The sequence below is a fragment of the Dendrobates tinctorius genome, unplaced genomic scaffold, assembly GCF_039654945.1.
Source record: "Dendrobates tinctorius isolate UK_male_01 unplaced genomic scaffold, ASM3965494v1 ptg000192l, whole genome shotgun sequence".
NCBI lineage: Eukaryota > Metazoa > Chordata > Amphibia > Anura > Dendrobatidae > Dendrobates > Dendrobates tinctorius.
Window position 1 is genome coordinate 10,194,678 of NW_027361859.1, and position 144,179 is coordinate 10,338,856.

A 144,179-nucleotide genomic window follows, 5' to 3' on the forward strand; every position below is an offset into this window, starting at 1 on the left:
ATGCCTGGCTTGATTGCTGCAGTTCCTTGCTGCAGTTTGTACGGTGGGTGAATTGAGGCCACTTTCCTGGTGCTTGTCCCTCATTTGATGTGATTTGACAGCATTTGGGGCCCTTCTAAGGGGTTGTGCATGCGTTTGTTTTTGCCTCCCATTGAGGTGAATGGCGTTCAGCGAATATTCGACAAATCATTCGGCAAATATTGCAGATTCGGCTAAAGTAATCTGAACCGAACATTGAAATATTCGCTCATCTCTAGTCACGACAAACCAGTAGTAAGGTTAAAAATGTAGGTTTATTTGTCTATGCATTTCAGAGTCCACCAACTCGACCATACATAATGAGATAATCAACATACATGATATAAATATAACACTCTAAAAAAGCAAGGAACAGAGGGAGGGGTGTATACAGTCGTGTCTTATTACAGTCACATGTCTATTACAATCATGTCTTATTACAATCACATGACTAAAAATGGGCCATCTGAAGATATGCAATTACAAGTGTTTTCTACCAGGTAGGGATAATAAACGTATGTTGAAATTTATCAGTTCCTAATGAAATAAAATAGTGTGAAAGTACCCTATCTTTAGCATTGGGTATGCAGGCCATGCCGATGTATGAGGATGCCTCCGCATACTTCGTTTTGACAGTGCGTCGATCTGCGCTGAACGTAACATGTTGCATTTTGTTGCAGTCGCGGCACCATCAAAAATACGCATGCGGAGACATCCTCATACATTGGCACGGCTTGCGTACCCAATGCTAAAGATAGGGTACGCAGGCCGCATGCCAGCGGAGGCGGAGCTGAACGGAGGAAGTCTGTGGGTCGCCCTCCCAGGGCTGTGGGGTACTCGGTACCGGGCCGGTCTTTCAGAGGAAGGTGTCACAGCAGCGGTGACCCGATCCGTGACCTTGGGCGCCCATGTAAAAGGGGTTGAGTGGTGGAATAAAGTTTATGAGTGATTCGTGACGCCACCTGTGGTGTTCGGCAAGGGAGGTGTTAAGCCGACGCTGCAGACAGATCCTCTGGGACAGATGGTGTGGTGCAGCAGTGATGTTATAGCCCTCCAAAGGTAGGGCTGTAGTCCCAGGGCAGAGTAGATGAAGAGAATAGGTGTTGAGGAAGAGGGTGCAGTGTCTGGCACAGAGCTGTCGCAGTGCTGGAGAAATTGCAGAAAGAAGGCAAGGACACAGCGGAATTTAGCTTCTTTACCTTTACTTTGTAAGTGCAGTTCAGGGTCCAGATTACAGATGGCACAGGAGCTGATTAGCCTGGAAGCAACTTAGGAATCTCTCTGTCAGATGGGTTGTGTGGTCTCCTCTCTAGCGCTTATTTTTAGGTACTTGCAGTACGGTGTTACACTGAAGTTCCACTTGCTTATTCTCTTTAGAACTCCCTCATATGGCAGACAGCTGTAGCCTTCTATCTCCTTTGGCTCACACGTCGCTGTGGTGCCTCCGAGTCTTAGATGGGAATAGAGCATTTACAGCTTCCTATTCCTCTGGTTTCTGTTGCAGGACCGTCAGTATCCATACAACCTTGGAGACCAGGCTCCAGATCATGCGCTCTAGCTGGGAATGAGCCTCAACTCTCTGCTCAATCTCCCCGCTCCTCTCCTTACATCCACACACTTCGCCCTCCTCACAGAACTAACTACTTTTTCCCCTTCCTGGCCCCCAGAGAGCAGCTCTTCCCCCAGTTTTGGTTCAGAGCTCCCTCTGCTGGCCTGGAGTGGGAACTGTGTTGTGTGTATTGATTAACTGTTAGAGAGACCCTTCATTGCTTCCAGGCATGACATCACACTCCCTAGGAGGAAGGTAATGCCACTGTGGCGACCATACTCCTGGGGGCGCCACATCTGCATCCCTCCGCAGCTCCTCCATATGGTAGTGTGAAACTAGCCTTATCAATGGTATCTAGTGGAGGGACCATTATTAGTGTTCATCAGCAGGATCTATCCTCCAGAGACAACAGACCAATATAGTATATAATTAATCTGCATACATTTATCACCATGAAGATTTAATTTATTTGGCTGGTAGATATATATCTACATGGGAAAAGATGACTAGGGGAGAAAGAAAGGGGGGGTATGGAATTAAGATGGCGAATTGTGGCTAGGGAGAAAAAGCACAGTAGGTGCTCATCCACACTGATACTACCTGCAAGGATCTTGTTATGGGAGAAAAATATATTTGATAATTTATATTATATTTACAGCTAATTTATAACCCAAATCTGTTGACTGTGTGGATGTGTCTGGCCTAGGAGACAATCACAGGGAGTGAGTGTGGGAAGACAAAATAGTATTTTGAGACGGTCACTGCTTCAAATAGAGTTTTCATTGCTAGTGCATAAATCAAGAAGCAGTAGAACGTGGTCAAACCCCACAATGTCCATATACCAAAGAGGCATACACAGACAAGACAGAGATAATTACATTACCCAGATGGGCCCTTTTATGCACTTGTAATGCTTCCTCAGAAAGCGTTAGCATAATGTACGGTTTGCCACTTTCTGTTGCTTCTGGATTTATGCACTAGCAATGAAGACTCTATTTGGAGCAATGGCCATGTCATGTACATAATGCCACACATGCCCTATAGAATGGGGTTTATAAAATGTATTGCTTGTACTATTTTTCAAATGTTTACATGAGCACTGTCACTTTATTAGACAATTTAATATCTATTCATGTGTGGATTATAAACCCGTTCTATATATTTTTTTGTATCTGGGTTTATTGCTATTTACCACACGGCGGAGACCGTACACCTGAGATTGTTAATGATATAGGATGGTATGGTATATAATTGCTATACTTCTTTCATATGGGCTTTCCACTTAAAATTATTTATATGTAAATGATTTTACTAAACTATACCTTGGGTCAGATTTAAATATGCTTTATATACTTACCCAATGATTTTTCTCTGCATAATCTCTTCTTTTTACATGTTTTTATGTGTTTTGTTGAAAATATTGGATTTCATACTGAAATTTTGCTTATGAGAGTAAGACTAGCTCTTTGTTCATTCAGTTTTCTATTATTATGTACTATATTTTATGATTTGGACACCCCGCTCTTCACCATGCTGTGGTTTTCATTACATCCACTCAGGTTTGGTTCCAACCTTCCTATATAGGCTTTATCCAGTTATTATCCAGAGGTAAGTGTTAACACTAGGCAGTTAGTTCAGGGACCCATTCGATCCATGAGATTACCTTGACATTGGTGGATGGGATCACAACGTTTGGCCAAATTTTGTGCTAAGCATCTCATGGTTTTTCATTTCCAAAAGCCATTATGCTATTCACATTTCATGTATCACACACTGATTTGCTCTAGTGTAATTGAGTGCAACCTTTGCTTTATATTTTAGTAATATTTGTAGGCTATGCTGTTGATTTCTACTCCTGAATATATGGAGGACCTTTTTGGGCTTTTTATATATGGTTAGACAAAGGAACTACATATTGCAGCAAAAGGCGTATACATGATAACCTCATACTGCAGGGAAAGACATGTATTTTAGAACAACAAAGAAAGTGATAATACAACATGACAATATTTAGGGGTAGTTCACCAAACTCCATTACAATCCATAAATCCCCATGTCCCTTTTAACTAATGTCGTTAACTCTTCACATATTGACAACTGTATTGTCCTTGTCACACACACTACTTACTACCATATGACACCACTTATTTACTCTCACAATGCCCAGCAGCTACTTCTATTAACCTTTGTGTATGCCAACCATACCTGGTAATGGCTCAGATGTAAATTTTTTTCTCCATTCTGGCTAGAGCTACCATAACAGCATCTCACTAGCTTCTAAGATAGTTAGCAAAAGTTTTTCCAAGGTGGCAGCTCAGTTGTCTTAGTAGTGGTCAACCCCTTTAAGAAGATACAATTTTCAGTTAAGATATTTCCAACATTCTGAACATGAAAAAGGCTTCTCCACTTTATGACTTCCCTTATGTTTATTAAGAGTTGATTTAGGTGGAAAACACTTCCCACATTAAAAACTTGAAAAAGGCTTCTCCCCTGTGTGAGTTCTCTGGTGCCGAACAAAATATGATTTATGGTTAAAACATTTCCCACATTCTGAACAAGAAAAAGGCTTCTCCCTTGTGTGAGTTCTCTGGTGTCTAACAAAATTTGATTTATGGTTAAAACATTTCCCACATTCTGAACAAGAAAAAGGCTTCTTCCCTGTGTGGGTTATCTGATGTTTATTAAGATATGATTTCTGTACAAAACATTTCCCACATTCTGAACATGAAAAAGGCTTCTCCCCTGTGTGAGTTCTCTGGTGCTTAACAAAATTTGATTTATGGTTAAAACATTTCCCACATTCTGAACATGTAAAAGGTTTCTCCCCTGTGTGGGTTCTCTGGTGGCTATCAAGGTGTGATTTGTGATTAAAACATTTCCCACATTCTGAACAGGAAAAAGGCTTCTCCCCTGTGTGGCTGCTCTGATGTTTATTAAGATGTGATTTCTGTGCAAAACATTTCCCACATTCTGTACATGAAAATGGCTTCTCCCCTGTGTGAGTCTTCTGGTGGTAATCAAAATTTGATTTAGAGTTAAAACTTTTATCACATTGTGAACATGAAAAAGGCTTCTCTCCTGTGTGGGTTCTCTGGTGGCTATCAAGATGTGCTTTCTGGTTAAAACATTTTCCACATTCTGAACAGGAAAAAGGCTTCTCACCTGTGTGAATTCTCTGGTGCGTAACAAAATATTTTTTGTGGTTAAAACATTTCCCACATTCTGAACATAAAAAAGGCTTTTCACCCGTGTGCTTTCTTTGGTGTATAACAAGAGTCCATTTCTGGGTAAAACATTTCCCACATTCTGAACAGTAAAAAGGTCTCTCCCCTGTGTGAGTTCTTTGGTGCTTAACCAAGTCTGATTTCTGGGTAAAACATTTCCCACATTCTGAACATGAATAAGGCTTTTCCCCTGTGTGAATTCTCTGGTGCTTAACCAAATCTGATTTCTGGTTAAAACATTTCCCACATACTGAGCATGAAAAAGGCTTCTCACCTGTGTGATTTCTTTTGTGCATAACAAGATTCCATTTCTGGCTAAAACATATCCCACATTCTGAACAGGAAAAAGGCTTCTCCCCTGTGTGACTTCTTTGGTGTCTAACAAGATCTGATTTCTGGTTAAAACATTTCCCACATTCTGAACATGAAAATGGCTTCTCCTCCGTGTGAGTTCTCTGGTGGCTAACAAGATCTGATTTCTGGTTAAAACATTTCCCACACTTGAAACAAAAACATCTATTCTCTGCTGTGTGAATTTTTTGATGTTTAAGAAAAGTCTTTTTGACAGGAAAACCATTTCCATATTTTGAACGTGAAAATGGCATCTTTGCTTTCGAATCAATTTGTTTTTTAATGCTTATTTTGTGACTTTGATTTTCCTTAGTAGTCGGTAATGAAACAGAAGACGCGACATGTTTCAAAGGATCAGATGACAGATCTTTGCTGTGAAGGGATGATGATATATCTGGAGAAATGGCATTCACTTCAATTGTACAGTCATTTGCTAAAAATAAAACCAATTATTATATTTTTGAATAAAATATCCCCAAATTTTATATAAATATATTATATCATAAAAATTAGTCAAAATAATTCACTAAGATAATGACAGTTCACAGTCTAATTGAAAGGCTCATAGCATGAACCAGTCGATCGTGCTGTTCAACTGTTTGTTCATTCTGCCTCCCAAGCATGGAATAAAAAGCCACCGAACAATGTTATGTAGGTGAAAATGATACCAATAAAGCTTCTACTCATGTGAAAAAGAAACAAGCCCCCACTCAGGTCCATCATCTGTCAGTGAAAAACAGAGGTTTCCACATTATTAGTGACTCAAAAGCTCTTGAAAAGCAACATGGTATCCATAAACCAATCCAGCAATATCTGCTCTCGAAAAGTCAAATTTCCACCTGCTTCAGAACCTTTCAGTGTGCCCAAACCACATTTACCATCCATGTATTTAGCATTACTATAGTGAGAAGTCAATTAATTTATGGTGTGTGTGACTCCTGGAGCATAATCTGGGCACTATGTGTTGGGTAATAAAAAGCAAATGTGCAATTTTCAAGCTGCAACCTCCACCACATGCTAATTTTTGGAAAGTGGTTCTGGAGTCAAAATAGTCATTACTCTTATGAATTAATTCACTGAGGGTTATAATTTTCAAAATGGAGTCACTTTATGGGGATTTCTACTTCTTTAGTTTTCTGGCATTTTGTTATATTAGGGCTTCTGCAAATGTTGTGTCCCATCTTCTCTGGGATCTGCTACCGCAATGTCTGCTTCCGTCACCAGGTGCCACCTTATTTATTCTGCTGCTGTCACTGGCGATCGAGGAGCTGTTGGAACCAGAAACTCTGGATGGCGCAGGCTCTCTCAAGCTTCTAAAATTAGGTTGCCTGGAACCAGTTGTACAATCCAGTCTGGCAGTATGGGTGTGTGTGCTGTGCAGCTAGAGTAATATGCTCCCTACATCAGTCAAATGGAAAGCACTGCATGCTATTATAACTTAAAAGCATATTGCCGGAAGCTGCCAGATACAGCTTTGATCTCTGGTTCAATCATCAGTACTCAGGTGTACATTTGTTTCCTGTTGGGACCCCTGAACATTTACTGACTACTCCTGCTTCTTCTGATTTTGTACTTTCTCTGCCTCCTGGTTCTGACCCAACTACCTGACTATTCTTCTTACAATATGACACCATAAAATAGTAGGCAACACCATAGCCCAAGCCTAGGGGTCTCTGTGTAAGTCCAAATCCATTTAGAGTTTTTAAAGGATGATGAGCAAGGCAGTCCCTGAGATCTGGAAAACGGAGTAGATAGTGCCAAGCCTGTTTGTGGTGGACATCTTTTGAGCTGCCAGGTGATCACGAACATTGCTGCCATTAAATTGTGTCTGCAAACTATTTCAACTAGATCCACGTTCAAATAGCTAAATGGTGATCTTTTTTTCCTTAACCTGACATGTACCCAGACAGAAGTGTACAACTGCATACAGGGTATTTTCGTATTCGAGAATAGAATAGTGGAAAAATAATTTGTAAGGTACATCGGTTTGCTATTATCTTGGTGAAAACTGGGTTAATTAGAGTAGGTGATGTGGTGGCCCTTGGCAATCTAAACTATCGTAAGGGCCAATATTTTCTGTCAGATGAGTTTCAAGAAGAAATATTAGCCATTTAATAATAAATTTTCATAATAGTGCAGAGCTGAAATGTCTTAAATTTAGATCTTGGGCATTTGGAAGAGGTAATAGAGACCTTATTTTAAAGACTACCAGGGAGATGCAGTCGCACATACTGTAAGTGAATCAGGCCAATCCCACCACAATCCAACTATCATACAGAATTAACCTGTAGAAAAAAGCCAAAGAATAAAATGTTATATCCCCAACTACAACGTATGTTTGGGGGAAGAGCTCCAACACTAAACCAGGGTTGAACTTATTCATGGTGGATCATTGGAGCCACTGAGTTCTGAACTTATTTATTGCTCCCATATCGTGAGAGATTGCGCAGTAATAAAAAAATTCCTTAGGATCAAAAACAATGTAATTTATGGCGTGGACTGATTCCAATCAAACCAGGGCTCGAGCCATGCCAAGACATCTCCTGAAGGTGTGAATAAATGTATATTACAGCCATCAGCCACGCACAGCTTAGGAATATATCATGGTACAGGTGTAATGTGTTTTATGTAGTTTATTGCGATCCTGTTTGAAGTTAGTTGGTTTTAAAAGAAATTGAAAAGTCAGGACAAAGGGAAACTCTGCTGTTATTGTACAGAAATTCACACTTGGCCTCACTGCACATGTATTGCTGTCGATCATAAAATAAAGGTATGGCCAGAAAGACTGGACCTGGTCTTGTAGGGACTACATGAGCACATTCAGCAGCACAGAAGGGAGAGAAGGTAGATTCATCCAATAAGATCGGTTCTAGGAAGCCAACAGCATCATTACCCTCCGCTTTCTCTTACAGGTCCATCATAATATTTTTCTTCAAGAGATTTTATAACTTGTCAGCACATTCTACGTATGCTGTTATGAGCTCATTTTCGGGTTTGCCTCTGGCTTCTGGTGAGGGTTATGGAGCTGGCTGTGCTGACAGAGGAGTAGTGAGTTCTCTATCTGGACTCCCTCTGTTGGTGAAGTGAGGTAATGAAGCTGATCTAAATGGCAGATACCGGCCACCTGAGGAAGAGGACTGTGATTGGACATCAGGAATTTCTGATTGGATTTAAGGCAGCAGACTCCCTAGTTTCTTGCTGATGATTTCTCCTGACTGTGGCTTCTGGTTTCCAGTTTGGTTCCTGCCTTCTTAAAGCTAAGTTTTCTCTGATATTGTTCATATGAGTTTTCGTCTGGTTTACTTAGTTTTTTGTTCAGCCAGCCCTGGCTGGGACTGGGCTGATTCCCCATTTTGTCGCTGATCAGTTGATCTCTTTTGCTCTGTCTTCAGAATATACCTTAGTGCTGATATAGGGAATTGAAGTCTAGCGACTTCAGGGCCTTTTGCTATCAGACGTGTTGGACATTTTTTGGCAAGGTTTTTGCGTGATTGCAGACAGCAGCTTTTCTTTCCTGTCCTTTCTAGTTAGTGAGGGCCCCATCGTTTGCTCAGCCTATCTTTCTATCTGTGTTTGTGTTTTCATCTTGTTTCACCGACAATACATGATGGGGACTGTCTATTGCTTTGGGGTCTGCTCTGGGGCAGTTTAGATTTTCCCTTTCTTTAGGTTTATTTAGTTCTCCGGCTGTGATGAGGCGTCTAGGACCACCGTAGGCACGCTCCATGGCTACTGCTAGTTCTGTGTATAGGATCAGGGGTCTGCAATCCGCTAGTTACCAACCTCTCCGGTTTTCTGGGCTTAGCTTGCTTTTTGTTTTTTCCTCCTCGGTGACTCATTCATAACAGTACGCCATCATTTGACTTTGTAGTTTGCAGATCTGGGCAGTGTCTCCTAATCTCAGGGGGTAGGTGGACTCTACAGGTTGTAAATTCTACAGAAAAGGGCTTTCAATGCCCAAAGTTTGCATGCTTTTTGTTTTTTCCTCCTCGGTGACTCATTCATAACAGAATCACCAGCCATACCGCAGATTCTAGGGTACTCAAAAGCAGGAGAGAATTGTTAAAAAAAAAAAAAAGTATCGGAATTTTTTTTTTTTTTTTATATATGTATATTTTCTCCTCTTTTTCCTCTGGGGCCGTAGGAGGATTCTTTTTTTTTTTTTCCTTTCTCCTTGATGGAGATTAAGCAATTGTCTGATCGTGTGGAGCAGCTTGCTGCTGAAGTGCGGGGAATTTCCGCCTATCTCACTCATTCACATGCTGTTGAACCAAAGATCCCTACTCCTGATGTGTTTTTTGGGGATCGGTCTAAATTTTTGAGTTTTAAGAATAATTATAAATTATTTCTTGCCTTGAAACCTAACTCATCGGGGAGCTCTGCGCAGCAGGTTAAAATTGTCATCTTCTTGCTGCGCGGCGATCCCCAGGATTGGGCGTTTTCTTTGACACCTGATGATCCTGTTTTGACTAATGTGGATGCATTTTTTCAAGTCTTGGGGTTGTTATATGATGACCCTAATGCTATTGATCAAGCTGAGAGAGCCCTATTGGCATTGAACCAGGGTCAGGATCCTGCAGAGTTATAGTGTCAGAAATTCCGAAAGAGGGCGGTCCTTACTGCATGGAATAATAGTGCATTGGCAGCTCTCTTTCGGAAGGGTTTGTCTGAAACTTTAAAAGATACTATGGTGGGATTTCCTGTTCCCTCTGGTCTTGACGATTCTATGTCATTAGCCATTCAAGTTGATCGGCGTTTACGTGAACGCAAGACTACACGGGAGGCGCTGCCACCTTTTGAACAAATGTCTGAACCTATGCAATGTGATACAGTTTTTTCTAGGGCGCAACGTCAGGAGTTTAGAAGGCATAATAAGCTGTGTTTTTTTTCTGTGGAGATGCCTCTCATGCTATTTCTGTCTGCCCTAAATGAGAGAAACGTTTTGCACACACATTTGCTGTGAGTGGTATACAACCTAAGTTTCCTTTGTCATTTACTCTGATCTGCTCCTTATCCACATTTTCCGCGAAGGCTTTTGTGGATTCAGGAGCGGCCTTGAATCTGATGGAGTTGGATTTTTCTAAACGTTGTGGTTTTCCTATGACACCTCTGCGGACGCCTATTCCTTTGAGGGGTATTGATGCTACTCCTTTGGCGAAGAATAAACCTCAGTTTTGGACCCAGGTGATAATGCGGGTCGCCCCAGACCACCAAGAGGATTGCAGATTTTTGGTGTTGCATAATTTACATGATACCATTGTTCTGGGTTTTCCCTGGTTGCAAATCCATAATCCGGTTTTGGATTGGAAATCTGTGTCTGTGGTGAGTTGGGGTTGTCGGTGTGCTCTTGGCGACACTCCTGTTTTCTCCACCTCTCCCCAGTCGCATGATGTTCCTGACTATTTGGCTGATTTTTATGATGTATTTAGTGAGAGTAAGTCTGCGTCTTTGCCTCCTCATAGAAGTTATGACTGTGCAATTGAGCTGAGCCCTGGGTGTAAATTTCCCAAGGGTCGACTTTTCAATTTATCTGTACCCGAACACGAGGCTATGCGATCTTATATTGAGTTGTTGGAGAAGGGTCATATTAGACCATCCTCTTCGCCCTTAGGTGCTGGGTTTTTTTTCGTGGCCAAGAAAGATGGTTCATTAAGGCCTTGTATTGACTATCGTTCCCTCAACAAAATTACGGTTAAATATCAGTATCCGTTACCCCTGATTTCTGATTTATTCTCCAGAGTTAAAGGTGCTTGCTGGTTTACTAAGCTTGACCTCAGAGGGGGCGTATAATCTTATTCGCATCAAGTATGGGGATGAATGGAAGTCGGCATTTAATACTCCGGAGGGACATTTTGAGTACCTGGTGATGCCTTTTGGGCTCACTAATGCCCCTTCTGTCTTCCAATCCTTCATGAATTATATTTTCCGGGACTTTGTGGATAAGTTTTTGATCATCTATCTGGATGATATTTTGATCTTTCCAGGGATTGGGATTCTCATGTGGAAAATGTTCGGACTGTGTTCCGGATTTTGAGAGTGAATCCCTTGTATGTATGTTAAGGGATCGAAGTGCCTTTTTGGTGTACAGAGGATTTCATTTTTGGGATTTATTTTGTCTCCGTCAACTACTGAAATGGACCCGGCTAAGGTACAGGCCATTTATGATTGGGTTCAACCCACTTCTTTGAAGGCTCTCCAGAAGTTTTTGGGTTTTGCTAATTTTTATCGTAAATTTATAGCTAATTTTTCTGGTATGGCTAAACCACTGACTGATTTAACTAAGAAGGGTGCTGATGTGCTGAATTGGTCTTCAGAGGCTGTTTCGGCCTTTCAGGAGCTGAAGCGGAGGTTCACTTCTGCTCCGGTTTTGCGGCAACCTGATGTCTCACTTCCTTTTTAGGTGGAGGTAGACGCTTCAGAGATTGGTGCAGGAGCTGTTTTATCCCCAAAAGATCCTGTGACATCTAAAATGAATCCCTGTGCTTTCTTTTCCCGAAAGTTCTCCCCATCTGAACGCAACTATGATGTGGGGAATCGGGAATTGTTATCCATGAAATGGGCATTTGAGGAGTGGAGACATTGGTTGGAGGGAGCTAGACATCAAGTTTTGGTCCTCACTGACCACAAGAATTTGATTTACCTTGAGTCGGCCAAACGCTTTTGAATCCTAGACAGGCTAGGTGGGCCTTGTTTTTTACGCGTTTTGATTTTGTGGTCTCCTTTCTTCCAGGCACGAAGAATGTTAAGGCAGACGCCCTTTCTAGGAGTTTCTTTGCTGATTCTCCTATTGTGGCCAAGCCTACTACCATCCTAGGTGAGGGGGTAGTTCTTTCTGCCATCTCGCCCGATTTGAGACGTGCTCTGGAACAATTCCAGGAGGACAAACCTGAGCGTTGTCCTATGGGAAAATTGTATGTTCCTGACCAGTGGAGGAAGAGAGTGATGTCTGAAGTTCATTGCTCCGCATTGGCTGGTCATCCAGGTATTTTTGGTACCAGAGACTTGGTGAGTCGGTCTTTTTGGTGGCCTGCCTTATCTCGTGATGTCAGGAATTTTGCGCAGTCCTGTGGGACTTGTTCCCGGTCTAAACCCTGTTCTCGCTCTAGTGGGTTGTTGATGCCCTTGCCGGTACCTAAGAGGCTATGGACCCATATTTCAATGGATTTTATTTCTGATCTTCCTGTCTCTCAGAGAATGACTGTTATCTGGGTGATTTGTGATAGATTCTCTAAGATGGTCCATCTTGTACCACTCCCAAAGTTGCCATCTTCCTCAGAGTTGGTACCCTTGTTTTTACAACAGGTGGTTCGGTTGCATGGGATTCCTGAGAACATTGTATCGGACAGAGGAGTTCCGTTTGTTTCCAGATTCTGGAAAGCCTTTTGTTCCAAGCTGGGAATTCAGTTGTCCTTCTCCTCTGCGTTTCACCCTCAGACCAATGGGCAGACGGAGAGAACAAACCAGACTTTGGAGTCCTATTTGAGATGTTTTATTTCTGCTGATCAGGATGATTGGGTTTCATTTTTGCCCTTGGCCGAATTCGCTTTAAATAAGAGAGCTAGTTCTGCCACCTTGATGTCCCCCTTTTTCTGTAACTTTGGGTTTCATCCTCGATTTTCTTCAGGGCAAGTGGAATCTTCAGCCTGCCGACGTGTTAACACTGTGGTAGAGAGAATGCAGCAGATTTGCGACCAAGTAGTGGATAAGTTGTCTCTCTCCCAGGAAAAGGCCCAGCGGTTTTCTAACCGCCATAGGACCATTGGTCCCCGGTTTAAAGTGGGTGATATGGTTTGGTTGTCATCAAAGAATATCTCTATGAAGATGGCTTCTCCAAAGTTCAAGCCAAGATTTATTGGACCGTAAAAGATTTTGGAGATTCTTAATCCGGTTTCTTTTCAATTGGTTCTTTCTGTTACGTTTAAGATCCATAACGTGTTACATAAGTCGCTGTTGAAGAGATATGCTGAGCCAGTAGTTCCTATGGCGGCACCTCCTGACCCTGTATTGGTTGGTTAAAGGTAACGTGGAATATGAGGTAGAGAAAATACTGGATTCTTGTCTGGCTGTGATTGGACAACAGGAATTTCTGATTGGATTTAAGGCAGCCGACTCCCTAGTTTCTTGCTGGTGATTTCTCCTGACTGTGGCTTCTGGTTTCCAGTTTGGTTCCTGCCTTCTTAAAGCTAAGTTTTCTCTGATATTGTTCATATAAGTTTTCATCTGGTTTACTTAGTTTTTTGTTCAGCCAGCCCTGGCTGGGACTGGGCTGATTCCCCATTTTGTCTCTGATCAGTTGATCTCTTTTGCTCTGTCTTCAGGATATACCTTAGTGCTGATATAGGGAATTGAAGTCTAGCAACTTCAGGGCCTTTTTCTATCAGACGTGTTGGACATTTGTTGGCAGGGTTTTTTGCGTGATTGCAGACAGCAGCTTTTCTTTCCTGTCCTTTCTAGTTAGTGAGGGCCCCATCGTTTGCTCAGCCTATCTTTCTATCTGTGTTTGTGTTTTCATCTTGTTTCACCGACAATACATGATGGGGGCTGTCTATTGCTTTGGGGTCTGCTCTGGGGCAGTTTAGATTTTCCCTTTCTTTAGGTTTATTTAGTTCTCCGGCTGTGACGAGGCGTCTAGGACCACCGTAGGCACGCTCCATGGCTACTGCTAGTTCTGTGTATAGGATCAGGGGTCTGCAATCCGCTAGTTACCAACCTCTCCGGTTTTCTGGGCTTAGCTTGCCTTTTGTTTTTTCCTCCTCGGTGACTCATTCATAACAGTACGCCATCATTTGGCTTTGTAGTTTGCAGATCTGGGCAGTGTCTCCTAATCTCAGGGGGTAGGTGGACTCTACAGGTTGTAGATTCTACAGAAAAGGGCTTTCAATGCCCAAAGTCATTTGAACAGTTTTTGGTGGAGGAGAATGTTGTGGTCTAGAGGCAAAATGGTTATCACACGATTGTGATACAGCTGAACTACACCACCAATAAATCAGCCATAGCTGGTGACTAAGAAGAATCTGTGATTTCTCTGCATACAGTGGTTACTACTCACCTGGGTAGTCACGTGTAGGATTCGCCTCTTTACACCGCTCATCACCCCTCACATATGTCTCTGTAGTATTAATATGGGTCAGATCTTTACCCTGAAACAAATATTGCAAAAGTCAAAGAAAGATGGAGAAGTCACATCTATGGTCAGCACTATCCTGACATCTTCACCGCGCTCATTAACCAAGTATAAAACATACAGTGGGGGAAAAAAGGATTTAGTCAGCCAATTGTGCAAGTTATCCCACTTAAAAAGATGAGAGAGACCTGTAATTGACATCATAGGTAGACCACAACTATGAGAGTCGAAATGAGAAAATAAATCCAGAAAGTCACCTTGTTTTGGTAAGATTTATTTTGCATATTATGGTGGAAAATAAGTATTTGGTCACCTAAAAACATGCAAGATTTCTGGCTCTCACAGACCTGTAGCTTCTTCTTTAAGAGGCTCCTCTGTCCTCCACTCATTACCTGTAGTAATCGCACCTGTTTGAACTTGTTATCAGTATAAAAGACACCTGTCCACAACCTCAGTCACACTCCATACACCACTATGGTGAAGACCAAAGAGCTGTCAAAAAACACCAGAAACAAAATTGTAGCCCTGCACCAAGCTGGGAAGACTGAATCTGCAATAAACAAGCAGCTTGGTGTGATGAAATCAACTGTGGGAGCAATAATAAGAAAATGGAAGACATACAACAAGATCACTGATAATCTCCCTCGATTTGGGGCTCCAATCAAGATCTCACCCCGTAGGGTCAAAATGATCACAAGAACGGTGAGGAAAAAATCCCAGAACCACAAGGGGGACCTAGTGAATGACCTGCATAAAGCTGGGACTACCGTAACAAAGGCTACCATCATTAACACTCAATGCCAGATGTGTCCCCCTGCTTAATCCAGTATATGTCTGGGTCTGTCTGAAGTTCTCTAGAGAGCATTTGGATTATCCAGAAGAGTATTGGGAGAATGTCATATGGTCTGATGAAACCAAAGTAGATCTGTTTGGTAGAAGCAAAACTTGTTGTGTTTGGAGGAGACAAAATGCTGAGTTGCATTCAAAGAACACCATACCTACTGTGAAGAATGGGGTGGCAACATCATGCTTTGGGGCTGTTTCTCTGTAAAGGGACCAGGACGATTGATCCGTGTACATGAAAGAATGAATGGGGCCATGTATCGTGAGATTTTAAGTGCAAACCTCCTTCCATCAGCAAGGGCATTGAAGATGAAACGTGGATGGGTCTTTCAGCATGCTAATGATCCCACGCACACCGCCAGGGCAACAACGGAGTGGCTGTCAGCTCAATTTCCACTCTGTATGTCACTCCCCCGGCCAACATGAACTACATGTAACAATAAACTGGTGATTTTCGTCATCAGTCTGCTGAGCGCGGTCTTTCTGCTTCTTAGGCTGAGTTCACCCGTGGCGTCTTTTTCGCGTTTCCACGGCGGTTTTAACCGCGCGATTTTGCCGCGAAAACACGAAAAATAAGCATCCCATGCATTCCTATGGGATTCCGCAATGCTGTGCTAATGCTGCGGTTTTTACCGCGGCGGAATCGCTTCGCGGTAAAAACCGCAGCATGCTCATTAACTTGCGGAATCGCGGCGATCCCGCACCCATAGGGATGCATTGTTCCGCTTACTTCCTGCATGTGGCTGTGCACACCATGCGAAATGTAAGCAGAACATTTGCGGATGGTACCCACGGTCCGGAGGAGAGGAGACTGTCCTCCGGGCTTTGGGTACCATATCCCTGTAAAAAATAGAATTTAAAATAAAAAATATTGTTATTCTTACCTTCCGGCGTCCCGCGCAGTATTCCCACCTCTCTCCACGCTCCCAGTAATCCTTTGCGAAAATGCCCGTGATGGCGTCCGTTCTCGCGGGATCGCGAAGTCTCGCGGTCATTCACGCAACGTCATCGCGAATTACCGCGAGACATCGCTATCCCGCGAGAACGGACGTCATCGCGGGCATTTTCGCAAAGGATTACTGGGAACGGATGCGTGGGACGCCGGAAGGTGAGAATAACACTATTTTTTTTTTTTTTTTACATTCTATCTTTTACTATTGATGCCGCATAGGCGGCCTCAGTAGTAAAAAGTTGGTCACACTCGTCAAACACTGTTTGACGAGTGTGACCAACCTGTCAATCAGTTCTCCAAGCGATGCTACAGATCTCTTGGAGAACGCTAGCATTTTGCAAGCTAATTACGCTTGCAAAATGCTAGTTTTTCCGCGGGAAAATAGCGGGAATTTAAAATGCGATTTTCCCGCGGAATGGAATTCCGGAATTCTCGCGGTAATTTCCGCGAGAGTTCCGGTACGTGTGCACTTAGCCTTAGTGGAACTATCCAACCTTGTGAAGACTTACAGAAAATGTTTGACCCCTGTCATTGCCAACAAAGGGTATATAACAAAATATTGAGATGAACTTTTGTTAATGACCAAATACTTATTTTCCACCATAATCTGCAAAATAAATCTTGCCAAATCAGACAAAGTGATTTTCTGGATTTGTTTTCTCATTTTGACTCTCATAGTTGTGGTCTATGGTGTCAATTACAGGCCTCTCTCATCTTTTTAAGTAGGATGAACTTGTACAATTGGTGGCTTACAATATTTTTTTCCCCACTGTATAACACTGGTGGATAAAACAAGACTGAGCACAAGACCTTCACAGCCGTCTACACAACATAGGGGAGATCTCCTGACACCTTCTCTCCATTTACCTGATGGTCCTGATAATCTTCTTGCTTACAGTCCCATGGAAGAAGAGGATGGGGACATCTCACTGGTGCCATCCTTTTACTAGATAGATCTGGAAAAAATAAATACAGGTACAGAATTCATTCTTTACAAACAGATAATTATAGGCTGTGTACATTTAGACCTATTACCCGGTGATGTGAGGGGCTGGGGAACTTCCATCAAGACATCCTTGTACAGATCTTTGTGTCCTTCTAAATACTCCCACTCCTCCATGGAGAAATAGACAGCGACATCCTGACATCTTATAGGAACCTGACACATACAATGATACCGTCATCCCCCGATCTCTTCATAGTGTTACTGTATAATGTCCCAACATTCCCAGCAGTGTCACCTCTCCAGTCAGCAGCTCAATCATCTTGTAGGTGAGTTCTAGGATCTTCTGGACATTGATGTCCTCATGTATCAGGAGGTGAGGTGGAGGCCCCGTGATTAGGCACAGGCGTCTTCCCCATCCCTCAGACACAGGGTCCTGACAGCGCTCACTAGAGGTCTTCTTCACTACTGTGTAATCCTGGTTATGGAGAGACACATTAATAAATCTCACTACAGACATTCCCAGAGTCCTCACCTCTCCAGTTCTGTCCATCTGTTATTCCCATAGATAAGAATGATGTAATGTGATGTCATCAGAATCTCTCACCTCTCCAGTAAGCCGGAAGAGGATCTCTAGGGTGAGGTGTAATATCCTCTCCGCCATCTTGTCTCTGTCCATATCCATCCTTGACCAATCAGGAAAATTCTCTTCTATAAACAACCACCTCTGAGAGGATCCGATGTTGTAGAGACCTGAATGAGAAGAAGATGAGCCGATGTAACATCATAAAATCCTGTGTAATAATACAATTACTGGAGATAATCAGGGAAACATATGTGGAGATTTATTATTTTACAGTATTTAGTTTTCTTCTTTCCATCTACTAATAAAACCTATATATTTAGGCCACAGACAACAAGCAGTTTCTCCCTCGGAGTCGGCAGCTGAATACGTTCCTCATAGACTCATCTTCCATAACGCTAATTCTCGTCTCATTTCCCGACACTGGAATCGGCATTAGCAATACTGCAGGAGACATTCATTACACGTGACAGGAGAAATAACTACTTCATGATGAGGACGACATCTTCATCTTCTACTACGGCTCTAGAAACATATTTGTCCAGAGTCCGTCACTGACTCCATCCCCACCGGCCGTCTATATGAAGGTTTCCCGTCTTCCCCGCACTGTAATCTTCTATCACGTTAGATCTCATGTCTGATTCACATGTAAGGTGGCAGGAACCCCCCGTCTGCTCTCCTCTCTCCTATGTGCACTGCCCTTTTTATGACGTGTGCATTTACTGTATTGTTTATGTCTTGTGTACTAATGTAATATATGTTATGTATTCATATGCTGTGTTTGCAATGTGTGAACCTGCAATGTACCGCCATATGTTGTACCTGTTTACTATGTACTGTATTTTGTATTGTGGGGAGTTCCACTTTAATTGTTACTGTCCTCAAAAGGACTTAAGGACCGCAACACAGGCCCCAGGACTTCAGAAGGGAAGGGCCCCAGCTGAAGGGACTATAAGGCTATGTACCCACGAATGCAGAAAATTCCTGACTAAAAAACGAACTCCTTCCCAGGAAATGCGCGTTTTTTTCCGGGCGATTTTTGCACGTTTTTTATGCATTTTTTTCCGGAGCATCCCCAGTCTCATAGAATATAGTTAGAAATGCGGATTTTTATGTGAAATTAATGAACATGCTGCGTTTTTTACCGCAATGCGTTTTTTTCGTGGAAAAAAACGCATCAATATGCACAAAAAGTGCGGAATTCATTAAAATGAATGGGATGCTTCTTGTAAGCGTTTTTGCCGGTAAAAACGCTTAAAAAAATGCAAAAAAAACCGCTTACGTGGGTACCTAGCCTAAGCGTCCAGATCCCAGCAATTGGACTACTGCGTATCTTCGGCTACTACGAGTACGGCCATGGTCAGGGAGAGAGCAGGAAGCCAGTGTTGCATTCTTTTCTTCCTCATCAACGTTTATTAAAAGTTATTCCCTCTTGGTTCGCAGCCGTGTTCTTGGACTTTACTTGCCCAGAGTACTGTGGCCGGAGAGAGGAAAGGTAACCCGTGGGAAAAAGCTGTGTCAGTCCTGTCTATTTATGTACAAGGGGCCGTGGGTGCTCCTTGATCGTTTACTCAGTGGACTCTGACCGTGGACTGTGCCTTTCATTAACTCAGCTACAACTACCCCCCCCCCCCCGTGCCACCTTCTTACACTTGGAGTAATGCGGCAGGATGGACCTGAACAGCCTTACAACCCTGGGACTGCTTGAGATAGCGGCTGAAGATGAATGTGAGCCTGAAATTTGTGGTTTGCTGCCTGAACTAGAAGAAATGGAGCTGTTGGCTGACAGCGACTCTGATACTTGTGGCTTTGAATTTTGAATTTGGGTTTTGTTGCCCGCAGTGACAGAAATTGCAGGTGGCGGATTTTGTGGACTGAGAGATGGTGCTGAGCACTGATGAAAAGATGTTGGCCATTGGCGTGAAAAGTAAGGATGAGGCTGTTTTGTCGTGGGATTGAACTAAGCAGTTTGGCCCCAAAAAGAAGAAAGTTACATCCCTTTGTGAAGTTTGTTTGAGTGTATATGAGTTGGTGACTCTAGGCTAAGCACCTGTTCACAGATGTGACGGTCAGTTTTTTAAATTTAAGCTGACTATTTTAATGATACCATTTTGTGCAGATATGATCTTTTGATCGCCCGTTATTACATTTTAAGGCAATGTTACCAAATATGTGTGTATGTTTGATTTTTTTGTTTTATTTTGAATGGGACGAAAGGGGGGTGAGTTAAACATTTTTTTTAAAATATTTTTAAAACTATTTTTCTTTAACTTTAGGCATGCTTCAATAGCCTCTATGGGAGGCTAGAAGCTGCCACAAAGTGATCGGCTCTGCTACATAGAGGCGATGCTCAGATCGCCTCTATGTAGCAGAATTACTGCAGTGCTATGAGCACCGACCACATGGTGGCGCTCAAAGCAATCCGGCATCAACAACCATAGAGGTCTCAATGAGACCTCTGGTTGTTATGCCGACAAACCAATGACTCTCGATCATGTGACGGGGGTCAGCGGTGTGCGTATTTCTTGCCCAAGGCCAGCAGCGCACGTTAAATGCCGCTGTTAAGAGTTTGACAGCGGCATTTAACCAGTTAATAGGCGTGGGTGGATCGCGATTCCACCCACGCCTATTGTGGGCACATGTCAGCTTTTACAAAAGCTTTTTTACTTGCACAAACACAGCGGACAAAAATTATCTGATACTATAGTCTCCCTGTACAGTGATTTATGGAGTTTATTTCTGGCCTTAGGCTTTCCTATAGTACATAAAAGCACCAGAAAAAGCAGATATTAAAATGTATCAAAAGAAAATTGTCTCCAACAATTCTTGGAAGAAGAAAAAAAACATAAAGCAGAAAGCACATTTTGTTATTTTTAACACATTAAACATTTATTAAAAGAAAAATTAACTCAGATGTTACGGAGATGAATGAGAGACCAAAGTCCAAAAATAAACTTTCCTTTACTTAACAAGAACTTGATGAGAAGTGCCGTATTTTGCGGATTATAAGACGCACTGGAGTATAAGACGCACCCCAAATTTTGAGGGGAAAAATTAGGGAAAAAAAACTTTTTTTAAATAAAAAATGTGCTGCCTCTTATAATCCAAGCATCTTATTGCTTTCCGGGGGTGGTGGCTGCAGTAAAGTCGCTGCTGGAGGAGGCAAGAGTGGCGAGATCTCAATCCAAGCATGTGCCGCCTCAGGTGGCCATTTTCCCGGAGGCCACCGCTTAGCAGTGATGGATATTCGGGGGTTCTTGGCTTTCGCAAAATGCTGGCGGAGCCCCCCCCCACATCACAAAACACCACAGCCAGCTTCACCCGCAGCAGCGCACATCGGAACACCCCTTATCCTAGCCTGCAGCAAAGCGCCACTCTTTCCTCCTCCAGAAGCGACCCTGGGACCCTGCTCCACCGCAGCTGGTAAGGTATATCCACATTATAAGACGCACCACCATTTTGCCCCCAAATTTGGGGGAAAAAAGTGCGTCTTATAATCCGAAAAATACAGATAGCAGATACAGCACTTTATGAATTCTTCTTCTGCATTATGCAGAGTCATGACCTCTCCGGTTACACGTGGCGGTGCATAACTTTTGTTATAAGCCACAATAGTCCAGCAAACCTCAGCTAAGGACCTCACCCTGCTTTTTGTCTCTGCTATGCTTCACGGTAAAAAACGCAGCATGCTCATTCATTTCGCGGATTTTTCCGCGTTTCTGGCATTTCTATGCGTCTTGAAAACGCGCGGAAAAAAACGCATGAAAAATGCGCCTTTTTTGCGCAAAAAACGCGCAGTTTCTGGGAAGGGAGTCAGGTTTTTCAGCAGAAATTTTCTGCTACGTGTGCACATAGCCTAAAGGTCATAGCTCCAAAGCCAGAACAGATTTGGCACCAAGCAAAGGAACGGAGTGTCGGGGAAGAATCTGAGGAACCAGGCCATGGTAAAGTGTCCAAGGCAGCTGGTTGTGGTGGCGGAACCCTGCTCAAAGGGGCATAATGGGGCATTACACTGTGTGGGGCCAAGAATGGGGCCCTGTACTATGAGAACAATCCGTTTCCTCCCTTCCTGTCTCCCATAGTTGGGCCGTATGTATCTATTACAGGAAACAGCACAGAAACGTTATGATTCTTATAAAGGGGCAACAAAGACCCCAAAAGAGTCTCAGTGCTGAAGGGGTTAATGTCCCCCGCACCCAGTAATGGGGAATCTCCAGCACCTACCTCCACCTGCAGAGCCGCACTCCACATATATTGCTGCTCTGTGCGCACAGGACCTGTGATGAGGTCACAGGAGGGGAGGAGTCAGGGGTCACATGATATCTGGTAGTGATGGGCAGTCCGGCTCTTTTTGGTGATCTGGCTCACTCGGCTCCGCTCACCAAAAAGAGCCGGCTCTTTTTGGCTCAAAAAAAGCGGCTCTTCTTGCAAAAAGTGCTCCTTTCCCCACTTTTATCACTCCAGTCCCTTCACTATAAAGCCTGGGCCTCATTATACAGCTGTACAGGGGTCTAGTGAAGGCTTTTTGGCCCTTTCCTCAGACTGTAGCTCCTGGGATCAGGCCCTCACTCCTGTCCCTTCACTATGAAGCCTGGGCCTCATTATACTGCTGTACAGGGGTCTAGTGAAGGCTTTTTAGCCCTTTCCTCAGACTGTAGCTCCTGGGATCAGGCCCTCACTCCTGTCCCTTCACTATGAAGCCTGGGCCTCATTATACAGCTGTACAGGGGTCTAGTGAGCGCTTTTTAGCCCTTTCCTCAGACTGTAGCTCCTGGGAACAGGCCCTCACTCCAGTCCCTTCACTATAAAGCCTGGGCCTCATTATACAGCTGTACAGGGGTCTAGTGAATGCTTTTTAGCCCTTTCCTCAGACTGTAACTCCTGGGATCAGGCCCTCACTCCTGTCCCTTCACTATAAAGCCTGGGTCTCATTATACAGCTGTACAGGGGTCTAGTGAAGGCTTTTTGGCCCTTTCCTCAGACTGTAGCTCCTGGGATCAGGCCCTCACTCCTGTTCCTTCACTATAAAGCCTGGGCCTCATTATACAGCTGTACAGGGGTCTAGTGAAGGCTTTTTAGCCCTTTCCTCAGACTGTAGCTCCTGGGAACAGGCCCTCACTCCTGTCCCTTCACTATAAAGCCTGGGCCTCATTATACAGCTGTACAGGGGTCTAGTGAAGGCTTTTTAGCCCTTTCCTCAGACTGTAACTCCTGGGATCAGGCCCTCACTCCTGTCCCTTCACTATAAAGCCTGGGTCTCATTATACAGCTGTACAGGGGTCTAGTGAAGGCTTTTTGGCCCTTTCCTCAGACTGTAGCTCCTGGGATCAGGCCCTCACTCCTGTTCCTTCACTATAAAGCCTGGGCCTCATTATACAGCTGTACAGGGGTCTAGTGAAGGCTTTTTAGCCCTTTCCTCAGACTGTAGCTCCTGGGAACAGGCCCTCACTCCTGTCCCTTCACTATAAAGCCTGGGCCTCATTATACAGCTGTACAGGGGTCTAGTGAAGGCTTTTTAGCCCTTTCCTCAGACTGTAGCTCCTGGGAACAGGCCCTCACTCCTGTCCCTTCACTATAAAGCCTGGGCCTCATTATACAGCTGTACAGGGGTCTAGTGAAGGCTTTTTAGCCCTTTCCTCAGACTGTAGCTCCTGGGAACAGGCCCTCACTCCTGTCCCTTCACTATAAAGTCTGGGTCTCATTATACTGCTGTACAGGGGTCTAGTGAAGGCTTTTTGGCCCTTTCCTCAGACTGTAGCTCCTGGGAACAGTCCCTGACTCCTGTCCCTTCATTATAAAGCCTGGGTCTCATTATACAGCTGTACAGGGGTCTAGTGAAGGCTTTTTAGCCCTTTCCTCAGACTGTAGCTCCTGGGATCAGGCCCTCCTGTCCGTATTGCTGATTTGTGTTATCCTCTAATATCTGATATTCGTCCATGTGTTCTACATTAGTCAGTGCTGTGACATCTGCCGGCTCTGATTATTCTAAAACTATGTGCACACGTTGCGGATTTGCTGCGGATCCACAAGTACAATGTTATTCTATGGGGACAAAAAACGCTGTGTACATGCTGCGGAAAAATCCAAGCGGAAACGCAGCAGTTTATTTTCCGCAGCATGTCAATAATTTGTGCGGATTCCGCTGCGTTTTTACACCCATTCCATTATAGGAATCCGCAGGTATAAAAATGCAGGAGAAATCCACACAAAATCCACAAAAAATCTGCATAAAAACCTCACGGATTTACACCTGCGGATTCTGCCAAGAGATGCAGATTCCGCACAGAAAATTCCACACAGCAATCCGCAACATGTGCACATACCCTTATATGTAAATCCTTGGAGACATGTTCCAGGTTCTTACAGAGTAACTGTAATATCTGCACCATACATGGCACCCCTTACCTACCAATTCTGGTATGCATGGTCCTCTCATCCCCAATCCTGGTATGCATGGTCCTCTCATCCCCAATCCTGGTATGCATGGTCCTCTCACCCCCCAATCCTGGTATGCATGGTCCTCTCATCCCCAATCCTGGAATGCATGGTCCTCTCATCCCCAATCCTGGTATGCATGGTCCTCTCATCCCCAATCCTGGAATGCATGGTCCTCTCATCCCCAATCCTGGTATGCATGGTCCTCTCATCCCCAATCCTGGTATGCATGGTCCTCTCATCCCCAATCCTGGAATGCATGGTCCTCTCATCCCCAATCCTGGTATGCATGGTCCTCTCATCCCCAATCCTGGTATGCATGGTCCTCTCACCCCCCAATCCTGGTATGCATGGTCCCCTCATCCACAATCCTGGTATGCATGGTCCTCTCATCCCCAATCCTGGTATGCATGGTCCTCTCACCCCCCAATCCTGGTATGCATGGTCCCCTCACCCCCCTATCCTGGTATGCATAGTCCCCTCACCCCCCAATCATGGTATGCATGGTCCTCTCATCCCCAATCCTGGTATGCATGGTCACCTCACCCCCAATCCTGGTATGCATGGTCCCCTCACCCCCCAATCCTGGTATGCATGGTACTCCCTCATCCCTATCCTGGTATGCATGGTCCCCTCACCCCCCAATCCTGGTATGCATGGTCCCCTCACCCCCCAATCCTGGTATGCATGGTCCCCTCACCCCCCTATCCTGGTATGCATGGTCCTCCCACCCCCCAATCCTGGTATGCATGGTCCCCTCACCCCCCAATCCTGGTATGCATGGTCCCCTCACCCCCCTATCCTGGTATGCATGGTCCTCTCACCCCCCAATCCTGGTATGCATGGTCCTCTCAGCCCCCAATCATGGTATGCATGGTCCCCTCACCCCCCAATCCTGATATGCGTGGTCCCCCCTCATCCCTATCGTAGGATGTATGGCCCCCTCACCCCCCTATCCTGGTATGTATGGTCCCCACATCCCCAATCCTTGCATACATGGCACCCCTCACCTCCCTATCCTGGTATACATGGCCCTCTCATACCTATTCTGGTATATATGGTCCCCTCACCCCCCCAATCCTGGTATGCATGGCACCCCATTCCTCATCCTGGAATGCATGGCCCCCTCTCCCCCCAATCCTGGTATGCATGGTCCTCTAACCCGCCTATCCTGGTATGCATGGCGCCACAAACCGCCCTCTACTGACTTCACTGTGAATACCCGATAGGTAATCTTTTGTGCCGTGATGGGAGGAGAGGGCGGGTTGTTGGGCCGGAATTGGCACCTGCACATTCCTCTCTTTCTGGCGCCATTTTGTTGAAGACATACTGCAGTGTGTATTCTACAAAATGGCGCCAGAAAGCGTGGACTGCGCATGCACCGATTCAGGCCCAACAACCCGCTCTCTCCTGTCATCACCGCCAGACGCAAGACCCCGCGGCAACACCGAATCGGTAAGGTGTTGTGCCGGAGATCGTGGTATGCATTCAGTGCTTATGCATACCGCGATCTCCTGGGGGGAATGTGTCTACCGTGATCTCTTGGGGGGTGCGCCACTCTGTCTGGAGCCAGACTGCGCAGGTGTGTCGCACTTGCGTAGTCTATAAAGGCTTCGGACAGAATGATGCTTAGAGCATTATATCATACACTAGCTATGAACCCGTTCTACGCCCAGGTGGCGAGCATTTTTATTGGCATATGGTCTCCCATCTGGTATGTGCTGTCACCCTCCTATCCTGGTATGCATGGCACCCCTCATTCCTATCCTGGTATGCATGGTACCCACACACCCCCAATCCTGGTATGCATGGCACCCCATTCTTCATCCTGGTATGCATGGTCCCCTCACCCCCCAATCCTGGTAAGCATGGTACTCCCTCATCCCTATCCTGGTATGCATGGTCCCCTCACCCCCAATCCTGGTATGTATGGCCCCCTCACCCCCTATCCTGTTATGTATGGTCCCCTCTCCCCCTATCCTGGTATGCATGGCCCCCTCACCCCCTATCCTGTTATGTATGGTCCCCTCACCCCCTATCCTGGTATGCATGGCCCCCTCACCCCCTATCCTGTTATGTATGGCCCCCTCACCCATTATCCTGGTATGCATGGTCCTCTCATCCCCCAATCCTGGTATGCATGGTCCCCTCACCCCCCAATCCTGGTATGCATGGTCCCCTCATCCCTATCCTGGTATGCATGGTCCCCTCACCTCCTATCCTAGTATGCATGGTCCCCTCACCCCCAATCCTGGTATGTATGGCCCCCTCACCTCCTATCCTGTTATGTATGGTCCCCTCATCCCTATCCTGGTATGCATGGTCCCCTCACCCCCTATCCTAGTATGCATGGTCCCCTCACCCCCAATCCTGGTATGTATGGCCCCCTCACCCCCTATCCTAGTATGCATGGCCCCCTCACCCCCTATCCTAGTATGCATGGTCCCCTCACCCCCAATCCTGGTATGTATGGCCCCCTCACCCCCTATCCTGTTATGTATGGTCCCCTCATCCCTATCCTGGTATGCATGGTCCCCTCACCCCCTATCCTAGTATGCATGGTCCCCTCACCCCCAATCCTGATATGTATGGCCCCCTCACCCCCTATCCTAGTATGCATGGTCCCCTCACCCCCAATCCTGGTATGTATGGCCCCCTCACCCCCTATCCTGTTATGTATGGTCCCCTCACCCCCTATCCTGGTATGCATGGCCCCCTCACCCATTATCCTGGTATGCATGGTCCTCTCATCCCCCAATACTGGTATGCATGGTACCCCTCATCCCCCAATCCTGGTATGCATGGTACCTCTCATCCCCCAATCGTGGTATGCATGGTACTCCCTCATCCCTATCCTGGTATGCATGGTGCCCTCATCCCCCAATCCTGGTATGCATGGTTCTCTCACCCCCCAATCCTGGTATGCATGGTACTCCCTCATCCCTATCCTGGTTTGCATGGTCCTCTCACCCCCCTATCCTGGTATGCATGGTCCCCTCATCCCTATCCTGGTATGCATGGTCCTCTCACCCCCCTATCCTGGTATGCATGGTACTCCCTCATCCCCCGATCCAGGTCTGAGGAGTGTGGGATTGTGCGGCCGTAATTGGCACCCGATTTCGTCGCCACAACCCACTGCCTTCTGACTTCACGGCGAATACCCCGATAATCTTTTGTGCCTGCTGTGATGACAGGAGAAGGCGGGTTGTTGCTCTAGAATCGGCGCCTGCGCATTCCTCTCTTTCCGGCTCCATTGTCTTGAAGACACACTGCAGTGTGTCTTCCCCAAAATGGCGCCGGAAAGCGCGGACTGTGCATGCTCCGCTTCCGGAGCAACAACCCGCCTTCTCCTGTCATCACAGCAAGACGCAAGACCCTGCGGCCACACCGAATCGGTAAGGTGTCGTGCCGGCGGGGGGCTGCGTCTACAGCGATCTCCTGGGGGGGTGCGCCACTCTGTCTGGAGCCAGACTGCGCAGGTGCTTTGCGCTTGCGCAGTCTATAAAGGCTTCGGACAGAGTGACGCTTAGTCCGTTATATTATACATATACCCGGATCTGTCCACAGAGTTTCTCTGCCTCAGATTTATATTATTACTTTCCCATTGTAGAGCAGCTGGAACTACAGAAGATAATGAGAGGGATAAGATGGTTCTCAGGGCTCATCCTGCAGCTGCCGGACATCCACTGTTATGTCAGTGACAGTGTGTGTAACTGCACATTGTGATCTATCACAGATCACGTGTGTGCACGCACTGCACTGAGCAGCCAACCACAGTACAGCTATGTGTTCATGTGGGAGGAGCCCAATCGCAAGTCAAAGCCTTGCCAGTCACTCCCCACTTGTGCTCACTGCTCTAAGGCTGTGTGCACACGCTGCGGATTAGGTGCGGATTTTGTAAAGGTGCGGTTTTGCCCTGCGGTTTTTCATCTCCTCAATGGAGGAGATGGCAAACCGCAGGGGAATCCGCAGAAAGAATTGACAAGTCAATTCTTTCTGCGGATTGAAAACCGCAGATAATCCGCGCGGAAAATTCCGCACCGTCTGCATTGGGGTTTTTGATTCCTATAGGGAATCATGGTACTGTACACCGCAGCAAAATCCGCAGCGTGTGCACACAGCCTAAGTCTCCTCCTCAGCTCCTCCCGGCCCCAGCCAGGCAGGAAGAAGCAAACAGCAGGGGAAAAAAAAAATTGGCTCAGCTCCCAGTGGTGAGCCGACTCCCATCAGTCACATGAAAGAGCCGGCTCTTTGTTTCGGTTCGTTCACGAACGACACATCACTACTCCTCAGTCAGTGACATTCCCGCCATTATTGCCCCTCACTACTGGCACAATTCCCCCGCGCCGCCTTTTCTACACAGTGTTATGTGTGGAATGTAACGTGTGATTTCTCTGGAGACAAATAGACGCCACACATCAGGGAATTATCACCAGTTACCGGACGGCTACTATATGGCGGTATATGATTGTGCTATCGACTCCAGACCAGGAGCGAAAATGCCAAAATCTCATTTATTTAACCCATTCCAGAGTCCTGGCTAAGGTCGGAGTCACACTAGCGAGAAATACGGACGAGTGCTATGTGCAAAAAAATCGCATTGCACTTGTCCCAATGTTAATCTATGGGGCAGCTCCCCTCAGCCGATTTTTTTCTTGGCCATATTATACGTGCTGAGAAAATCGCAGCATGCTGCGATTTGCACCGTATTACGCCCGTAAAACACCAATGCAAGCCTATGGGGGGGGAGAAAAAATCGGATTACACACGGACCAGACGTGTGACTTGCGAGAAATACGCATCGGTGTCCTTTAGAAAAGCCGGCAATTAAGTGCGCGATACTGTAAAATCACACTGACGTTTAATAAAGAATTGAAAGAATAGGTATATACACATAGAATACATATATACAGTTAGCTCCATATATATTTGGACAGAGACAACATTTTTCTAATTTTGGTTCTAGACATTGCCACAATGAATTTTAAACAAAACAATTCAGATGCAGTTGAAGTTCAGACTTTCAGCTTTCATTTGAGGGTATCCACATTAAAACTGGATGAAGGGTTTAGGAGTTTCCGCTCCTTAACATGTGCCACCCTGTTTTTAAAGGGACCAAAAGTAATTGGACAATTGTCTTCAAGGCTATTTCATGGACAGGTGTGGGCAATCCCTTCGTTATGTTATTCTCAATTAAGCAGATAAAAGGCCTGGACCTAACTGTATATATATATATACACAGTATGTCATTGAGACACACATATATGTGAGACAACACAATGTGCAGGAAAATAATGTGACTGGATGGAACCAAAACCATAAATAAATCAGTCAGAGATCCGGTGTGTCCTACATACTCATTACAAGGGATATACACCCAAAATATATAGAAACATGACTTCACTTACAATCAGCAGCTGGAATATTCAGGGTCTCAACACCTCGGCCTTTGGATGTAAAACAAATGACCCTGACTTTATACAAAGACTGAGAAATATAGACATTCAGATCCTCCTGGAAACATGGACCAGAGCCGAAAACTAATCTCTGGTGCCCATCGGATACAGGGAAATCTCTGTCCCTGCCCTGAAAAATAAAAACATCAAACAGGGCCAGAGCTCAGGAGGAATACTGATCTGGTATAAAGAGGAGCTCCACCAGTACATCAAACCGGTGAAGAGAGGAGGCAGCCACATATGGATCAGGATCAGCAGCTCCATCCTCACCTCTCAGTCTGATGTCTATCTCTGTGCCACCTATATACCCTCACCAGAGTCACCCTACTTCAATCCAGACTGCTTCGAAATCTTACAAAGAGAAGCCGCCCACTATCAGGGCCTGGGCAAAGTTCTCATCTTTGGAGACCTCAATGCAAGAACAGGGAGAGAAAACAACTTCCTGACCACGGATGGGAACATCTACATATTTGGAGCAGAGAATGACGGGCAAGACTCAGTACTCACAGAGAGAAACAGCTTAGGGAGGTGTACACTAAACTCCCATGTAGGGAGAAGTGTTGTAGATTATGCCATTACAGATATGAACCTGGCAAATATCAGCGTCTTCATAGTCTCCTCACAAACGCACCTGTCAGACCACAGCCAACTTCTTCTGTACTTGAAATCTACAGAGAAACCATCCACTCAAAAGCCACAGCAGAGCAGCCTCTTCACCCGGCCTCAATCCTATAAATGGCACAAAATATCGGCATTAAAGTATTAAGAGGCTCCCAGCAGACCTGAAATACAGCGGATGCTCCACCACTTCTACAACTACGAGTACCAGCCTAACCCAAAGGAAGTGAGTCAAGCTGCATAAGACCTCAACAATATACAGTGCCTACAAGTAGTATTCAACCCCCTGCAGATTTAGCAGGTTTACACATTCGGAATTAACTTGGCATTGTGACATTTGGACTGTAGATCAGCCTGGAAGTGTGAAATGCACTGCAGCAAAAAAGAATGTTATTTCTTTGTTTAATTTTTTTTTAAATTGTGAAAAGTTTATTCAGAGGGTCATTTATTATTCAACCCCTCAAACCACCAGAGTTATGTTTGGTTCCCCTAAAGTATTAAGAAGTATTTCAGGCACAAAGAACAATGAGCTTCACATGTTTGGATTAATTATCTTTTTCCAGCCTTTTCTGACTATTTAAGACCCTCCCCAAACTTGTGAACAGCACTCATACATGGTCAACATGGGAAAGACAAAGGAGCATTCCAAGGCCATCAGAGACAAGATCGTGGAGGGTCACAAGGCTGGCAAGGGGTACAAAACCCTTTCCAAGGAGTTGGGCCTACCTGTCTCCACTGTTGGGAGCATCATACGGAAGTGGAAGGCTTATGGAACTACTGTTAGCCTTCCACGGCCTGGACAGCCTTTGAAAGTTTCCTCCCGTGCCGAGGCCAGGCTTGTCCAAAGAGTCAAGGCTAACCCAAGGACAACAAGGAAGGAGCTCCGGGAAGATCTCATGGCAGTGGGGACATTGGTTTCAGTCAATACCATAAGTAACGTACTCCACCGCAATGGTCTCCGTTCCAGACGAGCCCGTAAGGTACCTTTACTTTCAAAGCGTCATGTCAAGGCTCGTCTACAGTTTGCTCATGATCACTTGGAGGACTCTGAGACAGACTGGTTCAAGGTTCTCTGGTCTGATGAGACCAAAATCGAGATCTTTGGTGCCAACCACACACGTGACGTTTGGAGACTGGATGGCACTGCATACGACCCCAAGAATACCATCCCTACAGTCAAGCATGGTGGTGGCAGCATCATGCTGTGGGGCTGTTTCTCAGCCAAGGGGCCTGGCCATCTGGTCCGCATCCATGGGAAGATGGATAGCACGGCCTACCTGGAGATTTTGGCCAAGAACCTCCGCTCCTCCATCAAGGATCTTAAGATGGGTCATCATTTCATCTTCCAACAAGACAACGACCAAAAGCACACAGCCAAGAAAACCAAGGCCTGGTTCAAGAGGCAAAAAATCAAGGTGTTGGAGTGGCCTAGTCAGTCTCCTGACCTTAACCCAATTGAAAACTTGTGGAAGGAGCTCAAGATTAAAGTCCACATGAGACACCCAAAGAACCTAGATAACTTGGAGAAGATCTGCATGGAGGAGTGGGCCAAGATAACTCCAGAGACCTGTGCCGGCCTGATCAGGTCTTATAAAAGACGATTATTAGCTGTAATTGCAAACAAGGGTTATTCCACAAAATATTAAACCTAGGGGTTGAATAATAATTGACCCACACTTGTATGTTTAAAATTTATTAAAATTTAACTGAGCAACATAACTTTTTGGTTTGTAAGATTTATGCATCTGTTAATAAATCCTGCTCTTGTGTGAAGTTTGAAGGCTCTAACTTATTTGCATCTTATCAAACCTGCTAAATCTGCAGGGTGTTGAATACTACTTGTAGGCACTGTATTCTATGCAATGGCCAGACTGTCAGACCTTAAAAAAGTCAACTACAAGAGACCAAAAGAAAAACAGATCAATGGATGGTTTGACAGAGAATGTAAAGCCGTATGGAAGACCCTGAGAACAGCCTCAAACAAGAAACACAGAGACCCCAACCACCTGGGTCTGAGGGAAGCCTATGAAACCATACAAAGGCAGTACAAAACCATCCTCAGGAGGAAGAAGCAGAGTTACATCTCCACCAAGCTTAACCAACTCCAAGATGCCCTCCAAGACAACTCCTTCTGGGAACTATGGAACCACATGGGCACAAAAGACAAGGAAAACAACATCCATATCCAAAATGGCAACATCTGGCTCCAGTACTTCAGAGACCTCTATAAAGACATTCCAAAGGAAGAACTAAGCCAAGAAGAGGAAAGCAAAATGGCAAAACTAAAATCAATGGAGGAAAAAGTAAAAAATTTCCAAAACCCCGTGGATACACCTATTACATTGCAGGAAGTAGCAGAAAGAATCTCTTCCATAAGGTGTAGAAAAGCCAGTGGCCTGGATAAAATCCTACCAGAAATGCTGAAGTACAGCCCACCAGAAAAACAGGCCGCAATGGTTAAACTCTTCAATATTGTGCTAAGTGCCGGCTACTTCCCTCGTACCTGGAACCAAGGCCTCATCACACCCATCCACAAGAATGGGGACAGGTATGACCCTGCCAACTACTGTACAGAGGAATATGTGTCAGCAGCAACCTGGGAAAACTGTTCAACAGCATCCTGAACAAGAGGATCCTCAGTTTCCTCACCAAGCACGTCCTCAGCAAGAGCCAAGCAGGGTCCATGCCAAACCACCGCACCACTGAGCACATCTACACCCTGCACAGCCTCGTTCAGAGACACGTCCACAATACAAAGAACAGGAAGATATATGCTTGTTTCCTGGACTTTAAAAAGGCCTTTGATTCGGCGTGGCACCCAGGCTTATTCCTGAAACTGCTGGAGAGCGGAATAGGAGGAAAGACCTACGATGTTATCAAAAGCTCCTACACCGAGAACCTCTGCAGTGTGAATGTGAGCGGCAGAAGAACGGCCTATTTCCAGCAGAGCCGGGGAGTCAGACAAGGCTGCAGCCTAAGCCCAACGCTCTTCAACATTTACATCAGCGAGCTGGCTACCGCCCTGGAATCTTCCACAGCACCAGGTCTCACCCTCCACAATGCGCAGGTGAAATTCCTGCTGTATGCAGATGACCTGCTGCTTCTGTCACCAACCAAGAAAGGCCTCCAAGACAACCTGAAAATCTTAGAGAAATTCAGCTCCACCTGGGCACTACCAGTCATCCTAAAGAAAACCAGCATCATGGTGTTCCAGAAGAGAAAGAGAAAATCAGACCAGCACCCTTCATGTGTCCTCAACAACTGCGCCCTTACAGGAATGGACAAATATATCTACCTGGGCCTAGAGAGTCACAGGTCAGGGAGCTTCAAACAAGCCATAGAGACCCTGAAAGACAAGGCCTGCAAAACCTTCTATGCCATCCAAAGGAAACTCTACCATCTGAAGCCACCAGTGAGGGTCTGGTGAAAAATCTTCGACTCTATCATCGTCCCAATCCTCCTGTATGGCAGTGAAGTCTGGGGTCCTCACACCTACCCAGACTGGTCAAGGTGGGATTCCAGCCCAACAGAAATATTCCACCTGGAATTCTGCAAGCACCTTCTCCAAGTCCATCGGAGCTGGGCAGATTCCATCTTAACCTAATGGTTCTAAAGAGGGCACTGCCATTCCGGGCTCACCTACGTAGGAGCAATCCAAGCTCCCATCACCATAAAGCCCTGACACATGTGTAGGAGTCGGGCTGAGGGAGGCGCGATTACTATAGGTGTTAGTTGATGCTGATAGGCGGGAGAAGGTGTGCTGTGATGCTGATCCCACAGAGCTGGGGGGTGACCCACCTCTTGGTGTCGGCAGACACGAGACAGAGACAAGGGTTGTGTCCAAAAGTTCAGATTTTATTGGCCGTTTTCTGGACGACCACCGTACTTCGTCACAGGATTAGTCCACACTTCACTTCTTACACAGACCCGGGTACTTTCTCTTCCTTGTATTACCGTTCGTGGCATCTTCTATGGCTCTTTCCCGCTGTGGCTGCCCTAGGCACTTTCACCACAGTGTTGCGCCCTTTAGAGTACGCCGTCACCTGAGACTCACAGTCTGTCTCTGTCCGCAGCCACTGTCCTTTTGGGTCACCCCCCATGACCGTCTCCACTGTCAGTCTCTCCCTCTGAGGGTTATTCTGCTGCCTCTCCTCACAGCAGACCCTCCTCTCTTGTGAGCTCCCCTGGCTGACTGGAACTTCCAGAACCTTCCCTGACCTCTTATACTCCCAGTCGCTCCACCCACTATCACCTGACAGTAACCTCTGAACAATGGCAGTTACCTTGACCCATGGCAGTTACACAGTCACCCTCCTATACTCCTCACTGCCCTCCAATGGTCAAACTACCACATAACACCCTTTTCTCTGTATCTCAGCCTACACTGCGCTATCTCTCTGTCTCTCACTACAGACAGACCTGTCTGTCAGCTCAACCTCCCCACATTCTCCTTCCTTTGACTATTGTCGTCCTCGACAATCTTACTCTGAGGGATACATAGTACTGGGGGCCTGACTCATGTACCCCAGTCTGTCTACATTCTTCCTGTCTTGACATCCTGTCTTCTTAAATACGTTGTGGTCATCATACTGCATGTACCCGGAACCTGTTGAACACAGAATTATTTTTTTTTTTAAATAACATTTCAACATAGCAATTTTATCACACACCTCACCATGTTTACTGCAACACTTTTTTTTTAATCAATACTCTTTAAATAAACAAACAAAAAGAGCTAAAATATTAACAGAATGAGAACAGGGGTGCTCTCCCTTCCTTTACAAACAACACCCCCACTGGCATTCCTGTTACATCAGGAGGAGGGTATGCTTTCTATGGGGACGCAGAACAATCCCCTCTTTGTGCACTGTGTAAGAGAAAGTTCTTATTGAGAGCTGGAAAAGCCGGACAAAATCGCAGACAATTCTTCTCGAAACTGAGGTTGAAGTTTATTGGAGATGCACGGCAAAACAGATACAGAAAAACAGAGGAGTTGGAATATGCGGGCAAAAACAGGGATGCAGACGGGCAGAGATTCGCTAGGAAGTCTGGCGGTGATAAGGCTCCTTTTGCCTGGCCATGGTGTGGCACAGCGGCATGATGGCGATGGAATGGCAACAAGCAACAGTAACAGGGGCTACTTATACATAACAAAGAAAGCTGCATTTTGCCGCAGAGGGCGTCTACATGATAATTCTAGAGAAACGTGGTTTAGAACAGAGAATAAAATGACATAATACGAAGACATTAATTATTGTTTCTCCAAGCAACACTAAAACCCATAAGTCATTGGTATCTATGGCTACTGTCCTAAAATCTTATCACTGCTTTCAGACTTAATCCATAAATTCATGCATTTGACATTTTAATGATTCTGTTCTTTCTTCCAAAACTATCACGTATACACACATTGACCATATATTTGGTAACCTTATTCCCCTATTGATCTAATTTTCCTTTCTGCAAGCCTGCCAGGGTGATAGCAGACATGTTCTCATTTTAATTCTTCCATTTCAAATTACATTTTATGAGTTCTTTTGTAAAAGTTGAATCTTCTCTAACTTTTGACAAGATGGCTGCCTGACTCATCATGGCCGCTCAGTATATTAAAGCTGACCATTCTCTTACACACTGCAGTCCAGGCAGTCCATTGTTTGGGCCCTCCGGGCCACCTCCTGGCGGCCGTTGTCTTGCCGTAACATGGGACTCCACCGCCGTAGAGTCTCTGGGATGCCAGTAGTGTCTCTATTTTGGGGGCTCATACCCCTCAGGGTAAGCAATGACCGCTATGGCATAGAGGCCACGGGGACAGTGTTCCTTATAATACGAGACCAAGCCTTCCTCTCACAGGTCACGTACATTCTGGACGGAGGCTACATTTAGATAGAACTTATAGCCGGTGGCAAGGTCCCAAATGAAACCATATCCTTTTCCTTTGTTCAGGTGCACCAACTGTCCATATGATCATGGAACAGACATAGCGGCCTCCCCATCCTTATGGAGTAGCGCCCACACCTCCCGTTCTCTGGCCTTTTTCTTTTCAATTATCTCCGCAACCCAAATAGAGGGTCCGGTATAGGCTGCAGAGTCCGGTGGGTGGGCCGCAATCGAGGGTGGAGCAGAAGCAGCCGCGGACAAGGAGAAGCAGGCCTCCACCGGAGTCACAGGCGGAACTGAAGAGGCCGCGGGCATCTTCAGCTAAGTTAGAGAGTCAGTCGCAACCGGAATCAAGGCGGCCGTGGGCTCCGGTAAATAGGCCGCAGTCATGGCTGCGGACGCAACAATGGCAGCCGTGGGTGTTGTTCCATAGGCCACGGTTTGCTGTGGCGGGCCCGTGATAACGGCAGGTTCTGATGAGCAGGCCACAACCGGACGCCATAGCATGGCAGGGGTGGCCGTGGGTTGGTTCTGCGCCAGCACCGCTGGGCGAGGCGGCTCAGAATGGTCAACAAGAGCTGTGAGCTCATCCAGGGACGTAGTCCCTGTAGAGCCGGGAGTCGTCCAAGGCGGTTGAGGGCTGATGTCCGGACCCGGGGACCTGTCTGTTGCGCTGCGCATGGGGGCGAGCTCTGTCTGCGATGCAAGCTATTGGGCTGGGGGAACGCTCACCTTCCCCGGCATCGCAGCTCCCAGCAGGTTGTCCCACCGCTCCTCCAATCGCCATAGATCTTCCATCGGCAGCTGCATCGGGGCACGGGACACTGAGGCTGGCTCCCAGGAACAGGTCTCCTGGCGGGCTTCAACTTCCTGATGCCATCTCCATTCTAGGCGTCCGAGGCCACGACAGCTGCAACGTCGCATTTCGCCCGAGTTTCTGAGGCTCAATAGCGCCAAACAGCTACACTCTGTCTCTTCACCAGGGCCACTCCCGCTCGAGGGTGGGGCGTTGTTCAGCCTCTCCACCCATTTTCCAAGGGCCAGCATGGGAGGGTGGCTGCCTTCTGATGTAAGCCGTTCCCCCCCAGGGACGGATGCGGCACTGTCCTGGATTGTCAGTTATGGATTCAAACTCATGGGTTTCTCCTTGTCGCTGATACGTCACAGCCATATTAACAGTCCACTTTTCTGCTCTGGTTTTCACTTTTTGACAGCCAGAAACTCGAAGCTCAGTCCCAAATTGTAATCCACAGGGAGATTAAAATTCTTCACCCCGTACAGCTTAGAGGATCCTCTGGTACTCGCTGGCAGGCTTGTCGCTGAAGATGTTGTCTTTGCGGTAGCGATCCTGCCGACTACGCCAAATGTAGAAGTCAGGCTGAGGGAGGCGCGATTAGGTGTTAGTTGATGATGATAGGCGGGGGAAGGTGTGCTGTGATACTAATCCCACAGAACTGGGGGGTGACACACCTCTTGGCATCGGCAGACATGAGACAGAGACAAGGGTTGTGTCCAACAGTTCAGATTTTATTGGCCGTTTTCTGGACGACCACCGTACTTCGTCACAGGATTCGTCCACACTTCACTTCTTACACAGACCCGGGTACTTTCTCTTCCTTGTATTAATGTTCGTGGCGTCCTCTATGGCTCTTTCCCAATGTGGCTGCCCTAGGCGCTTTCACCACAGCATTGCGCCCTTTAGAGTCCGCCGTCACCTGAGACTCACAGTCTGTCTCTAAAGGACAAAAAAGGGGGAACAGCATCCACTCCAGGTGAAGAGATAAATGTCTTTTATTCCGCCAAAGATAGATACAACGTTTCGACCATTAGGTCTTTATCAAGTACAACAAATGGCAACATGAGCGGCCATATGTGGTGTGGACAAACCAATCACCACATTGGAAACGCCCCTACATCAAAATACATACACAACATTTCAAACAAAACATCAAGTGTACAAAATAGATAATGAAATATAAAAAACACAGTATGCAATTATATAGATCCAAATAATCCCATAAATAGAGGAAAGAAGGCGAAGATAAACACATAGGTCAAAGCGATCACCCAATCGGCTCCCAGCATCATTGTTGCTATGACCACAACGATCCAATCGCCATGATCCTAACATGGCCCACCTGCACCAACCAATAAAGGCGCTCTAATCCATTAGAGCCAAAATTGTGACCAATCCTTGCTATCATAATAGGACAAATAGCAGAGACGCTGTCATAGATACCTGTGCATGACATAGCCAATAGCTGGCGGTGGCGCTGTGTAGCCGCAGGAGAAGCCCAGACACGGCGAAGTCTCGCGAGAAGTCAACATCAGGAGTATCGCGCGAACGTGATCTCACAGACGAGACATCCTCACCGAGAGCCCACCCCGCCAGGCCCACTCGCAGCCGCGCACGCGCACAAACAACCCCCATATCAAAGTGCCATATCCATAGCACAAATATAACGGCTCAGTTAAGGATACGACCAGAGGCAGAGACGTCACATGACCGGTCACGTGTATAGTCACATGAACCATAATGTAAACAATCCACTGTCACCGGAGCATACAAAAACCAAAGCACAAAAGAATTTTTTTATAAAATTTAAAAAGATGCAAAAAGCATCAAATTGCATAAGGTATCTAGGAGAGCCAATCACATATGAAAGTTATAGCAAACTTTATTTGCTCATATAAAATACAACATAGTCACATAATCCACAGGGAGATTAAAATTCTTCACCCCGTACAGCTTAGGGGCTCCTCTGGTACTCGCTGGCAGGCTTGTCGCTGAAGATGTTGTCTTTGCTGCAGCGATCCTGCCGACTACGCCAAATGTAGGAGTCGGGCTGAGGGAGGCGTGATTAGGTGTTAGTTGATGCTGAGAGGTGGGGGAAGGTGTGCTGTGATACTGATCCCACAGAACTGGGGGGGTGACCCACCTCTTGGCGTCGGCAGACACGACACAGAGACAAGGGTTGTGTCCAACAGTTCAGATTTTATTGGCCGTTTTCTGGACGACCACCGTACTTCGTCACAGGATTAGTCCACACTTCACTTCTTACACAGACCCGGGTACTTTCTCTTCCTTGTATTAACATTCGTGGCGTCCTCTATGGCTCTTTCCCGATGTGGCTGCCCTAGGCGCTTTCACCACAGCGTTGCGCCCTTTAGAGTACGCCGTCACCTGAGACTCACAGTGTTTTTTATATTTCATTATCTATTTTATACACTTGATGTTTTGTTTGAAATGTTGTGTATGTATTTTGATATAGGGGCGTTTCCAATGTGGTGATTGGTTTGTCCACACCATATATGGCTGCTCATGTTGCCATTTGTTGTACTTGATAAAGACCTTATGGTAGAGACGTTGTATCTATCTTTGGCGGAATAAAAGACATTTATCTCGTCACCTGGGGTGGATGCTGTTCCCCCTTTTTTGTCCTTTGGCTACATATTGGTCCCTTTGGGTCCTGGGTAGAGTTGAGCGATACCGTCCGATACTTCAAAATATCGGATCGGAATGGATCGGCCGATCTTTAAAAAAAGTATTGGTATCGCCGATGCCGATACCGGAAGTCCCATTCAAGTCTATGAGACTTCCGGTATCGGAATTGGAAAAACCCTTTCCTGCCCTTGTACAGCCTCTCGGGGGTCTGTACGGGCCTTCCGGGGGTCTCTGCCGGCCTGCCGGGGGGCTGTGCCGGCCTGCCGGTGGGCTGTGCGGACTGCCCGGGGTCTGTGCACCCTGTGGGGGTCTGTACCGGCCTGCCGGGGGGCTGTGCTGATGTCCGGGGGTCTGTGCAGGCATCGTCCGATGGGACTACAAGTCCCATTGGGCGATGCCTGCTACCATGACAGTGATTGACACATTAGCCAATGATGGGACAGTAGTAGTCCCATCATCCGGCTAATGTGTTAAATGTAAAAAAAAAAAAAAATACTACATACATACATACTACATGCATGCTACATACATACTACATGCTACATACATAGTACATATATACTACATGCATGCTACATACATACTACATATATACTACATGCATGCTACATACATGCTACATGCATACTGCATGCATACTACATACATACTACATATATACTACATGCATGCTACATACATGCTACATGCTACATACATACTACATACATACTACATGCTACATACATACTACATACATACTACATACATACTACATGCATGCTACATACATACTACATGCATGCTACATACATACTACATGCATGCTACATACATACTACATACTACATACATACTACATGCATGCTACATACAATACATTCATACAATACATACATAGACATACAGTACATATAACATAGAGTAACATACTTACCAATACTTGTCACATTGTTCCCCGAAGCCATTGTCGTCTACGGAATAAATATTAACATAACAAACCACAAAAATACTCACCCATGATCCGAAGCAGTCCACGAGTGTGTCCCACGATGATCTTGGGTAGAGAACTGCAGCATCAGTAAATAAAAAGTCCCTAGTCTCACTTTATGGTAAAAGCTGTGTGGGAATTTCCCACACAGCTTTTACCATAAAGTGAGACTAGGGATTTTTTTTTTTTAAGTGGCGGAGGAATACAGTGCGGAAGGATACCTACCTTCCGTCATTGGATTCCTGCAGCCCGTAGAGAGCGGCAGCATCAGCTGATGCTGCAGTTCTCTACCCAAGATCATCGTGGGACACACTCGTGGACTGCTTCGGATCATGGGTGAGTATTTTTGTGGTTTGTTATGTTAATATTTATTCCGTAGACGACAATGGCTTCGGGGAACAATGTGACAAGTATTGGTAAGTATGTTACTCTATGTTATATGTACTGTATGTCTATGTATGTATTGTATGAATGTATTGTATGTAGCATGCATGTAGTATGTATGTAGCATGTATGTAGTATGTATGTAGTATATATGTGGTATGTATGTAGCATGTAGTATGTATGTAGCATGCATGTAGTATGTATGTAGTATGTATGTAGCATGTAGCATGTATGTAGCATGCATGTAGTATATATGTGGTATGTATGTAGCATGTAACATGCATGTAGTATGTATGTAGTATGTATGTAGTATGTAGCATGCATGTAATATGTATGTAGCATGTAGTATATATGTGGTATGTATGTAGCATGTAGTTTGTATGTAGCATGCATGTAGTATATATGTAGTATGTATGTAGCATGTAGCATGCATGTAGTATGTATGTAGTATATATGTGGTATGTAGCATGTAGTATGTAGCATGCATGTAGTATGTATGTAGTATATATGTGGTATGTATGTAGCATGTAGTATGTATGTAGCATGCATGTATGTATGTAGTATGTATGTAGCATGTAGTATGTATGTAGCATGCATGTATGTATGTAGTATGTATGTAGCATGTAGTATGTATGTAGCATGCATGTAGTATGTATGTAGTATATATGTGGTATGTATGTAGCATGTAGTATGTAGCATGCATGTAGTATGTATGTAGTATATATGGTATGTATGTAGCATGTAGTATGTATGTAGCATGCATGTAGTATGTATGTAGTATGTATGTAGCATGTAGTATGTATATAGCATGTAGTATGTATATAGCATGTAGTATGTATGTAGCATGCATGTAGTATGTATGTAGTATGTATGTAGCATGTATGTAGCATGTAGTATGTATGTAGCATGCATGTAGCATGTAGTATGTATGTAGCATGCATGTAGTATGTATGTAGTATGTATGTAGCATGCATGTAGTATATATGTAGTATGTATGTAGCATGTAGTATGTATGTAGCATGCATGTAGTATATATGTGGTATGTATGTAGCATGTAGTATGTATGTAGCATGCATGTAGTATGTATGTAGTATTTTTTTTTTTTTTTTAAACATTTAACACATTAGCCGGATGATGGGACTACTACTGTCCCATCATTGGCTAATGTGTCAATCACTGTCATGGTAGCAGGCATCGCCAGATGGGACTCGTAGTCCCATCGGACGATGCCTGCACAGACCCCCGGACATCAGCACAGCCCCCCGGCAGGCCGGTACAGACCCCCACAGGGTGCACAGACCACCGGCAGGCAGGCACAGCCCCCCGGCAGGCCGGTACAGACCCCGGGCAGTCCACACAGCCCCCCGGCAGGCCGGCACAGCCCCCCGGCAGAGACCCCCGGAAGGCCCGAAATGACGGCGCATCATGATGCGCACACACCGCGCATCATGATGACATCATTTCGGCTGTCAATCAACTTTGAACTTCCGATTCCAATGCCCGATATTGAAAAAATATCGGATGTCGGTATCGGAATTCCGATACAGCAAGTATTGGCCGATACCCGATACTTGCGGTATCGGAATGCTCAACACTAGTCCTGGGATCTTTGGAATGTGCATCCCATTCAATTCGTGTACTGTTAGCTGTTTTTTTTCTGCATCACAGTCCGTCTCTGTCCGCAGCCACTGTCCTTTTGGGTCACTCCCCGTGACCGTCTCCACTGTCAGTCTCTCCCTCTGAGGGTTCTTCTGCTGCCTCTCCTCACAGCAGACCCTCCTCTCTTGTGAGCTCCCCTGGCTGACTGGAACTTCCAGAACCTTCCCTGACCTCTTATACTCCCAGTCCCAGTAGCTCCGCCCACTATCACCTGACAGCAACCTCTGACCAATGGCAGTTACCTTGACCCATGGCAGTTGCACAATCACCCTCCTATACTCCCCACTGCCCTCCAATGGTCAAACTACCACATAACACCCTTTTCTCTGTATCTCAGCCTACACTGCGCTATCTCTCTGTCTCTCACTACAGACAGACATGTCCGTCAGCTCAACCTCCCCACACATGTAGGTGAAACAGAAAAACCAGGACCCTTGGAACAGCTCACCCAAACCCAACCTGACCAGAAAACCAATCACAACAACCTGACAAAAGCCAGAATCAGGAAGATGGTAGACGAAGGCCAGGAGAGGTACATAAGTGACTGGAAGAACGACATCATCAGCTCACAGAAACTGACCATGTACCAGAGTCTACAGAGAGACTACAGACTGGCCCCGTACCTGGAGAAACTCCAGGACCCCAAAGACCGCAAGATCCTGAGCCGGTATAGACTCAGTGCCCACAGTCTGGCCATCGAATCCGGCCGACACAGGTAGAGCTACAAGCCCAGGGAGGAAAGACTGTGCCAACACTGTGACCAGGAGGCCCTGGAGGATGAGACCCACTTCCTGCTACACTGCTCCAAGTACTCAGCAGTGAGGGACACTCACTTCAGGAGACTCTCACATCTCTTCCCGGATTTCACCACCATGAAGGAGGAAGAGAAAACATATATCCTGCTGGGGGAAGAAGAGAGAGCAGTGGAGATAGCAGCGCAATATGTGAACGAATGCCATAGACTGCGAGAAAGAGAACTCTGATATGCCATGGACTTCTATGGCACCCACCCTGGATCTGCCCCATCCCCCCATCCACCTTCCCTATGCCATGGACTTCTATAGTCCCATCCTGGATCTGCCCCCATCCACCTTTCCTACAGCCCCTTTCCAACATCCCTACAGTCCCTATTCCCTTTTGTACAATTGCCTTGGCAAAACTAATGTATATTTAGTCCTGCCAATAAAGCTTCTTTGAATTTGAATTTATATCTAATATATAAAACTTAATGTGTGTGTGTATGTATGTTTGTATGTATGGTGTATGTCCAGGATTGGCATCTGCTCCGTCGTAGCTACAGCCACAAAATTTGGCACAGTCACATGTCTGGACCCCGAGAGCGTCCTAGGCTATGTTGTGAGGTGAAATTTTAACCCCGCACATTCCAAATCACCAAACAACTTTGCCCCTATCTACATAATGGGGAAAAGTGAAAGGAAAAGTGTTGGAGGCAAATTGACAGCTGCCAGATGTGAACAAGGGGGACTTAAAGAATGAGAGCAATGGCGCCAAAGAATATATACCGTACAGTTGCTAAGGTGGGGCCCTGACATGGGATACTCACCACACACGGGGATATGAACACACACACAAAATGCGCCACACACTACCACGTGCTTCAACACATATAGAATCATAGAATGGTAGAGTTGGAAGGGACCTCCTGGGCCATCTGGTCCAACCCCCTGCTCAAAGCAGGATTCGCTAAATCATCCCAGTCAGATGTCTGTCCAGCCTCTGTTTGAAGACTTCCATTGAAGGAGAACTCACCACTTCTCGTGGCAGCCTGTTCCACTCATTGATTACTCTAACTGTCAAAAAGTTTTTTCTAATATCTAATCTGTGTCTCCTCCCATTCAGCTTCATCCCATTGCTTCTAGTCTTTCCTTGTGCAAATGATACCACCCTCAGCACACATTTCACCACACATACACCAACCGCACCACATAAAAGTCGAAATACAAAAGTCGCCACTCAAAACTCGCCACACTGTCCCAGAGCTGTTTAAAGGGAAGGTGCCGCAGTTTTATATGATTTGCAAAAAAATAGTAAGTAACAAAACATGTTTCAGCAAATGTTGTACTAACCAGGATTTATGGTTTGTTTGTAATAATGTTTTAATGTAGCCACTGGGCGCTGCCATCTTGCTTTGCAGATCTGTGGAGGACTCATACAGTCTGCAAATATGGCCGTCCCTGGACATAGGAGACTGCGGGCGGCTCCCGACCCCACCATGCAGCCTCATTAGCAGAGAACTGGGCACGCCCCTGTGGGCTGCACCATTCACTGCTGTAGGTGTGGCTGGGCGCCATTTTACTGTAGCCCAGTGCTATCTGCTGAGCTCCACTTACCCTCTATCACAGGACCACTTGTGGCATAACAGGTCCTGTGTTGTGAGGAGACGCTGTAGATATGGAGAAGGTGGTCAGCAGAGGAGAGAAGCGCTCACTGGAGCCGGAGGATGGAGAGTGGTGAGTGCGGGTGACTTTTCTCTATGCTCCTCTGTACTGCTACTCCAGGCTCAGCCCTGTGCTTCCTGCTCTACTGTGTTCTTCTGCTCTGTCTCCTCACACACAGCCCCAGTGATCTCCGGTAATCTGACACCTTCCTTTTTATGAGAGCTTTTATGGCTGTCTGGGGAGGACAGTGACTTATACAGCCCATAGTCTAGTGTATAATTAGGGGGGCTGGAAGTTTCACCAGTGTGGGCATATCTGTAAGCCGTGTATCTAATCCTATCCTGTGTGATACTGTGTGCTGAGCCGTGTGTCTAATCCTATCCTGTGTGATACTGTGTGCTGAGCCGTGTGTCTAATCCTATCCTGTGTGATACTGACTGCTGAGCTGTGTATCTAATCCTATCCTGTGTGATACTGACTGCTGAACTGTGTATCTAATCCTATCCTGTGTGATACTGTCTGCTGAGCTGTGTATCTAATCCTATCCTGTGTGATACTGTCTGCTGAGCCGTGTATCTAATCCTCTCCTGTGTGATACTGACTGCTGAGCCGTGTATCTAATCCTCTCCTGTGTGATACTGTCTGCTGAGCCGTGTATCTAATCCTCTCCTGTGTGATACTGACTGCTGAGCCGTGTATCTAATCCTCTCCTGTGTGATACTGTCTGCTGAGCCGTGCATCTAATCCTCTCCTGTGTGATACTGACTGCTGAGCCGTGTATCTAATCCTCTCCTGTGTGATACTGACTGCTGAGCCGTGTATCTAATCCTCTCCTGTGTGATACTGTCTGCTGAGCCGTGCATCTAATCCTCTCCTGTGTGATACTGACTGCTGAGCCGTGTATCAAGTCCTATCCTGTGTGATACTGTGTGCTGAGCCGTGTGTCTAATCCTATCCTGTGTGATACTGACTGCTGAACTGTGTATCTAATCCTATCCTGTGTGATACTGTGTGCTGAGCCGTGTGTCTAATCCTATCCTGTGTGATACTGACTGCTGAGCTGTGTATCTAATCCTATCCTGTGTGATACTGACTGCTGAACTGTGTATCTAATCCTATCCTGTGTGATACTGTCTGCTGAGCTGTGTATCTAATCCTATCCTGTGTGATACTGTCTGCTGAGCCGTGTATCTAATCCTATCCTGTGTGATACTGTCTGCTGAGCTGTGTATCTAATCCTATCCTGTGTGATACTGTCTGCTGAGCCGTGTATCTAATCCTATCCTGTGTGATACTGTCTGCTGAGCTGTGTATCTAATCCTATCCTGTGTGATACTGTCTGCTGAGCCGTGTATCTAATCCTCTCCTGTGTGATACTGACTGCTGAGCCGTGTATCTAATCCTCTCCTGTGTGATACTGTCTGCTGAGCCGTGCATCTAATCCTCTCCTGTGTGATACTGACTGCTGAGCCGTGTATCAAGTCCTATCCTGTGTGATACTGTGTGCTGAGCCGTGTGTCTAATCCTATCCTGTGTGATACTGACTGCTGAGCTGTGTATCTAATCCTATCCTGTGATACTGACTGCTGAACTGTGTATCTAATCCTATCCTGTGTGATACTGACTGCTGAGCTGTGTATCTAATCCTCTCCTGTGTGATACTGACTGCTGAGCCGTGTATCTAATCCTCTCCTGTGTGATACTGACTGCTGAGCCCTGTATCTAATCCTCTCCTGTGTGATACTGTCTGCTGAGCCGTGCATCTAATCCTCTCCTGTGTGATACTGACTGCTGAGCCGTGTATCAAGTCCTATCCTGTGTGATACTGACTGCTGAGCCGTGTATCTAATCCTATCCTGTGTGATACTGACTGCTGAGCCGTGTATCTAATCCTATCCTGTGTGATACTGACTGCTGAGCTGTGTATCTAATCCTCTCCTGTGTGATACTGACTGCTGAGCCGTGTATCAAGTCCTATCCTGTGTGATACTGACTGCTCAGCCGTGTATCTAATCCTCTCCTGTGTGATACTGTCTGCTGAGTCGTGCATCTAATCCTCTCCTGTGTGATACTGTCTGCTGAGCCGTGTATCTAATCCTCTCCTGTGTGATGCTGCCTGCTGAGCCGTGCATCTAATCCTATCCCGTGTGATGCTGCCTGCTGAGCCGTGTATCTAATCCTCTCCTGTGTGATACTGACTGCTGAGCCGTGTATCTAATCCTCTCCTGTGTGATACTGACTGCTGAGCCCTGTATCTAATCCTCTCCTGTGTGATACTGTCTGCTGAGCCGTGCATCTAATCCTCTCCTGTGTGATACTGACTGCTGAGCCGTGTATCAAGTCCTATCCTGTGTGATACTGACTGCTGAGCCGTGTATCTAATCCTATCCTGTGTGATACTGACTGCTGAGCCGTGTATCTAATCCTATCCTGTGTGATACTGACTGCTGAGCCGTGTATCTAATCCTCTCCTGTGTGATACTGACTGCTGAGCCGTGTATCAAGTCCTATCCTGTGTGATACTGACTGCTCAGCCGTGTATCTAATCCTCTCCTGTGTGATACTGTCTGCTGAGTCGTGCATCTAATCCTCTCCTGTGTGATACTGTCTGCTGAGCCGTGTATCTAATCCTCTCCTGTGTGATGCTGCCTGCTGAGCCGTGCATCTAATCCTATCCCGTGTGATGCTGCCTGCTGAGCCGTGTATCTAATCCTATCCTGTGTGATACTGACTGCTGAGCTGTGTATCTAATCCTATCCCGTGTGATACTGTCTGCTGAGCTGTGCATCTAATCCTATCCTGTGTGATACTGACTGCTGAGTCGCGCATCTAATCCTATCCTGTGTGATGCTGCCTGCTGAGCCGTGTATCTAATCCTATCCTGTGTGATACTGACTGCTGAGCCGTGTATCTAATCCTATCCTGTGTGATACTGACTGCTGAGCCGTGTATCTAATCCTCTCCTGTGTGATGCTGCCTGCTGAGCCGTGTATCTAATCCTATCCCGTGTGATACTGCTCTCCTGAAATACTCTGTGCTGCTGTCACCCTGCTGGTTTTGTGTGAGATCTACATGCTGGTATTGTGTATGATCTATATGGCGGTATTATGTGAGAAGACTATGTCAGTATTATCTGCTAAAAGAGGACCCATGCTAGGGTGGTTCTGGCTGAGCACCTGCACCTGGGTCTGGGGTAATAGAGGGGGAAGCATGCCCCCCAGTTAGGTGCAGTCAGGGGAGGGCTGGTGAGGCAGCTGAAGAGAGGGGTCTCATTATTATCGTTACTGTATGGCTACATTTCCCCCATCCTGCTTCCCAGCGTCACCCCGGACTGCGCCTGTCGCCTCGCTTTCACACATCGCCAGGACAGGATCTGAGGAGGGGAATGGGGTTCTTTGCCTGCAAAGTCTGGATCAGGCTGATTGATGGCCGTTCTGATCCAGAGTTTACATGCAAAGACAGTCAGTAACTTTGCAGGCCCCATCAAAATGGCTGCTCACTGTGTTCCTAGATATCATAGGTTTTTGTGCCAGATTTCAGTAGCTCCTCCCCCTAGTGTTAACAAGTGGAAATGCCAAACTTTTTAAAATTATTTTTCATATTTTGCAAAATTAAAAACAAATGATAATATTTTTTAAGAAAATGTAAACATTAATTCTTTACATTTTTTCAATTGCTGAAAAAAATTTTTTTGGATGGCACCTTCCCTTTAAAAGATGAAAAATGAGCTGTGATTGGTTGCTATCAGCAACAGTTTTCTTTGTAGACAGTTGTGGTAACTGAGGCCTATTATTCTTATCATTTCTATGGTGTTATCGTCCTTCTGTAAAGCTGGAAATAACACAATTTATTACCGTGCCAACACAGACCACCCTCTGACACAGACTGCAGGGGGAGCCCAGTATCACACAAGATAGGATTAGATACACGGCTCAGCAGTCAGTATCACACAGGATAGGATTAGATACACGGCTCAGCAGTCAGTATCACACAGGATAGGATTAGATACACGGCTCAGCAGTCAGTATCACACAGGATAGGATTAGATACACGGCTCAGCAGTCAGTATCACACAGGATAGGATTAGATACACTGCTCAGCAGTCAGTATTACAAAGGATAGGATTAGATACACAGCTCAGCAGTCAGTATCACACAGGAGAGGATTAGACAAATGGCTCAGCAGTCAGTATCACACAGGATAGGTTTAGATACACAGCTCAGCAGTCAGTATCACACAGGATAGGATTAGATACATAGCTCAGCAGCCAGTATCACACAGGATAGGAATAGATACACAGTATCACATAGAATAGTATTAAATACACGGCTCAGCAGAAGGTATCACACAGAATAGGATTAGATACATGGCTCAGCAGTCAGTATCGTATCATACAGGATTGGATTAGATACACAGCTCAGCAGTCGGTATCACACAGGATAGGATTAGATACACGACTGAGCACTCAGTAACACACATGATAGGAATAGGTACACGGCTCAGCAGTCAGTATCACACAGGATAGGATTAGATACACGGCTCAGCAGATGGTATCACACAGGATAGGATTAGATACACTGCTCAGCAGTCAGTATCACACAGGATAGGATTAGATACACGGCTGAGCAGTCAGTAAAATACGATAGGATTAGATACACAACTCAGCAGAAAGTATCACACAGGAGAGGATTAGGTACACAGCTCAGCAGACATTATCACACAGGATAGGGTTAGATACACAGCTCAGAAACAGGATGTGCCAAAGGAGAGGACATTTTCAGTCCAAGAATTCCACTCATTCCATCTGATTTGTTTTTTGATTTTAAACGCCTCCAGTTTCCAGTTCAACTGCTATTTGCAATGTCCATTAACAATGCTCAGGGACAGTCCTTGAAAGTAGTAGGGATCGATTTGCAATCTCCATGCTTTTCTCATGGTCAACATTACATGATCTGATCAAGAGTTGGAACTGCCAATAATCTTTTCATCTTTGCAGCGAAAGGAAAAACTAAAAATGTTGTTTATCAAAAGGCTCTTGAATGAGTTGAAAATAAAATACTATCAATACTTGGGTAATCGTTTAGTTAATTTGTGTTGCAAATCTGTAGTGTTGAATATATGATGTGAATGTCTTTATGTGCAATATAATCATTATAATCTGTTATAACTAACCACTGTTGGTTATTATGCCCAGGCAATGCCGGGCTCTTCAGCTAGTGTGTGTATATATATATATATATATATATATATATATATATATATATATATATATATATATATATATATATATATATATATATATGCATACACAGCTCTGGCAAAAATGAAAAAGTGAAGAGACTACTGCACAGTTATAAGAAAATAAGAAACAGCTTTTCTACATGTCTGACGTCCATTCCATTCCAGTGTCAGTTGGATTCCTACCAGAGTACGCCTCATCCTACTTAATGTGCTTATGATTAGGTGATGACCTGAACCAAATCTTATTTAATGAAGGAAAGTATAAAAAACCCTGCTGTGGTGTTCACAATCCTCTTGCAATTGGACAAGCTGGATGGCAAAACAAGTGCTAGTAATATCCCAAAAGTAATAGGAATGAAAAAAATAACTTAACCATGCCAAGAAAAGTCTTGAGTGAGGGAAAGAAGGGCTCAATTCTGGCTTTACTAGCAGAGGGATACAGTGAGTGTCATGTTGCCTCCATCCTTTACATTTCTAAGACGGCAGTCCATTACAACAAAGCCAAGCAGCAGACTTGGGGACAACAAAGCTACAAACTGACAGAGGGCAAAAACAACTCTCCACTGACCGGGATGACCGTCATCTTATTCGAATTTCACTCAGCAACCGCAGGATGACATCAAGTGACCTACAAAAGGAATGGCAAATGACAGCTGGGGTGAAGTGCACAGCAAGAACAGTTTGTTACAGGCTCCTAGAGGAAGGGCTCAAGTCATGTAAAGCTAGAAAAAAGTCTTTCATCAATGAGAAGCAAAGGAGAGCCAGGATGAAGTTTGCCAAAGACCATAAGGATTGGACCACAGAGGACTGGAGTAAGGTAATCTTCTCTGATGAGTCCAATTTTCAGCTTTGCCCAACACCTGGTCATCTAATGGTTAGACGGAGACCTGGAGAGGCGTACACGGCACAGTGTCTTGCAGCCACTGTGAAATTTGGTGGATGATTGGTGATGATCTGGGGATGCTTCAGTAAGGCAAGAATTGGGCAGGTTAATCTTTGCGAAGGATGTGTGAATCAAGCCGCATACAAGGTTATCCTGGAAAAACAGTTGATTCCTTCTGCTCAATCAAAGTTCCCCAACTCTGAGGACTGGTTTTTCCAGCAGGACAATGTGCCATGCCACACAGCTAGGTCAATCAATGTGTGGATGAAGGACCACCGCATCAAATCCCTGTCATGGCCAGCGCAATCTCCAGACTTAAACCCCATTGAAAACCTCTGGATTGTAATCAAGAGGAAGATGGATAGTCACAAGCCATCAAACAAAGAAGAACTGCTTAATTTTGTTCCAGAAGTGGCATAAGATCACCCAAAAGCAGTGTGAAAGACTGGTGGAAAGCATGCCAAGGCGCATGAAAGCTGGGATTAAAAATCATGGTTATTCCACAAAATATTGATTTCTGAACTCTTCCTGAGTTAAAACATTAGTATTGTGCTCACCCACCTATCCACTCTCTCTTTCCCCATGTGCTGACTTCTCCCGTCTGTGCTCTTTTTTGACCTGTCTACCCCATGTGCTATCCCCCTTGTCTACTGTCTCTCTCCTTCCTGTGCTGTGTTCTCTCCTCATGTGCTGTCCCGTTTGAGCTGTCTCCCCCTGTGCTCTGTGTAAGAGAATGGTCAGTCATAATATACTGAGCGGCCATGTTGTCTCTAGCAGCCATTTTGTTGAAAGTTAGAGAAGATTCAACTTTTACAAAAGAGCTGATAAAATGTATTAAATGGAGGATGGAAAATGAGATCATGTCTCCTAGCAACCTCAGCCGAAGTGCGTAGAGGAAGATTGGATCAATCAATAGGATCACAGGTCACCAAATATATGGCCAGTATGCTTATACGTGATAGTGTGGTAGCGAAGTGTAGAGTAGTTAAAATGTCAGGATGTAAGAATTTAGGGACCTAGACTGGAGATAATGATAAGATTTTAGGACAGTAGCCATAGATACCAATGACTTATGGGTTTTAGTGTTGCTTGAAGAAATGTTAATTAATATCTTCGTATTATGTCATTATATTCTCTGTTCTAAACCACGTTTCTGTAGATTACCATGAAAACGCCTTAGAATTATAATGTTAACGCCTTTCTGCGGCAAAATTCATCTTTCTTTGTTCTGATAATGTATAAGAAGCCCCTGTTACTGCCGATCGGGGCAATTCCATCGCCATCATGCCACTGTGCCTCACCATGACTAGGGCACAGAGCCTTATCATCGCCAGACTTCCTAGCGAATCTCTGCCTGTCTGTATTCCTGTTTTTGCCCGCATATTCCAGCTCCTCTGTTATTCTGTATCTGTCTTGCTGTGTATCTCCGAATAAACCTTCAACCTCAGCTTGATAAGAGATCGTCTGTGGAACTTCTTCCCGACTCTTCCAGCTCTCAGTAGGACTTTTTCTTACAAGTGGCGAGCCAGCCAGGAGGAGCAGCTCCGGAGAGCTGCCTCCAGAAGATCCACCGGAAGAGGCCGCAGATGAGGGCTTGGAGGTGGGAAGAGGAAGAGAAAAAATAAAAGAAACGCGTGTGGCCACACGTGAAACCGATCAAAGTAAGCCAGCCTGAAGGAGAACCTCTCGTGATCGCTCCGAGACCGCCTGCCCGAGTTTTTTATAATAAAACCACGGACAAAAAAAAGACTATAAAAAGATGAGTAACTAAGAAGAAGCTATCTACAAGGACGTGAGAAATTTTTTGTGTGCCCGGTAGCAAGAAGCTTTAAAAGGGCGTGGGGAGATGCCTGGCAAGCTAACGAGTGAGGCTGGAATCACGGCTGCACCTCTTTTGATATCTGGTCGACCCCAAACAGCCGGCAGGAGGTCTTCCATTCGAGAGAGGTGTGAGTATCTAATGTTGCTTAAATTGCATTTGTTGATACTAGAACAGAGTAAAACTCGTCCTTGTAGACCACTGTAAATATGGAGTGGTTACGGAAGCAGGCAGAGAAATATGCTGGCACACCCCAGCTGGAGGGGGTTAATGTGGAAACCACGTGGTTAAATTGTATGCGTTGGTTTACCACAGAGAACAGGGAACTAGATAGAAAAAATTCGCTAGGTTAAGCTAATAGCCAAGTAGTGGCTTTGTGTAAGACAGTCATAACTTTTGATCAGGCTCTTGATAGGTAGCTTACACAGCAATATGTTAACATGATCACCCGGGGAGGGGCAGCGTATAGGGAGAGATCAGAAAAGCTCAGTGAGATGCTGGAGCTAGCACGGAAGCACAGAGAGGAGGGGTGCGAGCAGCAGCAGCAGCTGAGAGCAGTTATGTCACAGATGGACACTGCAGCTTCAAGACACAGTGCTGATGTAAATACAGTTGTAGAATGGAGAAGAGTTAGGAGAATGAGTAAAGTAGTACATAACAAGATATAGTGTCCCAACAGCTCCAGCTTATGCAGACACAGTTGAGGAAAGATATATTGTCCCGACAGCTCCAGCACATGCAGACCCTAGGTTAGGTGTGATGCTGCTTCAACCCCGAGAGAAAAAAATCCCAGGCCAAATGTTCCTGGTCCATCTTAAATTTATTAAAAAAATGTTGCCTAATTGGGAGGAAAGTAAGTGAGTGTTTTGTTAGGACGATGCAATCCGAGGTGAGGGGTGATGAGTCTAATGTTTTTGCATACCATTCACCTCGGGGTGTATCTGCTGATTCGGGGAGGCCAGGGGTTCCGGGGGGGTATGGCCAGGTACCGAGAATGGGCAGGTCCCGTTCGGCAGAGCCCCTAAGGGATCCCATGAGAGCCCCCCCCTTGTGTTATTTTTGTGGACATCTGGGACATGTTAGACGTTTTTGTCCCAGCCTTGTGCCAGGGATTGTTCCCCGAGAACCCCGGGAGCCATTTAACTCCCAACATCCCAGGGAGTTTTCTAGACCACCTTTCGGAGTTAGACCTCCGTATCCAGCAGTGAGTGACCCTAGGCAGTATCAGCAGTATAACGGTCTTCAAATGGTTAACCCAGTCTCACAGGAGCCTTCTGCTTCTGCTCCCTCCCCAATAGCTTTCACTCATCCGCACCCGGAGATTCAAGCTATTCAGGGAGGGGTCACTCCTCCTCGTCCCTATGCTCCGCTGATTAAGGAGCTGCGGGAACATGAGGACCGGACCCTGACCAAGGATCTCTTTGGGGCGGAGGTGGCAGCTGTTGGACGGAAGCCGTGTCCAGATGGGGATGATGGATTTTTCGGGCTTCCCATGACAGGTAACACTGATTGATGGAGTGCTCCCCCTGTTCCCCTTTCCCTCCTTGCTCCCCTTTCCCTGGGCAGGGACGGTAGACCTTATGTCAGAGGGAGAATAGAGGGGCTGCCTTGGGAAGACATCCTCATCGATACAGGAGCCTCAGTTTCAATAACACGACACAAATTGCAGTCATCCCCTGGACTGCCTGAGACTACACTTTTGTAGAATTTGAGGGCTCCTGTATTCAAGCAGTAAAAAAGTCGCCCAGTAAACCTGAGATTTCAGGACACAGGGGGATCGAAGCAAAGGGGTCTTCGATGCGCTTTTTGGGTAAACCCACAGTTACGGTACACTATTTTGGGAACTGATGTTTTAGGAGCAATGGGAATTGTTGTTGATTTATGTAACAAAGTCTTGTGGCGGAAGAAAGAAGCCACTATCTGTTCTGTAATTGTCCCTGTGGAGGAGGAGGAGGAGGAGAGTCATAAATTACCCATTGCTAGCTTCGGATTAGGTGCTAATGAAAATGTTGAAAACACTGACAATAATGCTTTAAAGAATGAATTGAAGCAAAAGTTCCCTGAATTGTGGATCTCAAAGAAAACTGATTGTGGGTTAATGCAAACTCAGGTTAAAATTGATGGTGAAAAACTGCCACCTTTCCAGCGTCAGTACCGTATTCCTGAGGACGCCATCCCTTACATAAGGGTTGCAGTCAGTGAATTGGAGAAACAAGGTGTTGTTGTGAAAGGAAATTCTCCATGTAACAGTCCTATTTTACCTGTAAAAAAGGAAGATGGCAGTTTTCGAATGGTAGTAGACCTGAGACTTGTAAATAAGTACACTCCCTCAGCTGCTCACCTTGTTGCATCTGTCCCTGAAGTTATGTCGCAGCTGAGGAGTGATTGTAAGGTATTTTCTTGTTTGGATATTGCAAATGGCTTTTTCTCAGTACCCCTAACACCTGAATCTGCACTCCGCTTCGCATTCACTTTTGAAAACGTGCAATACTTGTTCACGCGGCTGCCCATGGGATTTCACAGTTCTCCTGTGTATTTCCATCAGGCATTGGCTCAGATGTTAGAACCCCTGGGGTATGGAGACAAAGTCTTACAGTATGTGGATGATTTGTTGATTCAAACTGTCGATGAAGGTGAACACAGAGAAACCCTTGAAAATGTTTGTCAGGCTTTACAAAATGCAGGACTCAAAAAGAGTCTAGATAAAGTACAATTGATGAAATCAGAGGTTAAATTTCTGGGTGTGTCTGTCTCAGCAGAAGGAAAGAAGCCCATGCATGATAGGGTTAAAGCTATTCAGGCTATCCCCATACCAACTAATATTACTGAACTCAGAAAATTTTTGGGTCTTAGGCCTCTTTCACACATCAGGTTTTCGCCGTCAGGCGCGATCCGGCGCTTTTGACAGAAACCGGATCCGGCGAAATGCAATGCCGGATCCGGTTTCCCCCCCATTGACTTGCATTTGCGCCGGATCGCGCCGGATGGCCATGCGTTTCATCCGGTTTTCGCCGGATCCGGCAATGTGTCGCGATCCGGCGTCTGGAAAAAACGGCTACTGTAACGTTTTTTGTCTCCGGCGAAAAAGCCGGACACGCCGGATCCGGCGCGTCCGTCTTTTTCACACAATGAAAGCCTATGAGCGCCGCAATGCACCTGATGCGGCGAAAGCCGGATCCGGTGGCCGGATCCGTTTTTTTTGGTCTGAGCATGCTCAGTAGCTCTGCCCACAAGACATATATAAAAGCAAGACAGTGGGACCCACAGCCACACCCAACATGCCACCCAAGAAAGAAACCAAGCGCAGCAGGAGAAGGCAGGAGACCACTGCAGCACCATCAGCACCACCACCACCCCAAATGGAGCAGCAAATGGAACATGCTGAGGAGGGGAGGCCAGCAGCAGATGAGAGACGGTAATTATCAAATCCCCCCATTCCTCCAAACTAGGGCTATTGAATATCAAGATATTCATTGGCCCTTTGTTTCTCTTTATTCAACAGCCGCCCAATAGATGCAGCAGCAGCAGCAATGGCAGCAGGTGGAACACCACCCACAGGCATGGAGTGTGGCCACCAGGAAGACAGCACATCATCTTCTGGGAGCCCTCCCTCGCATCGTCAGCGTTTGACGGTAAGTTTTTATTTCCAAAATCCATCATCTCTGTAATATATGTCTATTCATTGCCTTTTATTTCAAAACAGGAATCACAAGATGAAGAGGAGCTCCCAGAAGAAGAAGGAAGGGGTGGACAGACACCTGGAGTGGGCTCACAATTGGTAAGTTTTTTGCATCAAACGCAGAAACACAACATCACACTACACACAACACATAGAAAACAATGTTCTGCAGACCACACACAGCAAACAAATGCCTACATCCAAAGACATAACATTTTTTGTTTTCTTCTCTAGTCTTCCCAATCTGGTGCTCGGCCAAGAGGTCCTCGCAGTGCCTCCCACAGTCGTCGGCGACAGCAACGCGGCGGTCACCAGCGTGTAAGTATAAATATTTTTGCTTTGTTTTTTTGCACTTTTTATTTCATTTCTTTTGTGGAGGCTAATTATGTTATTTTTGTCTTTTTCTTTAACAGCCTTCACAGCGTGCTCCCGACTCTGACGGTGAGGATGGAGGACTCGATGTGGACCACCTCATCGATCTCGTCAGAGAAAGGGAGCCGCTCTGGAATATGGCTGACCGCCGCCACGCTGACCTTATCGTTACCCGACGACTCTGGGAGGAAATCTGTTCGCTCCTTGTGGGCCGCTGGGAGGACCTCGATGTTCGGGCCCAGATTAAAGAGCGTAAGTATATACAGTACCGGTTGCTTGATGTAAACCAGTGTTTCCCGAACTCCAGTCCTCGTGGTCCCCACGGATCATGTGTTCAGGATTTCTATTTACTATGGAAATCCTGAAAACATGACCCCTGGGGACCATGAGGACTGGAGTTTGTGAAACACTGATGTTGTATACTAACCACTCCTTTCTCGTTTCAGGGAACAGAATTGTGAATCGGTGGCGGTCTGTGAGGGATCGTTTCAAGAAGGAGTTCAATAAAGAGATGCGGGCCCCGAGTGGATCTGGAGGACGCAGGAGCAAGTACAAGTACGCACAAGCCCTGTCGTTCCTCCGGGAAACAATGGTCACTAGAAGGTAAATATTACACACCACATGTGAAAAAAAATGTTAGATGTAACTTTTTTTTTTCAGCCAGGGCCATACCATGTCAGTATTTTAATTGTTTTTTTTTCTCTTTATTCCACAGCACGGTGAGCAGCACTCGGGAGCCTGCACGATTGGATCCTTCTGAGGCGATCCCTGAGGAGACCGGCACCGAGGGACACTTCGACCGCCCCGGTACATCTGCACCTTCCCAGCCTTCCCACACATTCGACCCATCTGTCCCATCCACCAGCACAGGAGCATCATGGCCGCCTACATTACATGAAGCTGCTGGTGAGGAGATCGCTTTCCCTTTACCCCACCCTTCTGCCCCTGCCACCTCTAGTACACCTGCGGGTACTGGGCGGCAGCGGCAGAGGGGTCAGGAAAAGAGTTATGCGCCAGAGTTCTTGCATCTGAATGCATCTTTCCAGAACTGTCTAAAAGTCTTGTCAGAGCAAATCTCCGCAGGCTTTCAGCAGATCAACTCCAGCATTCTGGAGGTGAAGACACTTCTGCAAACCATGCATTCAGAAGCAAGATCTTCGCCAAACCACACCTTTTTCAGGTCTGTTGTGGAGCGCATGGCAACACTATCTCCTACCCAGCAGATGCATGTAATGCATTCGTGCCACGGTGCTCTACAGCAGGTTACCTCCCAACCTCCACCTCCCACCACTGTAGTTCCTCCACCTGCACCCCCTCCAGCCAATTTCCATCCTCCCCCTCCTATTACATCTGCACCCCCTCCAGCCACTTTCCATCCTCCCCCTCCTATTACATACCAGCAACCTCACCAGTACCAGCAACCTTCCCAGTACCAGCAACCTCCCCAGTACCAGACATCTCCCCACTTCCAGCAACCTGCCCCGTACCAAACTCCTTCCCCGTACCAAACTCCTTCCCCGTACCAAACTCCTTCCCCGTACCAAACTCCTTCCCCGTACCAAACTCCTTCCCCGTACCAAACTCCTTCCCCGTACCAAACTCCTTCCCCGTACCAAACTCCTTCCCCGTACCAAACTCCTTCCCCGTACCAAACTCCTTCCCCGTACCAAACTCCTTCCCCATACAACTTTCCATCAACATCATCTGCTCCTACAGTCCCTGCCCAACCCTCCACTCCACCGCCCACCACCTCTTCTGCCTCCCACATGTCCACCCATTCTGTATCTTTTTCCACACCATCACCTCTAACTGTTCCTTCCCCACCACGATCCCAGTCCTCTCTCCACACTCCCATTGTCGAAGTGTCCCGCAGCCTCTCCAGCAGTATTTCCACCCCACACTACACCGAGTTATAATGTTTTTTTTGTAATAAAAATGCCCATTTGGTTGGTTTCAAACCTTTATTAAAAAAGTTTTTTTAACTTTAAAAACAGTTTACACAAAAAAAAATATTTTAAGTTAAATTATTGTTTACACTGGTTGTCTGTCATTTCTTTCTGCGGCGAAATATGTTTAAAAAAAAGGTTAAATACAGGGTATTTAAAAGGTAAAAAGGTATTCAAAACCAGGTATATAACTGTGGGTAAATTTTAGCTTTTTGCCACAGTTGTGTTCCTGGTTGTGTTTGAAGCAAAGTATTTCACCTGAAAAGTTGTGTTTATTGTTGGTGATTTCCTACCAATGTACACAACTTTTGTTAAAAGGTGAAATACTTTGCATAAAACACAACCAGGTACACACCTGTGGCCTAAAGCTAAAAATAGTAAGACCATGACAAGATAGCCAACTTTGGTTGGCAAAGGTATATACTGTTGGTCCAGAAGGTACACAAGTTTGGTTAGGGCACAAATCTTTCACACTCTGTCATCCTGCCAGTGTACTCTGCCTTGAGGTGACATAAAGTATAGTGCAAAATTGTCCCTCATTACTGAAACCGTCACAGAACTTCTAGTGGTAATATTTCCAATGACAACATCCATCTTCGCCAGTAACTTGCTCTTCTCTCCAACCTGCACTTTCTCCTCTACAACCTGTCAAAGAAGGGCTGTAGGAACATGCTATATATAGTTTTCCAGTAGCCAATCCCGTTCGGAAGGCCACAAGGGTCAATTTTTAAAACCAGATCCGGCGTAATCCGTCGAAAAATGGATAGAAAAACGGATGAACCGGATGAGACGGATCCGGTTTTGTCTGTCAAGAACAAGACGGATCCGGCAGAAAACCGGATCCGGCACATCAGGTTTTACAAAACATTTGCCGGATCCGGCATTCCGGCACGATGCCGGATCGCGCCTGACGCCGAAAACCTGATGTGTGAAAGTAGCCTTATTAATTTTTCCAGAGAATTCATTGAAGATTTTGCTTATTTGGCTAAACCACTGTATGATTTATTGAAAAATGTTGATAATGACTTTGACCCTGTTAATGTAGAGGGAACCGCCTTACAGGCTTTTGAGGGATTGAAGCGCGCCCTTACGGCAGCTGCTGCATTGATTAACCCTGACCCTTCCCAGCCTTTCTACATTCAGACTCACACTGGTGATATCTCTATTTCTTCAGTGCTCCTACAAAAATGGCCCAAAGAAAGCCCAGAAGTGTCTAGTCAGTTGTATGCCCTAGGTTATTACTCCAGGTTGCTGACCCCCGTGGAAAAAAGATTCACTCAGTGCATGAAGCACCTACTGGGCGTGCACTGGACTATGAATCAAGTGAGACATATAGTGGGATTTGCTCCTTTAATTTTACATACCCCGCATGTCACCTTAAAAACTTTGCTGAAGGGAAAAGCTTCAGGTATTAATTCACAGAGAATGGCCCAATGGATCATTGATTTTGAGACTAGAGACTTACAAGTCGAAGTGGGTGAGAAATATTACTTAGCCCAGATGATGCAATATGCAGGAAAAAGTCACGATTGTCAAATTGAACAGGCTAATGTTACTCCCTCTCCCTTCCGAGCAGACTTTCAAGAGGGAATCCCTTGTGCCTATATTGACGGAGCTCGCTATTGGCATGAGGGGCATTACGTCACAGGCTTCGCTGTGTGGTTTCCAGCTAAGCCATTGCTGCTGCAGTATAAACTCCCTGGTCATTGCTCGACTCAAAGAGCTGAGTTGGAAGCAGCTTTACAGGTCATTCTCGTGTGTCCAGAGCCAATGAATATCTTCAGTGATAGCGCATATGTCGTGTCGTCACTCACTCTATATCTTAATGTATGGGCCCTTAGGGGGATGGTTGATTCTCAGAACAAGCCCTTGCAGCATGCAGACATTCTAAAACAAATTGAGCAACGGGGTAAAGAATTTCCAAAATTATGGTCCTTCTGCAAAATTAAAGGACACCAAAGGCTAATTCCTGACCCTCACATCCTTGGCAATGCATATGTAGATCACGCAGCCAGGGAAGCTGCACTCACAGGCGAGGACAAATATCCCCAAGAAGTCATCGCTGCAGTTACTAAAAAAACCCCGAGAGCCCCCCCTTGTTTATTCTTCTCTTCAATATCTCGTAAAAGCACAGGAGAAGGATGGAGACTCATCTCTGTTCAATTCCCTTGAGTCCCTGCCCATTGAGGGGGAGTGCTTGTACTACAAACGGGTTAATGATAGACTAGTGCTTTACATCCCAACAACAATGATTAAGTCTTTGCTCAAATTTTCAAGCTAAAAAGGCGATTAAAATGGTTCATATCAATCAGTGTAGACTTCTTAATTATTTTACGGAAATTTCTGGTAAGGACTGATACTCCACTCTTTTTTTCTATTTTCTCCAGGTCCGCTGAAGATTTTCATATTCGACTCCTGGGACCATGAACCTATTGGATGATCAGGAGAAGATGTTTCACACTATACAGTGGGACTCTGATAGTGTGAGAGGGGGAGAAGATAAGGAAAATCCAGAAGACAAAGAATGAGAAGAAAAAGACCAAAAGAATTGACAAGACCAAAAGAATTGACTATTGTGCAACTTATTTTTTCGGGACTATTTGTGCAACTTATTTTTTCGGGACTATTTGAATTATTTTTTTATTATGTGTTTGTTCTATTTTTAGGGACATTTGCCTTACACACACACGTGCATAAAGTGCTGAATTACCTCAATATTCTTATTTTCAGTAATTCACCCATGGATATTACAGTACTGTATGTTGTACTCCGGATAGAGTACAAGAGGGGGACTTGTAAGAGAATGGTCAGTCATAATATACTGAGCGGCCATGTTGTCTCTAGCAGCCATTTTGTTGAAAGTTAGAGAAGATTCAACTTTTACAAAAGAGCTGATAAAATGTATTAAATGGAGGATGGAAAATGAGATCATGTCTCCTAGCAACCTCAGCCGAAGTGCGTAGAGGAAGATTGGATCAATCAATAGGATCACAGGTCACCAAATATATGGCCAGTATGCTTATACGTGATAGTGTGGTAGCGAAGTGTAGAGTAGTTAAAATGTCAGGATGTAAGAATTTAGGGACCTAGACTGGAGATAATGATAAGATTTTAGGACAGTAGCCATAGATACCAATGACTTATGGGTTTTAGTGTTGCTTGAAGAAATGTTAATTAATATCTTCGTATTATGTCATTATATTCTCTGTTCTAAACCACGTTTCTGTAGATTACCATGAAAACGCCTTAGAATTATAATGTTAACGCCTTTCTGCGGCAAAATTCAGCTTTCTTTGTTCTGATAATGTATAAGAAGCCCCTGTTACTGTCGATCGGGGCCATTCCATCGCCATCATGCCACTGTGCCTCACCATGGCCAGGGCACAGAGCCTTATCATCGCCAGACTTCCTAGCGAATCTCTGCCTGTCTGTATTCCTGTTTTTGCCCGCATATTCCAGCTCCTCTGTTATTCTGTATCTGTCTTGCTGTGTATCTCCGAATAAACCTTCAACCTCAGCTTGATAAGAGATCGTCTGTGGAACTTCTTCCCGACTCTTCCAGCTCTCAGTAGGACTTTTTCTTACACTCTGCCTCTCTCACCCTTGTGCGCTTTCTCGCTCCCTCATCTGCTGTCTTCTCCCCTTGGCCCCTTTCATTCTTTCATGTACATGGATCAGTCATCCTTGTCCTTTTGCAGAGAAACAGCCCCAAAGCATGATGTTGTTACCCCCATGCTTCACGGTAGGTATGGTGTTCTTTGGATGCAACTCAGCATTCTGTCTCCTTGAAACACTATAAGTTTTGTTTCTACCAAACACCTCTACTTTGGTTTCATCAGACCATATGACATTTTCTCAGTACTCTTCTGGATAATCCAAATGGTCTCTAGCAAATTTCAGATAGGCCCGGACATGTACTGGCTTAAGCAGGGGAACATGTCTGGCACTGCAGGATATGAGTCCCTGGCGACGTAGTGTTACCGATGGTAGCCTTTGTTACAGTGGTCCCAACTTTAAGCAGGTCATTCACTAGGTCCCCCCCCGTGTGGTCCTGGGATTTTTGCTCACCGGTCTTGTGATCACTTTGACCCCACGGGGTGAGATCCTGCTGACAAAACGCTAGTGGCAGGGCAGGCCAGGACCTCCAAGGCGTAGAGAGCCAATTCATGCCATGCGTCCAGCTTGGGTACTCAATAATTATAAGGCACAGAGGAATCACGGAGGACGTAGGTATGGTCAGCAAGGTAATCCCTCAGCATCTTCTCAAACTTTGCACTCCTTGTGAGAGTACCCCACGCCTCAGGGCCTGTGTGATGGGAGGATCTGAGAAAACTCTCCCAGAACTTTGACAGTGTTCCTCTGCCTCTGCTGGATTGGAGTTGTGTCTCTCTCACCTGTACTCCTTGGTTGTCCAACAAACTGACCTCTGCCACCAGCGTTTAGAGATGGGAATTTTTTTAATAATTCTGCAGCAATGGCCTTCTGGTACTGCCCCATTTTAGTAGACCTGTCCACATTGGGAATAAGAGATAGAAAGTTCTGCTCGTAGTGTGGGTGTAGAAGTGTCACCAACCAGTAATGACTGTCACCCAAAATTTTGAGAACGCGAGGGTCAAGGGAAAGGCAGCGTAACATAAACTCAGCCATGCATGCCCTATTGCTAACAGGCAGGACTTCTGTGTCCTCACCAAGAGGATGACTGACCATGCTTTCCTCCTCCTCCTCCCTGTCCTGAGGCCATCCATGCTGAACAAATGGTATGCCAGTTGTGCAGGTAGTACCATCTATAGCGCATGAAACTAGCTCCTGTTCTTCCTCCTCCTCCTCTTCCTCATTGTCACCCAATCAACGTTGGGATGAGATGAGGCTGGGCTGTGTGTAATCACCCTGTATGGTTCCTAGCTCCATCTCATCGTGCTCCTCCTGCAATGCATCTTCTTTGATTGTGAGCAGAGAGCATTTCAGAACACAGAGAAGCGGGGTGGTGATGCTAATTTTGGCATCTTCGCCACTCACCATCTTGGTGGATTCTTCAATGTTTTGGAGGATGGTACATATGTCTAGCATCCATGTCCAGTCCTGAGGTCTTATGTGTGGAGTCTGAACTGAATACTGACGGCCTTGTTGATGCTGTTAGTCAACAACTGCCCTCTTCTGCTCACAAATTCTTTCCAACATCTGCAGTGTACAGTGTGGGGACATCAGTCGGTGATGGCAAGGGTGGCGGAAGCTGTAGCTGACTTTCTAAAATGGGCACACAGGCAGCATACTTTGACAAGCATATCCGGCAACTCTGGGTAGGTTTTGAAAAAATGCTGAACCACAAGGTTAAGCACATGGGCCAGGCATGGTACGTGTGTGAGCTCGCCTCAGAGCCGCCACTAGGTTCCGGTCATTGTCACACATGATCATGCCTGGCTGTAGATTCAGCGGTGTGAGCCACAGATCTGCCTGCTCTTACAGAGCTGTCCACAACTCTTCAGCATTGTGCGGTTTGTCACCTAAGCATATAAGCTTCAGCACAGCCTGTTACCGCTTGGCTGAGGCAGTGTTGCAGTGTTTCCAGCTTGTGACTGATTTGGTCATTTCCGAGATGGAGGCTGAAGAGGAGGAGGTGCTGGAGCTGTAGACTGGGGGCAACCCTGATTGACCTAGAGCGTGCAATTCTCGGCGTTCTGAGGATGTGTTCCATCCCAAGGTCCAACTAGGTCCCGGCTTCCATTATGCTAAATCAGTGTGCCATCAGCAAGTGCACGTGTCAGTGGTTAGGTGGACTTTCCTAGTAACTGCATTTTTGAGGACACAGCTAATGTTGTGTAACACATGCTTGTGTAATTCGGGGATGGCACACCGAGAGAAATAGTGGCAACTGGGGATTGAGTAAAGCGGGACAGCCGCTGCCATCAGGTTGCGGAAAGCTTCCGTCTCCATGAGCCTAAAAGTGCAAGCCATCACAAAATGTGGGAATTTAGTAGTGTGGCCGGTGGGGCAATGGCTGCATATTTGCTCTTGCATTCCAAGGCCTGGGGTAGGAACAACTGAACGCTGCGCTGGGATAAGGACGTGCTTCATGATGGTGCTAGTTCAGTGTGTGCAATGACAGGTGCAGGGCAGGAGGCTTCTTTGCATGCACCATGGACAGGGGATTGGCTTGCATGCACAACAGTGGAAGAAGAAGTGTCACCCACTGACATTGTTCCTGGACCCTGGGGTTTGGCTCACAAAGTCAGGTGCTTTGCTGCCATGTTCCTGATCATGCTGATGGTGGTCAGGCTGGTAATTTTGCTACCCCTGCTGATGCTGGCATGGCAGGTGGTGCAAATGGCCTTTTTGGGGTTATCGGCAAAGTCTTTAAAAAACAACCAGACTCGGGAACATCTAACAGTTGGACTGGAAACTTCTGTCATGTTGGTGTTACAGGGAACGGTTGCTCACCTTCTGTCTGTGGCCACCACACTGCTTCTTCTTGCCTGTTGGGGTGCTACGCCTCCCTCCCCCTGTGTGCTGCTGTCCTCACACTGCATTTTCTCCTGCCAGGTTGGGTCAGTTTCTATATCATCCACCACCTCATCTTCTACTTCTGCACCCAGGTCCTCCTGACTTTCTGGCAATTGTGTCTCATCATCGTCCACCTCTTGTGAAACTTTCCCAAAGTCGCCTTTGTGTGACCATGGCTGCTCAAATATTTGGGCATCGCTACACGCAATCTCCTCTTTCCCCACTGGACTGGGTGAAAGGCCCGAATCTGTAAATGGAAAAGTGAACAGCTCTTCGGAGTGTCCAAGTGTAGGATCAGTTGTCTCCGGGCACTCAGCATGGTGGGAGGAAGGAAGATCAGGGTGAGGAATATGCTGTCCAGACACACGGCTACTGAGACTTGACCATGTGGAAGGCAGGGTGGTGGTGGCAAAGTGACTGGAAGCATTATCCGTTATCCAACCAACAACCTTTTGACACATCTCTGCTGTGGTCCCCTAGTAATTGGGACAGGAAGATGTGAGTGTTTGTTGTGGCACAATTTCAGCTTGCCCACGGCCTCAGCCTCTGCATGCACCATCACCATAACATCCAGTTCCCCATCCCTTGCCATGTGCATTGCCCATTTTAAATGGAGAACAATATTTTCCACGTTCACTACAAATGGCTGAATTTGGAGCGAACTTATATGTGATCTGTGTGACTGAAAACCACAGTTTTAAATAGCTGGCCCGTAGGCAATGGCGGATTATGAGGTCAATATTGGCGGTAGCCCAGGGCCTAGTGGTGTGGGGGGGCCCACCAGCCCAGGGTAAATTGCCCCATTATAATCTGCCACCACAGCGCCACCGGCTACCGCAGCCTCTCACTGATAAATCCCTCCTCTGTGCGCACAAGACCTGTGATGAGGTCACAGGAGAGGAGTCAGGGGTGATATGATCAGGCGTCTTGGTCGGAGGCCCCTGATTATGTGACTCCTGACTCCTCCCCTCCTGTGACCTCATCACAGGTCCTGTGAGAACAGCCCTCGATGCATGTATGCAGGACTCTGGTGTGCTGGTTATCATGGTGCTGAATGAGGGAAGTATGTGTGGGGTCAGGAGGGGTTTACAGGGTGGATGTAGCTGCGTGTGTGTACGAGGTGTACGGAGCGGAGCCGCGTGTGCACGAGGTGTATGGAGCGGAGCCGCGTGTGTATGAGGTGTATGGAGCGGAGCCGCGTGTGTACGAGGTGTGCGGAGTGGAGCGGCGCATGTACGAGGTGTACGGAGCAGAGCCACGGGTGTGCGAGGTATATGGAGCGGAGCAACGCATGTGTGAGGTATACGGAGCGGAGCCGCACGTTTGTGAGGTGTACGGAGCGGAGCCGGGTGTGTATACGAGGTGTACGGAGCGGAGTCGGGTGTGTACAAAGTGTACGTAGCTGAGCCATGTGTATACAGAGCGGAGCGTGGCTGCGTGTGTACAAGGTGTATGGAGCAGAGCCGCATGTGTACGAGGTTTACAGAGCACAGCCATGTGTGTACTGTGGAGCCGTGTGTGCGAGGTGTATGGAGCGGAGCTGCGCGTGTGCGAGGTGTACGTAGCAGAGCCACGCGTGTGCGAGGTGTGTGGAGCAGAGCCACGCTTTTTCGAGGTGTATGGAGCGGAGCCGCATGTGTGTACAGAGCGGAGCCCTGTGTGTACAAAGTGTATGGAGCTGAGCCGTGTGTTTACAGAGCGGCGCGAAGCCGCGTGTGTACGAGGTTTACATAGTGTGGCCACATGTGTACAAGGTGTATGGAGCAGAGCCACATGTGAACGAGGTTTACGGAGCAGAGCCATGTGTGTACTGAGTGGAGCCGTGTGTGTACAAAGCATACAAATAGGAACCGTGTGTGTATGAGGTGTGTGGAGCCATGTGTGTACAAGGTGCATGATGGGGAGCATTCATCCCAACCATCCCAGATTTTGATAGTCTGCCCCACTGCCCCGACCGGGAGCTGACTTTTCCTGCGGACACAGGAATACACGGCAGAGCTCCGAGGAGCACTTTAAAACTCGCACGTGACGTTCCATTGGAAGTGACGTGCTAGAAGCTGAACGGAAATTAGGTAATTTCAGGAGGAGATTGTGACGGAACCAAGGAGGCACTTCAGGGAATGCTTCAGATCATCACCATGTCCTCCAACAGCACGGACACGGGATCGCCTTGGACAAGGGGATGTCGGCCATGTGAGTGGATCATGATTTGTCCTGCACCAGGAGGCTCAGGTGGGCACTACAATGTGAGCCGGACTGGTATGGTATCTAGAGTTGAGCGACTTTAGTCGGATCAGGTTTTATGAAACAAAATTTGTTACAGATGAAACTGGTCCGACTAGGGCAATAAAAGTCGGAGTTTCATCCGCTCAATGCCGACTTTTATTTCCCATTGACCTGCATTGGGGTCGGGTTTCGGACGAAACTCCAACTTTTTTGCCCTAGTCGGACCAGTTTCATCTGAAACAAATTTTGTTTCATGAAACCCGATCCTACTAAAGTCGCTCAACTCTAATGCTATCTTTATAGAATCTTTATTTCTTTCTCTCTGTTTCTTTCTCTCTCTCTGTTCTTTCTTTCTGTATTTGCTCTTTCTTTCTCTCTTTCTGTTCTTTCTTTCTGTCTCTGTTCTTTTTTTCTTTCCCCTCTTTCTTTCTCTCTCTAATCTTTCTCTGTTCTTTCTTTCCCCCTTTCTTTCTCTCCCTCTGTTCTTTCCACTTTCCTTTTCTCTGTTCTTTTTTCTGTCCCCTTTCTTTCCCCCTGTTCTTTCTTTCTCTGTTCTCTTTCTTTCCCCTCTTTCTCTCTATTCTTTCTTTCTTTCCCCTTTTTTTCTCTGTTCTTTCTTTCTCTGTTTCTCTTTCTTTCTTTCTGTTTTCTTTTCCTCAGTACCAGTCAGTGTGCCCACAGTACCAGCCACTGTGCCCATAATGCCAGCCACTGTGCCCTCAGTACCAGTGTGATCAGCAGTGCTAAATGGGTGTGGTTGGGGCATGGACATGGGTGTGACTAGTTGTGAAATGGGTGTGGTTGAGCGGCCGGTAACCAATCATCATAGTGGAAGTCATCTGTTTCCATCAACTTTGTTATATGTGGGCAGTTGGCACCTCTAGTAAGGTGTGCAGGAGATGGCAGGTCTTGTCACCTCTGCCTCACACATAAGTTACTATGAGGTGTACTTTATTCCTGCCACATCTTTCTTGGCCTACTGAGAGAAATGTTTTGAACAGTTGAAAGGTATACAACCTGAAGATTGTGCATGTGTGCGCTGCCCGCATGTAGTAATATGTGTGTGTGTATACAGTACAGACCAAAAGTTTGGACACACCTTCTCATTCAAAGAGTGTTCTTTATTTTCATGACTATGAAAATTGTAGATGCACTCTGAAGGCATCAAAACTATGAATTACCACATGTGGAATTATATAATTAACAAAAAAGTGTGAAACAACTGAAAATATGACTTATAATCTAGGTTCTTCAAAGTAGGCACCTTTTGCTTTGATTACTGCTTTGCACACTCTTGGCATTCTCTTGATGAGCTTCAAGAGGTAGTCACCAGAAATGGTCTTCCAACAGTCTTGAATGAGTTCCCAGAGATGCTTAGCACTTGTTGGCCCTTTTGCCTTCACTCTGCGGTCCAGCTCACCCCAAACTATCTCGACTAGGTTCAGGTCTGGTGACTGTGGAGGCCAGGTCATCTGGCGTAGCACTGTATCACTATCCTTCTTGGTCAAATAGCCCTTACACATCCTGGAGGTGTGTTTGGGGTCATTGTCCTGTTGAAAAATAAATGATGGTCCAACTAAACGCAAACCGGATGGAATAGCATGCCACTGCAAGATGCTGTGGTAGCCATTCTGGTTCAGTATGCCTTCAATTTTGAATAAATCCCCAACAGTGTCACCAGCAAAGCACCCCCACACCATCACACCTCCTCCACCATGCTTCATGGTGGGAACGAGGCATGTAGAGTCCATCCGTGAACATTTTCTGCATCGCACAGACACGGTGGTTGGAACCAAAGATCTCAAATTTGGACTCATCAGACCAAATCACAGATTTCCACTGGTCTAATGTCCATTCCTTGTGTTCTTTAGCCCAAACAAGTCTCTTCTGCTTGTTGCCTGTCCTTTGCAGTGGTTTCCTAGCAGCTATTTTACCATGCAGGCCTGCTGCACAAAGTTTCCTCTTAACAGTTGTTGTAGAGATGTGTCTGCTGCTAGAACTCTGTGTGGCATTGATCTGGTCTCTAATCTGAGCTGCTGTTAACCTGCAATTTCTGAGGCTGGTGACTTGGATGAACTTATCCTCCGCAGAAGAAGTGACTCTTGGTCTTCCTTTCCTGGTGCGGTCCTCATGTGAGCCAGTTTCTTTGTAGCACTTGATGGTTTTTGCCACTGCACTTGGAGACACTTTCAAAGTTTTCCCAATTTTTCGGACTGACTGACCTTCATTTCTTAAAGTAATGATGGCCACTCGTTTTTCTTTACTTAGTTGCTTTTTTCGTGCCATAATACAAATTCTAACAATCTATTCAGTAGGACTATCAGCTGTGTATCCACCAGACTTCTGCAAAACACAACTGATGGTCCCAACCCCATTTTTAAGGCAAGAAATCCCACTTATTAAACCTGGCTGACAGGAAACACCTGTGAAGTGAAAACCATTTCCGGTGACTATCTCTTGAACCTCAACAAAATGCCAAGAGTGTGCAAAGCAGTAATCAAAACAAAAGGTGGCTACTTTGAAGAACCTAGAATATAAGACATATTTTCAGTTGTTTCACACTTTTTTGTTAATTATATAATTCCACATGTGTAAATTCATAGTTTTGATGCCTTCAGAGTGAATCTACAATTTTCATAGTCATGAAAATAAAGAAAACTCTTTGAGACAGTGTGTCCAAACTTTTGGTCTGTACTGTGTATATATATTTACTTACTCCGACCCCTATATAAACCCTGCCACTCTGACCGCCGTCCACTTTCCCATGCTCCTGTTCCAATCCTGGGGTCTTTTTTGTCCCTCCTTGCTCCTCCACATGCTGAACATCTGGGACATGACTAACATTGCGTAATATGCGCTTGTTCATCGCCAGCGTCGTGTCCAGTGTGTGGGGAGACGGCGACTTGTCTGTGGCGTTAACCCCTCTGCTGCCATGTTTGGCACAGCCTGTGACGAGGAGCATCTCTTCCTGTGTATCTGGCCACAGGCTGCACATCAGAGGCTGCTTCTTCTATCTGGGGAAGTTCATGAAGCAGAAGACTCTGTGTGGCTCATGTGAAGTAACTTGTCTGACAGATCATGGGCCCAGGTCAGCGGGTGATTTTAGACTATTAGCTGGTTTCGATGTTAAGTACAAGTGAGTCAGGACTAGATGTTGGGTGGAAGCCTTCCAGTGTTTGTAAGGCCTCATTCACACGCTGAGTGTTTGGTGAGTTTTTATCTCATTATTTATAAGGCCTCATGCACACGCTGAGTATTTGGTGTTTTTTACCTCCGTACTTGTGAGGCCTTGTGCACACATTGTGTATTTGCTGAGTTTTTTACCTCAGTATTTAACCCCTTCCCGCTCCTTGACGCACAGTATATGTCATCAAAACTAGTGACTTCCCGACCCCGTCACATGACCGGGGGGCTACCCTTAATCCACCTCTGCTTGTAGGTAACTATTTTTACCAGCAAACTGGTGTCAATAACTTTGCTAACACACTGCAACAAAATTTAAAGGGAGGCCAGAAATGGCAGAATTTTGAGCTCACTTTTTATCTCTGATCTGTGTGACGGACAAACTATAGTTAAAATTAGCTAGATTTTTAGCGCTGTAATATGGAAAGGATCTGCCTGTATTCTGCAGTGCCAACAAGCAAATGGAGCAGAAAAACTGTGTTCTCTGGATTGCTTTTTAAGCAAATAATCAGGATTAAAATCCAAAAAAATTATTCCTGGCCCCTGATACCTGGGGCTATGTCTAGAAATATCTGTAATAGCAGCAGCAGACATAACTGGAATGAAGCGTCTTGCTATATGGACTGAAGTCTGAACAGTGGCTCAGTGGATAGCACTGCAGCCTTGCAGCGCTGGGGACCTGGGTTCAAATCCCACTAAGGACAGCATCTGCAAGGAGTTTGTATGTTCTCCCCGTGTTTGCGTGGGTTTCCTCCGGGTACTGTGGTTTCCTCCCACATTCCAAAGACATACTGATAGGGAATCTAGATTGTGAGCCCCATTGGGGACAGTGATGATAATGTGTGCAGATTGTAAAGCGCTGTGGCACATGTTAGCGCTATATAAAAAAAATAAAGATTATTATTAAGTCTGCCACATACATTGCATGCCTGCCTAGCACTGATATTTTATTAGTCCTCAGAAGGACTGTTAGTTGAGTTGGATATGTGTATAATATATGGTATACCCACACTAAGTAAGAACCAAGCAAATCTCTCCCTAGCTCAACAGCATCTCTCCCTACACTGCCTGATTCCATAGTAGACTGTGACGAGCATGGCGGCGCCAGGTCTGATACAGACTTGATGACGCTGTGCGGCCAGCCAATCACTATAATGTCACAACCAACATGGCTGCGGCATTACAGTGTGTGGCAGAGAATTCCTGCATGTTCATTGGCTCTCTAAAGAGCACCAAACCTGCAGGGCGAGGAACCCAAATGCTCCTGCCGAGCAACCCCAGAAATACCCGGCAAGCTCCGAGCATCTCGAGCAGTGAGATGCTCGGGTGAGTAACAAGTAGTGGCGAGCATGCTCACTCATCACTATTAGTAAATTGTTTGTTGCTGTAGGCTTGCGATAAATGAAGTTGTGATAAACAAACCATCCAGCGTGAGTCTCAAGTTCAGGAAATCAACCGATGTGTGAGATATGTTGGAGGTGGGCTTGATGTTAAGGGAGTTATTTAGTTCCGCAATGAACTGATGGCATTCCTCCATGGCACCTGTCCAAAACAAGATAATATCATCAATGTATCAAAGCCATGTGCGGATGTGGGTGACAAAATCGTGATGTTTATATACCACCGTTTGCTCCCACCAACCTAGAAAAAAATTGTGCACCTTCTTACGCCAATGTGCACCAATGGCGGTCCCAGTGATCTGTCTGCAGAAATGTCTGTCAAAGATAAAATAATTTTTTGTCTAGGGCAAAATGCCACAGGTCCAGGACAAAAGAGTCGTGTCTTCTGTCGCCTGTGGAACTGCGATCAGGAGAAAAAAAGACATTGCCTTCATGCCTAGCCTATGATTTATGCTCGTGTACAGAGACTCCACATCAAGAGTTACCATAATATACAACTTATAATCATGAGTGGTATAATATGCAAAAAATCTTGACAAAGCACTGGGATATATTGAAGGCAGAACCTTCTCTGGGGACAGTGCTTGGTGACTTCCCATCTATGACTTCTAGAAGGTCCAAAAATTTGAGCGATCTCTTGGTTAGAAGCCATTAAACCCCGACCCCTAGCAACTTCTTAAATACGCGGGGACCTGCTCCAGGATTTTTTCAGTGTGGGCACTGTCTCGCGCCTGTGCCAATGTCCACCGCTGCTCTATGTTCACGTCATCTGATGGCTCCAGAACTTTTGATATTCGCCAGCGGATATTCTGTGGCAGTGTCAATGTTATTATGCCACCTGTGGCTGTCCCAGGATATACGTTGGCCTCACTACCAGAGAGCTTCGTGTACGTGTGCGGGAGCATGTGAGGGACATTGGCGCAGCTAGGACAGTGTCCAACACTTCTGACTTGAAAACTCTTCCCCGTCATTTCACGGTTGTGATACTAGATCGTTAAAGATTAGGGGCATCGATGTTTTACATCTGGGCATTAGGGGTGGCAGTAAAAAAAAATTACTTGCCCAGATGGAAACAAAATGGATTGTCACTCTTGAAACTATGGTTCCAAAGGGCTTGAATGTATCGCTTAGCTTCACCCCGTTTTTATAACATTCCTATAGCCACGTATTGCCCATCAGTTTGAATTTCTTTTAACTTATTTTTATTTTTAATGTGTTTATTTTGTAGCTATTGCCACATTGGTGTGTTGCTGATCTTCTATTCTTCTGATTCTGCTGGGAAATATCCTTATTGAACCTTTGGTATGAAATGGAGTTTATATATAGCCTTTTTGGCTCCTTCTATACCGTTTGGTTATCACTATGTCATGGTTTAATTGTTATCCTCTTTTGCCAATTTAGTACTGTCCTTTATATTAACTATTACTACTTAGTGATACCAATTTTCTGATTACATCTTAAATTAATTGTATTATCTTTGACAGTAACATGTCTCTACACTATTGCATGGCAATATTGGGTTTGCAGTTGTAGCATTTCACTCCCCTCCGATTGACGGTGCGCATGCGCTCTGGGTGCGCTGGTCTGACTCGTGGACGGGCGTCTATATGCCTCCTGCGCACGAGTGGGGCTTTTTTCTTCCCCGCGCGTGCGCAGTGATGCATGACGCCATGTGTCAGGTGTCAGGTCTCAGGACCTGTGACACGCAGTGCGCATGCTCCGGCAGCTTCAACACTATTGGTTTATTCTGGTCATATGACCATACACCGTCACAAATTTAAGGTCCTCAATGACCAGTTTCTGACATCCCCTTGAAAATCTGTACAGTCTGGGTTCCAAATCCTAACGGGGGTCACTCCTTCCCTCTTCACCACTCACTTGTTAAGCCTATGGGTATTATTATGTTACTAATTTGAGTTTTTGACACGCGTCTTTATAACATTAAGATGCGGGGAAAAAAATATCACATTTTTCACCCAAAAATGTTTCAGACCCAAATTTTTCATAAGGTTAACAGGAGAAATTGCACCATACAATTTGCTGAGCAATTTCTCCTGAGTATACCATTACCCAATATCTAGAGGAATGCTACTTTTGAGGCACAGTTCAAAGCTCAGAAAGGAAGAAGCGCCATATTGACAGAGCCCCTGAGGTGCCAGACCAGCAAAACCCCCATAACTGACCCCATTTTACAAACTACACCACTCAATTTAATCTAGGGGTGCAGTGATAATATTGACACCACAGATGTATTACAGAATTTTATACCATTGGGCAAAGAAGAAAAAATAATTACATTTTTCCCACCAAGATTGTGTGTTAACCCCAGATTACATTTTCATAATGGGAAATGGGTAAAAATGACACCAAAATGTGTCCCACAATTTCTGCTCAATGTAAAAATACCTTATATATGGCTGTAGAGTACTACTTAGCCACACGGCGAGACTCGAGAGGGATAGAGCGCCATTTACCTCCTGAGGCGCAGATTTTCCTAGAATAGTTTGCAGACTCCATATAAAGAGAGTGCTAGAAAAGCATAAACCCCCAACAAATGACCATGTTTTGGAAATTATAGCCCTATGGGAGCTTAGCTACAGGTGTAGTGACGATTTTGACTCCATGGGTGTTTTCCAGAAACAAGCAGCAGTGGATATTGATCAGTGAAAATTGATAATCTGCTATTGTAGTGCCCACTATGTTGTAGCCACTAGTATATTATGCTCAGCTCCTGCTTCTGGAGACACACATCTGTAAATTAGGCTGGCTCTCATCACTACAGAAATGTCAAACATGTGGACGTTAAATGTGGATTAAGCACACTGGGGGTCAGAAGGGAAAGTGGGCATTTGGAATTTGGGAGCGCAGAATTCACTGGATTTCTTTTGGAGGGTGAGGTGCCACAGTGCTTTTCCATAGCCTTTGTACTACCAGTAATGTGGAACCCCCCAATATTTCCGTTAACAGATGACGGATTCAAGTGGGGACTTGCTTTTTTGTGGATTGAGTTGGAGCTTTTATTGGGAACATTTTACATAACATTTAGGATCAAATTTATGGGGCACACTATGCTGAGCACCTACTTTAGGGATTCCAACTAAGTCTCTGAGTGACATGACAGATGAAACCCCCAAGGGATCCATTCACTATATTGAGGCAGCAGAGATACTCTGGACTCTGTCTGGCCTTTGTTTAGCGGTGCCCTTTTCAGAAGTTCACAAAACTGTGGCCAACTACAGTTTTCTGCTCACATAAAAAGATGGACACTGCCAGATCACAGTTCTTATGGCCACAGTGCCTCAATTTGCTTCATTATAGGGAATCTTTCGCCTAGGGTTCCGTCTAAGGCATGTATTTCAGAGATTTACATGGAAACCCCAGTGTAAGTGCTCATTGTAGCGTGCAGGAAAAATGTGCGCTGAGCCTTACTGTGATCTTTGGGAGGCAGAACGAACAAGGGAACATCAGGTGAAGAATTGGTTTTAATTATTTTTACGCCGTTCCTTTTAATTAGACAACTTTTTTCTTTGCGTCAGCATGATTATAGAAATACCACATTTATATCTTTTTTTTAAATTTTTTGGAGCTTTTACACAATAAAAAATTTTTTTGCATAACTTTATTCTGAACAGCTTGTTTTTGCGGGACAAGATTATGTTTTCAGCTGTACCATTTTTATTTCCATTCATCTTTATAGCGTTTTATTGCACTCTTTGTTCACCGGTATGATGATAAAGCATAGTTGTTGCCTCATTTTTTTATGGTGTTCACTGAAGAGGTTAACTAGTATAACATTTGTATGGGTTGGGTCATTCCAACACGACAATACAGAAAAAGTACAGATATTTTTTACATAAATGTATTTATTGGATTAATATCTTCTCATTTTTTTGTTCTTTATTTGGACGCGGTACATCAATGACATCTTGCTTATCTGGCAGGGCACAGCCGTCGACCTTCAACAGCTAATCCTTACGCTGAACAACGATCTCAATATTCATCTCACTTTCACGTGGGACGTTGAGAAAGTTGATTTTCTGGATGTTGCTATCAGGAAGGATTCAGTTGAGAATGTCCAGACGGACATCTTCAGAAAGATGACAGCAACAAACACATTGCTGTACGCATCATCTTGTCATCCCCAGCACATGATTAAATCCATACCTGATGGTCAGTTCCTCCGCTTGGGCCGTATCTGCTCAACTGACAGTGATTTTCAGAAGTGGGCGGAAGAACTAAAGATGCATTTTTTGGCATGTGGATATAGCAGACATATAATTAAAAAAGCCTATCACAGAGCCAAAAACTTATTACATAATGATCTGCTATATAAAACCCAGTCCCGTTCCAAATCCGCTAGTAACATAGTAACATAGTTATTAAGGTTGAAGGGAGACTTTGAGTCCATCTAGTTCAACCCATATCCTATCCTAACTTGCCCTAACATGTTGATCCAGAGGAAGGCAAAAAAAACCCCATGTGGCAAACAGTAAGCTTCACATTGGGGAAAAAAATTCCTTCCCGACTCCACATGCGGCAATCAGACTAGCTCCCTGGATCAACGCAATATTAAGGAGACTAGTGTATATACCCTGTAATATTATACTTTTCAAGAAAGGCATCCAGTCCCTTCTTAAATTTTTGTAGTGAATCACTCATTACAACATCATATGGCAGAGAGTTCCATAGTCTCACTGCTCTTACAGTAAAGAATCCGCGTCTGTGAGTATGCTTAAACCTTCTTTCCTCCAGACGTAGAGGATGCCCCCTTGTCCCCGTCACAGGTCTAAGAGTAATAAGATCATTAGAAAGGTCTTTGTATTGTCCCCACATATATTTATACATTGTAATAAGATCACCCCTAAGCCTTCGATTCTCCAAACTAAATAACCCCAAGTGTAATAACCTGTCTTGGTATTGCAGACCCCCTAGTTCCCTAATAACCTTGGTCGCTCTTCTCTGCACCCGCTCCAGTTCAGCTATGTCTTTCTTATACACCGGAGACCAGAACTGTACACAGTATTCTAAGTGTGGTCGCACTAGTGACTTATATAGAGGTAAAATTATGTTCTCCTCATGAGCATCTATGCCTCTTTTAATGCATCCCATTATTTTATTTGCCTTTGCAGCAGCTACTTGACTCTGGCCACTAAATGTGAGTGTCGGCCACCCATACACCCAGGTCTTTTTCAGTGACTGTTTTGCCCAGTGTTTTACAATTAAGCACATAATTATACAACTTGTTCGTTCTACCCAAGTGCATGACCTTACATTTATCCCCATTAAAGCTCATTTGCCATTTATCAGCCCAAGCTTCTAGTTTACATAAATCCTCCTGTAATATAAAATTGTCCTCCTCTGTATTAATTACCCTGCAGAGTTTAGTGTCATCTGCAAATATTGAAATTCTACTCTCTATGCCCCTTACAAGGTCATTAATAAATATGTTAAAAAGAAGCGGGCCCAAAACTGACCCCTGTGGTACCCCACTGCTAACCGTGACCCAGTCCGAGTGTGCTCCATTATTAACCACCCTTTGTTTCCTATCCCTGAGCCAGCTCTTAACCCACCTACACATATTTTCCCCTATCCCCATTGTTCTCATTTTATGTATCAACCTTTTGTGTGGCACCGTATCAAAAGCTTTTGAAAAGTCCATGTACACCACGTCCACTGCATTCCCTTGGTCCAGTCCAGAACTTACCTCTTCATAAAAGCTTATCAGATCAGTCTGACAGGAACGGTCTCTTGTAAACCCATGTTGATATTGGGTCATAAGGTTGTTCTTCTCCAGATACTCCAGTATAGTATCTCTTAGAAAACCCTCCAGGATTTTACCCACAGTTGAGGTTAAACTTACTGGCCTATAATTTCCAAGTTCAGTTTTTGTCCCCTTTTTGAATATTGGCACCACATTTGCTATACGCCAGTCCTGTGGTACAGACCCTGTTATTATGGAATCTTTAAAGATTAAAAATAGTGGTCTATCTATGACTGTGCTTAATTCCTGCAGTACTCGGGGGTGTATCCCATCCGGGCCCGGGGATTTGTCAATTTTAGTGATTTGTAGACGCCGCCGTACTTCCTGCTGGGTTAAGCAGGTGACATTTAATGGAGAATTTTTATCCCTGATCATGTTATCTGTCATGGGATTTTCTTGTGTAAATACTGTTGAAAAAAAGTCATTTAGCATATTGGCTTTTTCCTCATCCTCATCCACCATTTCACCCAGACTATTTTTAAGGGGACCAACACTATCATTTTTTAGTTTCTTACTATTTATGTAGTTAAAGAATATTTTGGGATTATTTTTACTTTCTCTGGCAATGAGTCTCTCTGTCTCAATCTTTGCTGTCTTGATTTGCTTTTTACAGAATTTATTTAATCTTCTGTATTTATTTAATGCCTCATCACTACCTACTTGCTTTAATTCTCTAAATGCTTTATTTTTATCTCTTATTGCACCCCTTACAGCTCTATTTAGCCATAGTGGTTTCCTCCTATTTCTCGCATGTTTATTCCCATACGGTATATATTGTGCACAGGTCCTATTCAGGATGCTAATAAACGTCTCCCATTTTCTTTGTGTATTTTTATGTCTCAGGATATCGTCCCAGTTAATTGCACCAAGATCATCTCTCATCCGTTGGAAATTTGCCTTCCTGAAGTTTAGTGTCCTTGTAACCCCTCTACTACACATCTTATTAAAGGATACATGAAAACTTATTAATTTGTGAGCACTATTACCCAAGTGACCCTCAACCCTTACATTTGATATGCGGTCTGGCCTGTTGGTTAATATTAGGTCTAGCAGTGCCCCCCCTCTTGTTGGGTCCTGAACCAGTTGTGAAAGGTAATTGTCTCTCATCGTTGTCAGAAACCTATTACCTTTGCTGGAACTGCAGGTTTCGGTTCCCCAATGTATTTCAGGGTAGTTGAAGTCCCCCATAATAATGACTTCTCCTTGAGTCGCTGCTTCATCTATTTGCTTTATGAGGATATTCTCTGTAGCTTCCATTATTTTTGGAGACTTATAACAAACCCCTATCAGTAATTTATTATTTTTCCCCCCTCCCCTTATCTCTACCCACAGGGACTCTACATTTTCATTAGATTCATATATATTATCACGAAGGATGGGTTTTAAGGATGATTTTACATATAAACACACGCCTCCCCCTCGCTTATTTGTACGGTCATTTCTGAACAGACTATAGCCCTGTAAATTAACAGCCCAGTCATGGCTCTCATCCAGCCATGTCTCAGATATCCCCACCATGTCATAGAATCATAGAATCGTAGAGTTGGAAGGGACCTCCTGGGCCATCTGGTCCAACCCCCTGCTCAAAGCAGGATTCGCTAAATCATCCCAGTCAGATGTCTGTCCAGCCTCTGTTTGAAGACTTCCATTGAAGGAGAACTCACCACTTCTCGTGGCAGCCTGTTCCACTCATTGATCACTCTAACTGTCAAAAAGTTTTTTCTAATATCTAATCTGTGTCTCCTCCCATTCAGTTTCATCCCATTGCTTCTAGTCTTTCCTTGTGCAAATGAGAATAAAGTTGATCCTTCTACAATGTGACAGCCCTTTAGATATTTGTAGACAGCTATTAAGTCTCCTCTCAGTCTTCTCTTTTGCAAACTAAACATTCCCAAATCCTGCAACCTTTCCTCATAAGACAGGGTTTGCAGACCGGTCACCATTCTGGTCGCTCTTTTCTGAACTTGCTCCAGTTTGTTGATGTCTTTTTTAAAATGTGGTGCCCAAAACTGGACACAATATTCCATAATTATGTTCCAACAACATTAACTCCAATTCCTCCATTTTGTTGGCGAGACTTCTGGCATTAGTATACATGCACTTTATGTATCTCTCTGTACCTCTATTCTTTCTTAAATTATTAACTGTTCTAACCCCACCCCCCATGCCACCCCCACCCCCAATGTCATTATTTGTGCCCAGGTCTCTATCTGCACGGTCTTCCCCTCCTATAAAAGGAATACCCTCCCCCCCCGTCCCTAGTTTAAACACTCCTCCAACTTTCTAGCCATTTTCTCCCCCAGCACAGCTGCACCCTCCCCATTGAGGTGCAGCCCGTCCCTAGCGTAGAACCTGTAGCCAACTGAGAAGTCGGCCCAGTTCTGCAGGAACCCAAACCCCTCCTTCCTACACCAATTCCTGAGCCACTTATTAACCACCCTAATCTCCCGTTGCCTCTCTGGCGTGGCACGTGGTACAGGAAGTATTTCCGAAAATACCACCTTGGAGGTCCTTGCTTTAAGCTTACAGCCTAATTCCCTGAAATCATCTTTAAGGACCTTCCACCTACCTCTAACTTTGTCATTTGTGCCAATGTGCACCATGACCGCTGGATCCTCTCCAGCCCCTCCCAGTAATCTGTCAACCCGATCAGCGATGTGTCGGACTCGAGCGCCAGGTAGGCAGCACACCGTTCGACGATCCCTGTCTTTGTGACAGATTGCCCTATCTGTTCCCCTAATAATTGAGTCTCCCACTACCAGAACCTGTCTGGCCTGCCCTGCTCTCCTATTTCCCTCCTTACTGGAGCAGACACTCCTCTGGCTTTCAGAGGACATGCCTTGCTGCAGCAGTGCTACTCCTGCACTAACACTCCCCTCATCTGCCAACTTAGCAAACTTATTGGGGTGTGCCAGATCAGGACTAGCCTCCCTGGTGCTCTTCCCTCTACCCCGCCTTCTAACTGTCACCCAGCTAGCTGCTTCATTGTCCTGCAGCTCCAACCTAGCATCCCCCCCCTCATCTATCCCATTGAGCGTCTGCTCAGTGAGCAGAAGACTCCTTTCCATATTGTCTATGGATCTCAGTGTTGCCAGCTGCACATTTAGATCCAGTATCTGGGCTTCCAAATGCACAACGTGCTCACATCTTGCACAGCAGTATGCACCCTCGACCGGCTGTTCAAGGATTTCATACATGCGGCAAGATGTGCACTGGATGGCATTGGCAATAGTGGAGCACATCCTAATGGGGATTGCACCAGACAATAAGATAAGCAAAAATAAATTTAAAAAAAAAAAAAAAAAAAGTATTAATATAACAGCAATTCAGTAAGACCTCCCTTGGAAACGCCCTGAATCTAAAGTCACTGAATTTCAAGTCACACACTTACCACAGTTCGCACTTACGCACAGGTCACACTCAGCAGCTCGTTCACACTCGCTCAGGAAGAAGATTTAAAAGAGCTTTTTTTTTTTTTTTTTCCCCCTTTTACCAGCACACCACCTTGCTGCTCAATGCACTTCCAAAAGGACAATTAAGATTTATCACTACTTACCATCCGCACTCCAACAGGGTATGGTCAGCATAGCAGAAGGCATGGTCTATTTTACAGGTCGATCCTATCATTAAAATTTTTTTACCCAGTAGGCCATTACGTTTAGACGAGCAAGGAATCTACGCGACTATCTGACCCATAGTCACTATGCCGGCCAACATATGACAACATTTTTGGATGAATTTTCAGTAGGGGATGGTTGTGCTCCGTACAAAACATTATAAGATTAAAAAACGGATATCTTGTACCACTTTAATCGTATGAACATATATTTCTACATCATAAGAATAACCAACGAACAATAAACAGTGATTGGAAAGAACAAAGAAGCAAAACTCAGAGTCGAATATCAAGGTTTTCTATATATGCAATAACATTGTCATTTCCAGTGTAGAAATCATTCTTGTCACCAGTATAAGATCTGAAGGGACACTCCTCAACAATGTGCTAAACTATTTGACGATCAGCTCCACAGTCACATGTAGGAGAGTCAAATTTTCTCCACTTATGCATAAGATCTGCACAGACACCAAAGTTTGTTCTGATACGATTCAGAGCAACCCAGGTTTTCCTACGTAGATTGAAGCCTGGTGGTGGATTTTGTAAGTGAGGAAACATTTGAGGCTCACCATCTAATGCACTGACCCAAAGTTCTCTTCTAACTTAAAATCATGTTCATAGAGGGCAATTGTGGTTCGAATGGGTGGGTGTCTTGATTTCAGTCACTGGATTTGAACATCTTGGATATTTTGATGTATTGGGAGATTTTCATTATTCAGTAGTTTAGTGTATTCTTTAAGTAGGAGCTTTTGTTTTCTCAGGTTTGCAGGTGCAATATGGCTCAAGACAGGTAACCAGTTTATGGGCGTAGGTCTGATATCTTATATATTATGCCACCTGGGGGTGCAACATTAGTACACCTCCACGTGGTGCACCCTGGGTAAAGCTAAAGGACTAACACTCTCGACGACCAAACAATCAAACTACATCTTAATCTCTAGGTCAATATATTTTACATCATATTTGATCTTCTACCAACAGATATGTTATATATTATGCCACCTGTCCATGCAGACTTATTTATGTCGGCCTTACAACAAGACAACTTAAGGTCCGCATAAGAGAACATGTCCTTGGGTTTCAAGCTGCTGCGACTCACACGGATGCCTCCACCCTCAAAACAATACCGCGTCATTTTAAGGCCTTCTACCAGTGCGATGGTGCCCTGCTGAGGGTGCGTGGTATTGATACCTTGCACATCAATATCAGAGGTGGTAACCTTTCTAAACGGAGAGGACGGATGGAAACACGATGATCTGGACCCTCCTTATGACCCAACCCCTACGTCTTAATTAAAATTTAAGTTTTGTGCCATTTCTCTGACCACTCGACTGCTGCACATTTGAGTGTATTTCCTCATCCTTCGAATTTATTTTAATTTTTACTGTTACTTTTTGCATAGGTTCGTAAGTGACTTGATCTGGTTTCTGAATGCTTTCGATCATGCTGAGATGGACCGCACTATCTATTGACTACTCCTTCTGAAGCAAGCAATATATATGGAACACATATTATGTTCTTATAGGTTATATATCTGATATTATTGCATGATTAAAAATTTTCTATATTCGCTGCACTATTATCCCTTGTGTGTTGTTGCATACTTACTATACGATTTCTATATGGCCATGATTTGTGATGATGGTATTTATCTCTTATGTGTTATTTATATATGAGATTAATTAGAATACTGTCAACAATATTATATATTCCCATTAAATGAAAATTTGAGTTTGCTACCACACTAGATTGTAGAGGGTCAAGGAGAGAGTTATCTGAGACATAGCGGATAAGACGGGACAAGGCGTTCCAGAAGTTTAGAGATGAAGGGAAGATTAGAGACAAGTCTATAGTTAACGGCACTGTTTTGGTCGAGGGATGGTTTTATATGTAATGGCTGTATGATGGCATGCTTAAATGAGGAAGGAAAGATACCAGAAGAGAGAGGTTAAATATTTTAGTTATGTAAGTGGTGACAGCAGGGGAAAGGGACTAGAGGAGATGTGATGGAATGGGGTCACTGGTGCAAGTGGTAGGGCGAGAAGATGCAAGAAGCCTGATTACTTCTGTTACAGGTTCAAAATCAGAGTGTGAGCTAGATGCAGTGGGGGAGGACAGTGCCTGGTATGAGGGGATTAGGAGATAATTCCCTGTCGGATATGGTCAATTTTTTCTTTGAAATAGTTAGCCAGATCGTCAGCATGGAGATGCATGGTTGGGGCCTGCACTCTTGGGTTGAGTAGGGAATGAAAAGTGTCAAAGAGACGTTTTGGGTTATTAGATAGTGAGGTGATGAGGTTGTTGAAAAAGGTTTGTTTTGAGAGGTGAAGGGCAGTGTTGTATGTTTTAAGCATAAACTTATAATAGATGAAATCTTCGGGTAGATTGGATTTTCACCACAGACGTTCGGCGCACCTGGAGCACTGCTGTAGGAAGCGTGTTTGCATCGTGTGCCAAGGTTGTCGCCGTCTGTGCCTAGCTGTTCTATGTATAGGTGGTGCAGTTTCATCCAGGGCACTTTGAAGCGTTTCATTGTAATGCTTCAGTGCAGAATCAGGACATGAGAAGGAGGAGATAGAGGCCAATGATGACTGCAAGTTCTTCATAAGTTTCTGGGTGTTAATGGCCTGTGTGTTTCTAAAAGTGTGGAAAATGGGGGTGACCTGGCTGGTATGGAAGTTCTTGATAGAGAATGATAGAAGGTTGTGGTCAGAGAGCGAGAGAGGAGAGTTTGTGAAATCATCCACTGAGCAAAGCCGGGAGAAGACCAAGTCGAGGCAGTTTCCGTCTTCATGGGTGGGGGAGTTAGTATGCTGCGAGAGGCCGAAAGAGGAGGTTAGAGATAAAAGTTGAGAAGCAGATGGTGAGAGGGGAAGGGCAATGGGAATGTTGAAGTCTCCCATGATGATGGTGGGGATGTCACAGGATTGTGTAGAAGCCAGGTGGTAAAGTGATCCAGAAACTGATGGGAGGGGCCTAGAGGACGATACACCACCGCCACTTGCATGGAGAAGGGGATGTAGAGTCTGAGAGCACGGACCTTGAAAGAAGGGAAAACAAGTAGTGAGTGTACTTGAGGGATAACCTGAAAGGTACATTTGCGTGGTAGGAGCAGACCAATGCCTCCACCTGCTCTGTTGTCCGATCTTGGGGTATGAGAGAAGTGTCGTCCACCATATGAAAGAGCAGCAGCAACAGTGGTGTCTGACTGCTGGATCCAGGTTTCAGTAATAGCGAGAAGGTTAAGAGAATCGGAAAGAATGTAGCCATGGATGAAGGAGAGTTTATTACACACTGAGCAAGAATTCCAAAGGGCACAATTAAAAGAGACAGAAGGCATGCAGGGAATATTAATAAGATTAGAGGGGTTTCTGAGTGTAGCAGTTGAGGGGTTCTACTTACAACATGAGGGGCCGGGGTTGGGAGAGATATCTCCTGCGACTAGGAGGAGGATAGAAAGAGTGAACAGATGGTTAAGTGATTTGTGAGAGCGTCTCGTGTGTTGTATGGTGCGAATGAATGGATCTGTGCTGTTTAGCAATGAGAAAAGAGCATGAGTGCTATATACATAGGAGAGGAAAGAACAGAGGGGCTGATATGGATGGAGTGTAAAGAGTAAATGCAAGGGCAGTGGATGTGAGTGAATGCAGCAGCCAGGATATAAATTATACAAATGCATATGGTATATATTTGTTGTAATCCAAATGTACAGGGAATAGATTTATTAATGTGTCTTACCTGTCTCCTGCCCTGTCTAACTGCCATGTTATAACTGTCCGTACTTTAATCAAATGTACTTCGATTAAATGTACATAAATACCCCCCTGGATAAATGCATCCCCAAGCTATGTCTGAATATATATGCCAGTTCTAAGATCTAACTTTTTTTTTCCTCACTCGTTAGCAATCAGACTAAGTTAAGACAGCCGGACACAATAAATGTAGTGAGTCGATAAACAAATGTCCAGTCCTACATGAATCATAAACCACTTTGAAAAGTTACTTGACCTCATAGCATAAGGGGACAAGTAGAGTAAGTTGAAATAACTATATACCATTATATATGCTGCAAAGATGAATGATATAGGTAGGACACATACAGAATTCAGTGAAGTAGCTTGAAATAGATACCATTATATATGCTGCAAAGATTCCATATATTTGTGTCCTAGTTCAATTGGCTGGCGATGTTCCCTTTCCCATGCACTCCTTTCTTGTTATGTTATTTTAATATATTCTGGAATTGGTGTATTTGTACTTATAATATGCTGTTTGATTATATGATTTGATTGTATTTCTGGGGCTTGCTAGTAACTGACATGTCTACTGGCTTCGCTGCACCACAATGCGCATGCTCCGTGGCTCTCCCTGCATTCGCCGACTTTCGCTCTAGCGATGCACCTGATCCCGGATCACGTGGGGCCCCACGTGTTTCCTGTTTCGGCTGCTGCACAGTGTGCGACCAGATGGGCGTTGGGGTAGCTATGACAACGTGGTGTCTTGTTCTGGTATTCTATAACCGGTTGTAGTGTATTTATACTTGCGGTCCTAATACATGCTTTTCGCCCCCCTGAGGAAGGTATTACCAAAACGCGTGTCGGGGTGGGTACGCCACAGGAGATCCTGCTATTGCATCCTATTGAAGTACCAGTATTTACTATTACTTATGTACAGGTTGGGTGCTTTTTCTTTATGGATCTAATTCATCTATTTGTCATGCATATATATCTTTAATACTATCTGTGACCTACCTGCCGGGGCAATTCATGGATGCTGTATTACCACCGATTTCACTCTTTTAGCCCCATTTGCCTCCTGTCTTGTATTTATTTGATTTAATAAAGATTGATATTTGGTTATTTCTAATGGGCTTCATGACTGTTTTTGGTTTCTTTGTATAAGGGTTTAACCCCTTAGCGACAGAGCCATTTTTCAGCTTAATGACCAGGCCAATTTTTACAATTCTGACCATTGTCAATTTATGAGGTTATAACTCTGGAATGCTTTAACGGATCCCGCTGATTCGGAGAATGTTTTTTTTGTGACACATTTTACTTCATGTTAGTGGAAAAATTTCTTCTATATAACTTGTATTTATTTATGAAAAAAACGGAAATATGGCGAAAATTTTGCAATTTTCAAACATTAAATTTTATGCCCTTAAATCAGAGACATATTGTCATGATCCCAGTGCAGGTTTTTGAGCTGCACACCAGGGGTTAATGTCTGGAGCTCTGTGCAGGTTTTTACCTGCACACTTGGGGTTAATGATTGTGGCCTCTTTCTGGTTCTGGGAGAGCTTCATAAACCCCTGGGTAGCTTCAATCCCTGCCAGTTATACTTCTGCCTTTGGCCTAGTGTGCTGACCCCCGTGTGCCTGTTTGTTGCTATAGCTTGTTTATATGGTTCTGACCCGGCTCTGTTTCCCGTTGTGAGTTTGCCTGTTGATTTTGTACTGCGTTATTATCTGTGTATGACTCATTGCCTGTGACCTGACTACTCTCTGCTCGCCCCCTTTGGTACCTTGCAGCTATCTCTGTGTGTGACTCATTGGCTACGTCCTGACTATTCTCACTGTCTATGCCCCTGGGTAACTTTGTCTCGCAGTTACTCTGCTAGGAATTGTCTTGCAGCTCCTAGCTCTGTGGAGTTTAGGCCACGCCTCTAGCAGTCACGTGCTTCAGGTCCTGCGGCTCTGAGGTACGCAGCTATTTGGTTGCTGCCCGCTCCACAGGTAGCTTTGAGCACGCTTTCGCTTTACTAAGGACACGCGCACTGGCTCAGTGAGCAAGTTCAGTGCGGTGTCTTTGACACATATGTCACACAAATTTCTTAATAAATAACATTTCCCCCATGTCTACTTTACATCAGCACAATTTTGGAAACAAAATTTTTTTTTTGTTAGGAAGTTATAAGGGTTAAAAGTTGACTACCGATTTCTCATTTTTACAACAAAATTTACAAAATAATTTTTTTAGGGACCACATCATATTTAAAGTCATTTTGAGGGGTGTACATGACAGAAAATACCCAAAAGTGACAACATTCTAAAAAATAGACCCCTCAAGGTGCTCAAACCACATTCAAGAAGTTTATTAACTTTTTTGCAAAAAATTTACTTCAAAACCAATTTTTTTTATTTTCCCAAGTGTTAAAGGACAAAATGAAAGACAAAATTTGTTGTGAAATTTCTTCTGAATACACCGATACCCCATATGTGGGAGTAAACCACTTTTTGGGCGCACGGCAGAGCTCGCAAGGGAAGGAGCGCCGTTTGACTTTTTCAATGCAGAATTGGCTGGAATTGAGATCGGACGCCATGTTGCAATCGGAGAGCCCCTGATGTGACTGAACAGTGGAAACCCCCAACAAGTGACCGCTTTTTGGAAACTAGACCCCTTAAGGAACTTATGAAGATGTGTGGTGAGCACTTTGACCCTCCAAGTGCTTCACAGAAGTTTATAACGTACAGCCGTGAAAATAAAAAATCATTTTTTTCCCAAAAATGATCTTTTTGCCCCCAAATTTTTATTTTTACAAGGGTAACAGGACAAATTAGACCCCCAAAGTTGTTGTGCAATTTGTTCTGAGTACGCCCATATCCCATAAGTGGGGGTAAACCACTGTGTGGGCACACGGCAGAGCTCAGAATGGAAGGAGCACCATTTGACTTTTTGAACGCAAAATTGACTGGAATCAATGGTGGCGCCATGTCGCATTTGGAGACACCCTAATGTGCCTAAATAGTAGAAACCCCTCAATTCTAGCTCCAACTCTAACCCCAACACACCCCTAACCCTAATCCCAATTTAACCCTAATCTCAACCCTAACCCTAATCCCAACCCTAACCCCAATTCCAACCCTAACCCTAATTCTAACCCTAACCCTAATTCCAACCCTAACCCTAACGGAAAAATGAAAATAAATATATTTTATTTATTTAATTATTTTTCCCTAACTAAGGGGGTGATAAAGGGGGGTTATTTACTATTTTTTTTTATTTTGATCACTGTGATAGAGTTTATCACAGTGATCAAAATGGACATTGAATGAATGAATGGAATCTGCTGGCCGGCAGATTCGGCGGGCACACTGCGCATGCGCCTGCCATTTTCTTCTCAGATCAAGATGGCTGCGCCCTCCAGAGGAGGCAGAAGGGCCCGAGGACCACCGGGAGGTACCGGGGACCCTATTTCTCTCTCCTTTGATGTGTGATCACATCAGAGGAGAGAGAAAGTGGAAGCAAAATCACAGCTTTTTTTTGCAGTCGCCGTTATAAGGTTAGTAACGGCGATCGCAAAAGCGGGGTCGGTAAAAACCGACCCGAATCATGCTCTCTGGGGTTTCAGCTAACCCCGGCAGCCGAGACCCCGGAGAAAATACGACGGGGCGCTATACACTTTTTCCACAACACCGTTAATTAACGGCGCTGTGGTTTAAGTACCCTTAACTACCGCCGTTAAAAGGCATATCGGCGTTCGTTAAGGGGTTAAATGGGATGGACAACCCCCTTCTCATTCCTCATGTTTGGTCCTGTAAAAATAACCACTTAAATAAACCTCTGTTGTGAATTCATTTTCCCCTTCACTACTGAGGCCCGAGGAACTCCCTCTTCTGGTAAAGGTAGTGAGCCTGATTATCAAACACCTGAGGCTGATGATGATGACTGGCTGAGTGGAGTTACTGACTGGATATAAGGCTGCTGACGCCCTCCTGCCCTGCGGGTGATTTCTCTGTGGGATCCTTGGAGACCAGTCTGAATTCCTGCTCCTCTAAAGCTAAGTTTGCTGCTCGGCTTTTTGCATTGGTGCTTTGACTTTGTTTTGCTTTGTGTTTCTGGATTTCTGCCATTCCCTGCTGGGGTGTGCTGAATTCCTTTAGCTCTGTCTTCTGAAAATACCTGAGTGCTGATTTAGATTTGAAGCCTAGCTGCTTCAGGGCCTTTTTCATATCAGCTTGTTGGCTTATGTCTTTGATAGGGTTTTGGCAGATTGCAGACAGCAGCCTTCCTGTCCTTTCCTATCTAGGTAGTTTTGGGCCCCGTCTTAGCTCAGTCTATCTTTCTGTCTGTGTTAGTGTTTTCATCTTGCTTCACCGTCATTATATGTTGGGGGCTGACTATTGCTTTGGGGTCTGCTCTGGGGCAGTTTATATTTCCCCTTTCTTTCTTTAGGCCTATTTAATTCTCCGGCTGTGATCGAGGGGTCTAGGGCATCGTAGGAACCCCCCATGGCTACTGCTAGTTGTGTTGATAGGTTCAGGGGTCTGCAATCTGATAGTTGCAAACTTCTCTGGTTTTCTGGACTTAGCTTGTATTTCTGTTTTTGCCTCCTACGGTGACTCATTCATAACAAACCTCCCATGCTGGTGTCATTCCATTGATGTCAGCATTTGCGTTTCCGAGGCCTATGTGAGGTTGTTACATTATTTGAGCCCTGCACCCAATCAGCTCTGGCGTCACTATCCCCACTTTCAGACAAACTGAACAATAAGAGGAAGTCAGAGAGCAGCCGCAGACCTGGCTTCCTGTTGATGTTTAATATGTCCAAAGGTGGAGACAGTGATTGTGAGCAGGTTTCATGCAATGTAACAACCTCACATGAGCACAGGGAACCCAAGTGCTGAAACAGCTGGAAAGGCACTGGCAAGTAAGGGGAGTATAAGTGTTTTTATTTTAACAAGGCCAAACTTGAGGAACGACAAAGGGTTGCCCTGGTAATGGACAACCCCTTTAATAAACTATAATTTTTGGTTAAAACATTTCTAACATTCTGGACATGAAAAAATGCTTCTCCCCTGTATGAGATCTTTGCTGTATAACAGCATCTGATTTCTAGTTAAAACATTTCCCACATTCTGAACATTAAAAAGGCTTCTCCCCTGTGTGGGTTATTTGGTGACTATCAAGATGCACTTTCTGGTTAAAACATTTTCCACGTTCTGAACATGCAAAAGGGTTCTCCCCTGTATGGGTTCTCTGATGCTTAACCAAATCTGATTTCTGTGAAAAACATTTCTCACATCCTGAACATGAGAAAGATTTCTCCCCTGTGTGGGTTCTCTGATGTTTATTAAGAGCCGATTTCTCTGTAAAACATTTCCCACATTCTGAACATGAAAATGGCTTCTCTCCTGTGTGAGTTCTCTGGTGCTTAACAAAATCTGGTTTATGGCTAAAATATTTCCCACATTCTGTACATGAAAAAGGCTTCTCCCCTGTATGGGTTCTCTGATGCCTAACCAAATCTGTTTTCTGTCTAAAACATTTCTCACATTCTGAACATGAAAAAGGCTTCTCCCCTGTGTGGGATCTCTGGTGTATAACAATAAGTGATTTACGGCTAAAACACTTCCCACATTCTGAACACGAAAAAGGTTTCTCCCCTGTGTGGGTTCTCTGATGCTTAACCAAACTTGATTTCTGTGTAAAACATTTCCCACATTCTAAACATGAAAATGGCTTTTCTCCTGTATGGGTTCTTTGGTGCATAACAACTTCTGATTTATATTTAAAACATTTACCACATTCTAAACATGAAAATGGCTTTTCTCCTGTATGGGTTCTTTGGTGCATAACAAGATCTGATTTCTGGTTAAAACATTTCCCACATTCTGAACATGAAAAAGGCTTCTCCCCTGTGTGGATTCTCTGGTGTACAACAACAACTTCTTTACGGCTAAAACACTTTCCACATTCTGAACATGAAAAAGGTTTCTCCCCTGTGTGGGTTCTCTGATGCTTAACCAAATCTGATTTCTGTATAAAACATTTCCCACATTCTAAACATGAAAATGGCTTTTCTCCTGTATGGATTTTTTGGTGCTTAACAACATCTGATTTCTGGTTAAAACATTTCCCACATTCTAAACATGAAAATGGCTTTTCTCCTGTATGGGTTCTTTGGTGCTTAACAACATCTGATTTCTGGTTAAAACATTTCCCACACTTGGTACAAGAAAATCTATTCTCTGCTATGTGAATTTTTTGATGCTTAAGAAAAGACTTTTCAAGGGCAAAACTAGTTCCACTTTCAGAACATGAAAATGGCTTCTTTGCTTTTGGAGCAGTAAGTTTTTTAATGCTTATTTTGTGACTTTGATTCTCCTTCGTAGTCGCTAATGAATCAGAAGACAAGACCTGTTTCAAAGGATCGGATGATAGATCTTTGCTGTGAAGGGCTGATGGTATATGTGGAGTAATGGCATTCACTTCAGTTGTATTCTGTGGGATCTCAAGATCATTCGATTTAAACATTGAAGATGTCGGCTGTCCCTCTGATCTCCTGGTACAGTCATCTGCCAAGAATAAAACCAAATTATTTTTTAATAAAATATCATTGAATTTTATATTTTGGAACATTTACTACTTAAACTGTCTGTAGAAATGGCAAGTTATGTAAGAATATTGAATTATTGATAATCTAATAGAAAACCTAATTAAATGAACCAGTAGAGCGTGGTGATCAACTGTTTGTTCATTCTGCCTCCCAAATAAGAAATAAAAAGCCACCAAATAATGTTTGTAGCAAAAAATAATACCACTAAAAGCTTCTAATCATGTCACAAAAACAAGTTGCAACTCAGGTCCATCATCTGTCAATGGAAAAACAGAGGTTTCCAAATTATTAGTGGCTCAAAGGATCTTGAAAGGCAACATGGCTTCCATTAACCAATCTAGCACAATTCACTCTATCAAAGACAAATCTCCCTCTCACTTCCTAGCCTTGCAGTGTGACCAAACCACATTTAGCATCCATGTACTTGTTATTATTAGTGTGAAAAACCCACTTAGTTTACAGTATGTGTGTGTCTCCTGGAGCACAATCTGGGTACTATGTGTTGAGTAATAAAATGGCAAATGTGCAATTTCTATTCTCCAACTTCCACTGTGTGCCAATTTCAGGAAAGTGTGGAGTAAAAATAGTCACTCCTATAGATTAATTCACTGAGGGCTGTAATTTCCAAAATGGAGTCACTTTATGGGGATTTCTAGTGCTCTGGTTTACTCGCATTTTGTCATATTAGGGCTTCTGCAAATGATGTGTCCCATCTCCTCTGAGATCAGCTCCTGAGACGTCTGCCTCCATCACCAGGAGCCACCTTATTAATTTTGCAGGCGGCGCTGGTAATCGAGGAAACATCGTAACCAAAAGCTCAAGCCACTAAGATTAGGATTCCTGGGACCTGTAGTACCATCCAGTCTGGCAGTGTGTGTGTGTGTGTGCGTGCTGTCCAGCTAGAGTAAACTGCTCCCTGCTTCAGCCAACTGGAAAGCACCATATCCTATCAAATCGCGAAGCATATTTCTGGAAGCTGCCAGATACAGCCTTGTTCTCCCCTGGTTCAGTCTTCTGTGCTCCGTTCCCGGCTGGTTTATTTGCTTCCTGTTGTAACCCCGGCCTATTTACTGACTTCTCTTGCGTGTTCTGATTTTGAATTTTTCTGCCATCCTGGTCCAGACTCTGCTACCTAACTATTCTTCATCCCACCTTACACCACTGAACAGTAGGCAACACCATGGCCCAAGCCTAGGGATCTTTGTGTAAATCCAGATCCATGTAGAGGGGTTAAAGGGTGATGAGCAAGATAATACCTAGGATCTGGAAAACAAAAGTCTGTTCGTAGTGGTCATATTTTAAGGTGCCAGGTCACCCTGAACAGTGCCCCTAATACTTTATGTCTGCAAACTGTTCCAGCAAGATCTTCATTTAAATAGCTAAATAGCACTGGTTATATTCTTAATCTTGCCATATGCTCAGACAGTAGTGTACAACCAGATACAGGGTATTGTCCAATTCAAGAGAAATTTGAAAATAATTTGTAAGGTCCACTTGTTCCCTTATCCTTTGTGAAGAATTCCAAAGTTATCACCACATAAAGTGAAAGACGTCAGATTTCAAAACTGTCTGCAGGAAAGGGTTAAATCAGAGGATTTTGGGCACTAACTACTGTAGTCAAACTGAGCATAGACAATAACACATCTACTGAAATGATCAAACTCAACAATCTTCGTGGGTAAAAAATGAGTAAGTAGTGGTAAAACCTCTCTGGAGTAATTAGACTATGGGGATCGGTGGCTCTTCGCAATCTAAACTATCATAAAGGCCAATATTTTTTGTCAGATGAGTATCAAGAAGAAAAATTAGACATTTAAAAATAACTTTTTATAACACTGCAGAGATGAGGTGTCTTAAATTTAGATCTCGGGCACTAGGAAGAGGTAATAGAGATCTTTTTTTAAACACTACCAGGAAGTTACAGAGTCACATAGGTGAGGCAGACCGATCCCACCACAATTAAACTATCATACAGAAATAACTTGTAAAGTAAGACATAGTGTAGCTCCCCTTAGTACCTCCAGATGTGGATTGTAGGTGACTACTAGAGGCACCCGGTTATTTTCTTTAGCTTTGTAATGTAGTAGGTGATTCCTTGACATTCTGGTGGCTCTTGTAATTTGGTTTTCAATTGTTCTTGGATGGTAGCCCTGATTCAAAAAGGTCTTTCTGAGGCGACCAAGGTGTTCATCTCTATCTATGGCGTTGGAACATATACGATTGTATCTGATGGCTTGGCTGTGGACAATAGAGTTTTTATGTGTTTTGGATGGAAACTGTCCCATTTAAGGTATGTTGAACGGTTGATTGGCTTCTGATACAGGGATGTCTCTATTTCATTTTTCTTTAGCTTAATGATGGTGTCTAAAAAGTTAATCTCAGTGCTGGAGTAGTTGAGTGTTAAGTTGATGGTGGAATGAAATTGATTAAACTGTTCGTGGAACATCTTTAGCTGTTGCTCAGACTCCGTCCAGATGATTAAAATATCATCAATGTAGCGGTAGTCGGCCAGAGGCCTGATAGGACATAAGGACAAAAAGTCTCTTTCAAGCTTGGCCATGAAAAGATTTGCATACTGTGGAGCCATTTTACTTCCCATAGCTGTGCCAGTCTCCTGTAGATATATCTTGCTGTCAAATTCAAAGTAATTGTGGGTGAGGATGAATCTTATAAGTTTCACCACATAATCATCATCAGTCCCTGTGTTTTCCAAGAAGAATTTGCAGGCATTTAATCCATCCTGGTGTGGGATATTAAAGTACAAAGATTCCACATCCATGGTGGCCAGGATGGTTGCTTCTGGTAGAGGACCTATTGCTGCTAGTTTATTCAATAGGTCAGTTGTGTCCTGAATGTAGTTGGGTGTATCCTTTACCAGGGGTTTAAGAATACCATCTACCCATTCAGATACCTGCTCAGTAAGGGTGCCCACACATGAGATAATCGGCCCTCCCTGGATTTCCAGATCTGTGGATTTTGGGAAGCATGTAGAATGTCCCTATTCTTGGACTCTCTGGTATCAGGTCATTGCCTCTTATGGATTTGTCAGGCAGACAAGATACCAACTTGTGGCAGCACGGTGGCTCAGTGGATAGCACTGCAGCCTTGCAGCGATGGAGTCCTGGGTTCATATCCCAACAAGGACAACATCTGCAAGGAGTTTGTATGTTCTCCCCGTGTTTGTGGGGGTTTCCTCCCACATTCCAAAGATATACTGATAGGGAATTTAGATTGTGATGATAATGTGTGCAAACTGTAAAGCGCTGCGGAATATGTTAGCGCTTGTAGGGATTTGCTCTGGTAGGCAATGGCAGGTACGCAGTAATGAGGCAACACAGAGGCTTATAGTCCAACTTCAGTAGTTTAATGTCACTTTAAAACAGCAGGTTAACAGAAAGTAACGGAAAAACACAAATAGACTCCAGCTTGGAGAACCACTGATCCCAGACTCACCCTTGCAAGGGACAGGCGCTTAACTAAGCGGCTGCCAGGTCAGCTGCTGGAGTCTTGCTGCTATAGCTCTGCAACACGTGCAGTCCAACAAAGATTCACGCTAACTCCAGCCAAGTTCCTGTATCTTCCACACACACTCACCATGTGCCAAATACCATCCTCCATTACATAGCCTATAACCCTTCCCACAGGTGAAGTAGACATCACATGGGCTGATCACGTGACCCTGACATCATCGCAGGTCCTTTAGGGAAAATCCTGGCCAAACATTAACTTGCTGGGAGAAATGTATCTCCCATCCAGTAAAACATCCTTTGCTGTACCACATACCTCCCTCCTATGTTCAACTCTAGAGGGGTGGACACATGACATACAGTGTACTCTGGAAAGGGCATCTTCATTCCCCTGTAGTCTGCCTGCCCGATGTTTTAAAAATTTAAAATTTTGCAGAGACAGGAACCACCTGGTGACTCGGGCATTCCTCTCTTTAGCTTGACTCATCCACGTAAGAGGGGAGTGATCTGTCACCAGACGAAACGTTCTCCCCAGCAAATAATAGCACAATGTCTCAAGTTCCCACTTAATGGCCAGGCACTCTCTCTCCACAATACTGTACCTGGTTTCAGCTGGGGTAAGCTTCCGGCTTAGTAAACTAACTGGATGCTCCTCCCCGTTAACCTCCTGAGACAACATGGCACCGAGCCCTATCTCAGAGGCATCAGTCTGCACAATGAACTCTCTTTTGAAATCGGGTGTGATCAGAACTGGTGTACCACACAGTACCAATTTGAACTTTACAAAGGCCTCCTCTATCTGATCATTCCAGCGGACCATCACAGACTTCCTCCCCTTTAAGCAGTCTGTTAAAGGCGCGGACAGGGTTGCAAAATTGGGAATAAACCACCTGTAATATCCCACTAAACCTAAAAAGGCTTTTACCAGTTTGGTTGTGAGGGGGACGGGGTCAGTTCTGGATTGCCTCCACTTTGTTTACTTGGGGTTTGAGGACTCCTCTCCCAATGACGTAACCCAAGTACCGAGCTTCCTCCAACCCTATGGAACACTTCTTTGGGTTGGCAGTTAGCCCTGCTTGTCGCAGGGAATCTATCACCGCCTGTACTTTTGGTAAGTGACTTTCCCAGTTTGTACTGTACACCACAATATTGTCTAGTTAGGCTGAGGCATAGCGGCGATGGGGACGGAGAACAATATCCATTAAGCGCTGGAATGTCACTGGCGCGCCATGCAACCCAAAGGTTAACACCTTATACTGGAACAACACCTCGGGTGTTACAAAAGCCGTTTTTTCCCTCGCCACCTCTGTTAGGGGTACCTGCCAATATCCTTTTGTGAAGTCCAGAGTTGAAAAATACCGTGCCTGCCCAAACCGCTCTAGCAACTCATCAACCCATGGCATGGGGTAGGCTTCAAATTTTGAAATTTCATTAAGTTTTCTGAAATCATTAGAGAACCTTAGATTCCCATCAGGCTTGGGTATTAGGACTATTGGGCTGGCCCACTCACTTTGGGACTCTTCAATGACCCCTAACTGTAGCATAGCTTTTACCTCTTCCAAGATGGCTTGTCGCCGGGCCTCAGGCACCTGATATGGCTTTATTCTGACTTTGGCATGTGGCTCCGTGACAATGTCATGTTGGATTAGGGAGGTGCATCCAGGGAGCTCCGAAAAAGCATCGGTATTTCGGCTAACAAACTCCCGGACCTCCTGAACCTGTCTAGGAGACAAAGTATCTGCTATTTTGACTACGGAGTGGGTTTCTCCTGACTCGCCCAGAGGTAATGGAGCCTTCTCCATCTGAAATGCAGGCAGCGGACTATCCCCACCAAGGTGGTCTCTATCTTTCCATGGTTTAAGCAAATTAACATGGTAAACCTGTTCTGGCTTTCTCCATCCTGGCTGGTGTACCTTGTACTCTACTGGCCCCACCTTCGCCATGATCTCGTATGGTCCATGCCACCTTGCAAGAAATTTGCTATCTACAGTAGGCACAAGTACCAACACCCGATCCCCAGGGCTAAAGGTTCTTACCCGAGCCTCCTGGTTATAGACCCGACTCTGTGACCATTGTGCTGCCTCCATATGTTCCTGGACTAATGGTAGGACTGTCTCCATTCTTTCTTGCATTTTTGCATGTTCTATCACACTTTTGTGGGGGGTAGGTTGGTTCTCCCAGGCCTCTTTGGCTATATCGAGTAAGCCCCGTGAATGTCTGCCGTACAATAGTTCAAAGGGCGAGAACACCGTAGATGCCTGAGGCACCTCCCACACTGCAAACAAATAGGGCAATAAGAGATCCCAGTCCTTCCTATCTTTGGAAACTGCTTTTTTTAACATGCTCTTCAGTGTCATATTGAACCTTTCTACCAGACCATCTGTTTGGGGATGATAGACCGATGTGCGCAATTGTTTAACATTTAACAAGTAGCAGAGTTCCTTCATAATTTTTGACATAAAGGGGGTTCCCTGGTCTGTTAAAATCTCTTGAGAAATTCCCACTCGCGAAAACATACCCATGAGTTCCTTTGCTATAAGCTTAGCTGATGTGTGGCGCAATGGAATGGCCTCAGGATATCGGGTAGCATAGTCTAGAAGTACAAGGATGTGTTGGTGTCCCCTTGCTGACTTATTGACAGGCCCAACAAGATCCAATGACGCTCTTTCAAAAGGTACCTCAATAATTGGTAAAGGCACCAAAGGACTCCGAAATTGAGGCTGGGGACTGATTACCTGGCACACTGGACAGGAATTACAGTACCGTTTAACTTCTTCATGGACAACTAGCCATTAAAACCGCTGCAGAATTCGGTCTAGGGTTTTCTTTTGGCCCAAATGCCCACCGAGTACATGCGCATGCGCTAAATCCATTACCAGCCTACGATATGCCTGAGGTACCAGCAATTGTTCTACCATTTCCCCCTGTATTTTCTTGACTCGATACTGCAAATCCTGGTTCAGCTCAAAGCGTGGCAACACTGTAGCTGCCCCAGGTTGTTGGGGTTCCCCATTGACAAATAGTACATTTTCCCTAGCTCGTGCAAAAGTAGGGTCTTGGAGTTGCGCCGTACCAAATTTGTCACCTGATACATTTAAGTCGGACAATTCAGGTCCTTGGGCAAGTCTTCCACCTCTCCAGCCAATACTTCTATGGTATATTTCTTCCCCTCCACCGAAGGGAAGGTTACCCCAACAGCCAGCACTTCTTCCTCTGGGCTACCAGGTTCATGCCCTACTTCTGGAGAATGTAACCTTGCTGCCTCTGGTGCCGGCAGTTGCTCAATGGGTGGGGACAACAGTTGGCCATAGTACAGAAAATAAAGGAAATTCTCTTCCAATTATCACTTCATAATGCAAATTAATCACAACCCCCACCTCGTGGCAGTGCCTTCCAGCTGGTGTGTTTATCACCACTAGTGTGGTAGGATAGTCATTAAAGTCCCCATGTATACACAACACCCCAATTTTATGACCAGTATATTCGCTGGTTTGTACCAGGCTGGCTCGTACCAGGGTTACGAGACTCCCTGCGTCCAGTAGGGCCACAGCCGGGGTGCCCTTCACTTCAACCTTACACAAATGTTCCATATGGGGGCCCTTCGGGGTGCCCATTGCACACATCGGTTCGGCATAGTGGGACTGGTGGTACCCATAGTTTGTGTCCATGGGCTCAGCCAGGTGGGGGCAATCAGCTCTCACATGACCTGGCACCGCCAGCAGATTATGGGGCTCCTTTCTTCCCCAGATAAGTCCTGAGTAGCCTTCCTGGTCTCTGCTCGCCGAGGGAACCTTCCTGTTTCTTTCCGGGGAGTCGCTCCCTGTAGCTCTTTGGTAGCCCCATATCTTTCTATGAGGTCTATCATCTGGAGGGCATTAGTAGGAGATGCCTGCACGACACATGCTTGGAGGGAGTGGGTCAAAGCCCTCCACAATTTATCAGTTAATGTGCAGTCCAGCATGGCCGTGGGAGATAATACCTCAGGCTGCAACCACTTTTGTAACAAGTGCACCAGGTCACAATACTTGGACCGAGCCGGCTTGGAGGGGGTAAACTCCCACTGGTGTACCCCCTAGGCCCGAACTAACACATTTGCTCCAAGACGTGCCAGTATCTCACCCTTGACGATCGTGTAGTCCGCCCTTTGCTCAGTGGATAGGTCCTGATATGCTTTCAACGGTCCTGGGGCCAGAAACAGAGCGTTGATTTCCGCCCACTGGTCACGGGGAAGTTTCTCCCTCTCAGCCATTCCTTCGAACATCTCCAGGTATGTCTCAACATCGTCAGACTTCTCCATTTTGGGAACCACTGTACGAACTGCTTTCCAGACATCATGGATTCCCTGGGAATTTCCTGTTGTCTGTGCTGTCGTGATATGCTGTATCAACAGCCGATTGGTTTCCTGCTGCTGCTGATTAAATATCAGCTGCTGCTGTGTAGCCTCTTGCTGCTGTCGAATGGCCTCCTGCTGCTGCTGCCACATGGCCTCCATAAGCATTTTTAGTGTGGTCTCCATTTCTGGAAAGTTCTCCACCTGGGTCTGCGGCACTCTTTTCACCCAGGATATAAGCTGGAGTACAGAGCAAAAAAATGAGCAAAAAACAGCCCGGCCTCACTGCGTATGCCTGCATTCAAGCCACCAATTGTAGTGATTTGCTTTGGTAGGCAATGGCAGGGACGCAGTAATGAGGCAACACACAGGCTTATAGTCCAATTTCAGTGGTTTAATGTCACTTTAAAACAGCATGTTAACAGAAAGTAACGGAAAAACACAAATAGACTCCAGCTTGGAGAACCACTGATCCCAGACTCTCCCTTGCAAGGGACGGGCTTAACTAAGGAGCTGCCAGGTCAGCAGCATCCGCCAGGTGCCATTCCCAGGGTTGTTTGGAGTCTTGCTGCTATAGCTCTGCAGCACGTGCAGTCCAACAAACAGATTCAGGCTAACTCCAGCCAAGTCACAGCGTCCACATACAGAACATGAATCCAGGTTGGTTAAAGTAATTCTTGCTTATCATGATTGAGACTTATCTTATGTTATTATTATGATTTAGATTTACTTTATACTTAGAAATGCACTATGCACTTTATGGAATTGTTTATAATTAGTATATAATGACACTTGATATATTATTGGTATAGTATGTTTATAATAGTTTGCACATGAGCATTGGATATTTTTGGAGAAACTATATTGCCTGGTCATGGTTATTACAACTTAATAGTGTATGTTGGCCTGTTTCCTCTTATATGCTTTTTTTTAATAAAAATTGTCTTTTATATTTTTTGTTGGTGTCTCCAACTAATAATAAAATAAAAAAAAATTTTCAATTTAACAATATCTTGGTAAGATTGATTTTTAAGTGGTCTATTTTGGGTATATTAACTCCAGCTAAGTTCCTGTAGCTTCCACACACACTCACCATGTGCCAAATGCCAACCTCCATTACATAGCCCATAACCCCTCCCACAGGTGAGGTAGACATCACATGGGCTGATCACGTGACCCTGACATCATCGCAGGTCCTTGTCTTTAGGGAAAATCCCGGCCAAACATTAACTTGCTGGGAGAAATGTATCTCCCATCCAGTAAAACACCCTTTGCTGTACCACACGCTATATAAAAATAAAGATTATTATTATTAACTTGTTTAGTTCCTTGCATTAGTCCTGTGTAGGATCCGACTCCAATTTTCTGTAGTAGCGTGTGACCATAAGTTGCCTGCTTGCTTCCTTCATATAGTTTGATGTGTTCATCATGACTATTGCACCTCCCTTGTCAGCAGGTTTAATGATGATTTCTTTGTTGGTTTTCAGAGACTGTATGGCCTTTCTCTCCTGGGTACTGATGTTGGATGCTTGTCTCCTGTTGGTGTCTATGATGGTGGATTTTATCAAATGCCTGAATGAGTCTATGTATTTATCCAAATGAGGGTTATGTCCAGGTGGAGGTGTCCAGTCTGACCTCTTCTTGGTTGTTAGGATCCCTTTTCCGTCGGTCTGAGTGTTTTCTGAATCTTCTGCATCATTGAAATATTCCCTCAGGCGCAGTCTCCTGAAATAGTGTTCCATATCACTGCAGAGTTCAGATTTATCTAGGGTCTTAGTGGGGCAAAATGAAAGTCCTCTAGAAAGCACCGCCAGCTCCACTTTTTTGTGTTTATAATCTGAGAGATTGATGACACCGTTAGATGCTTTTGTGTCTGGAATGGAGTGGTTGTCCAAGTTGCCAGGTTTTGGCTTTGTTTTGTATCTGTTTGTATAGAGTCCTGAATTGAGGCGCAATCTGTGTAGTTTCTTTTCCTTGTTATGAATCAGAAATGTCCGTAGTTTGTTGTAGTATTATAGTAATTTTTGCTCTGTGCTTTCTGTAAGTGTTTTCCTCAGAGTTTCAAATTTCCCTTGGACTTTACTCTTTATGCTATAGCAGACATGCAACAGGTGGTTCCTTAGTCACTCAGAAGTCCTGTGACAAAGGTTTGGTGCATAATGCGTATTGTAGGTATGAAGAATTGGGTTTGTAATCCTGAGTCCTTTGGGAATTAGATTCTCCTTTTTGCATTTAGATAAGAAAAAAATGTCGCTGTCCATTTGTGCACGTTTCTTCAGAAGTGGTTTTAGTTCCATAAAGATGCGGTACATTCTGGCATCCTCCGCTTTGATACAGGAAAGATATATATCCTTGTGTATAAATATGTGATTCTTCAGATGTTGCAATAGTCTAGCCTGATGAAGAGACCTGAATAGTCTCGAAAGCTTGCAATGTGTTACCATCTTTTCAGTTAGCCATTAAAAGGTATCAACCACTGAGGACTATCAGTTCTAAATATTCTTCTATCTACTGGCTAACACGGTACAAAGATATACATCTTCCCCATTTCAGGAGAGACTGTGCAGTAATCTGAATTCCTTTTGATCGAAAACAAAATGGAATTTATGATGTGGCGTGAATCCATGAAACCAGGGCTGGAGCCATGCCAACACATCTCCTGCAGGCGTGAATAAATGTATATTACAGCCATCAGCCACGCACAGTTTAGAGATATATCATGGGACAGGTGTAATGTTTGTCCTGTAGTTTATCACAATCCTGTCTGACGTTAGTTGGTTTTAAAAGAAAATGAAAAGTCAGGATAAAGGGAAACTCTGCTGTTATTATACAGAAATTCACACTTGGCCTCACTGCACATTTAATGTTGTCGATCATAAAACTGAAGTTTGGCCAGAAAGACTGGACCTTGTCTTGTAGGGACCATATGAGCACATTCAGCAGCACAGAAGGGAGAGAAGGGAGATTCATCCAATAAGATATCAGGGATCTAGGAAGCCAACAACATCATTACCCTCCGCTTTCTCTTACAGCACCATCATAATATTTTTCTTCAAGTGATTTTCTTTGACTTGTCAGCACATTCTACGTTCGCTGTCATTTAGCTTTATAGTTTACAGATCTGGGCAGGTAACGGTCAGCGTCTTCTAATCCCAGGGGATAGGTGGATCCTCCAGGTTGTAAGCTACATAGAAAAAGGCTTTCAATGACCAAAGTCATTTGAATAGCTTTGGTGGAGGAGAATATTGTGGTCTAGAGATAAAATGGTGATCACACTATTGTGATACGGTCGGACTACACCACCGATAAAGCAGCCACAGCCGGTGACTGAGAAGAATCTGTGACTTCTCTGCATTTAGTGGTCACTACTCACCTGGGTAGTCATATGTAGGAATCTCCTCTTTACACCTCTCATCACCCCTTACATATGTCTTTGTAGTATTAATATGGGTCAGATCATCACCCTGAAACAAATATTGTAAAAGTCACAGATGGAGAAGTCACATCTATGATCAGCTCTAATCCTGCCAACTCCACCGTTCTCATTACACAAGTATAAGACATTCAGTCATGGCCGAAAGTGTTGGCACTCTTGAAATTGTTGCAGAAAATGAAGTACTGTATTTTTCGGATTATAAGACACACTCCAAATTTTGAGGAGAAAAATAGGAATTTTTATTTATTATTTAATAAAATGGTGATACTTCTTATAATCCATATGTCTTATTGCTTACCGGGGGTGGTGGCTGCGGTGAAGCGGGATCCCAGAGTCGCTGCTGGAGGAGGCAGGAGTGGGGTGATGCTGCAGGCCGCAGAATGGGATGAGGGGGTCCGATGTGCAGTGCGCTGCTGCGGGTGTCCCTGGCGGTGCTGCTGGGGTGTCCAGTGCTGCTGCCACCCGGGGTGTCCACCACTGTGGGGGGGCTCTGCCGACATTTCGTGAAAGGCCAGAGCTCCCCGCAGTTCCATGGTTTCCTCCTGTGTGGTGGACTCCCGGAAAATGGCTGCCGGGGGGGGGGGCGGCGCATGCGCAGATGGAGATCTTGGCATCAAGATCTAAGGAGATGTCGGCACAGCCCCGCCCCTCAGCGGCGCATATCCCAGGCAGCGGCAATGGACACTATGGGCAGCAGTGGTGGCGGGCACCCCCCTCATCCCAGCCTCCCACCACGATACCGGTATATACGCATTATAAGAAGCACCCCCATTTCCCCCCAAAAAAGTGTGTTTTATAATGCGTAAAATACGGTATTTCTTCCAGAAAATTATTGCAATTACACATATTTTGTTATACACATGTTCATTTATTTTGTGCGTATTGGTACAACACAAAAAAAAGAAAGAAAATGGCAAATTTGACAGAATTTCGCACAAAACCCCCAAAATGGCTGGACAAAATTGCTGACACCTTTCCAAAATTGTGGGTAAATAACTTTGTTTCAAGCATGTGATGTTCATTTCAACATACCTGTGACAAGTAACAGGTGTGGGCAATATGAAAATCACACCTGAAGCCAGATAAAAAGGGGATAAGTTGACTTATTCTTTGCATTGTGTGTCCTTACGTGCTGCACTAAGCATGGAGAACCGAAGAAGAGAACTGTGTGAGGACTTGAGAATCAAAATTGTTGAAAAATATCTACAATCTAAAAAGTTACAAGTCCATCTGCAGAGATTTTGATGTTCCTTTGTCCACGGTGTGCAACATAATCAAGACGTTAACATCCCATGGAGCTGTATCTAATCTCCTTGAACGAGGTCAGCAGAGAAAAATTTATGAATGGTTGCAATGCACGATAGTCAGACGGCAGATAAGCAGCCCCAATCAAGTTCCAGAAATTCAAACTGTTTTGCAGGCTCAAGGTGCATCAACGCAAAGTATCCTTCAACATTTTAATGAAATTAAACATTATGGTATGATACACAGGAGGACCCCACTGCTGACACAGAGACATAAAAAAGCTAGACTGTAGTTTGCCAAAACGTACACGAGTAAGCCAAAATCCTTCTGTGAAAGAGTGTTGTGAACAGATGAGATCAAGGTAGAGCTTTTTGGCAAAGTACATCATTCTACTGTTTATCAAAAATGAATGAAGCCTACAAAGAAAAGAACACAGTACCTACAGTCAAAAACGATGGAGGTTCAAAGATGTTTTGGGGGTCTCTGGCACTGGATTTTTTTTACTGTGAGTAAGCCATCATGAAATGTGAAGATCACCAAATGATTTTGGATTGCAATGTAGTGCCCAATGTCAGAAAGCTGGGTTTGCATCCTAAGTCATAGATCTTCCAGTATGACAATGACCCTAAACATACTTCAAGAAGTCCTAAGAAATAGATGGAAATAAGGCTCTGGACAGGTCTGAAGTAGCCAGCAATGAGCCCAGATCTAAATAGCATTGAACACCTGTGGAGAGATCTAAAAATTGCTCTTTAAATATGAGAGACCTGTAGCAGGTTGCAACAGAAGAGTGCTCCAAAACTCCAGTTGAGAGTTGTAATAAGCTTGTTGACGGTTATAGGAAGTGATAGATTGCAGTTATTTATTCCAAAGGGTGTACAAGCAAATACTAAGTTGACAATGCAAATAATTTTGCCTAGCCCATTTTTGGAAGTTTTGTGAGAAATTATGTGAAATTTGCCATTTTTTCACAGTTTTTTTGTGTTGTTGCAATGCACACAAAGTAAATAAAAGTGTATATCAAAACATGTGTAATTGCAATAATTTTAAGGGAGAAATACTTCACTTTCTGGAACAATTTCAACGATGCCAACAGTTTCGGCCATGACTTTATAATACTGATGGATAAAACAAGACTGAGCAGACCTTCCAAGCTGTTTAAATATCATAGGAAACTAGGGATGAGCGAGTATACGCGTTAGGATTCAGTACTCGGCGAGTAATGCGATACTCACGGTACTTGAATCCTAGCGAGTAAATTTCACTACTCGCCTCGCAATATTCGGCACGACCCGCACAGGCCCCGCACAGCCCCCGCACAGGCCCCGAACAGCCCAGCACAGGCCCAACAGAACCCGCAGGGCCCGGCACAGGCCAGCACAGCCCCACACACACAAACACCCAGCCCATTACTCGCATTTCCCATAGACTTACATTGGACTCGCTACTCGTTACGAATACCCGAGTATTAGGAGCTACTCGTAACGAGTACAGCGAGTCCGAGTATTTCACTACTCGCTCATCCCTATAGGAGACATCTCATGACACCTTGTCTCAATCTACCTGATGATCATGAGGAACATTGGGATCTTCTTGTTTACAGTCCTGTGGAAGAAGAGGATGGGGATATAGAGGACGGGGACATCTCTCTGGTGTTGTCATCTTATTAGTTAGATCTGGAGGAAACACATACAGGGACTGAATTCATTCTTTACATACAGATAATTATAGGCCATGTGTATTTAGTCCTGTCTATTACCTGGTGATGTGAGGGGCTGGGGAACCTCCATCATGACGTCCTTGTACAGATCTTTGTGTCTTTCTAAATAGTCCCACTCCTCCATGGAGAAATAGATGGCGACATCATGACACCTTACAGGAACCTGACACATACAATGATACCGTCATCCCCCGATCCTTTCATAGCGTTACTGTATAATGTCCCAGCATTCCCAGCAGTATCACCTCTCCAGTCAGCAGCTCAATCATCCTGTAGGCAAGTTCTAGGATCTTCTGGTCGTCGATATCCTCACGTATCAAGGGGTGAGGTGGAGGTCCCTTGATTGTAAGATGGGGAAGACCACTAAACCCAGACACAGGGTCCTGACAGCGCTCACTAGAGGTCTTCTTCACTACTGTGTAATCCTGGTTATGGAGAGACACATTAATAAATCTCACTACAGACATTTCCAGAGTCCTCACCTCTCCAGTTCTGTCCATCTGTTATTCCCATAGATAAGAATGATATAATGTGACGTCATCAGAGTCTCTCACCTCTCCAGTAAGCCGGAAGAGGATCTCTAGGGTGAGGTGTAATATCCTCTCCACCATCTTGTCTCCATTCATATCCATGTTTGATGAGTAAATTAGGACAATTCTCTTATATAGAAGATCTTCACTGAGAGGATCCGATGTTGTAGAGACCTGAAAGAGAAAAAGATGTGTCGACGTAACATCATAAAATCCTGTGTAATAATACAATTACTGGAGATAATAAGGGAAACATATGAGATTTATTATTTTACAGTATTTAGTTTTCTTCTTTACATCTACTAATAAAACCTATATATTTAGGCCACAGACAACAAGCAGTTTCTTCCTCGGAGTCGGCAGCTGAATACGTTCCTCATAGACTCATCTTCCATAACGCTAATTCTCGTCTCATTTCCCGACACTGGAATCGGCATTAGCAATACTGCAGGAGATATTCATTACACGTGACAGGAGAAATAACTACTTCATGATGAGGACGACATCTTCATCTTCTACTACGGCTCTAGAAACATATTTGGCCAGAGTCCGTCACTGACTCCATCCCCACCGGCCGTCTATATGAAGGTTTCCCGTCTTCCCCGCACTGTAATCTTCTATCACGTTAGATCTCAGGTCTGAGTCACACACAGAAGTTTGAGGATTTTATAAAAGGTTTTTTGTTTCCACAAACACCGTGGACAGAAATGATCTGATCCCAAAGTCTCCATGTAATGTGTCTTATGGGGTTTATTTCTGGCCTTAGGCTTTCCTATTTTTCAAGAAAAGCACCAGAAGAAAAGCAGATATTAAAATGTTTCAAAAGAAAATTGGCACCAACATTTCTTTTAAAAAGAAAAAACCAGAAGACACATTTTGTTATTTATTTAAAGACGCTAAACATTTGTTTTAAAAAGATTAACTCATAGATGTACACCGCAGGGACAGCACAGGTTCGGCTGCAACAAAGGCTTCCTTTACACTTGCCGTGTTTTTGCAGGCCATTTTTGCGGCCCCAATAAATTTCTATGGGGCCGCAAAAATACATCGGAGCGCCGTGTCCTGTATGGCCGTGAGGGCCGTATACACGGCCGTGAAAAAATTATCGAACTTGCTGAATATTTTTCACGGCTCATGGGCACGGCCTCCATTTAAATCAATGGTACTGCAAAAACAACGGTAGCTTGTTTTTGCGGTACACCGTATTTGCAGATCGCCGTTTTTTTCCCTGCAATTTGTTACAACAGGGAAAAACAGCGATCCGAGGAAGTTTTTTGCCGTCCGTTTTTGCGGGAGACCTGAAAAGCAAATATGGCATCTAAGAAGGTGTGACAGAGTTCGGCTGAATGCCCTCCGCCACCAAGTACTCGATAGTATGGGGCGGCCTAGTTACTACGATACTTACATGCCTAATAATGGTGTCTGGCCTGCAATGTATGAAGGTCTATTAGGCCGGGCCAGAGGCAGCAACCAATAAGTTACCTTTTAACGCCCCCATTAACATTAGACTAAAGTTGCATGAAAGCACTGATTTCGGGGGGGGTTTGGGAGACTATATAAGGTATTTGTGGGGCTCCCAACAGATGATGTCAGGGCAGAGAAGGATCTGGCATCCTGAATTTCAGAGGACAATCCGTTTGATCTTCCTGTAGATAATCCTCCGCTAGAGGAGTCTGGAGGCGACTCTCTCATACAGACCACAGGAAAGCTGGAATATTTGTGTGTATGGGGGAGTCGGGGGAGATAGCCGTCTGCCAAATGACCGTTCAGCCAACACTTATCTCATGTGTATGGGGTCATTAGTATTACACTGACAGGCAGTGATGATACACAGCACTACAGTAGTACAGTGCATCACCGGAGCCACAACAGGTTTGTATGTTTTTTATCGCACTGATGAGAGGTTGAGGAAAGGTTTAAAGTGGAAAAAATATCACAGTTTTAGAAACAAGAAATATCTGTCACTATAGGGAAAACAGAGTCACTGCACAATGTTCGTTAAGTCAAATCCATAACAACTTTAGATAGAATGCACAAGTCCAACAGCAATAGCTGTAATTGGGCCCCCAACATCAAAAGGAAAAAAAAATATATATAATTTTGTCGTAGTCATATCTCTTGACGACCGCATGCTGTTGTTGTATTTGGCAGGCCCGGACCAGATGGTATGAAGATGAATGAGGGAAGCCAAAGTCCAAAAATAAACTTTTCTTAAGATGAACTTGATGAGAATTATATACATCAGATAGCAGGCATAGCACTTTATGAATGCTTCTTCTGCATTATGCACATTCAGGAACTTTCCGGTTACATGTGGCAGTGCATAACTTTTGTTACAAGCTACAACAGTCCAGCAAACCATTATGGAAATTCCCATTATCCCTGTGGCGACCATACGGGCTGAGATGTGTTGCTACGGCCCATCAGAGCTACTCCCAGTTGATTTGTGAGGACCTCAGTGGCTGAGGTGCAGCGGTATGACTCCTCAATAGTACTCTCAAAGTCCATTCGATGAGCGCCACACACTCCTTGCTTTGGTACTGAATCTTTAGCTCTCCATAGGAGAATTCATGTGCCAGTTTGACGACACTGTCATTTCCTCTCAAATATAGACAATTGTTTGCTTAAATCCTGGTCTAAGATAAGGAATCCTACCTTAACTAAGGGTCCCGTCAGACTAAACGATGCACCAGCGATCCTGGCAACGATACGACCTTGTCAGGATCGCTGGTGCCTCGCTACATGATCGCTGGGGAGCTGTCAAACAGGCAGACTCACCAGCGATCAGGACCAGCGAGGACGCTGGTATCCAAGGTAAATATCGGGTAACTAGGCGAGCGCGTCGCTTAGTTAAGCAGGGGCGTATCATTCATAGCGGCTGCCCAGGAGACAGGCCAGTACACCAGGAGACGTGGAGGGGGACATAGGAGGGCAACAACCCAGCAGCAGGACCGCTACCTCCACCTTTGCGCAAGGAGGAACAGGAGGAGCACTGCCAGAGCCCTGGAAAATGACCTCCAGCAGGCCACAAATATGCATGTGTCTGTACAAACGGTTAGAAACTGACTCCATGAGGATGGTCTGAGGGCCCAATGTCCACAGATGGGGGTTGTGCTCACAGCCCAACACCGTTCAGGACGCTTGGCATTTTCCACAGAACACTAGAATTGGCAAATTCGCCACTGGCGCCCTGTGCTCGTCACAGATGGAAGCAGGTTCACACTGAGTACAAGTGACAGACGTGACAGAGAAAGGATTGCTATATCCGAAACGTCGCCATGCTACTAGGCTATTAAAAATTTCACACCACTATTATTTTGGTGCTGCTTTTTTCTTTTTTTGCTATCAACTAAGGACATTGAGGTGTCTGGAGACGCGTCCACTGCTTTAAGGTGTTTTGTGCTGTTCCTATTTTTTACATTATATATATATATATATATATATATATATATATATATATATATATATACACACACACACACACATAAACAAACACACATACACACATTAACTAGGCCCAGATATGTCTCAAGGTCTAAAGGAAAGGGTATGGAACTCATCAGATGATGTTTCAAAAATCTACCTTGAAGCGTTTCCCCAACAGCTTCATCACAAGGCTTGATACAAGGAAGTCAATTCATGATGTTCAGCATAGTGTGCCTATTAGCAGGGCTGTGGAGTCGGTAAGCCAAACCTGCAACTCCGACTCCTCAATTTCCCTTACACTGACTCCGACTCCCACACATATTGCTTATATTTAAGTGAAAAATTTATTGTAGTACAATGTGAACATCAGACATTTAATCATTTTTATGATACATTAATCAAGACATTTAGATAGAACATAATATATATTTATTGGAATACAACTTTAGAGCACAAAAAACTGCAATAAATTGTAAATATGTAATACACTATGTAATATCGATTACATATACTGTGTATATATATATATATATATATATATATATATATATACACATACATACACACACACACACACACACACTATGTAATATACTATGTAAGTGGCAAAAAACTGTTTTCAACAAAACTACTACTACTAAATAACATTTGTGCAGTCTATGAATTTGTTCTAAGAAATAGAATTGCCTCCATCAGATCCTCCTTCATAGATGACCTAAAATCTGACCTAATAATTTTAAGGCTAGAGAACAACCTCGCTACACTAATTTGGGTTGGAGGCAAAGCCGTAACCACATGGGCAACATCTCTATCAATTTCCGGGTATAAAGGAATTGCCTCATGCACAGTCAGTTTTGATGAACGGTTGAATTTTTCTATTTCTTTGAGAGCAAGTGAAACATTTTGCTGAAATATGGTCAATCTGCTTGCTATAGGAGACAGAGTGAAATCTTTGCTTGCTCCATGTCATCCAAATACTTGTCAAAGTCAAACTCCTCATCTGATGAGGATGAAGATATGGCAGCAGTAGCACTGTCAGGACCCGAGTCCTCTTGCGCCTGGCAGTCCTCCTGTAGACCACTCATCCTAACTGCTACCTCCGTCAGAGCTTCTTTTCCTTTAGTAAGCCGTTGATCATCATGCAGTATACGATGACTTGGGTCCACATAAACAGCTGCCAGAAAATTTTTTTTTTTCCAATAGCTGTGTCTCTCTCCGTTTCATTGAAGCAGAAATGCCATCTGCGATTAAACCTCCTCTTTGGGACAGGCAAAATAGCAAGTTCTTCCACTCCCTTATGAAAATGCCAGGAGTTAAATCCTCAACCTGTAATATTTTAGTCACGGTAAATGGCTGATTAAGCAATTCCTTCAATTCAGCCACCTGAGTCCATTGACCTTCATTTAGGGTTTCCTGAGGGTTCGCCATATCTATAAGAAACGGTTTTAGTTCAAGCAATCGCTCAATCATTAAATAAGTGCTGCCCCACCGAGTGGCTTGATCGACAATTGCCCCTTTCACAGCACATCTCTTCAAGATGGAATCAATTTTAGGGGTTCTGGCAGCAATAACCAATTTCCTCACTTTTCCAATCAGATTTCCAGCATGTCCCCCTTGCAGAATATCTCTTATTGCCAGCTGCAGCGTGTGCACAACACAGTGCATGTGATGAATAGGAAAGTGTTTTGAAGCAGCTTCAACAAGATCATCTATTTCTACAGTATAATTTTGCTGTTCTTCTGTTGTAATATCTGTTTGTTCCTCAGTTACATGAATAGCACTGTGGCCTTCCATCTCAAACATACTGAATCCTAAATTTTCTTCTAGCTGTTGTTCATTACTCTCATTCATCAGTGTAATTGTACTTATCATGTTTGAAGAATTGTCCGTTACAATAGCAAGAACCTGTTCTTTTTTGTGTTCGTAATCTTGTAGAACTTTTTCCACTAAGGCCTGGAGAAACTGGCTGCTGTGATGAGCTTTAGTATCTTTTACTGCCAGTGTCTTGCTAACAATTTCTTTGTTGTCACAAACATATCGAACATTGATGGCAAAATAGTTCACTCTGCGATGTGTGCAGGCGTCCATTTTAAGAAACATGAAGCGCCTTTTGAGAGTCTTTTTAAGATCTTCCTTTTGTTTAAGGGCTACTTCAATCACTAATTTTGTAATATTTTCTTTTTCCAGAGAAACACCAATGGATAGATAGATAGAGCAGATTTCTAATCTGCTTTTGCTATTGAAAACATTATCTATGAGCTCAAAAACCTTCCAGGTGATGCGGTTTTTTAAAAAGCTGATCTGCTTTTGCAGCTGAAAACCATATTCTCAAAAAACGCAGCAAAAACGCTGTGTGTGAATGTAGCCTTAGATCAGGAATAGAACAGCCATTTATAGGACATTTCATAACTTTCCCAAATTCCTATGAAAAAATATTCAGCACATTCTGCATTGAACTACTGTACCCAATTTATTATATATTTTAGGAGTCGGAATCGGTCCATTTTATACCGACTCCGACTCCACCAAAATGAGCTCCGACTCAGACTCCACGACTCCGACTCCACAGCCCTGCCTATTAGCGAGGTGTCCATGTTTAAATATCCCACTTCATCAAAAAACGCTCCCCAGACTAGGAGACCCATTCCCATAACTAGAGGCGAATCATTTTAGGATATATAGAATGGAGTCTGTGTACAATAATGTACTGCACCTGCGCTTTAAGTCTAATATTTACCATTCCCTACTGTGCATGTCCAGAAGTGACGTGCTTTAAACTGAAAAGTAAAATAATCTGATTGCCACCGCGCCACTTGTACCAGTGACTGTCCATGCTCTTGTTAAGCGTTGCACGACAGAGCGTGGTTAAGATCATTGTCTGCGATTGCGCACGCCTGGATGTGTGCACTCCAAACTAGAGCGCACCACGGTCTCCTATCTGCGACGACTGCGCATGTCCAGAAGCATGTGTTCCTCGCCGGAACGCATAATGGATTTGCATTGCATTCCATCAATATAGAAAAGTCCTATTTCTGAGATCAGCATCATGGGAGACTAAACACAAGTATTGCACATCCTCCCATCGTGCAATAGGCATGTAGATCTACTTTATCACTACATGAAATATGGGATGATGACCCACAGTATATTCCTAAATGGTCAAATGTGATTCCTATTGTATAATTAGAGCTATAGAAGGATCACAACACTTGTTAGTTACTAAATAGCATATGTCGGATATAGCTGGTAAGAAATAATTCTGATATAGAAGCTCAGACAGGTCAATGAAGTACAACAATATGTGGCCTCTATTCACACTGGATGATGAGTAGCAATGGGTAGAGGATAAAATCCAAAAATGTAATCCAGAAAGGGGCTGTAGTTCTACAAAACAGGCATAGGAAAATTGCTCAGTGAGTCCCTTAGGGACTAGTGAATCCAGGCTAAAAATCCACTCACTTTCCATTTTGAGGCTTCACAATGTTCATGCGTCTCACTAATGGGGTGTCCCGACCATGGTGAATATCTCCCAAATGCTGCCCCACCCTCCTCCTAAACTCCCTCTTCATCTTACCTACATAATCTAGAGGGCAGGTGCTTGTGGCCGTATATACAAGTCCTGAGGTTTTACAGTTGGAACAATCCCTCTGGAAAAAGGTTTTACCCTTGGAGGAACTCGAGAAAGATTTACATGGTCTCATCCAATTACATGTACCTGTTACTTGTGTTAAGTAAAATTTTTCTTGGGTCTCTTGGTCAGGCTTGGAGGAATGTGCACAAAACAGAAAAAAAGAGACCGATGCATAGAGATCTGTGCACACCTATAATATACCAAAATACATACTTTATTGTTACAAAGACACAAAAAATGGTTAAAAACAGTCTAAAAGGGGCGTGGCCTGAGCGGCATGTGAGGAAGACGTGTGCCCGCTGAGCTCCCGCATATACCTGCTTAATACAGCTGTTCCGTCCCCACAGCACGGCTAGTATAACCCCTGGAGGCTGCACCGGAGTCGGTAGACACCGCGGGGCACCGGAGGTCGCTGCTTCACCCCAGGATATGGGGAAAAAAGGTCAGAGAAGGGTGGCAGGAGAGGCCGGAGCGGGGAGCCAAGATGGCGCCGCCGCCACAGCGCGCGCCTTAGAGGAGGCCGCAGAAGACAGCGCGGCTAGGAACAGGGCAGTGGCAGTCAGGCTGCAGCGCTTTGCCCGCACGGCCGAGGCAGTGCAGGAGCCTCTCCAGGACTTTGATATGGACCAGGAGACTGTGGCAGAGGACATGAGCCCGGGAATGGGGGAGGAGGAGGAGGCTGCTCATGCCAGAGCGCAGGGGGGGAAGGGAGCTGAGCCTAGCTGGAGTGATCTGGTGGAAAGAAATAAACAACACCTCACAGCCTTGCAACTACAAGTTCCAGACGAGCCCACCAATAAAGATGTAATGCTGGCAGTGGTGGACTGCGATTTCACATGTCCTGACACAACTGGGCTTTCTGCAGGAGTCCATGCAGACTGTGCGACATGAACTGCACAGTGTTAGAGACAGAACAAGCCAGCTGGAAAAACGTATGGGTGCTGTGGAGAATTTGGCCTCTGACTCAGGACACTATTGTACAGAGCTCAAGAAGGACATGGCAGCTGTCTGGGCTAAAACTGACGACCTTGAAAATAGATCCAGAAGGAATAATGTTCGTATTGTGGGCATGCCAGAGTGCTGTGAGGGAAAGAACCCTACTGCCTTTATTGAAACATGGCTTAAGGAAAAAGTAGGTGAGGACAATCTAACACATCTATACGCAGTGGAAAGAGCACACAGAGTTCCGACTCGGCCCCCCCTCCCTGGTCATCCACCAAGACCTGTGCTGGCTAAAATCCTCCATTACAGGGATAGAGACGTTATCCTTAGATACTCAAGAGAACACCCTGACCTTACAATAGAAGGATCCAGAGTCTCCTTTTACCCGGACTTTTCGCCGGAGGTTCAGAAGATGAGAGCGAAGTTTACAGACATCAAGAAGCGTCTGAGAGCCTGTGGCGTCAAGTACTCCATGTTTTTCCCGGCTAAACTGCGTGTTGAGGCCTGGAATAAAATCCACTTTTTTCTGGACCCCAGGGAAGCCGTAGACTGGTTGGATCTTAACGAGCGACAGCTGAGGAAGGAAGGGAAGGAGCAGGAATGTGGCTGATGGTATCTTATGTCGCTCAGTTATTATGGAGCCTTGTGGTTGAAGTCTGCGGTCCTGAGGCAATGGACTGCCTAAGAAGTTATATTTTTGTTTATTCTTATATTATTCTGTTATATGCTGTTTTTTTAAGAATCTGTGGTCCTTATGGGGCCTTGGTTTGAATATGGATAAGGAAAAATGCAAAGTGCTGTGGGGTTATATCCTGTCAAATGCGGGTAGTGAAAAGGAACTGAAGCACCTGCTGAATGGGGTGGAAGGGTTCGACAGCACCCTTACCTGTTGCACCCTTGGTTCAGCCCAAGGAAATGTTGGAGGGTGTTCTTTGGGGGGAGGGGGGAGGGACTAGGTTCAAAATGTCCTTTGGCATATTTGTACATTTCAATATTGGCTGTGGTGCGGTTGGGGGGGAGATGGCAGGCAATATGCTATGGTATGATAATGGCTGATTTCAAGATACTTAGTTGGAATATCAGGGGGTTAAAGTCGCCGGTAAAACGACAGGCCATATTCTCCTTCATAACGGACCAGAAGCCGGCGGTTGTTTGTTTGCAGGAGACGCATCTCACACGGGAGACGTTGGGAATCCTGGATAAAAGATGGGTACAGGCGGGCTTTCACTCTACTCATTCCCAATACTCTAGGGGGGTTATTATATTGATTCACTCCAGGACTCAATTTAAGTGTCATCGGGTGGAGGTGGACACAGAGGGGCAATTTGTCCTTTTATTTTGTACAATCTTTTCTACCCCACTGGTACTGATATCTATATATACACCTCCGCCATATAGCAGTAGAGTTATCTATAAAGTTCTTACCATTCTGAGAGATTTTCCGGGGGTTCCGCATATGGTGGTGGGAGATTTTAATAATATTCTGGATTCACACTGGGACAGGGGTAGACATGAACCTCTGAGGTTGGGAGGTAATCTTACGCCATTTGGGGTGCTCGTGCGGGAGATAGCTTTGACCGACTTGTGGAGATGCCGTAACCCTGGTGTCCGTCAATTCTCGTGCTTCTCCTCTACTCATTCCTCCCTATCTCGCATTGATTTGGCCCTGGGTGATGATCTTATGCTGGGGAAAACTTTAGAGGTTAAATATCTGGCGCGAACAGTATCTGATCATTCGCCTGTTTCAGTCATGCTGGGGGGGGGCGGGAACGGGAGGAGTGATAGACCTCTCTGGCGCCTCAACCCGTTTTGGCTGCAGCTAATCGATAAGAATAACGGCTTTATCTCTGAGTTGCAGGAATATCTTAGTTTTAATAGAGGCTCGGCTTCTAGTGGGATTGTCTGGGAGGCCTTAAAGGCGTACTTAAGGGGAATGTACATACGAGAGATTTCTAAAATAAAGACCGCCTCCAGGGCAAAATCACAACTTGTACTCAGGGAACTGGAGGATGCGGAAAGGGCCCTTGCAACACAGAGCACACCTGCCACTCGGAAGCGGTTGGGGGAGGCGCAGTCAAAGGTGACCAAACAGACATTGGAGGCGGCGGCGCAAAAACGGCTGTTTCAATCTACTCAATATTTTGAGAGTGGGGAGAGTGTGGGGCATTTGCTTTCTGTTGTGACATCGGCACAGAGAGGGTCTGCGACTATAGCGGGTCTTCAGGATGTGAATGGGCGACTACTCACTGACGCACCGGGGATTTTAAAAATTCTGGAGACTTTTTATGCTGACTTATATTCCCCACATGCTAGGGCCCCGGCGGAGGATGTTGTTGCCTTTTTGGAGACTGCCAATCTCCCACGGCTGACTCCTGAGGACAGACACTCTCTAGATAGACCTCTATGTCTGGACGAGTTGGAGGAGGCTCTGGGAACCATGTCCAATGGTAAGGCACCTGGGGTAGATGGGTTGCCAGCTGAGGTGTACAAACGGTATAGAACGGTGTTGCTCCCTGCTCTATTGACAGTGTTTAATGATAGTTTGGAACGGGGTGTTCTCCCACCGTCTATGCGAGAAGCTGTCATTGCCGTGCTGTTGAAAAAGGATAAGGACCCAACTCTGCCCGCGTCGTATAGGCCCATCTCCCTGTTGACGCTAGACATTAAACTTTTGGCGAAGGTCCTGGCCATTCGACTCTCAAAGGTAGTAGCTGTGTTAATACACCCCGATCAGACCGGGTTTATTCCCAACAAATCGACGGCTATGAATATTAGGAGATTATATCTGAATATGCAGGTGAGGGCTGATAATGCCGGGAAGAGGGTGGTTCTGTCCCTAGACGCCGCTAAGGCATTTGATAGTGTGGAGTGGGACTATTTATGGGCGACGCTTCACTGTATGGGCTTTGGCCCGGGCTTTATTGGCTGGGTCAAGCTCTTGTACTCGGAACCGAGTGCTCGGTTGAGGGCCAATGGTCAGTTGTCTGATCCTTTTTCACTTCATAGAGGAACAAGGCAGGGATGCCCTTTATCCCCGCTGCTGTTTGCTCTTGCGGTGGAGCCATTGGCCTCGAGGGTAAGATCGGATGCTGGCATAGAGGGATTCCGGTATGGGGAGCATGAGGAGAAGGTAGCATTATATGCGGATGACCTGTTGTTATTTTTAGCGGATGCGGACAGATCATTACAAAACACGATGACACTTCTTGGGGCGTTTGGGGAGGTCTCGGGTCTGGTTATTAACTGGGAGAAGTCAGCGCTCCTTCCACTGGACTCAAGCTCCTGCAGTGTAGTAGGTGTGCCGGTTGCAACGTCCCTCCAATATTTGGGCATAAGAATATCCAATAAGCTAACAGACTATGAGAGCCTCAATCTTGTTCCGCTGTTGGATAGGATCAAACAGAAGGTTAAGGCCTGGGCGAAGCTACACCTCTCTGTTGTGGGAAGAGTGAATCTGTTGAAGATGGTAGTTATGCCGCAACTCCTATATGTCCTTCATAACTCCCCTGTCTGGCTTCCCCAGAACAGGTTTCATAAAATTAATATGATTTTTAGAGAGCTCATCTGGCTAAAACAAGGCGCGAGAATTAAACTTGAACACTTGCAAAAACCTAAAGAAGAGGGGGGACTTGCGTTGCCCAACCCATGGCTTTATTTTCTGTCTTCCCAATGCCAGCATGTAGCGGGAGGAATGGAGGGCGAATTGGTGGATTTGGTGGGAGGTCAGAAGATCCTTCAATTCCTAGTGGGGCGGGGATCACTGGTGTCGAGTCTGGAGTCGGGTAGATTTCGATCCCTTGCATTCAGGTTCCCTACGGTACTTCTGATGGTTAGGGTATGGGACAAGCTGAGGCAGCTGAGAGGAATACGCTGTCTTACAAGGTACTCCCCCATATGGGACAATCAGCATTTGCCATGCATGAAAACGCTCAGAGGCTTTGCTCACTGGAGGCGGATTGGCGTATGGTGGGTGTCGCAGCTGGTGGAGGGAGGGGTTTTTAAGACTTTTGAGCAATTGGGACGGGAATTTCCCCTCCAACGTTCTATGTTTTATCAATATTTGCAGCTGCGTCACGCGTATATGGTGCAGAGCAAAAAAGTTGACCTAACCATTCACCACGACGTCATTATCCATAGGCTTGGTATGCAGGGGTCCACCAGGGGACTGATTTCGATGGTGTATGGTGGTTTACTTGGACAGGTCCTGTCAAGGCATCCTATTGGTGCACTGACAAAGTGGGAACAACAGCTGGGTATGATATCAGCGGAACAGTGGGACTCGATTCTACAGATGATTCCCAGACTGTCTCTTAGTGAGCCTGGCCGCCTGTCTCAACTATATATCCTCTATAGGACATACAGGTCTCCCGAATGGTTGTTCAGTAGAGGGTTACGGTGGGATTCGAGGTGCCCCAGGTGCACGATGGATAATGCGGACATTTTACATATAATGTGGACATGCTCCTGCCTACAAATATTTTGGATCGTGGTCCTTGGCCTTATACATTTGGTCACGGGACAGGATATTTCCAGGGACCCCACGATATGTGTTTTGGGCTATGTTGATGAGGTGGGTTGGGATCAATACCTTAAAATTGCTGTGGCCAGAATGCTATTTGTGGCCCGAAAGCTGATAGCTTATCACTGGATCTCTGCCAAAACTCCCTCAAGAAAAGAATATATTAATAGATTAAACCAAATATTATACAGGGAAAAGTTTGTGTACCTCAGGAGGGGTGTGCCGCATATTTTTGGGAAAATATGGGAGGGATGGTTGAAGGTTCCCGGCCTGGCTGCCTCGAATCTCCTAGATTAATGAGTGGGCCCTGGGGGTGGTCTCCTGTCGGTAGTTAATCATCATGTCTCATATGATATGGTTGTGTGATGGAATTTGGTTTATTCGCTATGTACCAGTCTATATGCCATCGGACAAGGGGGGGGGGGGTGTTATGGGGGAAGGGAATGTTTGACAACATGTTGTAAGTTGTACATGCCTGTCATTTCTAAAACTTTTAATAAAAACTATCTGATTTAAAAAAAAAAAACAGTCTAAAAACATGATGCTGACACCCTTCCTCATGTGAGGACAACCAACATGATGGAATTCCCTATACAAATGCAGCAAATGCAAAGTATATCGCTACAGATCAATGGTACTATAATACAGTGTTATACACGGAGTCACTATACATACATCAACAAGATACAGTAATCCCAAGATGGCTTGTGGTTAAAGGGAATCTGTCACCTCATTTTTCGCATATACAGTAAGCTGAGGCCACCGCCATTAGGGGTTTATCTACAGCATTCTGTAATGCTGTCGATAAGCCTCCGATGGAACCTGAAAGTAAAGAAAAATGAGTTATATTATACTCACCTGGGGGGGGCGGTCTGGTCTGATGGGTGTCGCAGGTCCCGGGTCCGGTGCCGCCCATCTTCAAGCAATGACGTCCTCTTCCTTGCTCTCCCGCGGCTCCTGCGCAGGCGTACTGATTTGCCCTGTTGAGGGCAGAGTAAAATACTGCAGTGCGCAGGTGCAGGGACTCTCTGACCTTTCCCGGAGCCTGCGCACTGCAGTACTTTGCTCTGCCCTCAACAGGGCAGAGAATTACGCCTGCGTGGGAGCTGCGACAGAAGCAAGCAAGAGGACGTTACAGAATGCTGTAGATTAGCCCCTAATGGTCGTGGCCGCAGCTTCAATGCGAAAAATGAGGTGACAGATTCCCTTTAATCACATGTATGACTATATAAAGTGATAACTCAAAAATATAAACAATACTATGGTGAACTAAATCACTACATAGATATTGATAGTTAGTAGCTATCCTGCTTTTTAAAGAACCATTCTAAGATGATTCTATATAAAGGGCCTTTGATGGAACCGAGTTCAAGTGAACTAAAAGAAGACAATATCGGACCTTACACGTGTCACATAAAAATTGTTTATATATTGTTTATATATTTATCTTCACTTATATTATTTGTTTTTTGTTTCGTCACTTTGTGTTTTTTGCGGTATCACTTTATATACTGGAGTATGATTTATACTGGCACTATATGGTCACGTCACTTACTATGTGTTATCCATATTGAATTTTCTGTATAATTTACACTTTTGAATGGTATTATTGTCACTTAATTACACTATTATGTCTCAGACTATATAGTCAATGTACCTGTTTGTCTTCATTAACATAGGTTCCCGTATATGACCCTTGTTAGGGCATATTTTAACTTCTTTTCATTGTTGGGCCCATAGTCAAAAAGGCGGTCCGGTTATTTCCGGTACCGAAAGTGAAGAGTGCGCATGTCTTGTGATGCCGTGCACCCGCAGCATCGCATACAAGGGTGGGAGCGGAGCCATGCATACAAGGGTGGGAGCGGAGCCATTCATACAATGGTGTCGCTGTCTCCCATCACCCCTAGATGCGACCGTCTTGTTGCAGGAAAACAAGCCCTGTGCGCCCACTGATACAGGGAAACAAGCCCGGTGCTCCCACTCATTCAAAACCTATGGTGAGTTGAGTCACATTCACATTATAAATGTTATAATTAAATAAGCATGCACTACTAAACTACAACCCCATCCATAGCCCCGCTCCCTTATGTCCAAAGCCACGCCCCTGTCACACCTCCATCCCCGCCCTGCTGGGCCATGGAAGAATGGTCTTGCTTGAAGCCGGTCCCTGGTGCAAAAAAGGCTCCGCTACCTCCTTTGTATACATGGCTCCGATCCCATCCTTGTATCCTTGTATGCATGGCTCCGCTCCCGCCATTGTATGCATGGCTCCGCTCCCGCCATTGTATGCATGGCTCCGCTCCCGCCATTGTATGCATGGCTCCGCTCCCACCATTGTATGCATGGCTCCGCTCCCACCCTTGTATACATGGCTCCGCTCCCACCCTTGTATGCATGGCTCTGCACCCAACCTTGTATGCATGGCTCTGCCCCCACCCTTGTATGCATGGCTTGGCTCCCCCGTCCTCCCCATCATACTTACCCTCACACCGTTGCTGAACTTCCCTGCATCTCTATCCTGGCGCGTTAGCTTCTTCCTGTGCGGAGCAGTCACGTAGTACTGCTCATTAAGATCATGAATATGGACGCCACGCCTATGGGAGTGGAGTCGCGTCCATATTCATGACCTTAATGAGCGGTACTACGTGACCGCTCAGCACTCAATGAAGCTGCCGCGCCTGACAGGGATGCAGAAATTGAGGGTGAATATCGATGTCTTATGGAAGCCGGCGGTTGCAGCTGTCACTACAGTGCTACAGCAGCCGGCTCTCTTTGTGTCCAGCATTCTGAGCCGTGGCTCCGCGGACCGGCAACAGAACTGCAACGGCCTGGTCCTGGGCTGCGGACCGGTGGTTGGGGACCCCTTATCTAAAGAATGGACCTCAGGATACTTATCACAAAATCTGTCCCTCAGTAATCTGTTAAAAATTCAGATGAAATTATATCCTTATGATGTTGTTGCCTTTGCTGTTCCGTTATCCTTATGAATAGAGTGTATATAGTCCAGATAAAGTGCCCTCATCAGTGAATCTGAAGAAGGTGCTGGTGAAATTTAGAAATCCGAGGTGTATGGAGCGGAGCCGTGTGTGTACGAGGTGTACGGAGCGGAGCCGCCTGTGTACAAGGTGTGTGTACGGAGCGGAGCCGCGCGTGTACGAGGTGTACGGAGCGGAGCCGTGTGTGTACGAGGTGTACGGAGCGGAGCCGTGTGTGTGCGAGGTGTACGGAGCGGAGCCGCCTGTGTACAAGGTGTGTGTACGGAGCGGAGCCGCGCGTGTACGAGGTGTACGGAGCGGAGCCGTGTGTGTACGAGGTGTACGGAGCGGAGCTGTGTGTGTACAAGGTGTACGGAGCGGAGCCGTGTGTGTACGAGGTGTACGGAGTGGAGCCGTGTGTGTACGAGGTGTACGGAGCAGAGCCGTGTGTGTACGAGGTGTACGGAGCGGAGCCGTGTGTACGAGGTGTACGGAGCGGAGCCGTGTGTGTACGAGGTGTACGGAGCGGAGCCGTGTGTGTAGGAGGTGTACGGAGCAGAGCCGTGTGTGTACGGAGCGGAGCCGTGTGTGTACGAGGTATACGGAGCGGAGCCGTGTGTGTATGAGGTGTACGGAGCGGAGCCGTGTGTGTACGAGGTGTACGGAGCAGAGCCGTGTGTGTACGAGGTGTACGGAGCAGAGCCGTGTGTACGGAGCAGAGCCGCGTGTGTACGAGGTGTACGGAGCAGAGCCGTGTGTACGGAGCAGAGCCGTGTGTGTACGAGGTGTGCGGAGCGGAGCCGTGTGTGTACGAGGTGTACGAAGCGGAGCCGTGTGTGTACGAGGTGTACGGAGCGGAGCCGTATGTACGAGGTGTACGGAGCGAAGCCGTGTGTACGGAGCGGAGCCGTGTGTGTACGAGGTGTACGGAGCGGAGCCGTGTGTGTGCGAGGTGTACGGAGCGGAGCCGTGTGTGTACGAGGTGTACGGAGCGGAGCCGTGTGTGTACGAGGTGTACGGAGCGGAGCCGTGTGTGTACGAGGTATACGGAGCGGAGCCGTGTGTGTACGAGATGTACGGAGCAGAGCCGTGTGTGTGCGAGGTGTACGGAGCGGAGCCGTGTTTACGAGGTATACGGAGCGGAGCCGTGTGTGTACGAGGTGTACGGAGCAGAGCCGTGTGTGTACGAGGTGTACGGAGCAGAGCCGTGTGTGTAGGAGGTGTACGGAGCAGAGCCGTGTGTGTACGGAGCGGAGCCGTGTGTGTACGAGTTATACGGAGCGGAGCCGTGTGTGTACGAGGTGTACGGAGCAGAGCCGTGTGTGTACGAGGTGTACGGAGCGGAGCCGTGTGTACGAGGTATACGGAGCAGAGCCGTGTGTGTACGAGGTGTACGGAGCAGAGCCGTGTGTGTGCGAGGTGTACGGAGCGGAGTCATGTGTTCGAGGTATACGGAGCGGAGCCGTGTGTGTACGAGGTGTACGGAGCAGAGCCGTGTGTGTGCGAGGTGTACGGAGCGGAGCCGCGTGTGTACAAGGTGTACCGAGCAGAGCCGTGTATGTACGAGGTGTACGGAGCCGCGCGTGTACGAGGTGTACGGAGCGGAGCCGCGTGTGTACGAGGTGTACGGAGCGGAGCCGTGTGTACGAGGTGTACGGAGCGGAGCCGTGTGTGTACGAGGTGTACGGAGCGGAGCCGTGTGTGTACGAGGTGTACGGAGCGGAGCCGTGTGTGTACGAGGTGTACGGAGCGGAGCCGTGTGTGTACGAGGTGTACGGAGCAGAGCCGTGTGTGTAGGAGGTGTACGGAGCAGAGCCGTGTGTGTGCGGAGCGGAGCCGTGTGTGTACGAGGTATACGGAGCGGAGCCGAGTGTGTACGAGGTGTACGGAGCAGAGCCGTGTGTGTACGAGGTGTACGGAGCGGAGCTGTGTGTACGAGGTATACGGAGCAGAGCCGTGTGTGTACGAGGTGTACGGAGCAGAGCCGTGTGTGTGCGAGGTGTACGGAGCGGAGCCGCGTGTGTACAAGTTGTACGGAGCGGAGCCGCGTGTGTACGAGGTGTACGGAGCGGAGCCGCGCGTGTACGAGGTGTACGGAGCGGAACCGTGTGTGTACGAGGTGTGCGGAGCCGTGTGTGTACGAGGTGTACGGAGCGGAGCCGTGTGTGTACGAGGTGTACGAAGCGGGGCCGTGTGTGTACGAGGTGTACGGAGCGGAGCCGTGTGTGTACGAGGTGTACGGAGCAGAGCCGTGTGTGTACGAGGTGTACGGAGCAGAGCCGTGTGTACGGAGCAGAGCCGTGTGTGTACGAGGTGTGCGGAGCGGAGCCGTGTGTGTACGAGGTGTACGGAGCGGAGCCGTGTGTGTACGAGGTGTACGGAGCGGAGCCGCGTGTGTACGAGGTGTACGGAGCGGATCCGCGTGTGTACGAGGTGTACGGAGCGGAGCCGTGTGTGTACGAGGTGTACGGAGCGGAGCCATGTGTGTACGAGGTGTACGGAGCGAAGCCGTGTGTGTACGAGGTTTATGGAGCGGAGCCGTGTGTGTACGAGGTGTACAGAGCGGAGCCGTGTGTGTACGAGGTGTACGGAGCAGAGCCGTGTGTGTAGGAGGTGTACGGAGCAGAGCCGTGTGTGTACGGAGCGGAGCCGTGTGTGTACGAGGTATACGGAGCGGAGCCGAGTGTGTATGAGGTGTACGGAGCAGACCCTTGTGTGTACGAGGTGTACGGAGCGGAGCCGTGTGTACGAGGTATACGGAGCAGAGCCGCGTGTGTACGAGGTGTACGGAGCGGAGCCGTGTGTGTACGAGGTGTACGGAGCGGAGCCGTGTGTGTACGAGGTGTACGGAGCGGAGCCGTGTGTGTACGAGGTGTACGGAGCGGAGCCGTGTGTGTACGAGGTGTACGGAGCGGAGCCACGTGTGTACGAGGTGTACGGAGCAGAGCCGTGTGTGTACGAGGTGTACGGAGCGGAGCTGTGTGTGTACGAGGTGTACGGAGCGGAGCCGTGTGTGTACTGTGACGAACAGCCCACGGCCGTTCGTCCACTTACGGGCGACGACTAACGGGGTCCCGCTGCCACCAAAACGCGACGGACAGCGGACCCTGTGTCACCACTATGTCACGATCCCACCACTGACACCGGTGTATCAGCGGACGGAGGGACGTGACACAATGCCGGCACACGGCTATCACAGGCGCAGTGGGGCTTATCTTAGTTATCCCACCACTGGCACCATGTGACAAAAATATCCAGCAAGCTAATCTCGCTCTACAATTTGCCGCAGGGGGAGTTTAATTTGGATGCCCCACCACTGCTATCAATCTTCCAAGTACTGCGGGGATTTATGTATATCCCACTTTCTCAGTTCCACTTTGGAACTCGCAGCTCTCCGGCGCCCCCCTTACCCTCAGGTCAGTCAGGGAACTGCACCTAGGATAATTAGTCGCCGGACGGGCTGCCTGTTGTGAACCGGCAATTGGGCTTCTGCAGTAAGGGAATTATCAATGCTGTGGCTGAAGCCCCTTACTCAGCAATATAAGACCCTTCTGTACTGCCAGCAAGCCGTAATAGCCGTACACAACGCGCTGCCACCAGTCACGGTTACTTAATTCACAGTGTTAAATTAAGAGGGTCCGTGGCAAACCCCTTGAATTAGTAGCGATTATCTATCAAAGGCGTATAGTTCGATTCTTAGAGCATGGAGACAGATCTAAATAATTTCATTTATTTTCCGAAAGAGGACAGTGATTACAGATAAAAGTTGCTATAAAATTGAGACATAAAATATGTACAGTACAGGTATAAAATAAAAGTGGAGAAAACAAAGAGATTACACTCACAGTTCCATATTGTTCCTTAGGCAGACCATGCGGCTTTAAGGGGGGAGGAGCCACACGTCTCCATTCATCTGGAGTTCTTGTCAGCACGGACTCTGCAGCTGTTCTGAGCTGGTTTGCCCAGGAAATGCCTTATAGACTTTCCTATGTGACATCACGGAGAGGTGCATTCTGGGTTGATCCCACCTCTCTTATCCAAGTTATGTTTTGGCTACAAAACTTAGATTAGCTATAACTTTATGGGAGAAGCTGGTATGGACTCATCAGTGGTATCATGTTTCCCAGCGTAATGAGCCCATCAAGAAAACATCAAACATCTATGCGATATGACCGTCCATTTGGGCGCAAATCATATCTCATGTTCTGGGCAGGGTGGAACTTCGAAAGAGACACGGTATCGAAGCTGGGACCGCTCAGGTTACAAAAATATGATTTTCATATCTCTACTGGGTATGGTTTTCGTAATATGACTTTTATGTTTCCCATATACCGGCATACAGCCTGTGTTTTTCCGAACAAAGGGATCCCTTCCCCCTGCTCTTCGAGAGGAAGTTGGTTTAAGGTTTCAGAGCTAGCCCAGGCAGGGGGGCACTGGTCAGTGTGTGAGTGAGCCATGGGCGAAAAGAGGAGGGGGGAAGGTGCTGCATGAGCTGACAGCCTGCATTGGCATAGAGGGCTGGATTTTTCTGGAAAGTTACAACAGAAAACATCATATTTTGTAGACAAAACCCCATACCTCACAGACATTGTACATCACACCTCCCCCCTTAAGAGGGCGCTAAGGAGGCATTACCTCTCGGTAATCGGCCATGCGCACCTCAGCGGGTTCGCCCCGGCGGGACAACCCATCGGCATTGCCGTTTTCGCTGCCCTTCCTGTGTTTTACAGTGAAGTCGTACTGTTGAAGGGCAAGGCTCCAGCGGAGCAACCTTCCATTGGTTCCGGACACTGTGTGCAACCAGCTCAGAGGGTTGTGGTCGGTTACCACCGTGAAGGCGCGCCCATACAGGTAGGGCTGCAAACGCTGCAGTGCCCACACCATGGCCAGACACTCCTTCTCGATGGTCGAGTATGCCACTTCCCTCGGCAAAAGTTTCCGGCTCAGGTACAACACGGGGTGCTCTTGGTCCCCCGAGTCGACCTGGCTAAGCACAGCACCGAGGCCAAACTCGCTGGCGTCGGTCTGTACCAGAAACGGGCGACTGCTGTCGACTGCTCTCAACACTGGAGAGTTGCACAGGGCTGCTTTCAAAGCTTGGAAAGCCGCCTCACAGTCATCTGTCCAGTTGACTGTTTGGGGTAGCCTCTGCTTGGTGAGGTCAGTCAAGGGTTTGGCAAGGGCGCTATAGTCCTGTACGAACCGCCTATAGTACCCTGCAGTGCCCAAGAAGGACTTCACCTGTTTCTTGGTCCTGGGGGTGGGCCAGGACACGATTGCGTCCACTTTTTCTGGCTCCGGACTCATGGAACCCCCGCCTACCCGGTGCCCCAGGTAGTGGACCTTGTGCATGCCTATCTGGCACTTCCCCGGCTTGATGGTCAGGCCTGCCTGGTGAAGACGCTTGAGCACCTCCTGGAGGTGCTGAAGGTGTTCCTCCCAGGTGGAACTGAAGACGGCAATATCGTCTAAGTATGCCACGGCGTACTCCTCCAGTCCCCGAAGCAGGTGGTTGACCATCCGCTGGAAAGTGGCAGGGGCATTCTTCATGCCGAAGGGCATGACCGTGGACTCGTACAGTCCAAAGGGGGTGATAAAGGCGGATTTCTCCTGCGCCTCAGGGCTCAGGGGAATCTGCCAGTATCCCCGACTCAAATCCATGATGGATATGTAGTTGGCGTTTGTCAACCGCTCGAGCAGATCCTCGATGCGCGGCATCGGGTGGGCATCAGAGGTTGTGATGGCATTGAGCCCCCTGTAGTCCACACAGAACCGCGTGGTTCGATCCTTTTTAGGCACGAGGACTACAGGTGAAGCCCACGCGCTTTTTGACCGTCGAATCACCCCCAGCCTTAACATCTCATCGATCTCTTGGCGCATGACTTGTTGCACCGTTTCAGAGATCCGATAAGGTGTTCGCCGTAATGGGGCATGATTCCCGGTGTCCACCTCATGAACCGCTAACTCCGTCCTCCCAGGACGGTTGGTGAACACGGGCCGGAAGAGTTCCAGGGTGGCCATCAACTGCAACCGCTGGGACACGGTGAGCGAACCACTTATCTCCATGTCCTCAATGGACCCATTGGCCTTGGCCTGGGCCAGCATGTCCAGGAGGGAATCTTCCTCCCCATCCTCTGGCAGATTGCAGACCGGTAGGACGCAAGCTTCACGTTCGTAGTGCGCCTTCAGCATGTTGACGTGAAAGGCCTTGCGCCTACCCCGAGCATGGTCAAGCGTGACCACGTAGGTGACCGGGTTGAGCTGTTGGTGGACGACGTATGGGCCTTCCCAGGCTGCCTGAAGCTTATCCGTTGGTACAGGGACCAGCGCCCACACCTTTTGACCCACCTGGTAGGTCCGCTCCTGGGCGTTCTGGTCGTACCAGTGCTTCTGGTCAGCCTGAGCCTGCGTCATGTTGTCATGCACCAACTGCGTCAAGGTCTGCATCTTGTCACGGAAGCGCATGACATAATCCACGATGGACACTTCTGTGGGGTTTGGCTCATCTTCCCAGGATTCTCTTATCAACCCAAGGGGTCCCCGGACTCGCCTGCCATACAGGAGCTCGAAGGGGGAGAACCCGGTCGAGGCCTGCGGAACTTCTCTGTAAGCGAACAGCAGGTGTGGGAGGTACCGCTCCCAGTCGCGCCCTTGGGTCTCAACCAGTATGCGGAGCATCTGTTTGAGGGTACCGTTGAAGCGTTCACACAAACCATTAGTCTGTGGGTGATACGCACTCGATACCAGTTGCTTCACCTGAATTTTCTCACAGAGAGCCTCCATTAGGCGAGACATGAATTGGGGCCCTTGATCGGTAAGCATCTCCCTGGGAAATCCTACCCTTGAAAAGATGGTCACCAGTGCGTCAGCCACCTTATCTGCCCTGGTTGAAGACAGAGCTACTGCCTCTGGGTACCGGGTAGCGTAGTCTACCACGGTGAGAATGTATCGCTTTCCGGAGCTGCTGGGGACGGACAGCGGTCCTACAAGGTCCACCGCGATTCTCTGGAAAGGCTCCTCTATCACCGGCAAAGGAATAAGGGGAGCCTTAAGAGCAGGCCCCGCCTTACCCACTTTTTGACAGGTGGCGCAGGAGCGGCAGTAGTGTGTTACATCTGTCCCCATCTTGGGCCAATAGAAGTGTTGAGACAGCCGTGCCTTTGTTTTGCTGATCCCCAAGTGTCCAGCGAGTGGAATCTCATGGGCAATCCGCAACAACTCGGTTCTGAACTGATAGGGGACGACCAGCTGTCTTTCCCTCAACCACTCCTTTTTAGGATCTCCGGGTACTGTCTCCCGGTACAACCTTCCTCGTTCCCAGAACACCCTCTCCTTATCAGACATGGAGGTGGGCGTCTCGGCGAGACCTCTCAATTTCTCCAGGCTGGCATCTGAGTGCAGAGCAGCCTGGAACTCCATGCTGGAGGCTGCCAGAAGTGACGTCAGGGTACCTCCTTTACTGGGACCCTCTGGAACCGGCTCTGGGTTCACCTCTGGTTCAGTCTCTCCTGTAGCAGCAGAGGGTCCAGAAGACAGTGCGTTACCTGCGATCTGGGCACTCTGACTGCGTGTGACAGCTGCTATGTATGCTGTCTCCCTGGGGATTTCTGCAGACCCACCAGCTGGTGCTGCCCTGGGCTCTACCTCCCCATCCACCCCCAACACTTCAGGAGCAGTGCTACTTATGGGCCAGTTACCTTCCTCGGTGGCACTGGTCAGCTGCATGGCATTACCTTCCTCATGGTCCCCATGCACCTCCCCATCCTCTTGAGCACCGTTGCTTGCTCCTGCCAGGGGTTCCTCAGCCGTCTCACTCCGCAGAGTGACGGGGCTGAGCACCTCGGTACCTGTGGACACATCTACCGTTTCAAAGAAAGGGTTAACGGGTTCAGTCGGCACAGATACATCATCATTCCTAGGAAAAGAATGGTTATCAGTTTGCTTTGGTACATTCACATCAGCATCAGCATCGTACCTTGGGAAAGAATGGTTGTTAGTTGCATCATTACTCATCAAGGCATTAGCAGGTAACACATTCAGTTTCCCATCATCAACATCATCAGGGTTAACGTTACCCTTATTATCAGGTTGGGGAAGGGTGTCAGGGACATAGTATGCAACCATCCTCCCCAAGTCAGTCCCCAATAAAACATCAGTGGGCAAATTTTCAGACACTCCCACCTCCCTCAACCCGCTCCCGGCACCCCAGTCAAGAAAAACTCGTGCCACTGGCAAGGGACAACGAGTGCCTCCAATCCCGGTGACAGTCAGGGTTTTCCCCTCAACAAACTCTTCAGGGGCCGCCAGTCCAGGACGGATGAGGGTTCGTTCAGCCCCGGTGTCCTTGAGGCCTGTAGCAAGACGGGCCCCCACCTGAACAGGTTGAACGTTGTCGTCAGCCCTCCCAACCACACCTCCCACCAAAAGAACAGAGGCGTTGGGCCCGGGGGCCTTGGCTGGGGGGTTCTTCGGCCTATTCGGACAGGTGTAAGAGAAGTGACCAGGCCGCTTGCAGTGGTGACACAGGCGACTGTCAGTAGCCGGCCGGTTGTTGGCAACAGGGACAGGGCCTCCGGAGGGACGGCTAGCTGGGGCATTGGGGTTGGTTGCTGGCTTACCCCCTTTCCAGCTGGTGGCGACTGGCCTCCGCGTCTCGGGCTTCCGGTTGGCCTCGTGGTTGTCGGCGATCTGCGCCGCTTTGTCCGCGTTCGTTGGTTCGCGGTCCAGGATGAACTGTCGGACCTCAGCTGGGCAGAGATGCAGGAACTGGTCTTTGATCATCAGGTCCCGTAGCTGCTCAAAGGTTTCAACGGACAGTCCATGGATCCACTGGTCAAAGTGGGTCCTGAGCCCTTGCACCACATCACTGTAGCTATCGTGTGGGCCACGTTGGAGGTGTCGGAACTTCTTTCGGTATACCTCAGGTGTCAGCCGGTATTTGGCGATCAGCGCCTGCTTTATGGCGTCATAGTCGTCATCGGCTTCTGGCGGAAGAGAAGCAAATGCCTCCAGGGCTTTGCCCTTTAGCCCTGGGGTCAAGTACCTTGCCCATTGGTCTCTAGGCAGCTGGTACTGTCTGCAGGCTTTCTCAAAGGCTCGCAGAAATGTGTCCAAGTCCCCATCCTTTTCCATCACGGGAAAATGCTCTGGCCGGGGTTTAGGAGGCTGGACGCTGCTGGGCTCACTGCTTCGGGCTGTGGGGGCATTCCCACCCCGCTGGAGTACCTCCAGTTCATGGGCCCTCTGCGCCTGGCGCTCGGCTCTCTCAGCCTCAGCTTGGCGCTCACGTTCGGCTTGGGCCTCCTGCCGATATTGCTGGATCAGCCTCACCCGCCCATCCCTGTCTTCGGCGGGGAGTTCGTCCAAGGCCATTTGCAGATAGGGGTCCACCCCGTTCTGGTTGAATGTGGGGCCAGCGCTCAGGAGTGGAGCCTCTGCTGCAGCCCCATGGCAACTTGGGCCAACTTCTGCGCTCGCTGGATTCTGGCCGTTGTCCAGCTGCACTAGAGCCGCGATCATTTGATCTTTGGTTCCTCCTGCGGCGTCTATGCCTCGGTACGTGCATAACCCAGCAAGGGTGTCCTTTTTCTGCTTCTGATACCACTCCACTGTCATCGCCGCCATGGTTGCCAAATAAAAGATAGAAAAAGAAAAACGAAGAAACGGGAGGGGGATACTTGCAAGTACACACTAATGTCTCAGGACTAGTAACCACTGAGTCTGTTCTCCAAAACCTATGATGCAGGATTCCCGCAGGAACCGTGCAGGTCTTTAGTGAGAGGAATGATTGCTCAAACCAAATCACTAATGCTCTAGGATTATCCCACCGCTCTGCCACCAATATGTGACGAACAGCCCACGGCCGTTCGTCCACTTACGGGCGACGACTAACGGGGGTCCCGCTGCCACCAAAACGCGACGGACAGCGGACCCTGTGTCACCACTATGTCACGATCCCACCACTGACACCGGTGTATCAGCGGACGGAGGGACGTGACACAATGCCGGCACACGGCTATCACAGGCGCAGTGGGGCTTATCTTAGTTATCCCACCACTGGCACCATGTGACAAAAATATCCAGCAAGCTAATCTCGCTCTACAATTTGCCGCAGGGGGAGTTTAATTTGGATGCCCCACCACTGCTATCAATCTTCCAAGTACTGCGGGGATTTATGTATATCCCACTTTCTCAGTTCCACTTTGGAACTCGCAGCTCTCCGGCGCCCCCCTTACCCTCAGGTCAGTCAGGGAACTGCACCTAGGATAATTAGTCGCCGGACGGGCTGCCTGTTGTGAACCGGCAATTGGGCTTCTGCAGTAAGGGAATTATCAATGCTGTGGCTGAAGCCCCTTACTCAGCAATATAAGACCCTTCTGTACTGCCAGCAAGCCGTAATAGCCGTACACAACGCGCTGCCACCAGTCACGGTTACTTAATTCACAGTGTTAAATTAAGAGGGTCCGTGGCAAACCCCTTGAATTAGTAGCGATTATCTATCAAAGGCGTATAGTTCGATTCTTAGAGCATGGAGACAGATCTAAATAATTTCATTTATTTTCCGAAAGAGGACAGTGATTACAGATAAAAGTTGCTATAAAATTGAGACATAAAATATGTACAGTACAGGTATAAAATAAAAGTGGAGAAAACAAAGAGATTACACTCACAGTTCCATATTGTTCCTTAGGCAGACCATGCGGCTTTAAGGGGGGAGGAGCCACACGTCTCCATTCATCTGGAGTTCTTGTCAGCACGGACTCTGCAGCTGTTCTGAGCTGGTTTGCCCAGGAAATGCCTTATAGACTTTCCTATGTGACATCACGGAGAGGTGCATTCTGGGTTGATCCCACCTCTCTTATCCAAGTTATGTTTTGGCTACAAAACTTAGATTAGCTATAACTTTATGGGAGAAGCTGGTATGGACTCATCAGTGGTATCATGTTTCCCAGCGTAATGAGCCCATCAAGAAAACATCAAACATCTATGCGATATGACCGTCCATTTGGGCGCAAATCATATCTCATGTTCTGGGCAGGGTGGAACTTCGAAAGAGACACGGTATCGAAGCTGGGACCGCTCAGGTTACAAAAATATGATTTTCATATCTCTACTGGGTATGGTTTTCGTAATATGACTTTTATGTTTCCCATATACCGGCATACAGCCTGTGTTTTTCCGAACAAAGGGATCCCTTCCCCCTGCTCTTCGAGAGGAAGTTGGTTTAAGGTTTCAGAGCTAGCCCAGGCAGGGGGGCACTGGTCAGTGTGTGAGTGAGCCATGGGCGAAAAGAGGAGGGGGGAAGGTGCTGCATGAGCTGACAGCCTGCATTGGCATAGAGGGCTGGATTTTTCTGGAAAGTTACAACAGAAAACATCATATTTTGTAGACAAAACCCCATACCTCAGAAGTTCCGACACCTCCAACGTGGCCCACACGATAGCTACAGTGATGTGGTGCAAGGACTCAGGACCCACTTTGACCAGTGGATCCATGGACTGTCCGTTGAAACCTTTGAGCAGCTACGGGACCTGATGATCAAAGACCAGTTCCTGCATCTCTGCCCAGCTGAGGTCCGACAGTTCATCCTGGACCGCGAACCAACGAACGCGGACAAAGCGGCGCAGATCGCCGACAACCACGAGGCCAACAGGAAGCCCGAGACGCGGAGGCCAGTCGCCACCAGCTGGAAAGGGGGTAAGCCAGCAACCAACCCCAATGCCCCAGCTAGCCGTCCCTCCGGAGGCCCTGTCCCTGTTGCCAACAAAAGGCCGGCTACTGACAGTCGCCTGTGTCACCACTGCCAGCGGCCTGGTCACTTCTTTTACACCTGTCCGAATAGGCAGAAGAACCCCCCAGCCAAGGCCCCCGGGCCCAACGCCTCTGTTCTTTTGGTGGGAGGTGTGGTTGGGAGGGCTGACGACAACGTTCAACCTGTTCAGGTGGGGGCCCGTCTTGCTACAGGCCTCAAGGACACCGGGGCTGAACGAACCCTCATCCGTCCTGGACTGGCGGCCCCTGAAGAGTTTGTTGAGGGGAAAACCCTGACTGTCACCGGGATTGGAGGCACCCGTTGTCCCTTGCCAGTGGCACGAGTTTTTCTTGATTGGGGTGCCGGGAGCGGGTTGAGGGAGGTGGGAGTGTCTGAAAATTTGCCCACTGATGTTTTATTGGGGACTGACTTGGGGAGGATGGTGGCATACTATGTCCCTGACACCCTTCCCCAAACTGATAATAAGGGTAACGTTAACCCTGATGATGTTGATGATGGGAAACTGAATGTGTTACCTGCTAATGCCTTGATGAGTAATGATGCAACTAACAACCATTCTTTCCCCAGGTACGATGCTGATGCTGATGTGAATGTACCAAAGCAAACTGATAACCATTCTTCTCCTAGGGAGGATGATGATGATGTTGATGTATCTGTGCCGACTGAACCCGTTAACCCTTTCTTTGAAGCGGTAGATGTGTCCACAGGTACCGAAGTGCTCAGCCCCGTCACTCTGCGGAGTGAGACGGCTGAGGAACCCCTGGCAGGAGTAAGCAACGGTGCTCAAGGAAATGGGGAGGTGCATGGGGACCATGAGGAAGGTAATGCCATGCAGCTGACCAGTGCCACCGAGGAAGGTAACTGGCCCATAAGTAGCACTGCTCCTGAAGTGTTGGGGGTGGATGGGGAGGTAGAGCCCAGGGCAGCACCAGCTGGTGGGTATGCAGAAATCCCCAGGGAGACAGCATACATAGCAGCTGTCACACGCAGTCAGAGTGCCCAGATCGCAGGTAACGCACTGTCTTCTGGACCCTCTGCTGCTACAGGAGAGACTGAACCAGAGGTGAACCCAGAGCCGGTTCCAGAGGGTCCCAGTAAAGGAGGTACCCTGACGTCACTTCTGGCAGCCTCCAGCATGGAGTTCCAGGCTGCTCTGCACTCAGATGCCAGCCTGGAGAAATTGAGAGGTCTCGCCGAGACGCCCACCTCCAAGTCTGATAAGGAGAGGGTGTTCTGGGAACGAGGAAGGTTGTACCGGGAGACAGTACCCGGAGATCCTAAAAAGGAGTGGTTGAGGGAAAGACAGCTGGTCGTCCCCTATCAGTTCAGAACTGAGTTGTTGCGGATTGCCCATGAGATTCCACTCGCTGGACACTTGGGGATCAGCAAAACAAAGGCACGGCTGTCTCAACACTTCTATTGGCCCAAGATGGGGACAGATGTAACACACTACTGCCGCTCCTGCGCCACCTGTCAAAAAGTGGGTAAGGCGGGGCCTGCTCTTAAGGCTCCCCTTATTCCTTTGCCGGTGATAGAGGAGCCTTTCCAGAGAATCGCGGTGGACCTTGTAGGACCGCTGTCCGTCCCCAGCAGCTCCGGAAAGCGATACATTCTCACCGTGGTAGACTACGCTACCCGGTACCCAGAGGCAGTAGCTCTGTCTTCAACCAGGGCAGATAAGGTGGCTGACGCACTGGTGACCATCTTTTCAAGGGTAGGATTTCCCAGGGAGATGCTTACCGATCAAGGGACCCAATTCATGTCTCGCCTAATGGAGGCTCTCTGTGAGAAAATGCAGGTGACGCACCTGGTATCGAGTCCGTATCACCCACAGACTAATGGTTTGTGTGAACGCTTCAACGGTACCCTCAAACAGATGCTCCGCATACTGGTTGAGACCCAAGGGCGCGACTGGGAGCGGTACCTCCCACACCTGCTGTTCGCTTACAGAGAAGTTCCGCAGGCCTCGACCGGGTTCTCCCCCTTCGAGCTCCTGTATGGCAGGCGAGTCCGGGGACCCCTTGGGTTGATAAGAGAATCCTGGGAAGATGAGCCAAACCCCACAGAAGTGTCCATCGTGGATTATGTCATGCGCTTCCGTGACAAGATGCAGACCTTGACGCAGTTGGTGCATGACAACATGACGCAGGCTCAGGCTGACCAGAAGCGCTGGTACGACCAGAACGCCCGGGAGCGGACCTACCAGGTGGGTCAAAAGGTGTGGGCGTTGGTCCCGGTACCAACGGATAAGCTTCAGGCAGCCTGGGAAGGCCCGTACGTCGTCCACCAACAGCTCAACCCGGTCACCTACGTGGTCACGCTTGACCATGCTCGGGGTAGGCGCAAGGCCTTTCACGTCAACATGCTGAAGGCGCACTACGAACGTGAAGCTTGCATCCTACCGGTCTGCAATCTGCCAGAGGATGGGGAGGAAGATTCCCTCCTGGACATGCTGGCCCAGGCCAAGGCCAATGGGTCCATTGAGGACATGGAGATAAGTGGTTCGCTCACCGTGTCCCAGCGGTTGCAGTTGATGGCCACCCTGGAACTCTTCCGGCCCGTGTTCACCAACCGTCCTGGGAGGACGGAGTTAGCGGTTCATGAGGTGGACACCGGGAATCATGCCCCATTACGGCGAACACCTTATCGGATCTCTGAAACGGTGCAACAAGTCATGCGCCAAGAGATCGATGAGATGTTAAGGCTGGGGGTGATTCGACGGTCAAAAAGCGCGTGGGCTTCACCTGTAGTCCTCGTGCCTAAAAAGGATCGAACCACGTGGTTCTGTGTGGACTACAGGGGGCTCAATGCCATCACAACCTCTGATGCCCACCCGATGCCGCGCATCGAGGATCTGCTCGAGCGGTTGACAAACGCCAACTACATATCCATCATGGATTTGAGTCGGGGATACTGGCAGATTCCCCTGAGCCCTGAGGCGCAGGAGAAATCCGCCTTTATCACCCCCTTTGGACTGTACGAGTCCACGGTCATGCCCTTCGGCATGAAGAATGCCCCTGCCACTTTCCAGCGGATGGTCAACCACCTGCTTCGGGGACTGGAGGAGTACGCCGTGGCATACTTAGACGATATTGCCGTCTTCAGTTCCACCTGGGAGGAACACCTTCAGCACCTCCAGGAGGTGCTCAAGCGTCTTCACCAGGCAGGCCTGACCATCAAGCCGGGGAAGTGCCAGATAGGCATGCACAAGGTCCACTACCTGGGGCACCGGGTAGGCGGGGGTTCCATGAGTCCGGAGCCAGAAAAAGTGGACGCAATCGTGTCCTGGCCCACCCCCAGGACCAAGAAACAGGTGAAGTCCTTCTTGGGCACTGCAGGGTACTATAGGCGGTTCGTACAGGACTATAGCGCCCTTGCCAAACCCTTGACTGACCTCACCAAGCAGAGGCTACCCCAAACAGTCAACTGGACAGATGACTGTGAGGCGGCTTTCCAAGCTTTGAAAGCAGCCCTGTGCAACTCTCCAGTGTTGAGAGCAGTCGACAGCAGTCGCCCGTTTCTGGTACAGACCGACGCCAGCGAGTTTGGCCTCGGTGCTGTGCTTAGCCAGGTCGACTCGGGGGACCAAGAGCACCCCGTGTTGTACCTGAGCCGGAAACTTTTGCCGAGGGAAGTGGCATACTCGACCATCGAGAAGGAGTGTCTGGCCATGGTGTGGGCACTGCAGCGTTTGCAGCCCTACCTGTATGGGCGCGCCTTCACGGTGGTAACCGACCACAACCCTCTGAGCTGGTTGCACACAGTGTCCGGAACCAATGGAAGGTTGCTCCGCTGGAGCCTTGCCCTTCAACAGTACGACTTCACTGTAAAACACAGGAAGGGCAGCGAAAACGGCAATGCCGATGGGTTGTCCCGCCGGGGCGAACCCGCTGAGGTGCGCATGGCCGATTACCGAGAGGTAATGCCTCCTTAGCGCCCTCTTAAGGGGGGAGGTGTGATGTACAATGTCTGTGAGGTATGGGGTTTTGTCTACAAAATATGATGTTTTCTGTTGTAACTTTCCAGAAAAATCCAGCCCTCTATGCCAATGCAGGCTGTCAGCTCATGCAGCACCTTCCCCCCTCCTCTTTTCGCCCATGGCTCACTCACACACTGACCAGTGCCCCCCTGCCTGGGCTAGCTCTGAAACCTTAAACCAACTTCCTCTCGAAGAGCAGGGGGAAGGGATCCCTTTGTTCGGAAAAACACAGGCTGTATGCCGGTATATGGGAAACATAAAAGTCATATTACGAAAACCATACCCAGTAGAGATATGAAAATCATATTTTTGTAACCTGAGCGGTCCCAGCTTCGATACCATGTCTCTTTCGAAGTTCCACCCTGCCCAGAACATGAGATATGATTTGCGCCCAAATGGACGGTCATATCGCATAGATGTTTGATGTTTTCTTGATGGGCTCATTACGCTGGGAAACATGATACCACTGATGAGTCCATACCAGCTTCTCCCATAAAGTTATAGCTAATCTAAGTTTTGTAGCCAAAACATAACTTGGATAAGAGAGGTGGGATCAACCCAGAATGCACCTCTCCGTGATGTCACATAGGAAAGTCTATAAGGCATTTCCTGGGCAAACCAGCTCAGAACAGCTGCAGAGTCCGTGCTGACAAGAACTCCAGATGAATGGAGACGTGTGGCTCCTCCCCCCTTAAAGCCGCATGGTCTGCCTAAGGAACAATATGGAACTGTGAGTGTAATCTCTTTGTTTTCTCCACTTTTATTTTATACCTGTACTGTACATATTTTATGTCTCAATTTTATAGCAACTTTTATCTGTAATCACTGTCCTCTTTCGGAAAATAAATGAAATTATTTAGATCTGTCTCCATGCTCTAAGAATCGAACTATACGCCTTTGATAGATAATCGCTACTAATTCAAGGGGTTTGCCACGGACCCTCTTAATTTAACACTGTGAATTAAGTAACCGTGACTGGTGGCAGCGCGTTGTGTATGGCTATTACGGCTGGCTGGCAGTCTAGAAGGGTCTTATATTGCTGAGTAAGGGGCTTCAGCCACAGCATTGATAATTCCCTTACTGCAGAAGCCTAATTGCCGGTTCACAACAGGCAGCCCGTCCGGCGACTAATTATCCTAGGTGCAGTTCCCTGACTGACCTGAGGGTAAGGGGGGCGCCGGAGAGCTGCGAGTTCCAAAGTGGAACTGAGAAAGTGGGATATACACAAATCCCCGCAGAACTTGGAAGATTGATAGCAGTGGTGGGGCATCCAAATTAAACTCCCCCTGCGGCAAATTGTAGAGCGAGATTAGCTTGCTGGATATTTTTGTCACATGGGGCCAGTGGTGGGATAACTAAGATAAGCCCCACTGCGCCTGTGATAGCCGTGTGCCGGCATTGTGTCACGTCCCTCCGTCCGCTGATACACCGGTGTCAGTGGTGGGATCGTGACATAGTGGTGACACAGGGTCCGCTGTCCGTCGCGTTTTGGTGGCAGCGCGGGGAGTGCGTCCAAGGCCATTTGCAGATAGGGGTCCACCCCGTTCTGGTTGAATGTGGGGCCAGCGCTCAGGAGTGGAGCCTCTGCTGCAGCCCCATGGCAACTTGGGCCAACTTCTGCGCTCGCTGGATTCTGGTCGTTGTCCAGCTGCACTAGAGCCGCGATCATTTGATCTTTGGTTCCTCCAGCGGCGTCTATGCCTCGGTACGTGCATAACCCAGCAAGGGTGTCCTTTTTCTGCTTCTGATACCACTCCACTGTCATCGCCGCCATGGTTGCCAAATAAAAGATAGAAAAAGAAAAACGAAGAAACGGGAGGGGGATACTTGCAAGTACACACTAATGTCTCAGGACTAGTAACCACTGAGTCTGTTCTCCAAAACCTATGATGCAGGATTCCCGCAGGAACCGTGCAGGTCTTTAGTGAGAGGAATGATTGCTCAAACCAAATCACTAATGCTCTAGGATTATCCCACCGCTGCCACCAATATGTGACGAACAGCCCACGGCCGTTCGTCCACTTACGGGCGACGACTAACGGGGGTCCCGCTGCCACCAAAACGCGACGGACAGCGGACCCTGTGTCACCACTATGTCACGATCCCACCACTGACACCGGTGTATCAGCGGACGGAGGGACGTGACACAATGCCGGCACACGGCTATCACAGGCGCAGTGGGGCTTATCTTAGTTATCCCACCACTGGCACCATGTGACAAAAATATCCAGCAAGCTAATCTCGCTCTACAATTTGCCGCAGGGGGAGTTTAATTTGGATGCCCCACCACTGCTATCAATCTTCCAAGTTCTGCGGGGATTTGTGTATATCCCACTTTCTCAGTTCCACTTTGGAACTCGCAGCTCTCCGGCGCCCCCCTTACCCTCAGGTCAGTCAGGGAACTGCACCTAGGATAATTAGTCGCCGGACGGGCTGCCTGTTGTGAACCGGCAATTAGGCTTCTGCAGTAAGGGAATTATCAATGCTGTGGCTGAAGCCCCTTACTCAGCAATATAAGACCCTTCTAGACTGCCAGCCAGCCGTAATAGCCATACACAACGCGCTGCCACCAGTCACGGTTACTTAATTCACAGTGTTAAATTAAGAGGGTCCGTGGCAAACCCCTTGAATTAGTAGCGATTATCTATCAAAGGCGTATAGTTCGATTCTTAGAGCATGGAGACAGATCTAAATAATTTCATTTATTTTCCGAAAGAGGACAGTGATTACAGATAAAAGTTGCTATAAAATTGAGACATAAAATATGTACAGTACAGGTATAAAATAAAAGTGGAGAAAACAAAGAGATTACACTCACAGTTCCATATTGTTCCTTAGGCAGACCATGCGGCTTTAAGGGGGGAGGAGCCACACGTCTCCATTCATCTGGAGTTCTTGTCAGCACGGACTCTGCAGCTGTTCTGAGCTGGTTTGCCCAGGAAATGCCTTATAGACTTTCCTATGTGACATCACGGAGAGGTGCATTCTGGGTTGATCCCACCTCTCTTATCCAAGTTATGTTTTGGCTACAAAACTTAGATTAGCTATAACTTTATGGGAGAAGCTGGTATGGACTCATCAGTGGTATCATGTTTCCCAGCGTAATGAGCCCATCAAGAAAACATCAAACATCTATGCGATATGACCGTCCATTTGGGCGCAAATCATATCTCATGTTCTGGGCAGGGTGGAACTTCGAAAGAGACACGGTATCGAAGCTGGGACCGCTCAGGTTACAAAAATATGATTTTCATATCTCTACTGGGTATGGTTTTCGTAATATGACTTTTATGTTTCCCATATACCGGCATACAGCCTGTGTTTTTCCGAACAAAGGGATCCCTTCCCCCTGCTCTTCGAGAGGAAGTTGGTTTGAGGTTTCAGAGCTAGCCCAGGCAGGGGGGCACTGGTCAGTGTGTGAGTGAGCCATGGGCGAAAAGAGGAGGGGGGAAGGTGCTGCATGAGCTGACAGCCTGCATTGGCATAGAGGGCTGGATTTTTCTGGAAAGTTACAACAGAAAACATCATATTTTGTAGACAAAACCCCATACCTCACAGACATTGTACATCACACCTCCCCCATTAAGAGGGCGCTAAGGAGGCATTACCTCTCGGTAATCGGCCATGCGCACCTCAGCGGGTTCGCCCCGGCGGGACAACCCATCGGCATTGCCGTTTTCGCTGCCCTTCCTGTGTTTTACAGTGAAGTCGTACTGTTGAAGGGCAAGGCTCCAGCGGAGCAACCTTCCATTGGTTCCGGACACTGTGTGCAACCAGCTCAGAGGGTTGTGGTCGGTTACCACCGTGAAGGCGCGCCCATACAGGTAGGGCTGCAAACTCTGCAGTGCCCACACCATGGCCAGACACTCCTTCTCGATGGTCGAGTATGCCACTTCCCTCGGCAAAAGTTTCCGGCTCAGGTACAACACGGGGTGCACTTGGTCCCCCGAGTCGACCTGGCTAAGCACAGCACCGAGGCCAAACTCGCTGGCGTCGGTCTGTACCAGAAACGGGCGACTGCTGTCGACTGCTCTCAACACTGGAGAGTTGCACAGGGCTGCTTTCAAAGCTTGGAAAGCCGCCTCACAGTCATCTGTCCAGTTGACTGTTTGGGGTAGCCTCTGCTTGGTGAGGTCAGTCAAGGGTTTGGCAAGGGCGCTATAGTCCTGTACGAACCGCCTATAGTACCTTGCAGTGCCCAAGAAGGACTTCACCTGTTTCTTGGTCCTGGGGGTGGGCCAGGACACGATTGCGTCCACTTTTTCTGGCTCCGGACTCATGGAACCCCCGCCTACCCGGTGCCCCAGGTAGTGGACCTTGTGCATGCCTATCTGGCACTTCCCCGGCTTGATGGTCAGGCCTGCCTGGTGAAGACGCTTGAGCACCTCCTGGAGGTGCTGAAGGTGTTCCTCCCAGGTGGAACTGAAGACGGCAATATCGTCTAAGTATGCCACGGCGTACTCCTCCAGTCCCCGAAGCAGTGAGCCCAGCAGCGTCCAGACTCCTAAACCCCGGCCAGAGCATTTTCCCGTGATGGAAAAGGATGGGGACTTGGACACATTTCTGCGAGCCTTTGAGAAAGCCTGCAGACAGTACCAGCTGCCTAGAGACCAATGGGCAAGGTACTTGACCCCAGGGCTAAAAGGTAAAGCCCTGGAGGCATTTGCTTCTCTTCCGCCAGAAGCCGATGACGACTATGACGCCATAAAGCAGGCGCTGATCGCCAAATACCGGCTGACACCTGAGGTATACCGAAAGAAGTTCCGACACCTCCAACGTGGCCCACACGATAGCTACAGTGATGTGGTGCAAGGACTCAGGACCCACTTTGACCAGTGGATCCATGGACTGTCCGTTGAAACCTTTGAGCAGCTACGGGACCTGATGATCAAAGACCAGTTCCTGCATCTCTGCCCAGCTGAGGTCCGACAGTTCATCCTGGACCGCGAACCAACGAACGCGGACAAAGCGGCGCAGATCGCCGACAACCACGAGGCCAACCGGAAGCCCGAGACGCGGAGGCCAGTCGCCACCAGCTGGAAAGGGGGTAAGCCAGCAACCAACCCCAATGCCCCAGCTAGCCGTCCCTCCGGAGGCCCTGTCCCTGTTGCCAACAAAAGGCCGGCTACTGACAGTCGCCTGGTCACTTCTTTTACACCTGTCCGAATAGGCCGAAGAACCCCCCAGCCAAGGCCCCCGGGCCCAACGCCTCTGTTCTTTTGGTGGGAGGTGTGGTTGGGAGGGCTGACGACAACGTTCAACCTGTTCAGGTGGGGGCCCGTCTTGCTACAGGCCTCAAGGACACCGGGGCTGAACGAACCCTCATCCGTCCTGGACTGGCGGCCCCTGAAGAGTTTGTTGAGGGGAAAACCCTGACTGTCACCGGGATTGGAGGCACCCGTTGTCCCTTGCCAGTGGCACGAGTTTTTCTTGACTGGGGTGCCGGGAGCGGGTTGAGGGAGGTGGGAGTGTCTGAAAATTTGCCCACTGATGTTTTATTGGGGACTGACTTGGGGAGGATGGTGGCATACTATGTCCCTGACACCCTTCCCCAAACTGATAATAAGGGTAACGTTAACCCTGATGATGTTGATGATGGGAAACTGAATGTGTTACCTGCTAATGCCTTGATGAGTAATGATGCAACTAACAACCATTCTTTCCCCAGGTACGATGCTGATGCTGATGTGAATGTACCAAAGCAAACTGATAACCATTCTTCTCCTAGGGAGGATGATGATGATGTTGATGTATCTGTGCCGACTGAACCCGTTAACCCTTTCTTTGAAGCGGTAGATGTGTCCACAGGTACCGAAGTGCTCAGCCCCGTCACTCTGCGGAGTGAGACGGCTGAGGAACCCCTGGCAGGAGTAAGCAACGGTGCTCAAGGAAATGGGGAGGTGCATGGGGACCATGAGGAAGGTAATGCCATGCAGCTGACCAGTGCCACCGAGGAAGGTAACTGGCCCATAAGTAGCACTGCTCCTGAAGTGTTGGGGGTGGATGGGGAGGTAGAGCCCAGGGCAGCACCAGCTGGTGGGTCTGCAGAAATCCCCAGGGAGACAGCATACATAGCAGCTGTCACACGCAGTCAGAGTGCCCAGATCGCAGGTAACGCACTGTCTTCTGGACCCTCTGCTGCTACAGGAGAGACTGAACCAGAGGTGAACCCAGAGCCGGTTCCAGAGGGTCCCAGTAAAGGACGGAGCGGAGCCGTGTGTGTACTAGGTGTACGGAGCGGAGCCGTGTGTGTACGAGGTGTACGGAGCTGAGCCACGTGTGTACGAGGTGTACGGAGCAGAGCCGTGTGTGTACGAGGTGTACGGAGCGGAGCTGTGTGTGTACGAGGTGTACGGAGCGGAGCCGTGTGTGTACGAGGTGTACGGAGCAGAGCCGTGTGTGTACGAGGTGTAC

The 144,179-nt window shown here is 46.5% G+C and overlaps 1 protein-coding gene across 1 annotated transcript; it reads right to left on the reverse strand.

The window, feature by feature from the left end:
* Positions 1 to 274: 274 nt before the first annotated feature.
* LOC141055873 (uncharacterized) lies at positions 275 to 106,776 on the reverse strand. Its single transcript, XM_073552588.1, is given in 8 exon segments — positions 275 to 5,232; positions 90,503 to 91,751; positions 102,963 to 103,053; positions 105,834 to 105,946; positions 106,030 to 106,153; positions 106,236 to 106,415; positions 106,545 to 106,736; positions 106,738 to 106,776. Coding segments are annotated over 8 exon segments (3,189 nt in total). The 3' UTR covers positions 275 to 4,031.
* Between the last annotated feature and the right edge of the window lie 37,403 nt (positions 106,777 to 144,179).